We start from the raw sequence: 126399 nt of genomic DNA, 5'->3' as shown, positions 1-126399 counted from the left end.
TGGTTCCCACCTCCCCTCTGGAATCTAAGACCATATTTGCCTCCTCTTTGGCCCTGGTATATGTGAGTGTAGGCCCACATCTATCCAGCAACAAGTAACTTTTACATTTTGGACAGGGTCTCTCTATGGAGCCCAGGCTGGCCTTGAACTCACAGAGATCTGCTTGCCTCTGTCTCCCAAGTGCTGGGATTAAAGGTGTGTGCTATCAGGCCAGTTAGTTGTACAAACTGTATCTGTACTATAGGTATTTGGGGCTTATGGGTCATATCATCTCTGGCTCGTTCTCAGCTCTGCTTTATTTGCCAAAGCTCTATCGAAGCCTGTAAGTGATCCAGTAGAGCGTAGCTACAGGCGGGAGGAGAGCCAGCCCTGGTTGCAAACTATAGGAAGGCACACCTTCTCAAGTCAAGCCAGGGCAGTGACAATTCTAAAAAGTAGTAAGGCCTTTTTTTTGCATTTTACAGGGTGGCTGTTGTGCTGGTCTGACCCCCAACCCCAGCCTATGAGCAGCCATGGTCCAGTACACTGTTATTCATGAAAAAACAAGCAGCAAGGCGGGCTCACACGTGAGCTGTAGTTTGTCACTTATCTCTCTTACTTCTCAGTTCACGGGCATCCCCCAACTTCCCTGACATCCAGTGCGTGTTCTTTAGGCTGCTTCCCGGGGTTAACCTAAAGTCTCCCACAGATATTTTTCCCTTGTTTTAGAAAAACAGGAAAGAGCATTTTTCTTCTTCTTCTTTTTCTTCTTTATCAAGACAAGGTTTCTCTGTGTAGCTCTGGCTGTCTTGGAACTCACTCTGTAGACCAGGCTGGCCTCAAATTCACAGAGATCCGCCTGCCTCTGCCTCCCGAATGCTGGGATTAAAGGCGCGTGCCACCACCACCTGGCTGCATTTTTTTAAGCATCATATTTTTCATACTTCCCAATGATTTGTGGAAATACTGTAAGTCAGAGGTGGTCATTATCCTTCATTGTTAATTAAGTATTCCATAGGAAAGACATAGCTCATTCGGTCATTGCCCACTCTCTTTGGATGGGCATTCACTCTGTGCCTAGTTTTCTGACCCTGCCCACCACCAAAACCAAAACAACCACAAAAAAGGCCTCCCATAAACATCTTAAAAAAAAAAAACTTGAATATTGCTCTTTTTATTTCTTTGGGACAACTTCCCAGGAATGGGATTAGCATGTCAAAGGTGACATGTAGTTTTAATTTAATGAACATTGCCAGATAGCTTTCCCTAAAGGCCAGAGAGTGCATGAGAATGCCTTTTCCTCCACATTTCTGTAGCGATTGACACCATTTCTCTTTCCCGTCTGTCTCAGGCCAATGTATGCAGTAAGGCCTCCTTGCTTCTTTCCGTTATTTGTTTGTTAAAATTTATTTTCATCTGTGTCGGGGGTGGGGGTGCGGGCTGTCAGATTCCCTGGAGCTGGAGTTGCAGGTGATTGTGAGGTGACCCACATGGGTGCTGGCCGCCAAACTCGGGTCCTCTGCAAGAACGACTGTTCTTATCCCTGGAGCCGGTTCTCCAGCCCCTCGTTTGTATTTTTCTGGCTACCGTTGAATTTGAGTCCATTAGCCTGTGAATAGTCCATTTGTGTGTGGCTTGGCTTGCTCAGGTCAGTTTGTAAGAGTTCTTTAAATAGTGCACATTTTGGCTTTTGGCTTCCATCTGAGGGGTGACGGAGAGCGCTGCCAAGGGTCACATCTTGATTCTGCCCTGCCTGCCCCTGTGACCTCAGCAACTTATTTAACCTTGCCGTGCCTCAGTTTCTTCATCTGTGGAATAACCCTCGCCGTTGTCACCACGGCTCCTACCTCGAAGCGTTGCTGGAGGCAGATGCAGAATGCATGTGGCGTAAACAGACTGTTGCCTGGCACGTGGTAACAATCAGCCGACAGCAGGGGCTGTTATTTATATTGCAAATATTTTTCTTCAGCTCCACCATTTGAATTGGTTTTATTTATGGTGTCCTTTGTCACACAAAACAGCTGAATGTTTATGCAGTCAAATATATCCATCTTCTCCTTCGTGGCCTCCAAGTTCCCAGGCTTGAGGAGCGTCTCTCCCATGTCCTTTGTGACTCTGGAAAAATCAGTATACGATTATATCCTACGCTGGCAGGCGCCATTGTCTGGCCTTCTTGATCCGTTTCCTGTAGGTTCACAGTTTCTTGTATTTCACGGCGATTCTAACACCAACTCTGTTGGCTTTCCGTATGGGGTGAGTCTCCAGTTTCTTTGGACACTGTTGTGATTTGAATCTGAAATGTCCTCCACAGGTTCCCATTTTGAATGTTTCCTACTCAGCTGTGGAGCTGGGAAACCGAGGTGAACCCCAGCTTGCGGAAGCAGGTCTTCGACGGTTCCCCCTGGCCGCTGGCCCCTCATGCTCCTGGTGCACTGCGATGCAAGCAGCTCCTTTGCACACTCCCGCTGCTGTGAGCCGAGCTGCCCAGCAGCCAGACGGACTGAAGCCCTCTGCCACCAAAAGCACCTTAAGGAGAAGGGGTTTAGTTTGGCTCAGTTCTGGGGTGGTGGTGAGATACCCTCTTCTTTCTTTCTCCCATTTTCCCTGATGGGCTGTGAAAGACACCCACACCCCACCTACTCTCTGGGGCTTGGCTGAGACAACGGGGTCCTGCAGGTTTCCTGAGTATCCCTTCGAAATCCTTCTCTTTGACAAGAGTCTGGTTGGAACCTGTAAGGCTTTAAACAATTCGGAGCACACGTGTCCTAAACCCCCTCTTTCCTTTTCTCGAGTATTTGTTTCAATTTACTGAGACCGCGTCTTCCTGCGTAGCCCAGACAGACTGACTTAGGATGATCCTCCTTCAGTGCCCCAGGTGCTGGGATCAGAGGTACCCACACCACACCCAACCTTTGTGGGTTTCCTTTTTAGGTCCCTGGTGGCTTGATCAGTCTTTTCTCAAGTACTTTCAACAGATGATGCCACGGGGGTTACCGTCAGATTCTTGAATAGTCTTTTCTATTTTCTTCTTTCCCCTTGGTTTGGGTTTTTTGTTTTTGTTTTCTTTTGTTTTTGTTTGTTTGTTTGTTTGTGTGCTTGTTTTTCAAGACAGGGTTCTGGCTGTCCTGGAACTCACTCTGTAAAACAGACTGGCCTCAAACTCAGATATGCCCTGCCTGTGTAACCTGAGTGCTGGGATTAAAGATGTGTGTTGTCACCACCTGTCTATCTTTTTTTTTTAATTTTTAAATTTGAAAAACACTTATTTGACTAGGCAATGGTAGCCTTTAATCCTAGTATTTGGGAGTCTGAGGTAGACAGATCTCTGAGTTCGAGGCCAGCCTGGTCTACAGACTGAGTTCCAAGACAGCCAGGGGTACACAGAGAAAACCTGTCTTGAAAAACAAAAACATACAAACCAACAAAATACCCTTCGTGTGTGTGTGTGTGTGTGTGTGTGTGTGTGTGTGTGTGTGTGATTTGTGTGTGGAGCTCAGAGGACAAGTCGCCTGAGGCCCATTCTCTCCTTCCACCCTGTGAGTCTAGGGATCCAACTAAGGCATCAGGCATGGCAGCAGGTACTGCCGTTCTTGCTGGTCATCTATGTGTGTGTTTTAGAAGTTGTATTTTAATAGCTTTTTATGATTGATTTCCATCATCAAACAAGGAGACAGAGGAAACCGTTGGGGCGTGTTTGCCTATGAGAAGCCAATGTGTTCCTAATCGGATTCTGCTTTTTCTAATGTTGAATTTCTCTGTAGTGCAGGGCCGTGGTCCTTCTGTCAAATTCTACTCAGGGTTATAGCTGATAAATCGGTTCTAAGCAAACACACATGGTGCTCTGCCCTGGAACCACTGACCAATCTCAGGAGGCTGATGACCAGGTTTCCTCTCAGTCAGCCAGGGCTTCTGCGGCAGATCAATCCAACCTCAGTAGCTTCGATGACAGACATCACACCTCAGAGTGGTAGCTGGAATCTTCTCTGCATTTCACTGGCCCAAGCTTTTAGTGTCCCCAGCTGGTGGCACTCAGGGGAGGCTGTGCCACCTTCCGGAGGTAGGTTCCACTGGCAGAAGTCAGTCAGTCACTCCGGGGAATGTTATGTCTGCCCTTTTCCTGCCAGGCTCTCTGCTTCCTGACACCATGACATAAACACCCGCCACTGCCACCCCTACCACCATCTCAGTAAACGGACATGCTTGGCCATGATAGCTCAAACCTTTTCAAGTCATGAGCCAAGGCAAATTTCTCCTCTCCAGAGTGGTTTCTGTCAATATTGGTTACAGAGACATGAAAGAAAGGCAGGATCCAACATGGTGGTCCACGCTTTTTTTTTTTTGTTTCATTTTGTTCTGTTTTTATTGAGCTATACATTTTTCTCTGCTCTTCTCCCTTCCTGCCTTCTCCCCTTCTTCCCTCCCCCATGACCTCCACGTTCCCAATTTACTCAGGAGATCTCGTCTTTTTCTCCTTCCTATGTAGATCCATGTATGTCTCTCTTAGAGACCTCTTTGTTGTCTAGGTCCTCTGGGGTTGTGGACTGTAGGCTGGTTTTCTTTGCTTTATGTTTAGAGACTACTTATGAGTGAATACATATGATAATTGTCTTTCTGGGCCAACACTTACAATCCCAGAAAGCATTCTAGTTGCAGAGGCAGGAGAATGTCTGAAAGTTTGAGGCCAGTCTCCATAAGAAAACTGTTCCACATAGACAGACAGAAAGACAGACTGATGGACAGATGGACAAATGGATGGGTGGGTTGATGAATAGGTGGGTTGATGGATGGATAAGTACATAGGTAGATGAATGGATGGATAGGTGGATGGATAGGTAGGTAGGTAGATAGCTAGATACATATATACACACCTACATACAAAGAGAAACTGAATTTATGGATGGTTGTTAATCACCATGTGGGTGCCGGGTGAACCCAGGTCCTCTGCAGTGGCAACAGTGCTCCTAAGTGCTGGTTCACCTCTCCATCTCTATCTATCTACCCACCATGCAGATGCAGGATTGTGTCTTTTTTGTTTGTTTGTCTTATACTTTTTTAAAAGCAGAGTTTCACATAGCCCAGGCTATCCTCAAACTGACTATACAGCTGAGGATGGCCCTGTCCTCCTTTTTTCACTTCTGGAATTCTCAGGTTGTAAGAGTGTGTGCTGTCATCCTGTTAGATCAGGAACCAAACCCAGAGGCAAGCCCTTGGCCAGCTAAGCCACGTCCTTAGCTGTGTTTTCTGGTTTTGTAAGACCTATTTACTTTTGATTTGTTTTTGTTTTGTTTGAGACGGGGTTTCTCTATGTAGTCTTAGCTGTCCTGGAGCTTCGTGTGTCAGTCTGGCTAGCCTTAAACTCCCAGAGATCCTCTCACTGCTGTCTCTTGAGAGCTGGGATTGAAGGCATGAGACACCATCCTCAGCCCTGAGGTTTATCTTTAGCTATATTTAGATGTGTGTGTGTGTGTGTGTGTGTGTGTGTGTGTGTGTGTGTGTGTGTGAGGGCAAGTGCCTGCAGAGGTCAGAGACCTTGGATCTCCTGGACCCAGAGCTGCTGGACGAGGGTGCTGGTCCCAAACTGAGGTCCTCTGAAAGAGGAGTAAGTTAGCCAGTGAGCCATCTCTCCAGCCACTGTTTGTTTTGAGACAACTCCAGTCCTCTGCAAGGGCAGTATTCACCATAACCTCGAAGCCATCTCTCCAGCCCAGAGGAGAAACTATCTTTTTTTTTTTCGAGACAGGGTTTCTCTGTGTAACAGCCCTAGTTGTCCTGGAACTAGTTCTTGTAGGCCAGGCTGCCCTCGAACTCACAGAGATCCTCCTGCCTCTGACTCCTGAGTGCTGGGATTAAAGGTGTGAGCCACCACCACCCAGTGAAACTAACATTTTTAAATAGTTTTTCTAGACAGGGTTTCTCTGTGGAACAGTCCTGGCTGTCCTGGAACTAGTTCTGTAGACCTGGCTGGCATCAAACGCAGAGATCCACCTGCCTCTGCCTCCTGAGTGCTGGCATTAAAGGCGTGCGCCACCACTGCCAGGCGAGAAGCAGTTTAAGAAAAGAAAAAGAAATACTGCGGGGCGGTGGTGGCGCATGCCTTTAATCCCAGCACTCGGGAGGCAGAGGCAGGCGGATCTCTGTGAGTTCGATACCAGCATGGTCTACAAGAGATAGTTCCAGGACAGGCTCCAAAGCTACGAGAAACCCTGTCTCAAAAAAACAAAGAAAAAGAGAGAAGTGCACTAAGAAGGAGGAGCAAGGTCATCCAAGAGCCAGCCTTGGAGAAGGGAACCAGCTGTTCTAGAACATCCTCTGAGTTCTAGGCACTATGCCAGGCATCCTGGGAGGGGCCTGGGGCCTGAGGCCCTAATGGTTGGAGACTTGGAAATAGGATGCCCCCTGCCCTGTTGTGGGTCAAGGCTTTCAGGCTAGCTTTGCAGTTCCCCTTGTCTGTGCATCTCTCATCTCCTTTCCGCTCAGAACTTTGAAAACAAAGCCGTGGAGTAAGATGTTTGCGTTTGCTATCCTGGTTTATCATTGGCCAGATTTGGACAAATCACTCAAACTCTCCGGTCCTCAGCTGACTTCTCTGTGAAGCAGGAAATCTCACCTTTCCTATAAGTCATGATTATGGGAAATCTCCAAGCTAGGATCAAATGGAAGTGTTTTTCTGAGCTGAACACAGGCGGGGTCTACTGTTGTGCCCAAGTTTCTGGTCCCCAAATGAATTCATGGAGCCGGATTTCCGATGCAAATTACAAGAGGGTTTTTAATTCAAACTCGAGTTTGGGCCACACCTCCGCCAAGCCAACACAGCAGCGGGTGAGGGAAGTGCAGCCCCAAACCCGCGGAAGAGGAGAACTTTTAAAGGGGAAATGCGGCAATCAGGGAGTTCATGTACTGTTGTCTTAGGATTCTGTGAGGAATACATAAGATAAGGTAGTTTCTAAACCCATTGGTCAGTTTTGGGCATGAAAACCTAACAAGGGGTCATTAATGACTGACTAGCTATCTTCGAGGACAGGACGCCTCCCAGGAACATTTGGACCTTGTTAAATTGTATGGCCCTGCTCTCTATCCTTTTAATTGGCCATTTTTAGGTTATCTGATCAAATTCTGCTATGGCAGCACATTTCTGGAACTGAGACCAGCCCCCAGCTCATTATATGGCTTAAGATGAAGCCCCTTCTTTAAAATGGAGTTTGCAAAGTCAAGTCCTCACACTACCAGACCCCAGAAAGCAGATCTCTGTTGTAATGACCCAGGGTGATCAACTGACTCCTCTCCAAGGGAGCCCAGCGCATCTTTTCTGTCACTCCATCCAAACCATTTTCCCACCACCCAGGTGTCACATGTCTTGCTGATGCAGAGACGGAACCAGCTGTTTTTCAGCCTCATGACAACAGAAGAATTTGCTTTCTCTTCTTGGCCGACTTCCCTTGAGCATGCCAGGTGCAGCTTCCAGTCAAACCCACGTCTGGGTGTGGTCAGGGCTCCCGTCAATCAGTATTTGTTGAGAGCCCAGACGGACCTTCCTTGCCTCACACAGGGCCGTGGGATTGTGGACCTTAGGTCAGGCCCTGATGTTTGCAATGCCTTGCGCCAGCCCCTTTTCCCTGAAGAGACAGAGTGCGGCCAAATGTTACAGCTGGGCCCAAAGAGAGTCTCGCACTGGTTATGAAATCGTCATGTTCCTTTGGTTATCGAAGACAAGGACGGGGCAGAACTGTCTGTCTGTCTGTCTGTCTGTCTGTCTGTCTGTCCTTGTGTGTATGGCAGTGGTTGCATGCCTGGGTGCAGATGTATGTGTGTGTGTGCACATGTGGAAGCTGGAGTTGAAGCTGGGGTGTCTCTCCTCAGGAGCCATCCATCTTGTTTTGTTATTCTTATTTTTTCTCACATTTATCCAGGTATTTGTGCGTGTGTGCGCGAGTGCATGCGTGTGTGAGAGTATGTGTGTGTGTGCTGGTTCGTTCGCACACGAGTGGACATGAGCGCCCTGAGCACCTGCGCAGGTCAGAGGACAACTGGAAGCCGTTGATTCTCTCCTTCCACTATGTAGATCAAGAGGCTGAAATCAAGTCTTCCGGGATAGTGGCAAGTTACCTGCTGAGCCATCTCCCCTGCCCCCCCCCCCTTCTTTCCTGAGACAGGGCCTCTCGTTTGGCCTGGAGCTGGACAAGTAAACAAGTCTAACTGGCCAGCATCCCCACAGATCTGCCCGTCCTCACTTCCCCAGCGCTGCGGTTACACGTGGGCGCCGTGATGCCCAGCTTTTTAGGAGAACCAAACTTGGGTCCTCATGCTTGCTTGCCTGGCCAGCATTTTACCAACCATTCCTTCTTTGTCCCAAGTTCATTAAGCAATATGTAACACAACAAAGCCCTTCATTCTCGAGGAAGGTTTTCTCTGGGCTCTTGACCCCATGCCTAGACGCTCACGGGTGAATGGGTTTGGGCTGGCACTGTGTACCTTGCTCCCGGAGGTTGGGGGATATGATCGGTAGAAACAGTCTGTAGCATAGCTGACGCGGCAGGATTTTTGCAGAGGATTGTGACGGGCTTGGCTAAAAGCCCAGCCACGCGGGCGAACTGGAGCATTCCCTTTATTAACCCGAGGAACACTGGCAGAGAGCACGTTGCTGTACAAACTAGTCGTAAAATGCCATTCGTGCTGTGGCTGAAATCTAGATGGCCTGGAGACGCTTCACTCTCCCGAGAATGCTGGGCCAATGGGTCAAAGCTGATGGTGCCCTTTAGTATCTGGGGCCTCCCCGCTATTCTGAGAACACTCACCCACCAGGGATCACTCACTAGAGATCCTCAGGGGCCACCCACAGGCCCACCCACCACTGCCAGTACCCCTTCCAGATTTCAGAACCTTTTCTGGCCTGCCCAGCACCTATCGCGACCCTCAGGACCCCGACTTGGAAAAGCCAAAGCTGTGACTACCTCTGTTGGCAGGGTGGTGGTGTCTTCCCTATTGTACCCGACAAAAACGTAAAACTCAGAACTGGGAATGTAGCCCAATGGTAAAACACTTGCCTTGTACTCCTGAACCACTAGGCTGGATCCCCTGAACAACAATAAATAAACAAACATGTGTAAGCAAAAATGCACATGTGCACACCACACACCACACCTCTGCACAGGCAGCGCCGTTGTCTTTGTAAATTTTTTTTTTTTAGCTTTCAAAGTATTGTTTTGTATGCTGTGAGTGTGCATGTGGGTGTGTGATTGTGATGGAACTCTTTAGTGCACAGGAACACCTTAGGGAGACAGTTCTCTCCTTCCGCCAAGTTGATGAAGTCTCTCTCTTGTTTCTAATATGCTTCTTGCTCCAGGCTAGCTGGCCCATGAGCTCCCCTGCCTCCCATTTCTTTGCAGGAGTGTTGCTACTGCAGATGCACGCCACCATAGCCAGCTCTTTCTTGGGGTTCTGGGGGAGCTCCGGCCATCAGGCTGGCACAGCAGGTCTTTTCACGGCTGAACCATCTCTCCGGCCCCTTCACACTGTTTTCTTTTCTTTTTCTTTTTTTAAAGCCAGTAGTTGCTTTTTTATATTTATTTATTTACTATGTATACAATATTCTGTCTGTGTGTATGCTTACAGGCGAGAAGAGAGCATAAGACACCATTACAGATGGTTGTGAGCCACCATGTGGTTGCTGGGAATTGAACTCAGGACCTTTGGAAGAGCAGGCAATGCTCTTAACCTCTGAGCCATCTCTCCAGCCCCTCATACTGTTTTCTAAACAGTGATTTGGAATCAGTGGTTTTTCCTGTATGAAAATCTGATGACTGTTATGGCTAAGAGTTAGGTGATGCATCCTGTCCTGGCTCAGAGCTGCCCAAGCCTAGATCATATTTCTTTATTTTTATTTTATGGGCATCGGTGTTTTACCATGGGTGTCAGGTCCCGTGGAACTGGAACAGACAGGTGCGAGCTGCCACGTGGGTGCTGGGAATGGAACCCGAGACCTTCGGAAGAGCAGTCAGTGCTCTCAACCTCTGAGCCATCTATCTGTCCAGGCCCTAGTTTGTATTTCTTTAAACAGAGACTCGCCGTGCGGTCCAGGCAGATCTGACACTCACGACCCTCCCAAGTGCCGGGGCTGCAGACGTCTGCTCCCCAACCTGCCTGGTTTATTTCCTGTTTCCTCTCAAGTGTCCTTCCTCCCTGCTCTTAATCTCTTGGGCAACCTAATCTCAAGTTGCATTAATTTCCTGACACTGTATAAAGAAATGTCTGCTTACCTTAGATAAGACACTTCGGGCCCACGACCAAATACTTCTGATTCTGCTCAAGTCCAGCTCAGTGAGGCAGTGAGATCACTGAGATCATGAGGGTAGCTGTCTCCCTGTAAAGCCCGCCTCAGCACAGTGACAACTCACAAAATTCTTTGGAGTACCAAGCACACCTTGCAGGCAGTTCCACTGAAGAGTCTCTCCTCCCCAGCAAGTATTTACTGTTTATATACATACTCCCAGAGATGGCTGTCTGGAGCTTGTCATTTTCTTGTGAGTCCCATGAGCACCCCCATTCCCTCTCAAGGTAACGCTTCAACTGGAGGACACAGCTGCACGGCAGAAATATATCGCAGTTATTGGTAGCATATGATTAAACTATTATAACAAACACCACTTTCCTATTACTGTAAGAAGAAATAAATGTAATTTCTTCTCAGGAAGTCTAGCTGTCTAACACTAACAGCTCCAGACTCAGTCACCAAAGAATTTACAAAAAAAAAAAAAAAGGCTAAACTGGGTAGTGATGGCGCACACCTTTAATTCCAGCACTCTGGAGGCAGAAGCAGGTAAATCTCTGTGAGTGGTCTTTAGAGAGAGTTCCAGGACATCCAGGGTTACACAGAGAAACCCTGTCTCAAAAACAAAACAAACAAACAAAAAACAAAAACACCACCACCACCAACAGCAAAAGGTTTGTTCTCTGTTCCAGGGCAGCAGGGCTAGCTCAGGCAGGGGCAAGGACGCTTACTGTCCAGTCTGATGGCCTGTGTTTGCTCCCTGGGCCCCACATGGCAGAAGGAGAGAACCAACTCTTTCGAGTTGTCCTCTGACCTGTAAGTGCACATCAGGGCACACACACACACACACACACGCACACACACACACACACATACACACTAAAATATATAAGCATAAACTCGTGAACAGTTGGCTCCAATTTGTAGGGGCTTTCATGGTTGTGTGTGTGTTTGCACGTATGCGTGCACACGCCAGGGGTGGATGGAAGGTACGCTTCCTCAACAACCTTCTTATTTTTGATACAAAATCTGTCACTGAACTTGGAGCTCTCGGGTCTGCTTGGCCAGGTGGCCAGTGAGCTCCAGGGATCCATGTTTCTGCCGTCTCTGCCTGGGATTATATATGTGTTGCTGAGCCCAGCTTTAGGTTCATTTGTTTTTAGTTTTATTTGGTTTGGTTTGATTTGAGTTTTTTGTTTTGCTTTGTTTTGTTTTTTGAGGTAGGGTCTCACTGCGTGCAGTGTTGGCTGCCCTGGAACTCACCACGTAGACCAGGCTGGCCTCGGAGTCCTAGAGATTCACCTGCCTCTGCCTCTGCCTCCCGATTGCTGACAGTATAGATGTGTGCCGCCACACCTAGCTCTCAGGCATCTTACCAACTGAGCCATTTTCCCAACCACTTTGTTTGGTTTGTTTTTCTGTTTGTTTTGAGACAAAGTCTTCCTGTATTGATCAAATTGGCACCGACTCACACGCTCAAGACATCCTCCTAGCTCAGCCTCCCAAGCACACGTCAGGCCTACTTCACAAGTGCAGCCTGTTCCAATGCAAAGAGGTCACCAATTGAACCAAAAGCTGGGCCGGCCGGAGATGACCTAGATCCCTTGCTGCTGCTAAGTGGTACAATTTGAGACTTTGCCAAACCCTTTTGCTGTCTGAGGTACCTGAAAGAACTGTTTCCTTAGCTAAATCACAGACTACAGAAAGCACAGTCAAGGGCAGGGGATGAGGCCAGAGGCCTCCGGACAGGTCCTGTGTGTGGGCAGCTGAGAGGCTTGCCAACAGTGAAGCCAGCATGGCCCCAGACCACATCCTGGAAGTGTTTTGAATATTAAACTGAGCCACAGTTGAAGGGCCAGGGTGTGTTGCCTTTAGAATACTGGACATTGTCCAGAGTCCCACACACTACGTAAGGTTCCAGAGCGGGGCCGGGGATAACTCGTCTAATTAATATGGAAGGGAGGAGAGTTCCTGACATCAGAAATGGGCGTGGTCTTGAACCCCTGGTTTCTGGTTCTAGATTTAGGGGGTGATCTGTCCATGTTTGGAAAAGGTTATTGGGGACAGCTAAAGGGAAGTCCCTCTTTACAGAGTTCAGAGTATTTGGAATGTGTAGTCCCTAGAACCGCCACACCCCCAGAGTCAAGAAAGCAGCTGTAAGATAGATTTAGAGGGCATAAAGAAAATACATGCACAAGTTATTGTAACCAGGGTAACCAGGGGCCAGTGGGGTGGTTCAGAGGAACACTTGACTGCAAACTGAGCTGGGCTTGATCCCCAGAACCTGAACTAAGATGGAAAGGGAGCGCTGGCTCCGCAAAGTTGTCCTCTGACCTCTGTGTGTGAACGTTGACACAATACACACATCATATACACAACAACAGCAATAATACATAAAAACCTAACGTTTAAAGAAATTATTATAACTGCCTTTCCAGTTGGCACCTACTTGTACATACATTCATACACTAGATCCCAGGACACCCAGGGTGCCAAAATGCAAGGATTCTCAAATCCCTTGCATAAAGCAGCACAATATTTGCATCTGTGGCCTCAGTGGGTAAAGTGCTTATCTAGCATATATGAAGCCCTGGATTTGATCCCTAGCACCACACGGTAGAACATAACATGTCTGTAATCACCACAGGCAGGGATTAGAGTATTGTTTCTACAAACCAAATAGCAGAAGAATTGCTGGCAACTGCAGAGTGAGGCATGGAGCCGACTCTCCCGCAGAGCTAATGCAAGGAACCAAACCCAGCCAACACCTTGACTTTGGATTTCTGACCCCCAAAAAGAACAGAATAAATTTGTATTGTTTTAAATCACTCAGTTTGTGGTTCTAACTCACACCCATCAGATTCATGGTCACCTCAGGACCTCTGCATGCACTTACTCACCCCACTGAGCCCATATTTTTTCATAGTTTGCCCGCCTTGTTAACCTGGCTCAGCTCAATGTCACTTCCTCCAGGAGGCCTTCCCAGCCGCCCCACCCCAGTCATTTCCACCGTCCCTACTGCCGGCTTGGCTGTTAACGCCAATAGCTTTGCGGTCCGTCGGTCGTGCTTTTCCTTCCTTCCTCCCTGCCTTGACTCTGAGTCCAATGAGAGGAGGAGACCACCTATCTACCTTGCTCCTGGCTGTATTGCCACCACCTAGAGAGTGTCTGGTGCACAGTTATTGTTTCTTACAGGAAAACCTGAGAAATGAATGTCAGGTGTTGACTTCAGCCGCTGAAGGACTGGGAGGTTCACCACAGGCTTCCCTGTGAGTCACGCGTCTGAACGGGGAGGGGAATCCCTGCTCAGTTCTGAGCTTCTGTCTGCCATCTTTCCTAAGAAGGCGACCCCTGCTTTTAAATTCCTACCCAAGAGAGTTGAAGGGAATAGAGACAATAAACTTCAAGCAAGCCCGTGAACTCGAGACTGTCCCTTTTTTCTTGCTGTCCGCCCTGGGGCTGGGAAATCTGAATATTTAAATTCTTATCTGCATCCAGCTCAGGAGGAAAAGTGAAGCCTCATCTTGCCAAAGGATCAAGGAGGGACAGAAACTGGAAATGAAAGTACAGCAGAAACTTGGACCCAAGCAGGCTCAAACCAGTACATCTCCTTTCCATCTCCGAACTGGGAACCGAAACCATTCCATAGGAAGCTCTCCCTTCCTCTTCCTGGGGGTGGAAAAAAATCCCACTGTGGTCTGATTCTGTTTTTTGTTGTTGTTTTTTTTTTTTAATGTACAGCTATTAATAGCAACGCTCGCCAAACTGTAAAGGGGGAAACTCCAATGCAAACTTTACTACACAGCCTTCCCAAATGCAACAGCCTTATGTCTTTCCCACCCATCCCCTTAGCTGTCTCATGACAGAGCTCCGCGCCCTTCTGTGCTTCGCAACACGCTGGACTTTTCTGCTAGAATACAGTTCATAACCCATCCGGGTCTTAAGTAAGGAGCCCATCTCTGTGACCTCTAACCCAGACAGATGCCACAGCAGACTGTGTCTCCTGTTGAAATTTATTGAAATGGCAGATGGAAGTACAGAAACACAAGCATATGACCCAGGAGGATTCCACCCACCCCGTTTAACCATGGACACACGTAAACCCCTTAAACAAAAAAAGGTAGACGGAGAGGGAGGCAGCTGTCTTTCCTGAAGCCTTTTAACTCCTCGGTTGAATTTCTTGCTGATGGTTTAATTCCCTCCAACAGTTAGTTCAGGCTCTCCTGGAGTTAGCCCCTTCTTACCAGTATTGGAGACTCCCAGAACAATCAAAGCTTTGGAATCTCCTCCCCCTTCTCCTCAAGTTTGGCTGAAAAGCAAATTGGTTCCACAGAACCCAAGTGACCTGCTGGCGTGTTCAATGACACCTGGGCAGAGATCCTCTCCAGCTCCATGGCTCTCTTTGTCCCCCACTGTGGCCCACAGACAGGCTAGGTAGAACCCTAGGGACTGAAGGATAATCCGAGGCTTTGATGCTGAGAAAAGAAGCCAAGAAGCCATAGGTACGAATGGGTGTGTCTGGAGCTCAAACTCTGCAGGATTCTGTCCTCTCCAGCCCTGCAGGCTTGGGAGACTAAGAAGTTTCTACCTTCTGGAAACTTTACTTGCTGATCCTCTGAGACTTCTATGGCAGCCCCTTGCAACCAAGCCACTGACTCCACCATGGTGTTTCTCTAAATCAGATTCTCTGAATCTAGAAGTTCCGAGAAACTGTGAGCCAAGTCTCATGATGTTACTCTGTGCAACGGCCAGATTGTTTCTCCGGAGAGCTCAGGCCTGAGCGGCAACCTTCCTTCTTGGCATAGAGGCTTAACGAGATGTTGTGGCCAGATAAGAGGGTTTGCCTGGCTCACTGGGGTCAGCCATTAATGCCTCTGGAATACCTCTGATTGTGCTGGGGTCCCCCGTGAGCTCCACGCTTGTGCTCCGGTTGTTATCTGTTTCACTCAATGAGTTCCGCCTAAGGCAGCGGTTGATACATGTAGAGAAGAAGTTGGGGAAGGATGGGCTGGAGAAATAGTAGACCACCGGGTCCAGCATGCTGTTCATGTAGGTAAAGCTGAGGGTGGTGAAGAAGGCCAGGTCCGCAGAGGAGTAGATCTCACAGTTCCACACGTTGTTTTTGTAGAGGAGCCAGAAGATGCGGATCCGTACAGCCACGCTGGGCAGGAAGCAGATTATGAACACGATAGTCACCACCATGATGAAGTTGATGGCCCTCTTGATCTTGGCATGTCTGTCCATTTGTCTCTGCCTGAGGCTCCAGATGATCCTGGCAGAGCAGAACAGGATGATGCTCAGCGGCAAGAAGAATTCCAGGAGGAACATCGCATCATGCCACCTGAAGGTGTAGCAGATGCTGAAGCTGCTGCACAGTTTCGCGTCGCCGTTGCGGGTCATCCTATTCGTGTAGAGGAGATGGACTGTCAGACCGATGGTGACACCCCACAAGAAGCAAGAGATGATGGTGGCCGTCCGGTTGGAGATCTTGTTCAGGAAATGGTGGGGATGAACCACCCGGAAGTACCGGTCCACAGCCACCACCGTGAGGAAGATGATGCTGCCCTGCCGGTTCATGGCCAGCATGAAGAGCATCAGACGGCAGGGGATGTCTCCAAACCTCCAGTCCCACTTTTTGACATAGTTGTCCATCAGGAAGGGCAAGCAGATGATCAGGAGAAAGTCAGCCACGGCCAAGTTGAACAGGAAAATCCGGCTGGATTTCCAGGACTTGAGATGGAAACAGAAAATCCACAGGGCAAGGCCATTGCCCAGGAGCCCGAACACAAACTCCAGCCCCAACACCGGTGGCAAGACTCTGGCAATGTTTTCATCTCGGAACACACAGCAGTTCTTACCATTTATCACCAGAAAATGGTTCTGTTTGATCATGAGTAGATCTGGTCAGTCCGCCCCAGAGCGCCTCACCTAGCAAAGACTCAAGGCAAAGTGTGTGTCTGTGTGGTGAACGTGTGGTCCAACCCTCAGCTTTATGTCATGTCAGGGTGTTGAAAGAGATGACTGAATGGTTACCAGGAAACTACGAAATCGTTTAAAAAAAAAAAAAGCTAGCAAGGCTCTTACGCAACTTGCTGTTTGCATAAACAAGTAATGAAAAAAATCCCTTAGGCAGGCGGTGGGAGCCCACAACTTTTTCTAAATGTAAAGGATAAGTTTAGGCAAGCAGACTGGGAATGAGTAAAATCTGGGGGGCATTCCTTCTGAAGGCTGCATGCATGCACACTGGTACGTTAATTGGCCAGGGAGAATTCATTCACTGCCATTTGCTTGGCTCACATAATTAACAAATTAACAATGGCTTTGTGCTAAATGAACAGCAAGACTTTCAGAAACAATAAGAATTCATGTGAAGTTTTACCGTGCCTTAGTAGTGTGTGTACAGTTTCTTCTCTCTTTCTCTCTCTCTCACTCTCTCTCTCACTCTCTTTCTTCCTCTCTGTCTCTCTCCCTTTTCTTCTTTCTAGGATTGACTTTTATTTTTAATTATACATATTTATATGCGTGTGCATCTGTGTGGGTAGGCGCTCCCAGAGGCTGCTGGGCACCCTGGAGCTGGAGTTAGAGGCAGTTACAGCGCTGAACTTAGGTTCTCCGCAGGAGCAGTGTGCTGTTGACAGCTGAGTCAGCCCCTTAGCACCCCATTCTTTGCTTTCTTGCTTGCTATGTCACCCCAGGGGGCTTTAAATTCTCCATTTTCCTGCTTCTGTTCCCCAAGTTCTGGGATTGCAGGCATGCAGCGCCGTCCCTGGCTGTGTGGTATTTGTAAAATTAGATTTGAATTTCAAGTCTCAAGAGGATGTGGAGCTCTGCCTTGCAGAAAGACAGCATTTCCTTTCTTCCCACCCCCTTTTTGGAGAGCATGAGTGCCCTCCTGTAGAGTATCTCCCACTGAGTATTTTGACATATATACACATGTAAGGTTTATAAATTTTTGTTCTACTTTGAGTTAGAAATTGGAAATTTACCCCCTTAGTTGCATACCAAGACCCACTAATGGCAGTTGATAGACCTTTGTAGACTGGACTCAGGTGGCCTAACCTCGGGTTCCTATGGACCTATCGATGCTACGGAAACGGCGACAATGAAGATGGGATGGACGGTGCTCGCAGTGCGGTTTCCACCGTGCCAGACTCCATGCCTGAAAGAGCCGTTGTTTTCTAAAGTGTATGAGTGTCTGTGTCAGAATGTTATGTGCACCGCAGTCTGTGGTGTGGCCAACGAGATCTTAAAGGCATTGGATCCCCTGGAATCCCACAGAGCGTTGTGGGTCACCATGTGGGTGCTGGGAACAGAACCTGGGCCCTCTGCAAAAGCAGTCAGTGCTTTTAGCAGCTGAGCCGTTGTCTCTCCAGCCCACACTTTAAATCTGTCATCTTGTTTTATCCTCCGTAGCCCATGGACCAAAAACTTGTTGATTATGACTTCCAACTGAGGCAAGGGGAATTCAAAAAGGCAGTGTGCCCAGGATTACCCAGCAGGACTTGGATTTGAATCTGGCAGATCTCCAAACCTCTGCCCTCATCATTGTGGTTTACTACTTTTTATTTACTTATTATTTATTGCAAATTTTTAATTGCTTTCATCTATTTGGAAAGGGAGGGGATAAATGCTATGGAGCACGTGTAGAGGTCAGAGAAGAACCCAAAATGATCGGTTTCCTCCTACCTGGTGTTTAACTCGGGTATCACGCTTGGCAGCCAGCACCTTTGCTCCATAGACCAGCTTGACAAATGATAATGTATTTTTAAAAAGATTTTTTGAAACATTTACTTTAAAAAAAGATGTGTGTGTGTGTGTGTGTGTGTGTGTGTGTGTGTGTGTGTGTGTGTGTAGGTATGTATGTGTAGGTATGTACATGTGAGTGCCGGTGCCCTCAGAGACCAGAAGAAGGTGTCAGGTTCCCTGAAGCAGCAGTTACAGCTAGACACGAGTCACCTGATGTGGGTACTGAGAATTGAACTCAAATCCTCTCAAGAGCAGGTACTCTCAACTGAGTCATCTCACCAGCCCCTTAAACAGCCCCTTAGACCGCATCTCCCTGTGTAGCCCAGGCTGGTCTCAAGCACCACGCCTGACCACTGGCTCTTCTGCGATCGCCTTGAGCGGTAGCTGGCATTAACACTTACTTGCCTCACGGCCTGTGTATGTTGGTAGCGCTCCTTCCCTGGATAAATGTGGACTTATTGATGGCATGCGTTGTGGTTTGAATGTAAAGGGTCTCTCCGCAGGCTCCCAGGTTTGAACACTTGGTCCCCAGTTGCTGGTGCTGTTTCGGGAGACTGGAGATCTTTGGCAATGGTAGCTGGTAGACAGATCGCTAGGGACAGGGCCTGGAAGGTTATATTGACTTTTGGGTGAGTCCTCCTGGCCCAGCCACCGTGCGAGGATCCCCACCATGTGTTCCTGAGCTGCTGCTGACATCACACTCCTCTATGTCACAATGGGCTGTGACACTTACGCCAAAGCAGACCTCTCTGCTCTAAGTCGTTTCCGTCCGATGTTTGGTCTCAACATCGTGGAAGTTGCTCACACAATACCCATGACCTAATCCTACGGGGCTGCGGACTAAATGTCAGAGAAACTACTGGCACTAATGATTTCCGGCATCCAGAATCCGCACGGGAGTCTCCTTCTTAAGTTTTCGAGTGTTATTCATGTGTGTGCACATACATGTTCGTGCAGGGGCGCTGCCTGTATGTGTGAGTGTAGGCACTTGAATGGCTTCTTGAGCTGCCGCCAGAATCTCTCACTAACTCAGAACCCACTGTCTAGCCAACAAACCCCTCAGAGGCACATATTTTGACTGCACTGGGGTTACAGGCATGTGCCACATGTATGTGCTGTCTTCACAAGTGGGTGCTGTGGATCTGAACTCAGAGCCTTGTGTTTGCACCACAAGCTCTTTACCCAGTGAGTCATCTGGACACCGTCCTGCAATCCCAGTATTCCAAAGAAAGAGGTGGAAAGAGCAGGAATTCAAGGCCATTCTCAGCTCCGGAGGGAGTTCAAGGCCAGCCTGAGCTACAAGAGCCACAACTCTATCTCAAGACAGGAAAGGCATACAGAAGAGGAGGAGGAGGAGGAGGAGGAGGAGGAGGAGGAGGAGGAGGAGGAGAAGCAGCCAGCAGGAGGAGGAAGAGCCATTATAATGGCTGTCTTTAACTGTTAACCTAGAATCATTTGGAAGGAGCGTTTCAGTGAGGGGTTGTCTACACTGGGTTTGCCTGAGGGTCTTTCTGTGGGGACTGCTCTAATTAAGTTCACTGTTGTAGCAAGAGCCAGTCCATTGTTGGTGGCATCATTCCCTGAACTGGGGGTCCTGAACTGTATTCAGTGGAGAAGCTGAACTGAGAGTAACACAGGCTAGTGAGCCTGCAGACAATCATCTATCTGTGCTCTTGAGTGTGGACGTAGTGTAATCAGCTACCTCAACTTCCTGCCGTCACTTCCCCACAAAAGGGGACTGGAATGACAAACTGAAATAAACCCTTTTTCTTCCTTACACTGCTTTATGCCAGGGTATTTTCTCACGGCAAACAGAAATGAAACCAGACAGTCAAGAATAAATCTTTTTTTTTTTTTTTTTGCGGGGGGGGGGGGTTCTTTTTTAGAGACAGGGTTTCTCTGTATAGATCTGACTGTCCTGGAACCCACTTTGTAAACCAGGCTGGCCTTGAACTCAGAGGTCAACCTGCCTCTGCTGGGTTTAAAGGCATGTGCCACCATCTCCCAACCTATCACAGCCAAAATGAGAACAACAACAGTTAAGTTTGGAAAAGGAGAAAAGCTGATAGCTGATTCTGAGTCCTTCCTTAGTGGGCTGTGAAGCCCCTCACTTCCCCCTCAGCTTCCTCTCGGGGAAACTGAGGAACTAGGAGACACTTCCTCTCCCCCACCTCCCTACAAAGCTCACATTCAAGGCTTCTAATCAGGAAGTTGGGAGCTGCTCAGAGGGAATGTAAATTGAGGCCTCTGGGTGCCAGGGCCTGGTACTGAATTTCCAGTCTTCCCACCTCGGGAGGGCACGCCTTGTCTTGTGCTGGTCTTTCTTTTCTGTATTTTTTTTTCTTACTGAGGCATGAGCTGTACAGAAACTTGTTAGGACGAATCATTGAGAGAGGCCGGCAATGAGTCTTCTGTCTGGTGGAAAGGAAATGACCCTCACAGCGATGACTCTCAAAACCAACGTGAGCCCCTGCACTGGGTGGGACAACTGCAAGTGTGCCACGGTACACAGAGGCGTCATCATCAATTAATTAATTAATTAATTAACCCTTGGGGGAGGGTCTCAATTTGGTGCCCAGGCTGACCTTAAGCTCCTGGGTCAAGGGACTCTCCTTCCTCAGCCCTCTGGGTAATTGGGACTACAAATGTTAACCACTGCACCCAGCAAACAGTTTTTAGAAGTTTGACACAGTGTATGCCTGTGAACCCAGAATTCAGGAAGAAAGCAGAGGCAGGAGGATCACTACAAGTTCATGGTCAGCCTGGTCTACATGGTAAATTCCAGGCCAGCCAGGAGGACTACACAGACCCTGTCTCAGAAAACAACAACAAAACTTAACTAACTAAAAATAACTAAAAAAAGTTGAGGGTTGGTAGCACAGACTTTAATCCCAGCAGTGGAAAGACAGAGGCGGGCAGATCTCTTTGAGTTTGAGGCCAGCCTGGTCTACATACTGAGTTCTGGGTCAGTCATAGCTATATATGGAGACCTTGTCTCAAAACAAATGAAACAAAATAAAAGTAAATAAATATAAAAGGACCAGCTAGCTAGCTAGCATGCCTCACCCCCTGAGTTTGGTTCCCAACTCTACAAAAGCAAAATAAAAGTGCCAACTGTCCTCTGTCAACTGCTTGCTGTACATCAGTCCTTGTACTGAGAGATTTCTGAAGGAAACCTCCGAACAATGGGAGCTTTCTCCTGAACCCCAGATTAGGCACAAACCACACCCAAACACCTGTTTTCACAGAGAGATCCTTTATTAGTGGGGGAAGAAAAGCTAACGTGGCTGCTCTCTCACTCAGGCAGAAAAACAGCAGCAAGCGACCATACGGGTGTCATTTTAAGAAGAGGTCTGTGTTAGAAGGGACTAGGGTGTAGTGACTCCAAAAGCTACAAAAAAACCCTGTCTCAAATAAACAGACAGGTAAAGGGGAAACCCCATGTTATGATGAGGTATTTTTTTGTTTGTTTGTTTGTTTGGTTTGTTTTTTTTTTTTTTTTTTTTTTTTTTTTGGTTTTTCAAGACAGGGTTTCACTGTAGCTTTTGGAGCCTGTCCTGGAACTAGCTCTTTTAGCCCAGGCTGGCCTCGAACTCTGCCAAGTGTTGAGATTAAAGGCGTGCACCACCACCGCCTGGCGAGGTGTTTAATTTTAATTTTAATTAAATTTAAATTTAATGTTGAGTAGGTAAAACAAAGGGGGCTTTTGATAGCTGGGCCTTGGTAGTCAGCCTCAGGAAGAGGAAGTGGTCAAATAAGGGAACTTAGGTGGCCAGTTTCAGGATTGTAATCTAATGATTTTTAGTAAGGCAGAGGGAATGGGGAGAAGGGCAAGGCCTGCCAGAGCCACAGGCCTGAATGGGTTAGTGGCCATCAGTTTTCCATGTGTGACCTTGCTTTATCTTTACACAAGGCCAGGGAGGGAGGTGTCATTATCCCAGCCTCAAGACTGGAAAAACAGGGCTTAGAGCAGTGGTCCTCAGCTCTCAACCTTCTTGACGCTGTGACCCCTTTTTGGTTTGTTGTTTTGTTTTGCTTTTTGAGACAGGGTTTCTCTGTAGCTTCGGATCCTGTCCTGGTATTAGCTCTTGTAGACCAGGCTGGCCTCGAACTCACAGAGATCTGCCTGCCTCTGCTTCCCAAGGGCTGGAATTAAAGTGTGTGCCACCACCACTCGACTGCTGTGACCCTTTAATACAGCTCCTCATGCTGTGGTGATCCCCAACCATAAATTTATTTTCATTGCTACTTCATTACTGTAATTCTGCTACTGTTATGAATCCCAAATATCTGATAAGCAGGATATCTGGTATGTGACCCAGGTAAAAGCGTCGTTTGATGCCCATAAAGGGGCACAACCCATTCACTGGCTTAAAAACTTTAAGTAGGAAGCTGTCTCATGTCTGCTCCTAACCTGGGTTTCTGTTTTGGGTATCTGCTAACGAGTCACCACCAAACACCAAAGCTTTAAAAACTTGCCGTTCTCATTTTCCTTCCCTGGTCTTTGGGTTGACTGGACTCAGCTGGACTGGTCCCCCGGGGCTTTCAGCTAGGGCCTAGGCTAGACTTACACACAGAGGTGTGGGTTCCATTTCTTCTTCTGCGCCAAAATACATGACAAAAGCAACCTAAGGCTTCGGTTTGGTTTTGGCTCACAGAGTTGGGGCTACATGTGGTGGGAATGTGCGGCAGCTACAGGCATGGGGCAGGTGGTCACCACAGGCCTGCGGTCGGGAAGCAGAGCAAGATGAATTTGGGGCAGCTTTCTCCTTTTTATCAGTGTAACCCTTCAGCCTGTAGAGTGGAGCTGCCCACACTTAGGGTGGGTCTTCCATTGTCACTTACCCTTGGTAAGACCTTCCCCCGACACACCCAGAAGTGTGTCCCCAGTAGACACGAGGATGAATCCTGACGGATGGTCAAGGAGGAGCTGAGACACCTGGGTTCCTCGCCCTCTTCGTATGGCTGTCTGCTGCTTAGGGTGGCTTCTTCGTGTGGCCCTGCCATGTGCTTTCTGTGCATGGCATAGGCTGGGCTGCGTGTGGGCTTCCCTGGGTTTCCAGAAGTCCACAGGCTGACCTTCTTAAAGCTGAGCCTGGGAATCTCCGGATACCGCTCTTACCACATCACGGCAAGGCTTCACGGTCCACGGAGACAGCAGACACTCACAACGTCAAGCGGCCGGAAGCCCAGATTCTTGGAGGACATTTTGGAAGAACTCCCACTGCAGACAGTAAATGACTTTGAAGGCTCCTGTGGCTGGTAGGAGACACAACAGCCCTGGGGCTCTAATAAAGGAGATCTAGCAGGGGAAATAAAGAGGCAGAGAGGGCATTAGTTGCATTGACCGGTGTGTGTATATAAGCATATTTATGGCATAAATCCGTGAATAAGCATATATGTATTCGTGAATATGAATAATAAATACAGTGAGGAAGGGAAGTAAGAAAAGAGAATTGTTTCTTTCTGTCTTCATTTTCTGAGATAGGCTCTCACATCGTTCAAGGCTGACCTTGAACTTCTATATAGCTAAGAATGACTTTGAATTTCTAATCCTCCTGCCTCCACCTCCTGAGTGATGGAAATCCAATGTAAATTTCCACTCCCAGTTTATGCCAGGCTGAGGATCTAACCCAGAATTTGGTGCAGACTTCTGCTCTCCAGTCCGGGGGTTGTAAGCATGTGCCCCTATGCCTAGTACTGTTTTGAGATTCTTCAATGCTTTTTAAAAAGGGGGGACCTAAAATTTCCATTTTGCATTACATCCTGCAGACTGCAGAACCAGCTCTGCAGCCTTGGATGTGCCCATTGTGAGACTGTGGTCTTGCATCATTCCATGTGGAGCTGAAGGCACAGAGGCCAGCAAGGCCAGACCTTGCAACACAGCCCCTGCTTCCCTTACAAAAGCTTTAACAACTGCCTTAACTCCTCATGCGCCAGAGGTCTAATCCCTCCAGGCACTATGATAGCATTACTTCAAACCTCATCACAACCATTTTTCCTTTAATTAAAGGGTAACACATGGTGGTGAAGATTTTTCAAAAAAAATATTTTTTTAACTCACCTGTCTGTTGTGTATTGGTGTTTTGCTTTTATTTAAGAGTACCACGTTCATGTAGTACCTGTGGGGGCATAGGGTGAATGTTGGATCCCTCAGAACTAGAGTTATAAGTTGTTGTGAGTGGTGGGTGCTGGGAATTGAACCTAAATTGTAGACAGAAGTTTCTGTCCCGCCCAGTCCCGCAGCCATTCAGTTCCAAAGAAAAACACTGTCTTATATTAATTATAAACGGTTTGGCCTATTAACTCAGGCTTATTATTAACTAGTTCTTACAACTTAAATTAACCCACCAGTCTTGTCTATGTTTAGCCACATGGCTTGGTACCTTTTATCAGTGAGGCATTCTCATCTTGCTTCCTCTGTTCCTGATTGGTGACTGCGTCTCTCTACCTTTCCTCTTCCCAGAATTCTCTTAGTCTTTTCACCCCGCCTATATTTCCTGCCTGGCTACTGCTATCAGCATTCTATTAAATCAGTACGAGTGACAAATCTTTATAGCGTACAAGAGCGTTGTTATCCCACAGCACTAGAACCTCTAAAAGTGTAGATAGTTTTTCTTTAAGATTTATTTATTTATTATGTGTAGTGTTCTGCCTGTAGGCTGGAAAAGAGTACCAGTTCTCATTACAGATGGTTGTGAGCCACCCTGTGGTTGCTGGGAATTGAACTCAGGACCTCTGAAGAACAGCCAGTGGTCTTAACCTCTGAGCCATCTCGCCAGCCCCAAAGCCAGTGTTTTTAACCACAGAGCCCATCTCACAGCCCTAGCAAACACCTTTAATCCCAGCCTTCAAGAGGCAAAGGCAAGTGAATCTCTGAGTTCAAGGCTAGCCTGGTCAATATAAAGAGTTCTCGCCCAGTCAGGGCTACATAGTGACACCCTGTTTCAAAAATAAAATAACTTAAGAACATCTATTCTGAGGGTGTTCCAGAGCCCATATATTTTCCATTGTCAAGGTCAATTAAAGACATTTGTCATTTTCTTTTTATGTAGGTTTTTGCTTTCCCGGGGAGGGGAATTATTTCCTCTAAACCCATTGTTTTCCTGTTTCAGGCAGCACCCCCGCCCCCGCCCGCTGCCCCAGTTCTCAAGAACACTTTCTGGTAAGACAGACTTTGTGTCACACTCGCCAACTTCAAAGGGGAAGTGCATGGAGAGTCAAGGCTATCCTTGAGGTCTTGTTTCATTTCCTGGCTTCCAGTTTGCTCTGGTTGTTTTGGGGTGAGAACCTCTGTCCACAGGCCTGCCATGGGCTTCTGGGGATTGGGCCTTTAGCTCCTTCCCTTGGAAGGCCATGTCGGAGAAGTTTCTGAGCGAGAGTCACACTTAAGAGACACGCTTTCTTTCAAAATCCATTTTTATTAGGATCAAGCAACAAAGGAGTGAAACATTGCACCCAAGGGTAGAGTTAAAAGCAGGAATTTTCACAGATTTCTGGGGTTTTTTTTTGTTGTTGTTGTTGTTTTTTGCATGTAGGATAAGCGTGTACACTCTCATGCTAGTGGATGTGGAGGCCAGAGACCAACCTCTGTGGTCATTTCTCAGGAGGGACTTTAAAAAACATTGTTTGTTTAGTTGTGCGTGTATGCATATGCTCTTGTGTGCACACACATGTGTGAACACACAAGAGGAGGTCAGAGACACACTGTAAGGTCAGCTCTCTCCTTCCACTGCCCAAGTTCCTGGCTGGATCAAGCTCAGGCAGTTAGGGCCTTTACCCCCTGAGCGAGCATGTCAGCCCCTACCGTGTTTGCCTGTTTGTTTTTGCATCGTTTTGTTTTGGAGACAGTCTCTCACTGAGACCTCAGGCTTACCCATTCAGCAAGGCTGGCCAGTGAGCCTCTCCTGTCCTCTGTCTCTGCCTTCCCAGCTCTGGGATTACAAGCTTGTGCTGCCCTATGAGTTCTATGACTGAACTCAGGTCCTTGGACTGTGTGGTAGGCTTTTCACTTACTGAAGTAGCTCCCTCGCCAGTTCCCACAGATTTCTATATGTGGCAGAGGCCAGCAGATCTCAAGTTCAAGACTAACAAGTTAGCTGGGTAATTCTAGCACTCAGGAGGCCGAGGCAGGCAGATCTCTGAGTTCAAGCATAGCCTGGTTTACATAGTGAGTTCCAGGATAGCCAGGGTTACACAGAGAAACTCTGTCTCAAAAGACCAGCAAGTGCCATGCCAGGGTTATGCAGAGAACCCCTGTTTCAAAAACAAAATAATAGTAATAGTAATAGTAATAATAATAATAATAATAATAATATAAGATTGAAGAAAATAGAATAAAATAAAAAGGATATGTGGTCCTTGATTTGATGCTGGTAGGACTTCTTGGCTTGACTCCTTCCTAGGTAGCAGAAGTCAGGTAGTAACAACGGAGTAGCTGCTTAGGGACACTTGGCTCTCATGTGTCCGCTTCTTCCTATGGACTCTCTGTGTGCCGTGTGCTGATGTGTCAGGCACTGCAGGGTCACCATGAGGTTCTGAGTCCCGGCTTACACAGGCATAAAGTTCCCTTTTCCTCTTCGGTCTCTTTCGACCTGGCTGGAGCCCAAGCATCCTGTCGCTGACACTTCAGACTTTTCGTTTCTTTATCTGAAACCCTGCTCCCCACTATGGGGCCGCTCTTGCTCTCCGTGACTGCTGAGAAACGCCAAGGCTTTCTCTCTCCCCCCTCTGTCTCCCTTATCCATCTGCTGAGATTTACAGCTTGCTTGCCCTGGAGTTTTTCTTTTAAACTTGAATAAAAACTACCCTCCGAGCTTAAAAACAACCACAAACCACATGCGACGTCATTAAGTCATTTTTGAAAACTCGTAGCCAGATGTAAAGGGTCTCATACTTTACGTGCACGCAGTCATTCAACAAGTATTTGTTTGCATCTGTTATAAGCAGTTGGTCCCCTTCTAGGCACTTGGGACGAAAGAGTAAAACAAAGTCCTTATGTGTCAAGATTATATACTCATTGACTTTGCCCTAACCCTTTGGAGGCAGTATTACTTCTCTTGGACAAATGGACAAACCAAAACTGAATGTGGTTATATAAACTCTTCCCTAAGAGTGCATGTCTAGTAAGTGTTTGAGCTAGGAATCAAACTGAGACCCACTTGACTGTGCAGCCAATACAACTGTTCTTACATTAATTAAATAATTAATTAATTAATTAAAATTGTGTATGCGCACGCGTGCATGTGTGTGTGTGTGTGTGTGTGTGTGTGTGTGTGTGTGTGTGTGTGTGTGTGTGGTGTAGGCCAGAGAACAACCTTTGGGAGTCTGTTTTCTCCTTCCACCAATGGGTCCCAGGGATACTCAGGTTGGCATCTTGGCAGCAGGCTCCTTAGCCCGTTGAGCCATCTTGCCGGTCCTGCAGCCAGACCATGGTTTTGGCTACCAGGCTGTATAACGTTTCTGGCAAGGGAAACCGTGTGGACAGCCTAGAGGAGTGTCTCAGGCTAAAGACATAAACGTTGTCAAGGTCCCTGCCTGGGGAGAATGCTTTGGGAATCAGAGACAGTGAAAGCAGAAGGATGGCTGATGGCTGTCACCCCTTTGGAAGAGGAGCTGAGGTCCTTCCTCTGGGACAGGAGCAGCCTGCACTTCCCAAAATCGTCTAGAGGTGAGAATTCCGGGCAGTATCTGGAGACACGTGAGCCACAGTAGGAAGAGATCCTGATGATTGGCTAGACACTGTTCACCAAAAGGGAGCTGAGATGAAATGTCTCTGGTCGCCCCCTAGAACTTTACAGTCTCCCAAAGGTTGGCAAACAATGCTCCAGCTAAAAGGGGTACAAGGGGTTGAGAATGGAGTTCAGTGGTGAGTGCTCACCTAGGTCATGTAAGGCCCCAAGTTCAATGCCCAGCACCAAAGACAAAACAGATGAAGATATTATGCTGGGCTGCACAATACAAATTCAGCAAGGACTTGAGAATGAATGAATGAATGATTTAAACTCATACTTATACATCAAGCAGTCAAAAACAACCATACATGAACTAGCACACCCTAAATACCACTAAGGATCCCTGTCTCTCAGCTTCCCCTAGAGAAACTAGACCGGTTTGTCGAGTCCATCAGAATCTTCTTTGAAGAGCAAACAAACAAGCAAAACCAAACCACCTAAAATCAGCAGAGCCTAGCCTGGAAGGTTAGGGTAGATTCTTTTTGCTGTCCTCCTGGGCTACGGGGAAGTTCAAACACTGGAAAGGAAATGTATGGAGCGCCCCAGGGAAGATGAAACACCAGCCAAGACCAAGCATCCCGGTGTAAAGGGTCTCACTCAGCTGGGCAGAAGTGTGTCCACCCAGTTCAGGTTCAATTTTTTTTTTTCAGCCCAGGAAATACTGACAAGTTATCAAGTTCATTAACTTTCTCAGAGCAAGAACAAGACCATATTCTCAGCCATGTAAAGTGACAGAGGCTCTGAGCAGTTCCTAACCCAATACATGCTTTCCTTCACACACACATGCACCACACACACACACACACACACACACACACACGCACACACGCACACGTGCACACACACAAGCATGTGCTATCCTCTTACCATAGCAATCAGAATATTTAAACACAACCAACTCACTTCAAGCAACTGGACTCTTCTAGAAAAGGTAGAATGACGTGGATTTCATTTCCACCTGAGAGAAGGCTACAGCTGAGAGAGAAGGTGGTGTTTTTGAAGTCCGCACCCATTTAACTCACAGTTGCCCATCCCTCTGCCTTGAGGTTGGGCTGTTTGCCTTCATGCCATTCAACACACTTGGAGATCCCACTGCCCCTCTGACGGCCTTTGGGAGCTCTTTGCCCCGTCGACGGAGCTCTTACGACAGAGGGTGGAAATTGGCATCTCTTCTGACCTCTGTGTCTTCAAGCGTCCTGGGCGTTTGGGTCTCAAACTGCAGATTTTGAGACTGGTATAGAACTTGGGGAACGAGGGGCTTGAGAAATAATAGACGAGAGGATCCAGCATGCTGTTCAGGTAGGTGAAACTGAGGGTGACGTGGAGGGCTGTGTGGACAGAGGGGTCACAGGCACTGGAGGGCACTGTCCAGAGGAAATAGAGCCTGGCCAACGCACTGGGCAGGTAACACGTGATGAACACAGCAGCCACCACCATGATGAAGCGGGTGGCCCTCCTCATCCGAGTCTGTCTGGCCAGCTGCTGCCTCTGTCTGAGGCTCCAGACAACTTTGAAGGAGCAAAACAGGATGATGGCTAGAGGCAGGAAGAACTCCAACTGGAACATGATATCATGCCACCCGTTGGCTGACTCCATGATGAAGCTCTCACAAGACGACTCTGTCTCCTGCACACACAGGTGACTCTCCATGAGAAGATACATAGTCCCCAAGATGACCAAGGCCCAGAGCACACAGGCGGCGGCAGCTGCTGTCCGGTTGGATATGGCATTCACCGTGTGGTGGGGGTGGACCACTTTGAAATACCTGTCGGCAGCCACCACGGTGAGGAAGACAATGCTCCCCGCCCTATTCATGGCCAGCATAAAGAGCACCAGGCGACAGGGAATATCCCCAAAGGCCCAGTGCCTACGTCTGAGGTAGTAGTCTGTCCTCAAGGGTAGGGAGATCATGAGGAGAAAATCAGCCACGGCCAAGTTGAAAAGGTAAATAGTGCTCGGTTTCCAGGTCTTCGTGTGAAAGCAGAAGCCACACAGCGCTATCCCGTTGCCCAGGGCGCCGAGCACGAAGGCCAGGATGAGTAGCGGTGGCATCACCTTGGAGATGGGGTCTCCCTCGATGAGACAGCACGACCCGTTGTCCATGGCCGTCGGAGAGAGGATGAATGTCCTCGGCTGACAGGCACAAGGTCTATCGGAATACTACCGCTCCCACCGCCACTGAGCCCTTAACCTCATCACCCTGGGATGCAGACGCTGCACCCACAAGAGAAACTTCAGCCAGGAAACGAAAGCCTGGAGCAGGCCCTTTCTCTTCCTCAGCCTGGATCACAAGCTCCATGTTCCCAGCAGGGGTGAAGCTTGTGGCTGGGCCAGGCTCTGAAGTGCAGGCTGTTTTCCACACATGAACATTTCTGGGATACAGCTCTGGGGTCCGATGGGATGTGTGCTGCCGCGGAATTGCTGGATCCAGCCCTGGGAGGATTTTTCTTTTCTGCTTCTTCCTCACAGTCTGCGCTGCAGAGTGCTCAGCGCTGCCCAGAAGGCTTGGGGGGAAAAAAAAGTTTGTTTGCCCTCCCTCCTGGTGGAGAAATCTAAACATTTCCTGGAGTCATTCTGGGCCTCTGCCTAGCTCCTTTCCTCCCTAACCTTTGCCTGACTGCCCCTGTCCTCCCCAATCCCCTGGGACACTCCCATGCAGTGCCAGAGAGGGGAGACTGTGTTTTGTAGCCTCTCAGGGCTACTTCCTGGGCCCACACCCAGAATTACAACCTTCAACACTCGGGAGGGTCTACAGAGAAACGAGCTTCTAAAATACATCTGTCAGGTATCAGAAAAATCTGTGTGGGGTGAGGGTGTGGCTCAGATATGACATGTGCCAAACTCTGGGCTCTATTTCTATTGCCAGTTCCTCCTAAAAGGGGTATATGAAGGTCCCTCCTTCCCCTCCTGTCTCCATGAGGCAGCCTCTTCCAGAGGAGCTGAGTCGCTGAACCCTGCTCTGCTGGGAAGCAGAACCTAGTTAGTTACTTTTGCAAAAATTTGACTCTGCTCCCCAACAGTGGCTCAAAAGAAGCAAACCCCAGGGTGAAGTGTGCGAGTGAGGGAGTGTGAGGATGCAAGTGGTTCCGTAAGGAGTTAATTTCTAAAGCAATCATGGGCAGAACAAGACTGCTTACAGAACTGGAGTCTTTGCCACAATGTCCCGTCCTTTGGCTTGAGAGAGTGTTCGTCTGCCTTGGGCCTTTTCCAGTTTAGGAAGGGGGGAGGGGTGCATTGAAAGAATTGCCCAAGTTCATTCTTCTGCTCGTTGATTAAAGCTAGACTTGGGTTGGATGTGGTGGTGCAGGCCTGGAACACACACACACGCACACACACTTTTAAATAAAGATTTATTTGATTATTTTACTTATGTGTGAGTGCCCATGGAGGCAGACGAGGACGTTGGGTCCTCTGAGCTGGACTTCCGGTGGTCATGATGGGAGGCAGGAGGAGCTCTCAGCCGCTAAGCCACGTCCACGCCACTGCTCCTTCTTTCTCTTTTTAAGAACCAATCTCAAGGGGCCCAGGTTGGTTTTGAACTTTGCTCCTCAGCTGAAGATGACCTTGAATCCCTCATCCTCTACCTCCCAAGTGCTGAGATTAAAGGGTGGGGTCACTAACCTGTGGGAATTCCCTTATCTCTACCGCCTCTTTTTCTTCCCACTTCCCCCACCCTCTCCTTTCCCTGTCTTTTCTCCCCTCTCTCCCCCTTCCCTGCTCTCCCTCCAGGATCTCTCTGTACACCCCGGCTTCCCTTGAACTCTTCACCCTTGGGTGTCACCTTGCCAGGTGCTTACATTTCTCCAGCTCCAAATCAGCATCATGGATCCCCCACTGCCCCCATTACAGACACCGTGACCTTCCATGGATCCCCCACTGCCCCCATTACAGACACCGTGACCTTCCATGGATCCCCCACTGCAACCTCATCACAAGACACCATGACCTTCCACGACATCCCCCTCTGTCCCCCATCACTGTACACTGTTACCTTTCATGTGGCTGTAGAGACCATGTCTTACATGGTTTTCCTTCCTCTCTTCTGTCTTTGAAATTCAACTACCACGGAAAAATTGACATCGTTCTGCCCTGTGGGTTGGATCCAGGGCTTTGTGTAGTCTAGGCCAATGCTACAGCTGAGCTGCAGGGAAGGGGGCACCCCATGCCTTTTTCTTCCCCCCTTTTCTCTTCTCTGCCTCTTTCCCCTCTGTCTTTCTGTCTTTGACATGTAGCTCAAGCAGATCTTAAATCTGTGATCTTCCCACCTCTGCTTCCTCAATAGCTGGGACTGCAGGTTAGTCCACCACGACCAGCAAGCCTCAGCCGTTAGAATCCCTTTTATTTCTTCATCTCACTCCATCTAATCTCTGAAAGTGTCAGAGTGTGGGGCACACATGGTTCAAAAAAATTCTGTTTCGTTTGATCCACTGCCCATTATATTGTGCTGAGGACTCAAACCCAACACCTTGCTCATATTAGTAAGTAATCTACCCCAAGTGACATCCCCAGGCTAGACACCCTTTAGCCCAGACTAGCCCCAGCCTCCTGAGTACTGGCATTGCAACCCTGAGTCACCATACCTGGCTGTCCCACAGGTCTTAACAGCTTTGAATTGTTTTTAGGAACTCACGTTTCTATCTTTTTGTATTTTATCTATTTGCTTCTTTATGTGGATTGTTTTGGGTTTTGGACCATTTATCTAGTTATTCTTTATCAACAAAACTCAAGAGTCAGATATCGGGGTAAGAACCTGAATGACCAGAGAAGCAGTGGAGAAGTGACCAGTGACCACTTCTCATTTTCCGTGCTCCAAAAAGGCCAAAAATCTTTCTAAGTCCCACCCTCCTGCTTCCCGTGTCTCTCTATATGTCTTCAGTCCTCTAAAACCTCAATAGCTAATTTTGTAGGGAGCTCTGACCTCTGATTCAAAATAAACTTTATTGTCAGTCACAGGAGTGTCAGAGTGCAAACAAAATATCCCACATTTCCCCCCTTTATCTAAATAAAAAGGGAAGGTTTTAACTCTAATATAGTAAATCTATGTACAATAAGAACAATTATCAGGTAAGATTACTTTCACAATGTCCAGTCCATTTGCATTTAGCAAATTCAGAGAAAATACTCCATTTTCTATCCTATCCTGGTGAATCCAAAGATTTATATCTAATTCACTTTCCATCATGACTTGTATTACAAACCTAAAACTATCTTTTTAGACCTCAAAACATTTTCTTAGATAAACAATTTAAGCTTTGATGCCTCTCAACCTCATATACTTTACACCCTTTTGTGAGTTTTCTGAATTTGGTAACGAGGAACACTAACTCTGACTATCTGGTCTAACTATCAGAGACCTGAGAAGGATATACTATTACCTGAGTAAACAGGAAGTACAGAACAAACAAATTCTATAACTATAGAAACAGCAGAGACTTTTGACTGCTTGGGCAGTCACTTTGCTTCCTCTGCAATGTTGGAGCATCCATCTTTGACCTACAGATCTGGAATATCTGGCAGACTTTGCTGTGAAGCAGGAATTTTGAAGGACTGTCCTACATTGTCTTGGCAAAGTTCAGCAGTCATTTTATTTTGTGTCCTGATTGGCTAGTTTGGACAGCATACTGTCAGCAGTTGAGGCAGCTGCTTAGTGGCTGACTTTGCCACAATGAAAGAAAACTCCATATGGAGGTTCTTTGATGCCCATCATTCATTTTTAAAGTAAATTAGTGATGCCAGGAGCAGACGTGTCTAACTGTCATGAAAAGCATATGTTATTAAAACATCTTAAATGCATTATTCTTTAGGTCTCTGAAGTGTTTGAAGACCACCTACCTATCTAAGCTATATCTCTGTCTGACCTTGAAAATATAGCTAACATGGCCGCAAATTAATTGTTACAGATGACTAACTACTAAACTACATTTCTTAATTATCATAAACAGCTTGTAATAATAACCTTTAAGAACTAGAACTTTACATTTTAAAATTAGCTACATAAGTCCAGTACCTTAAATAAGAGTAAAAACATATACATATGTATATGTATATATATATATGTTAAAACAAAAATAACCTTAAATTTGTATCAATAAACAAAAATCTATGCCAATGTAAAATATTTAAGACTAGTAGTTGCTTTTTTAATTTAAAAGTAGATTCAGTAATATACCCTTTTATCCTATCATCCCTATATCCCCCTTTTGCTTTTCAGAATGAAATCCCTGAATCTAATCTCCTTTGCTCAGTTTCCTCCCTCACTGTGACCAATAACAACTTGCAACTAAACCCCCTGAACAATGATAAACATCCATAATCCTCTGAATGACCAAAACCACCTATCCCACATCTGGGAATGTGGGTGTCATGTTCTTAAAATTACTTCCTGTTGTCTGGGGGTAATAGTATCTTTATGGGGCCCTGAGAAAATTGAGATAATGGTCCAGTCCTAAGAGAAAAACTGATAAACTTGCTTTTGGGGAAGATTAAAATAAATTATTGAAAGGAAAAGAGGGACTTACAATGTTTTCTTTTTCTTTTTTTTTTTTTTGGTTTTTCTTTTTCTTTTTAAAGATTTATTTATTTATTATATATATAGCATTCTGCCTCCATGTATGCCTGTATTTCAGAAGAGGAAACCAGATCTCATTATAGATGGTTGTGAGCCACCATGTGGGTGCTGGGAATTGAACTTGGGACCGCTGGAAGGGCAGCCAGTGCTCTTGACCACTGAGCCATCTTTCCAGCCCCTTTTTTTGGTGTTTCAAGACTGTCCTGGAACTAGCCCTTGTAGACCAGGCTGACCTCAAACTCACAGAGATCCGCCTATCTTTGCCTCCTGAGTGATGGGACTAAAGGCATGTGTCACCACTGCCTGGATACTCACAATACTTTCTAAAAACCATCCATGGATGATCAAAGAGGCGATGCAGCAGATGGGCATTGTCTAGAATCACTCCCAACCTGCCCAGTGAAGACATAGAGAGCTATCGTCCAGTCTTGGTGTGATGGGAAAGTGCAGGGCTTATTGTAGTCCTGGCTGGAGATGTCTGTGAAGCTGGACCATCTCAACTAACCATCTTAAACTTGTCCTTAACAGTTTGTAGTCCAAAGCTGATCTTTCGGCAGTGTTTGTTAGCTTAATGGCTTTGCCACAATCCAGGCAGAATCATCATACTTTTGGAGACTTCACAGGTCATTGTTTGGAGCAGTCACAGTTCACTGCAGAAGACAAACATTTTCAATGCCATATGCTCAGATCTTGGGGAGGTTAAAGGACCACAATCTATTAAATACATCTGGGGTATACAAGTTTAGTCCCGAGTTACCTGATTCAGACTTAAGCCCAAAATCATGTACAGGAAGCTAGGTGAAACCTATTTCTAGAATTAGTAAGTACTCTATATAACCATTAATACCACAACAAAAAGTACACACACACACACACACACACACACACACATATTTATTAGTCTTATAAATTTTTGAGATAATATTTATACTTTAATAAAATTTTAAAGAATCAAAACAAAACCAAAGGATTATGAGATTAGTGGCAGTAAAACAATCCCTTAATTTGGTTTTTCTTCTGTTCCATACTAGGTGGTTCTTCTGACATGAGACAGAGATGTTGGATTTTCCTTTAATAAGCATGCCTTAGTTTAGAGAAGGAGAGAGCCATGCTTCAATTCCAAAGTCAGCTTTAATTTTTAATTGAATTGGGACCAAAAAAAGAAGGATCATTTGCCTTTTATGTCTGTAGAGAACAGTGAAAACAAACATTCTGGAAGATTTTTGCAATTATATCCTGCTGGAAATATGCTATACCATTAGACTAATTTACTCTTTTTCTTGGGACATTTTCTATGGATGATTTGTTCTGCTTCCAATGTCTCATTTGTCCAGTGGTCTTCAGATTCCTTAGTTGGATGCTTTTATTCTCCTGGAAAGACAAAAACAAATCCCTGCCCTAAACCTAACTCTGGGGAGTTTCCCTTTTTGGCAGGTTATATCTGATCAAATGAAAGGCCTTTGTTAGTCTTATAAGTTAATTTAGATGGCATGGTCACACTGTTTGATGAACTATCACTTCTCCTAATCAAGAGATCTCTCCTATTCGAATCTAATCGTTATCAATTTTGATGATATTCATAACTTTTCTTCTCCTGTGAAAATAAAAGCAAAACCTCTTACCCAATGTAGCACATATTCTGGTTTCCATTCTGCAGTCAATGCATCTTTAAAGTATACAGGCTGATTTATTTAGCAGATTTTCCTACTATCTAATGTCTCTCTACAGCTGTCATTCCTTTCTCATTAACATTTAAAAATTTAAAGTTAATAAAGCATTGTGTAATCTATCTCTGGGGGTGTTTATTACTCCTTTATGTTTATTACACATATCTTTTAAAGTGTGGTTAGATCTTTCTATAACTGCTTGTCCTGTAGGATTGTATGGTATACCTGTAATATGCTTTCTACTGTAATATGCAAAAAACTGCTCCATTTTACTAGAGATATATATTGAAGCATTGTCAGTCTTAACTTGTACAGGTATCCCCATGATGACCATAACTTCTATTAAATATGTAATTACAGAATTAGCTTTTTAGAACTCAAGCAGTTTCCCATTGAAATCCTGAATAGGTATCAATGGTATAATGCACAAACTTCAATTTTACAAACTCTGCAAAATGAAACACATCCATTTGTCAAATTTTGTTTATTTGAGTACTCTTTGGGTTACTTCCTGCACATAACGGAGTTTGTTTATACTAAGAATAAGTAGGACATTTCCTTGGTTTTTTGCCAAATGATAGAAAAATCTTCCTTCAAACCTGTAAATGGAGACTGTTCATTCATTTCCCAGCCACCCAGACTCGAACAATCACACAAAACTATATTGATTCCAACACTGTTTGGCTTATTAGCTCAGGCTTCTTACTAACTAACTCTCACATCTTAAATTAACCCATTTCTATCAATGTGTGTATTACCATAAGGTTGTGGACTAGCAGTAAGATTCCAGCATGTCCTTCTCCCTTGGCAGCTACAGGGCATCTCCTTGACTCCACCTACTCTCTATATATATCTCCTCCAGCCTGGCTATAATCTGCCCTGCCATAGGCCAAAGCAGTGTTATTCATTAACCAGTAAAAGCAACACATACACAGAAGGACATTCCACATCACAAACCTTTGCTGCTAATGTGATGTTTCTTATGAAATTATGAGAATTCTAGTGCATTTCCTACCAATAGCTGATCAATTTCATTATTGTCTTGTGCTAGAGGGCCTGGTAGGCCCATATGGGAGTGGAAATGTGTTATATATAAGAGATGATTTCTATATCTGACTATGTCTTGTAATTGAATAAGTAACAAAGTTAATTCTCAATCACCTGGAATATGTTCAATGATTTCAATATGTAAAACAATTCTTTCTGCATATTGAGAGTCAGCAACCATATTAAGTAGTCCAGGAAAATCTAATAATACAATGAGAATAGCATATAATTCTGACTTTTGACAGAATCAGAAGGGCTTTGAGTATTTTACTTAAATTTCCTGACTTTTATCCTGCCTTTCCTATCGGGGAATATTATTTCAAGGTATGTTGTAGAAGGCCACAGCCACATTCTCCATCACAAGATGGCGCTGACATCCGGCTTCACCGCCAGGTGAACGCACACGTGTTGGTAATTTTCCAATACTGTCCCCGCCTACTCCCGAGGCATCACCTGGGACTGGGAGCAGCGGACCAATCCAAGAGCGACACGTCCGAAGCAGGGTCTGTTTCATATATAAGGGATGGCTTCCTTCATATCTTGGTCTCCGCCATGTGGCTTATGCTCTAGCTCCCAAGAGACATTAAAGCTATTTCTGCAGTAGGATCCTGTGTCCCGCGTGGTTCTTGCAGGCGAGGCCGAGCGCAGGACATCTGGTGCCGAAACCCGGGAGGAAGAAGAACTTTACACCGCCGGAGACCAGGAAGGATTCAAAACTACAGGCATACATGCTCAGAGAGGTACGCTCTAAAGTCCAGAGAGCATATCAGAAACTGAGCAGCAGTGGGAGGTTGTGCGCGCGCACCCACATAAGTTAAAAAGGACCCCCCAGTGATTCTAAGAAAGTAAAAATGGGGGAGAAGGCTGATTTACAAGGTCAAAAGCTTTATGTTATGTTATATATGTTGTCTTTTGTGTACTGGACAGGAGAAAGATATTTAAATTTAGAAACTGCTAAGGATATGATGTTTTGGAAAAGAGGTTCTGTTTTCGTCTCCACAGAAAAGGAGAGCCTAAGGGTGTACTTGGGATTTATGTGGTTTGAATCACCGAGACCTCCTGAAATGTTGTAGTGTTTACCCCTAAAATGCAGCGTCCCAATACAGCAGAAAGCAGCCAGAGAGATTAACGGCGCCCAAATTCCCTAAAAGGTTAAATGAGGTCCTTTCAGTGATTGCAGAGCAGCAAGCCTGCTTCTCTGAATTCCGCTTTGCTCCGTACACTGGTTTGGGCTCGGAGTGGGTGGAGCTGAGCTTTGCTCGGTGGCTATGGTGGGGGGCACGTTGCGCCGGCTCAGTTGGTGCCTGGCCTGGAGGGTGTCACAGAAGTATCGAGAATGAGAGCGGTGCCACAAGCTGCCTTTCCAGAAGGCTTGCAATGTACCTAAAACTGTGAGGGTCTCTGAGGCTAAAATGGCTCTGATTCCACTTGGCTATGCTAAACTATGCTGACTTCAGGCAGGGCTGGTCGTAATTATCATAATAAAAGCACAATTAAGGTTTAGACGCAGTAAACAGGCAGCACCGTATTACATCTACATAGTGCGACTTAAGTTTTTAAGAACTGCTTAGCATTTTAAGAACTCAAGTCCTCCTGAAAGATTGCTGTGTATACGCTTGGCTTGTCTGGTGTTTCGGGATCCGCAGGGAGGTGGATGTGAAGGGCCCTTGGATTTTGGGGTGATTGGGTCGTTGGCTGGATCTGTGAGAGTTTACAGCCGCTTTTGCTGTGGCACAGGTGTTGAGAGTTTGCTAGTAGGGAAGCGGCCCTGTTCGCCGCCTCTCCCATCGGCCCCTTGAGCCGCAGCGGCTCTGGCGCGGACCTTGAGATGTTGCCGGCCTGTGCCACCTCGGTCTGGGTGTCGGCTCCCGCCACACTCCCCCACCAACACAGCCGTGGAGGACTGGGTTGGCCCCGCGGGGAAGGCAGGGGCGCCTGGGGGTGGAGCCGCCAATTCCTGGCCTGGGACACGCGGAGCCGCGCAGCGAGCAGGCCCAGGGCCGCGCACAGCCCTTGGATGGTGGGCAGGCTCTGGAACCTGAGGCCACCATACCCGGCAAGGAATACGGGAGCCAATAAATCTTAAACCTAATATCAACAAACAGGGCCTGGGTTTTTCCTAGGCGCCACTGGGGCAGCACGGCCTATATCATGAAAAACAAAGACCCTCAATCAGTTATCTACCACAGTGGCTACAGCCCTGGATCAGCAGGCTACCATAGATACATCTATTAGAGGTGGAATAATGGTTCTTAATTAAAGAATTAACCTAATACAAGAACAGGTGGATAGCTTATGACAGCTTGCCCAATTGGGCTGTAAATGGAAAACTCCAGCCTTATATGTGACCAATGTACCATATGAGAACTTTATAAAAGTGGCTAACTTGTCCCGAGAATTGTCTTTGTATCTTGCAGGAGAATTTTGATGATTTGCTGTCCTCCTTGAGACAGTCCATCGTGACAATCAACTCCACGCGAGTGGACATAAGCCTGGCCAAAGGATTCCAGTCCTGGGTCGTGTCCTTCATCCCCTACTTCAAAGAATGGGTGGGGGTGGAAGTGTTTTGGAACGGTCCTATGCTATGAAATAGTGTTTCTCCTCTGGATGGTCTGCTGACTCAAATCCCAAAGTCTTAGGGACAAAGTGGTTTTTGCACAGCGCTGGCTGCCCTGGAACAGGGAGCCTCTACTGATATGTGGTTATCTATGTTAAAGCAGTAAGGTTTAAGCCAACCAGCTCCTGCACCCCTAGGACTGTGGTCCATGGCACAGGGTGGAGTGCTTGGCTTAGTTAGCCCTGAAGGTTGTGGAGCTGAAGAGCATCGCACAGAGAATGGCCCTCTCTGAGAGATAAGTCGCCCTGCATAAGGGTTTCCTGCCGTATATTCCCTTTCCCAGAAAAATGGCAGAGGGCAGGCCGGATAGGTTCCAGGTGTCATGAGCCTAGGGGCAGATTCCGTGTAAGCCCATTTTAATGTTTCCATTTTGGGAAGTGCGACCTCTATCTTTACCTTCTGAGGGAGTTGCCTTTCTGCAAAGAAGTAAAATTAGGGGGAGATGTAGAAGGCCACAGCCACATTCTCCATCACAAGATGGCGCTGACATCCGGCTTCACCGCCAGGTGAACGCACACGTGTTGGTAATTTTCCAATACTGTCCCCGCCTACTCCCGAGGCATCACCTGGGACTGGGAGCAGCGGACCAATCCAAGAGCGACACGTCCGAAGCAGGGTCTGTTTCATATATAAGGGATGGCTTCCTTCATATCTTGGTCTCCGCCATGTGGCTTATGCTCTAGCTCCCAAGAGACATTAAAGCTATTTCTGCAGTAGGATCCTGTGTCCCGCGTGGTTCTTGCAGGCGAGGCCGAGCGCAGGACAGTATGTGACTTTTGTTTATGTTGCATTTGTTTAACTCTGTGAAGCTGTGTTACTGTGTTTGTCTTAAACACCTATGGTCTAATAAAGAGCTGAAAGGCCATTAGCGAGGCAGGAGCAAGGATAAGCAGGGCTGGGAGGCAGAGACTATAAACAGAAGGAGAAATGAGGAAGGGGTGAGAAACAAAAGAACAAGGAGAGGGCCAGCCACTCAGCCAGCCATGGACTAAGAGTGAAAGTAAGATACACAGAAGTGAGAAAAGGAAAAAGCCCAGAAGCGAAAGGTAGATGGGATAACTTAAGAAAAGCTGACAAGAAATAACTAATCTAAGGCCAGTGTCCTAACTAAGATTAAGCCTCCATGTGTGATTTACTCGGGAGCTGGGTAGGAGGCCCCCCAAAAAACCAAAAGATTAAAGAACAGAAACATAGTATAATACTTTCCTGACTTATTTTCAACAGTATAAAATGTAGAGGCTCCAAATTTGGTGTTTCCCCTACAATGTGAGGAATGATCCAATTAGTTCTTTTTATAAACTGAAGTCTCTTGCTTTGGGATATTTGTTGTTAATCTCTCCCAAGAAATTACTGCGAACTCTTTGCTAATCTTCATTCTGCCCATAATGAGGCAGTTTCAGCATTAGTAAAAGGTACCACAGTTCTGCTGGGTCTACTCCTGTAAGCTAGTGAAGTCTCAGTTTTCCTTTCAGAATCAGTTCGGAAACTTTTCATACATAGGCCTTTAATTTTTATTCTGTTTGCGTGTTAAAAATATTCATTCTCGTTTGGAGAGATGGCCAAGAGGTTAAGAGCACTGGCTGCTCTTACAGAGGTCCTGAATTCAATTCCCAGCAACTACATGGTGGCTCACAACCATCTATAATAGGAGCTTGTCCCCTCTTCTGGTGTGCAGGTATACATGCAGGCAGAACACTGTATACATAATAAATAAATAAATAAATAAATAAATAAATAAATCTTTAAAAACATCCACGGGCGGTGGTGGCGCACACCTTTAATCTCAGCGCTTGGAAGGGAGAGGCAAGCAGATCTCTCTGAGTTTGAGGCCAGCCTGGTCTACAAGAGCTAGTTCCAGGACAGGCTTCAAAGCTACACAGAGAAATCGTGTCTTGAAAAACCAAAAAATAAAATAAGATTAAAAAATATCCATTCTTAGATATCACATTCTCTCTGCTTAAGAGTTCCTGCAGGAGAATGCATAGAAGGAGGTACGACTAGGATACAGTCCAGCTCCGAATCCAAGAGATTCCACATGTGTATCCTGCAATTTCTTTTCTACCAAAGCCACTTCTCTTTCAGCATTGCTGATAATTTTCTTGGAGTATTTAAGACCTTATCACCTTGTAAGGTTTGAAGTAAATTACTTATTCTTGAGTTGTCAATCAAATTGTGGACTGTAGTCAGTTAATAACTCCCAGAAAATCTGAACATCATCATTAAGAGTTCATAATTGATCTCTTCTGATTTGTACTTTCTGTGTTTGAATTTTTTTACACCTATCTTATACCCTAGGTAATTAATAGACTCTCTTTGTATTTTTTTAGGCACAACACATGTAATCTCTAACAAAGTAAAGTTTTCTTTTCCTCTTCAAATATTTTTTTCTAAGGTATCTGAGTCTGAATCAGCTAGTAAGATGACATCCACAGAGTGGTAAATTATAGATTGAGGAAAATGTTTATGAATTATTTTCAATGGCTATTGTGCAAAGTATTGACACAGGCGGGTCTGTTTAACATCCCTTGTGGAAGAATTTTCCACTGATTTATTTTAAGAGGCTGAAAAGTCATATTTTTCTCTATCCTGTTCTTGTAAAGGTATAGTTAAGAAGGCAGTTTTCAAAATCAATCATTATAATAGACCATCCTTTATGTAATAAAGAAGCCAAGGAAATTACAGGCTGTAAATAGCCCATTGGCTGGATAATCTCATTAATAGCTCTTAGATCTATTACTATTTTCCCTTTTACAGATTTTTTTTAATTACAAATACAGGAGAATTCCAAGGAATGATCAGTTCTTCAATATGTTGAACATTTAGCTGCTTCTGTCTCAACTGTTTTAATGCCTATAATTTTTCTGATGTCAAAGACCATTGTTCCGCCCACACAGGTTTGTAAGTTAACCATTTTGAAGGTAGGACTGTTGGTACCTTTCAAAGATCAGCAGCTGTTGTGCTTGCTTATGTATAACCTGAACAGTCAGTGACTATTCTTGATAATACCTTTAATATTTCTCTCAGAAAGAAGCCTATGTTAGGTTATGGTTTGTTTCTGAGATTGGAGGAATGTTAATCTGGACTTTCCAATGTTGTAACAAACCACGTACCCATAAATTTATTGCTATGTTAGCCACATATGGCTTTAATTTTCCTATATGTCCTTCTGGCTTTATACACTTAACCCATCTTATACTTTGTTTTACCCAAGATTAGGTTCCAACCCCTAGAAGCTGAATATTTACCTCCTGAAGAGGCCAGTATGGATGTCAAGATTTTGGTGAAAGTGCTGTTAGATATATGCCCACGTCTAGGAAACCTTCAATCACAATGACATTTATTTGTAATTTTAGCTGTGGTCTTTGATCATTTATAGAAGTTTGCCAAAATTACTGTTTTTCGGTCTCTCATGAAAACTTTGTTTTACTACTGAAGCTGTTCTGTCATCAGACAGTATGGTTTTTCACAACAGGCATTAAGTCTTTTCTGGCTCTGTGGAGAAATTTTGTTAAGTTTTATCTATTTTATAAGTATGAGTATATACCTGAGTGTATGTACGCATACCACATTTGTGCAGGAGCCGACAGAGGTCAGAAAACAGTACTGGAGTTAGTACTTATTGCTAGCACAGAGGGTCTGGTTCAGTTCCCAGCTCGCACACTTGGGTGGCTTATAACCTCATCTAACTCCAGCTTCGGGGTTCCAACTCCTCTTACCTTCTCAGGCCTGCAGTCACACCCACACACAGACACAGACACAGACACACACAGTTGAAAATAGATTTTAAAATGAATACTTAGAACAGGGCATTGTGGCACACTCCTTTAATCTCAGTATCCAGGAGGATACTGAGACACAGACACAGACACAGACACACACAGTTGAAAATAGATTTTAAAATGAATACTTAGAACAGGGCATTGTGGCACACTCCTTTAATCTCAGTATCCAGGAGGCAGACACACGTGGATCTCCGGGAATTCCAGGTCAGCCTCGGCTACATAATAATGAGACGGTGTCAAATTTTTTCATTTTTAGTACTTTGAATTATGTGTATGTGTGTCTGTGGGTGTGTGCACACAAATGCAGGTACCTATGGAAGCCAGAAGAGGGTGTCACATCCCCTGGAGCTGGACCTCTGAATCATCTTCCAGTCTCCCAGCTTCTTTTGTTAGGAAAGAATTCCAGTGCTAATGCAGAATACAAGCTTCAAAACTGCTTCGTGCATGAGCTGGGCTCAGTCACATGCCCCTTTAAACCCAGGGTTCAGGAAGCATAGCAGGAGGATCTCTGTGAGTGCAAGGCCAGCCAGGTCTTCTTAGTGAGTTCTAGGACAGCCAGGGCTCCACAGTAAGACTCTGTTCTTCCAGAGGTCCTGAGTTCAGTTCCCAGCAACCACATGGTTCCTTTCAGCCATCTATAATGAGATCTGGTGCCCTCTTCAGGCTTACATGGAGGCAGAACATTGTATACATAATAAATTTTATATATGAGACAGGGTTTCTTTGTCTAACTTTTCAAGCCTGTCCTGGAACTTGCTCTGTAGACTGAGGCTGGCCTCAAACTCACAGAGATCCGCCTGCCTCTGCCTCCCAAGTGCTGGGGTTAAAGGCGTGAGCCAGCACTGCCCGGGAAATAAATCTTTTAAAAAAATGTTTAGTGAATGTATCCCTGAGGTATTTCTCTTGGTGCTTCAGGACATCTCCACAGTCACAAGATGACAGAATATAGCTGGGGAAATAGTACATGTGCTCACCTAAAGGTCATAAATAGTACATGTGCTTACCTAAAGGTAATAAAACGCCAATAGGCACTGTGCATGGTGGCTTGTGCCTCTAATCCCAGCACGTGGAAGTCTGAGGCGGAGGATTGCTGTAAATTACTGTAAATTCAAGTCCAACTTAGGCTTCTCAGTGGGCCGAGTAGTAAGTTGTCTTTGTTACAGTTCTATTGCTGTGAAGAGACACCATGACCAAGGCCACTTATAGAAGAAATCATTTAATTGGGGGCTTACCTACAGTTCCAAGGATGAGTCTATGATCATCATGGCAGGGAGGGTAGCAGCAGGCAGGTGAGCATGGTGAAGGAGAAGCAGCTGAGAGCTCACATCTGACCTGCAAGTGACAGGCAGAGAGAGTCCCTGGGGCTGGCATGAGCTTTTGAAACTCAAAGCCCCACCCCCAGTGGCACATCTCCAGCAAGGCCACCCTCCTAATCTTTTCCAAACAGTTTAACCAGCTAGGAACCAAGCATTTAATTTGTTAGCCCATGAAGGTTGTTCTTGTTCAAACCAGCACCACAGTAGTCTAAGACAGTATTTCCTAAATGGGGTAGCTACACCAGAGATAACAGGGAGAAAATGAGGCAAGGGCTCATAGAACAGCATACACATGTTTTCATTTTATTAGGCATGAATTTAATGGACGTTAGGAAAATGAGATTGCTACCTTGTCCTCTCGGCCCCAGGTTACATGAAGAGTTTAAGGAGATGGAGAGAACGGTTAGAATCTCCTGGGGAAGAAAAGAAGGAACTAGTTTTTGTTTGCTTTTTCTGAGACAGGGTCTCATGATGTAGCCCTAGCTAGACTTGAACTCACAGAGACTGCCCACCTCAGCCTCCCAAGTACTGGTAATAAAAGCATGTGCCACCATGTCCGGCTGAGAAAAAGCTTAAGAAACCTTCCTGGTCAGGAAGCCTAGGAGGCATCACTATCACTTCGCTCAACGCCAGAGTCTGCTGAGAATGGCCTTTAGGTTGGGCCTCTTCATGAGCCATTCTACCTCCCACACGCACAGTCGCATGTGCACACACGTGTGCACACCCGCAGGAATGTAATGATGCTTTTCTCCTGTGTCTTCCCAGAACCTTGGCGCCCAGCACGTGGGATGGAGAAACCACAGCCAGTACATCCCCCGTGGCTGAGAGAGCCACTGATTGCAGACCCAGCCGTCCACTCGTTGCCCTAGCTGAGAGGAGACCTGATGGAGCAGGAAGAAAGCACGGACAGGTCTTGAAACCTGCTGGACTGGACTGGCATCAGCTGGGGCTCTCACGCCCTTGGCGCTGCCTACTCTGGTGCTTCTATAGTTTGGCCTTCCATTTTATTCATGACAAGGGCAGGAAGTGTGATTCCCAGTGGGATTACCTGGTAACAGGTGGTGGGAGGGGATGTATGAATTCAAGGAACCTACTTCCCTAAATCTTCTTCCCCGGCTAAGGGTGGGAGTGTGTGCTGTCTGAGCTTCCCGATTCTGGTGTAACAACGTGTCACATCTTGGCGACTGAAACTAGGCTCTCATGGCGCTGGAGGCCAGAAGACTGAAATCGAGGTGTCAGCCACAGCTACAGCAGCTCAAAGACAGGTTCTGGGGTTTGCCTCTTCCAACTTCCTTGACTTGTAGCTCCATCTCTCTACCCCCTGGCTTTCTCTTCCATGTCCCTGTCTCTCTCTTTCTCTCTCTGTATGCATATGTATGTGTGTGTGTGTGTTGGAGACTGAACCTAGGGTCTCACACGAGCTAGGCAATTGTCCCGTCCCTGGGCCACAACCCAGTCTCCATGTGTCTTTTTTTGTTTGTTTGTTTGTTTGTTTTTCGATACAGGGTTTCCTCTGTAGCTTTGGAGCCTGTCCTAGAACTAGCTCTTGCAGACCAGGCTGGTCTCAAACTCACAGAGATCAGCCTGCCTCTGCCTCTTGAGTGCTGGGATTAAAGATGTGCGCCACCACCGCCCGGCATTCATGTGTCTTTTATTAGGATATTTACCATTGGATGGTAAGACCTAGTTAGCCCAAAAATATCTCATTTTAACATTTTGTTTTCATCTGTGTGTGTATCTGTGTGTGTGAGTGACAACATCCTCACCTTTTTCTGTATGTGAAACAAGAGCTTTGTACACCAAGCCAACTGACCCACGAGCTTCCTGGAATTCTGTCTCTGCGTCTCATCTCACTGGAGGAGGTTGTGCTGGGTATCCCGTGGGTGTTGGGAGTCTGACCTCAGTCCTCACGCAGGGACAGAAGAGCCCTCTCTCAGCCTTTGTTTATCATTTTTAAAGATTTCTTTTTTAATCTTGTGTATATTGTTGTTGGTGGTGGTGATGGTGGTGGTGGTGTGTGTGTGTGCATGCGCACATGAGTGCATATATTGTTGGAAACTAGAACAGGGTGTTGGATTCCCTGACATTTGTGAGCCCCCTGATCTGTATGCTGGGAAACAAATTCAGCTTGGGTTCTCAAAGAGCAGTTTATACTCTTAACCGCTGAGCCATCTCTCCAGCTGAATGGTTCTTGCATACATATACATACACATACACATACACACATACACATATACATACACACACATACATATACACATACACATATACATACACAAACACATACATATATACATACACATATACATACATATATACATATACACATACATACACATATACATATACACACTGAGTTTCTCTTTGTAGACAAGGCTGGCTCAACCTCCCATGTGCTGGGCAATCCTTAAGTACAGTTAAAGCCATATTCACCAGAAATCAGGTTTCTAGAAATCAGGATGGGGTCTGGAGAAATGGCTCAGTGGTTAAGAGCATTGACTGTTCTACTAAAGGACCCAGGTTCAATTCCCAGCATCCTCCTGGTTGTTCACCACTGTCTGTAACCCCACTTCCAGGGGACCCTATGCCTTTTTCTGGCCTCCACCCAGAACCAGGAATACACATTATATACTGACATACATTCAGGCAAAACTCCCACCAAGGTTTAAACAACAGTCAGGGCATGGACGTATATTTTAAGAGATTATTGTAGTGTCATGGCTTTGCGATGCCAGGGCTTGAGTCCTGGGGCTCCTTTATACCCAAGTATTTCAAAATGCCTCTCTGGGAGGGAAGAAGAATTACTGACCAAATTGAAGGTTTAAGCATTTCATCATATTTTTATTTGCTGGTTTCTTACACAGGTGGCTTTGGCCCCGGGAGAAAAGCTGGAGAAAGCTCTCCTAAGGTGGAAAGAAGCATTGCTTCACAGTGTGGCCATGTGTCACCCGACCTGTCACAGGTTCTGAAGGAAGTTCCCTGCCATTTCAAAATAAACTCTGAAAACTACAAAAACAAAATCAAAAAACTCCCAAACCCTACAATTGATGCATTTCTTGAATATATGAAATGTAAAAAAGTTTTACAAGAAGAGAGAAACCCTGGCTTTAAGGAGATTTAGAAAACAAATTGATTGAAATCTAATTCAAAGTACCAAGTTGCTAAAAGTCAAAGACATTGGGCTCGAGAGACGGCTCAGCGGTTAAGGTCTTCCAGAGGACCCGGATTCAATTCCCAGCACCCACATGGCAGCCACAGCTGTCTGTAACTCCAGTTCTGGGAGATCTAACACCCTCACACCAATGCACATAATATAAAATTAAATAAATTGTTCTTTAAAAAAAGGTCAAAGACTTTGAGGGAATTATGACTATTGATTGACAAATTGAGAATATCAAGAGTTATTACTAGTTTGGGTAATAATGATACTTTGATTACATTTAAAGAAAGAATCCTTATTTTTTATTTTTAATTTGTTATTTTTTTGTGGAGGAGATGTGCATCATCGCTTGACACACTGTGGAGGTCAGAGGACAACATAAGGGAGCCATTCTCTCCTTCCACCACATGGGTCCCAAAGGCGGCGCTTGGGTCATCCATGAGGTTTGGCGACATTACCCACTGAACTGTCTTGCCAGACTAATACTTTATGAGTAAATACTGGGATAGAGCATGATGTCCCGAACTTGCAATTCTAGCTCAGTGGTAGAGAACTGGCTCGGCATGTGTAAGGCCCTGTGTTCCAGTCTCAGCAGTGAAATGATAGAAGAAATGAGAGAAGCAAATGATCACCGACCGCACTGGCTCCGAGGGCAAAGCCTGGAGGCCTGGACTTCATCTTCCTGAAACCCAAATGGTAGAAAGGGAGATCTGACTCCCATGGGTGTTCTCTGTTCTCTACACCCGGCTGTTGTACTGTCTCATGGGCATGAACACAAGTGTGCACACGTGCACACACACAGAGTCATGTTCTCTCTCACACACACTAATTTCTTTTAAAAAGTCAATATTCACTTTATTCCTTGTACTAAGGGTTTTACCTAGGGCCTTGAGCCTGCCAGGCAAGTGTTCTAACTTTGAATTACATCTCTTTACTTTTTATTTTGAGATGAGGCATCTTTTGAGACGTCAGTGTTCTATTGCTGTGAAGAGACACCATGACCATGGTAACTCATAAAATAAAGCATTTTATTAAGGCTTGCTTATAGCTTCATACATTTAGTCCATTGTCATCAAGATGGGGAGCTTGGCAGCATGCAGGCAGACATGGTGCTGGAAAAGTAGCTGAGAGTTCTACATCCTGACCTGCAGGCAGCAGGAAGAGAAAGCAACACTGGGCCTGGCTTGGTTGAAACCTCAAAGCCCACTGGCAGTGACACACTTTCCCCAACAAGGTCACACCTCCTAATCCTTCTCACGTAGTGCCACTCGCTGCCATCCAAACGTTCATATATATGAGCCTATGGGGCCATTCTCATACAAACTACCACACAGGGTCTCCTTAAGTTGTCCAGACTGTTTGAACTCACTCTCTATAGCCCAAGTGGACCCCGAATTTGCAATCCTGTTACCTTGACCCCAGGCGGACACCAGGTCACCCAAATGCTTACTCTTTTTTTAAATTATTTTTTATTTATTATGTATACAATATTCTGTCTGTGTGTGTGCCTGCATGCCAGAAGAGGGCACCAGACCCCATTACAGATGGTTGTGAGCCACCATGTGGTTGCTGGGAATTGAACTCAGGACTTTTGGAAGAGCAGGCAATGCTCTTAACCTCTGAGCCATCTCTCCAGCCCCCAAATGCTTACTCTTTAAAAATTGCATGTTGAAGCTGGGTAGTGGTGGCACACGCCTTTAATCCCAGCACTCGGAAGGCAGAGGCAGGCGGATCTTTGTGATTTCGAGGCCAGCCTGGTCTACAAGAGCGAGTTCCAGGACAGGCTCCAAAGCCACAGAGAAACCACGTCTCGAAAAACAAAACAAACAAAACAAAACAAAACAAAAATTGCATGTTTGTTTCGAGACAGCGTCTCACTATGTCATCGTGGTTGGCCTGGAACTTGCTATGTAGACCAGGCTGTCCTCAAACTTGTGATGAAACTCTGCCTTTGCCTCCCAGGCATGAGCCATCATGCTTGGCTCAGTATTCACTGTAAATGAACAATTTTACATTATATAAATTTCAACTCCATGTTAAAATATGGATTTAGTGTCTAGGGCTGTATTACACTTGTCTAGCACACACAAAGCCCTGGGTTCAGTCTCTAATACTACATAAGCCACATGTGACAATGTATGTTTGTAATTCTAGCACGTGGGAGGTAGAGGCAGGATGATCAGGAGTTCAAGGTCATCCTCGCCTACATAGTGAGTTTAGGTCAGTCTCTGAAACATGAGATTTGCCTCAAAAATGATGTACATGGGACTGGAGAGATGGCCAGAGATTAAGAGCGTTTACTGCTTTTGCAGCAGACCTGGGTTCAGTTCCCAGCACCTGCATAGCTCACAACCGTCCACCATTCTAGCCCCAGAGGATCTGCTATTCTGACCTATGCACGCATAAGGTGCACAAACATACAAGACAAATAAATCTGACTTTTAAAAGTTATATATGTTTCATATACGCAACTTAAAATCTGAGGTACTAGAACATGAATCTTCGTCTGGGGTTTAGAGCTCAGTGGTAGAGGACTTGCTCATCACCAGGTAGTGGGGAGCAGGGAGCGGGAAAGACATTCTGAACTCTGACACATGGGTTTAAGGTTAATTCTCTCACAAACTGTGAGATCTTTCTGTTGTTTTGTTTTGTATTTTGAGTTCTGGTTTTTTTTTTTTTCCTTGTCTTGATGTGTAGCCCAAGCTGGCCTTGAACTTTTAAACTTGAAGCTCTGGCTCAGCCTGTTCAGGACTGAGAGTACAGGTTTGTACCAACACGTCCGGCTGTGAGTCCTAAACAAGCAAGGCCACCTCTTTCAGGTCCTCGACAAGAGGAGCCAGTGCTCTTTCCAGTCCCACTCCGTTATTTTAAAAATGGTTGGCTATGTAGCCCAGGCTGGCCTCAACTTCAAGATAACCCTCTTGCCTCAGACTCTCAAATACAGAAATTATAATAATTTAACACCTTATTATTTCGTTATTGCCGTGTTGTGGATTAAACCCAAGGCAATGACAGGTGCTCTGCCCCTCAGCTGTACCACCAGTCTTCACTTAAATCGTTTGATTATTGGTGTATGCACATGTGTGTGTGCGCGTGCGCACACCACCATATTTCTGTGGAGGTCGGAGGCCTCTTCGGTCCTTTTCTGTGGATCTGGGGATTCACCTCTGGTCATTAGACTTGTAGGTGGACTTGACCTCCTGAACCATCTCACTGACCCTTCAACCTTTTTTTTTTAAAAACAAAACAAAACAAAACAACAACAACAAAAAGCCAAGTAGCTTGTGACATTTTTATAAGATTATAATAGGAAGCTTTTATAAATTTTAGAAGGAATCGCAATAAAGACACCTGGGCTGACTAGGCAGAACTGGTTTCCTGGCCTGGCCTGCTGTCTCCCGATAACATGGCATTATCTTCCTAAATTGATCTGCATTGAATATGCATGAACCTCCCATGGCGGAACTGGTTGAGTCTCTTGTCAGTCCTGTATTACAAGAATGGCAGATGACCTTATTAGAAGTCTAATTTTGGGAGGAGCCAAACAGGTTGGTTGCCAGCAACCTCTGCGGAGCCTGCTCCTTGCTCCCAGTGTTCTAATCCTGCTCCCTTGGCGCAGGGTTCTGGGATCAGGAGCCGGGGAGATGTATATTGTGTATGTTGTGTGTGTTCTGTATGTTGTGTTTGTCAGCGTCCTGCATCCTTCTTTTGGGATTACATCCTAATATTTTTTTTTGGCGACCTGTCTCTCCTCCCTCTTTACCTGTCTAAAGTTTTCGAAGATGGATCTCCATGAGTTGAGGATAGCCTGGTCTACATATTGAATTCCAGGCCAGTCAGAGCTACAAAGTGAGACCCTGTCTCAAAACAAAAACAAGCGAACAGACAAACTGCTCAAGTTAAGGGACCTCTTGAGAGGTGGGTGGGTCAAAAGGCACCCAACCAGCAGACAGCCAGGCCCAGAAAATGGCTCCACAGGTAAAGGGAGCCCGCCACCAACCCTGCTACTCTGAGCTTGGTCCCTGGAACCCAGAAAGGAGAGAAGTTGACTTCTGCAAAGTTGACCTCTGACCTCCAGACCTGTGCCCTGACCTCTGACCTCCAGACCTGTGCCCTGACGTGTACACCCACACCCATCCCACCTAACACAAACAAAAAAGAAACGTAACAAGAACATTTTCAAATGACATTTCCACTTCAGTATAGTTGGTCAGCCTGAAAATCTTGAGAAAGACCCCGGGGAAAGGAAATGTGTGACTCAATGCTGGTAGAGCCCCAAGGGAGGAAGGGTGAAGCCTGCGATTTCTGGAGAATCTGGACCCTATGATAAGAGCATCACACGTCAGCTACAAAGCCCAGAGCAAATGCTCTGGTTCTCATCAGTGGGCCACTTCTCAGAAAGGGATGTCGACACTGCCCATTGCTGCAGGCTTCGGCTCAATGGCTGAACTTGTAGCATTGCTTCCCCTTGTTCTGTGCCGGGCCTTGATCTCCTGACTTTGGACATGCTTAGTAAGACCACAGATTCCTCCCCAACCCCATTTCTGAGACAAGGTTTCTCTGTGTAGCCCTGGCTGTCCTGGAACTCCCTCCATAGACCAGGCTGGCCTTGAACTCGGACCTGCCTGCCTCTGTCTCCTGAGTGCTAGAACTAAAGGCGTGTGCCACCACCCGGGTCAGATTCCCCTCTTGTGATAAAGGAAATGTCTGGTTTCCTGGTGGTATCGACTCAAGTATGTATTCTATAGTGTGAGAGAAAACCCCACTGTGATGGTTTGAACACATGGGGCTAGGGTTTTTCTCTGTGCCTGTGTAGAGGACAATCTTAGGGTCATCCCTCAGCTCTCAGCTGACACCACCTTTTTTCTTTTCTTTTTTTTTTCTTTTTCTTAGACAGGGTTTGCCGTTGTCCTGAAATCATCAAGTTGGCTGGGCTCCAGGACTGTGAGCCCGAGGAATCTGCCTGTTTCTACCTCCATAGCCCTGGTGTTCCCAGTGAACACGGACCCAGCTTAGTTCTGGGTAACAAACTCAGGCTTGTCCTGCAAATACTTTACTGAGATGTCTCTCCAGCCTCTGAAGGTTTGTCTGTCCAAATAAGAAGACCAGACGGAGAAAGGTGAGAGAGTCCGTAGGGCTGTCATTAGCATAATGGTCAGCATAAAATCATAATCATGAGTATAAGAACCTCTATTCTTAGACTTGATCCTTGTGGTTATAAGGCACACATGCGCGCACACGCACACACACACACACACACACACACACACACACACACACACACATATATATATATATATATATATATGATCCAGTCAAAAAGAAGGGAGCAGCAGGATGGTGGTGGCCACGCCTTTAATCCCATTTCTTGAGAGGCAGAGGCAGGTGGATCTCTGTGAGTTCAAGGCCTGCTTGGTCTCCAGAGAGTTCCAGGACAGCCAGGGCGATTACACAGAGAAAGTCTGTCTCAAAAAAGCAAAAGAAGAAGAAGGGAACATGGGGAAAGATTTCTATGTGGTCCTGTCATTAAATCTGGGAAGTGTTACATTTAAAAAAATTTGAGGGTTGGGGCTGGAGAGATGGCTTGGTGGTTAAGAGCGCTGACTACTCTTCCAGAGGACCCGGGTTCAATTCCCAGTACCCACATGGCAGCTCACAACTGTCTGTAACTCCAGTTCCAGGGGATCTGAGACCTTCACACTAATGTACATAAAATAAAGTTAAATAAATTAAAAAAAATGAGGGCTAGAGAGATGGCTTAGTGGGTAAAGGCACTTAACACTAAACCTGAGTACCTTCTTTCAATCCTCAGTACCCAGAGTAAGGGAGTCCCAACTCCTGCAAGCTAAACTCTGACCTCCACGGGTGCCCTGGGGTACGAAAGTGTGTGTGCAGGCAAACACACATACACATACATAAATTTAATTTTAACTTTTTTTTTTTGTCTTTTGTTTTTTGAGACAAGGTTTTTCTGTGTAACAGCCCTGTTTGTTCTGGAACTTGCTCTGCAGACCAGGCTGGCCTTAAATTCAGAGATCTGTCTGCCTCTGCCCCTAGAGTGCTGAGATTAAAGGCACTTTTTCAAAAAATAAAAACATGATTCATGGGGACTGGAGAGATGGTTCAGAGGTTAAGAGCACTGCCTGCTCTTCCAGAAGTCCTAAATTCAAGTCCCAGCAACCACATGGTGGCTCACAACCATCTGTAATGAGATCTGGTGCCCTTTTCTGGCCTTCAGGGATACAAACAGGCAGAATACTGTATAAATAATGAATAAATAAATCTTTAAAAAATTCACCCAAGTAAAAAATGTATATGACAAGAATTTTATTTCTCTTTTATTTTAAACAAGGGAAGGGCCAGGCGTGGTAGTGCACACCTTTAATCTCAGCACTTGGGAGGCAGAGGCAGGCGGATCTTTGTGAGTTTGAGGCCAGCCTGGTCTACAAGAGCTACTTCCAGGATAGGCTCCAAAGCTACAGAGAAACCCTGTCTTGAAAAACCAAAATGAATAAATAAATACATGAAAGTAAATAAGGGAAGATGCTAAGGAGCAGTTCACGCAGCTATGGAGCTGGGTGGAGCTCAGTAGACTAGGACCCAGTACTAGCCTGGAACTCCTAGCTTTTTAACTTCCAGAACCATAAAAACCATTAGATAGGATTAGCTAAAACCACCAGTCCCTGAGCTCAGGACTCACCTATTCCCTTTTTACCAAGACCCCTAGACAAATGTCAACCTCTACTATGATAAAACCGTGCCCTGACTGTGCTTGGTACTCTCTGCTCTCAGCCAGGGTGTCGGACAGATGAAGAGTCCAAGTTTAAGCTTGAATAAAGGCTCTTTGCTTTTACATACAGGACTCAGTCTCCTAGTTGGTTTTTTGAGGGGACTCTGTGATCTGGGTTTAACAATAGTCAATTAACATGAGCTGGACTTGTTTTGTTTTTTGGTTTTGTTTTAGAGATGAGAGCAGAATGTAAAATTTGGGAGGAGTTGGGGTAAGGTGAATTCCCAGTAAAAAAAGATCTTATTAATAAACAATGCCTGTGGTGGATCAAGCCTTTATTCCAGCATTCAGGAGGCAGAGCAGGTGGATATTTATAAATCGGAGGCCAGCCTGGTCTACAAAGTGAATTCCAGGACAGCTAGGACTGGTACACAGAGAAACTCTGCCACAGAAGACAAACAAGCAAACATCAACAAACAAATAAAAACACAAACCAATAAAAAATAAAACCAATGTGTGTGTGTGTGTGTGTGTGTGTGTATGTGTGTGTAAAACCACGTTTACACCCCATACACACAGGCTATCAAAAATCCTGAGCTGAATTTCAATATAAAGGAGAAACTACCTGATATCCACAGAGGATTAAACATAGCTCTTCCAAAGGAGCTACATCTGCATATTCTGCATATCTATGGACCAGAGCCAGTCCTGTTAGCATCGATATTGTGTGATTGTGAAACACCAATCACAGAGCAAGATGGGTTGGCATGGGAGATAATAATAGGACCAGATCAGGATCAGCCGGGATTCTTTCTTTTTTTTTCCTTTCCCTCCCTCCACCCTTCCTTCTCCCTCCCTCCCTCCTTCCCTCCCTCCCTCCCTCTCTCTTTCTCTCTCTCTCTCTGGAGACAGTGTCTCTCTATGAAGTCCCGGTTGGCCTGGAACTGTCTAGACTGGCTTGTAACTCACAGAGATTTGCCTGCCTGCGTAAACTAGGCGTGGCAGCATACACCTGTAGTTCCAGCGGTTGAGAGGTGGAGGCAAGATCAGAACTTCAAGGCTGGGCTAGAGCATTGGCTCAAGGGCATCAGAGTGCTTGCTGCTCTTCCCGGAGCCTGGACTGCCGCCAGCACCCACGATGTGTGCTTTATAAATGACCATAATCCCAGCACCCGCTTTGGAACTCAAGCATCTGCCCTCATGTGCACGAACCGCTACACAGACACATACACATCATTAAAAATAAACCTTTAGGCGGGCTGTGGTGGGGCATGCCTTTAATTCCAGCACCCAGCACTCGGGAGGCAGAGGCAGGCAAATCTCTGTTACACAGAGAAACCCTGCCTTGGAAAATAAACAGTGCTCTTAACTCTGCGGTCCCATTTTTTTTATTTATTTTTTATTTATTTATTTATTTATTTATTTATTTATTTATTTATTTATTTATTTATTTGAGACAGGGTTTCTCTGTAGCTTTGGAACCTGTCCTGGAACTAGCTCTTGTAGACCAGGCTGGTCTCGAACTCACAGAAATTTGACTGCCTCTGCCTCCCGAGTGCTGGGATTAAAAGTGTGTGCCACCGCCACCTGGTTTAATTTTATTTTTTAAGATGGTCTTACCAGGTAGCCTTGCCAGGTCTGGAACTCACAAAGATCTTTGCCTCCTTGGCGTTAGGATTAAAGATAGGCATCATGAACTTTATTTATTTATTTATTTATTTATTTTTAAAAACGTTATTGGGGAGGAATAGGCTATAACTTAGCGGCAGACCACTTGCCTAGCATTCACAAAGCCCTTGGGTTCGATTCCCAGGACCAAAAGAACGTTGTGGGAGGTCATGCTGGATTAATCGCTGTTTTGGATAGCTTAGTCCATGCAAAGTAAACTGCAAACAGAAAAGCAAAGGGATGGTGGCACTGGAGGTGATGTACAAGAGCAACTTCCTATCCAACCCTTTCTTTCTGAGCGCTGAAAGTGTCCGGTTTCACAAGTGGGACTTGGGCTGAGTATGCAGATGAAGGGGTTTCCCCAAAATAAAAACAAGGAAGCAAAAACCAAAGCAAGGCTGTGTGTGGTTAAAACCAGAAACCCTGAGATGGGATCCATAAATTCCAGCGCAGGACATGTATAAGACGAGATAGGCGCAAATCATATGGAAATAGTTGTCAGCCTGGTGAGGTAAACTAAAACAGTAATTAATATGATCTTTGCAAGAATAATTCCAATTTAGGGAAGAGTAGTGGAATGAAACCCAATGTCTCACCCAGCCGCCATCTCTCCGCAGAGAAGTGATTTATCCATCAAGATAGGGGTTAGTTGGGACGCTAGGATGCAGCCCAGACACTGGGGCTAGGCTGCCCACTTCATTCAGAGTGAGTCACCTGTGACTCAAGAGCCCCTCCTCCAGTCCAGTCCACGCCCCACTGCGCAGGAATCTCCAGGCGCTGGCCCATCCTCGCCATAGGTAGCGAGCGCCTCCTATTGGCCGTCTGCCTCCACACCACTCGATTCCCCTTCCCTTCAGTACAGCTCAGAGCGCATGTGCCTCCCTCTTCGTCCCGCCCACCCGCGGCCGTCAGGCTTCTCGCGACATCCGCCTAGCGGCTGCCGGGATCTCGCGATAAAGGCCTATTGTCTCGCGCGAGCGTGTCTCCAGACGGCTTTGGGACTGCTGTGGCCGGGCAAGAGGACTTGCATGTGTCGCTTCAGCTGGCGGGAGCGGAGGCGGCGGGGGCTGTGCGACCGGCTGGGTAACGAGCGCTCGCGTCTCTGCGGCTTCCGAGGAGCTGGTCGAGCGTGTGGGGGCAGCCGCGGCGCTGCCTGGAGGAAGGGGGCCGGGCCGAGCGTCTCCACGCCCGCCCACATGGGGGCCTCTTGTGGCGTCCCCGGGCTCTCCCCTTAGCGTCCGCCCTCCTGAGGGCTGCCTGCCCTTTTCCTGGTCTTTCTCCCCTAGTTTTGTCTCTCCAGGCCGTGGCACTCCCATCCTCGTCCCTGGCTCGGTCTCTCTCCTTTGGTATTTTACTGTCGTCGCACCTTGCATTCTGGTCACCTCGAGTGACTCGCCCTCCTCGTGCAGATATGCTCTGGAGCCTTTCCTGCAGTTTGCATCCCTCCGATTTGACCCTCAGACCTGCCCCGGCCCTGTTGAAGTCACCCACCCCATCTATTTCCCCAGCTGCTTCCTCTTTTCCTCTGGTGTCCCCTTTGCCCTCGCCCCAACCCTCAGCCTTCATGGCCCAATTATTCTTGCTTCCCTCCCTATAGATCCGTGGAGCAGGTAGATAAGCCTACAGCTGATCATACTTTGTAACTCCAATGAAACTTGTGACCTTTTTAATAGAATCGAAACAGCTTCCGTGGGCAGGGATACATAGTGAAAGCCAAGACTGCACCCAAATGCTGCTTTTCGGGGGTCCAGCTCCAAAATAGTGAAGTTGTGTTATTTTGCTTACAGGTTTGTGAGATGGCTACTGACATTTCTGAATCCAGTGGGGCTGATTGCAAAGGCGATACGAGGAACAGTGCCAAGTTAGATTCGGATTACCCTCTTCGAGTCCTTTATTGTGGAGGCAAGTGTTAGAAGGGAAGAAATGGCTCTTGCTCACCGTTTTTATGCTTAATGTTCATAGTTTCACATTTGGTCTTGTCAACTCCTGCATCTGTCTTTGTGGTCTGACGATTCTTAATTGAGGAGGGAGCCTGGGGAGGACACATAGGTTAACAGATACTCCTCCTTTTCCTGTGTCATTTGGGTCTTGCTTCCTGGCCTGGAGGAGTGACAGTCAGTTGGAATCGAGATGTGCAGTGGAGTATCCCAGCCAGATGTTGGATGTATATGCTTTATTATGGAGAGTTTTTAGGATGATATGGAGTCTTAAAGGATGGGAAGTATGGAAGAGGCGAGAAAGGGCATCCTAAAGGGATCAAACTGTCGAGAAGAAAAGGCAGGACCTGGAGATGTTGCTTAGCAGTAGAGCACTGGTCCAGAGTTCACAGCCTCTGGGTTCAGTCCCAGTACTGGGCTGAGAAGGGGCGGGGGGAAGCTTGATGGCTGACTGACTCTTGAGCTTTTTTTTTTCTTTTTTTTTAAATTTCATTTGTATGTGTGCATCTGTGTTGTGACCCATGTGTGGATGTCGAGGACCATTTGTGAACCTTCCGTCTACTTTGGATTATAATAGTCCTGGGGATTGAACTCGGGTCCGCCGGCTTGGCATCAGATGCCTTTACACGTGAACTTCTTAAGCAGCAACTTTGAATTATAATAGTACAGGGAGGGTGTTGGTTAAAGAGTAGAGGAGGTGAGGTCAGAGTGTGTGGTAGGACAGTCTTGGGAAAGTCTGGTTTGGATAATTACATTTTTGGGGGATGTAGATGTGGGTGTGTGATGTCAGAGGTCAGTGGGTGACTTCCTCAATCACAGTTCACCATGTTTCTTTGAAAAGGGTCTCGGTGAATCTGGCGCTCATGAGCTAGACTGGGTGGCAACAAGCACTTAGGGATCCTCTGCCTCCCCAGTATTGGGACTGTAGTTCTCTGCTTGTGCTGGCTTTTACATGGATGCTGGGGTTGCTGGGGATCCTGACTCGGCCTTTAGACTTATTTCGCAAGTACTTTATTGGATAAGGTTAAGGCATCTCCACAGCTTTAGACTTTGTTTAGAGACAGGGTTTTTCTGTGTGGCCCTGACTGGCCTGGAACTCACTCTGTAAACCAGACTGGCCTTAAACTCAGAGATCTGCCTGCCTCTCATTTCCTAGTGCTGGGATTAAAGGTGCGTACTATCATGCCCAGCTTTGCCTAGACTTTTTAATAAAACAAAGTTGGAGTTGAGGAAGAAACAGGTTTTGTTTTATGTTGTTTGCCCCCCTCATCACCAAGGAAAGCCTGAGCCCCGTTTTTCTCCAGTCTTCATTCACTTGTTCTTCATGTTATTTGTTTATTTCTGGGGCAGTCTCACTTGGTAGCCTTGGCTAGCCTGAAACTTAGAGGTCTTCCTGCCTCTGCTCAGAGTGCTGGGATTAAAGGTATATGCCACCATGCATAACTGCTTCTTTGTTTTAAATGGGTTTGTGTATGTGCCTGAGTGTATGTATGTGCACCACATGTATGCAGGAGCCCATGGAGGTCAGAAGAGGGCATTGGATATCTTGGAACTAGAGTTACAGGTAGTTCTGAGCAACCAAGTGGGTGCTGGGTATCAAATCTGGGTCTTCTGTAGGAGCAGTAAGCTCTCTTAACCACTGAACTATCTCTCCAACCCCCAGCCTTTCGTTCTTTTTCTCTTTATTATTATTATTTTTTAAATAGGCTTAATTGACTTTTTGTAGAGAAGCTATATGGCAGCCGTGGTTGAATCTTGGGTCATGTGCATGAAGGTTCTGGTCTGAGTTCTCACAAGATAGTCTGTAAGTTCCTGATAAGAAGATTTTAATGGACAAAGTCTCTTTCCAGAGGTCAGGTAGCTGTAGGTCTTGGAGAGGGTATCAGAGGTGGCCTTGGTGAAGTTGCCCAGGTGGCCATGCTGTCCCTGACTGAAGTGCAGTGGTCTTCATCAGTACTGGCCAGTGGTACCAGCTTCTTGGACCCAGGAGCCAACGGTGCCAATGTCTGCCAGTGGAGATATGTTAGCCAGTACAAAGCTACAGCAGCCTGTCACTTTGTGTGATGTGTGCAGTTCTTGTGCCCTCTGTAACCTCTCCCACAGGGGTCTTGGAAAGCTTGGCTCCTTGAATGGCAGTGACTACTTCCTTGGAGCACTTACCCAGATTAGTGTGACTGTTGTAGTCCCCAGTGGCAGTAAATGTCTTGAATCTGGTCTGCAAACCAGTGTGAGTTTGCTTCTACCTCAGTACACGCCTTTAATCCCAGCACTTGGGAGGCAGAGGCAGGCAAATCTCTGTGAGTTCGAGGCCAGCCTGGTCAACAAGAGCTAGTTCCAGGACAGGCTCCAAAACTACAGAGAAACCCTGTCTCGGAAAACTAAAAAAAGAAAAAAAAATTAGGGAGTTTTGTCTACATGTATGTCTATGCACTTGCGTTTCTGGTGCCCACAGAGGCCAGGAGAGGGCATTGGATCCTTTGGGGTTATGGATGGTTGTGAGCCCATCATAATCAGTTCTGGGACTAGAAACCCTGCCCTGGAAGAAGAGTCAGTTTTCTTAACCTTAACCACTGAGCCATCTCTCTAGCCTGTGGGTTTTATTTTTATTTATGTGTCTATGTTTGTGTCTGTGTGGGTGGTATCCTTAGGTTGGTGTATGTGCCTTTCACCATGATACTACCTTTCAAGCCTATTTGTATCAACTTTAAAAAAAGTGTGTTAGCCAGGCAGTGGTGGTACATGCCTTTGATCCCAGCACTGGGGAGGCAGAAACAGAAGGATTTCTGAGTTTGAGGACAGCCAGGGCTACACAGAGAAGCCCTGTCTTGAAACAACAACAAAAAATTCAAAATAAGCAAAAAAAGGTGTTCTGTTGTTTTTGTTGTTGTTTGAGACAGGATTTACTACGTAAACTCGTCTGGCCAAGAATGAACAATGTACAGTAGGCTGGCCTCTGCTTCCCAACTGCTGGGACTAAAGGTGTGAACCATTACTCCCTACTAGGTCTAAAACAAAACAAAACCGGGTTGCCTATATCCCAGGCTGTCTTTGAACTTACTATGTAGACGAAGATGATCATCCTGTTCTGCCTACGGAGTGCTAGTTTCGGCTGTGTACCGCCATGCCCGTTTTATGGGGATCTTAGGGATTGAGTTAGAGAAGCAATAAATTAATCTACAATCCTCGACCCCCATATATGTCACTTCTGAGGTGGCTTTTGAAAGGGTGACACTATTCAGTCTTTCCCATTGGTAAACAGTTACTAATCTTTTGTTTTCGTTTTTAATTTTATTATTTTGTGTATGCGTGAGAGTAGAGCTCAGATCAGAGGACAGCTTTTGAGATTCTCCCTCTATCCAGTGATGGAATCGGGCTTAGACTGAACTACGGCAAGTGTCTACCTGCCAGATCATTCTGTTCTGAGAACAGTTAACTTTCTTCAGTTCCCTCCTTGCTTTTGAACTGGGCACTGCAAATAACTAGGGAAGAGGTGCTTCTAAGCCCCAAGGAGTTTAAGATCTACATGTATCAGAATCACTTGGGAGTCGATGAACTCAGTTGTAAAGGAGCTTGCTACCAAGCCTGATGGCCTGAGTTCAATCCTTGAAATCCACATGGTAGGAGAGACTCACTTAGGGAATAGAAAATACTCAGCTTAATAATACTAAACAACTATAAATTAGGAGGTGGGGGGGTCTTTGTGAAGAGGGAAGAAAGAACGTTCACAAGGAAATGTGCCCAGTGTTAAGCCCTCGGGGATAGCTATCACGATGGTTTTCTGTGAAACAACTTTTTTGTTGGTTGCTTGTGTGAGTCAAAGATAAGTCGTGTTTTCTGTTGCCTCAGGCTTAGTAAACCAGATGTGTAAGGCAGAGGCTACCAAAAGGTGCCTTTAGAGTCCAACCCTAGCGTGTTATGATGAGGGCTTGGCAAGAAAGTGTAGCGACTGACAAAGTGCTTCTGGATAAGGTGCTGGGCAAAGCTGTGGGGGGCTGTAAGACAGCAAGGCTCTGCCTGTTCTCTATATGTAACTCAGACTGGGTAGTCATTGGTGAGTGTGGATGGGGAGGGATGTACACAGGTGTATTAGTAGCAGAGAGAAGAAGTACACTTGGGGAACAGTCACAGTGGTGTGGAAAGGGAGAAGTTCTCCCAGTTGTAGAACTGGGGGAGACCGCATAGAGGCAAGCACAGTTGGTATTTGAAAGGCAGGTAGTGTTGCAGGCAGCTATGCCAGGCCAAAGAGCAGGAAAAGAGGTAAGAAATGAGGGGAATGTAAATTTACAGGTATTGCAGTGTGCTTGTTAATGCGGATTTTGAAAGTAGAAGCAGAAAATTGAAAGACATTTGGGTCTGAACCAGATTTTGGGGCCTTGTGTTGTAACTGCTTGTAAGTCACTGAAGGTTTTGAGCAAAGAAGCTATGTGAGAATGCATGTGGCACAGGACTAAAAGTTGGAGGAAGCAAGCATAGTGACCAGCCTATGATTTAGCAAAAGTTAAAGAGGGTTTGGATCAGTGGTTTTGTTTTCCAATGGTCTTAGTTGACCCATTTAGGGTCATGACCCATAGTTGAGACCCACTGGTTTAGAATAGCATAGTGAGATACAGTGTTATATACCTATAGTCCCAACTGCTTGGGGCTTTGAGACAGGATCCTGTGAATCCAGGAGTTCCAGCCTAGCCTGGGCAGTAGTTGTGTGACCCTGTCTCTGTCTGTCTCTTTGTCTCTCTATTTTTATTTATGAACCTGTGTATGTTTATGCCACATTGTGGGTGCCCACAAATGCCAGAAGAGAGTCAAATCTGGAGCTAAAGTTACAAATGGTTGTGAACCACTGATGTAGGTGCTCAGAGCTAAATTGCCGTCTTTACAAGAGCAGCAGGTTTGCTAAACTGCTGAGCCACCTCTCTAGCCCCTGAACTTAAGAGGACTGGGCTCATCTCTCGGCCATAGACTTAGCAGGGATTCAGAGAACAGCTTGAATTTATTTAGAAAACATGTTTTAGGCTCTGTTCTATGCCACATTGTGTTTCACTCAAAGAATGATTAAGATATAATTGTCTTGAGGAATCTCAAGAAAGACACTTTACAGATGAGTTACAAAATATGAAAGTTTTGCTGTTATATCAACTGACAATTGCCTTTAGATCAAAATGTCAGAGTACTGTCATCCGAAGTAATCATGCACCTTTGACCTCAGAAATCTCTGCAAAGTAGGATTTGAAACTGAGTGCCACAGGAATGTGTGAAGGCAGACAAGCTGGGACATGACTAACCTCAGCACCCAAGAGGCTGAGGCAGCAAAACCATGAAGTTTGAAGCCAGTATGTGCTTCCCGGTGGTTACTTAGTATTCTTGGGGTGTTAAGAGAGGGAAAACTCTCAAGTAGAATATTCGATTGAAAAGTAGTAGTGATGACACGTAAGGGAAAGTATTCTGTCAGATAGAAAGTATAAGGCTACTGTGCTGTCATGGTTTTAACATTTCACATCTTTTTTTCTTTCCATTTCTCTAGTTTGTTCATTACCAACAGAGGTAAGTCTTACTTGTTAAGATTTTTTTTTGTTGTTCTTTCTGCATATGAGATCACTCTTGATTTTAGAGTTAATCTGAGAACTTCTATATTTTGTTTCCTATCAGCTGGTAGTATTTCAACCTTTTATAGAGAACTTTGGATCAGAATACTTAGTTTTTTAAATGTGTATGTGTGTGTGTGTGTGTGTGTGTGTGTGCACGCGCGTGTGCGCAGTAGTATGTTCCATGGTACACTTGTGGGGGCCAGAGGACAACTTGCAGGGGAGCAGGGGTCAGTTCTCTCCTACCGCGTGGGTTCCTAGAATCGAATTGAAGTTCAGGCTTGGTGACAGCACATGGACTCACCAAACCATCTTGTTGGCCCTGGATCAGAATATCAGAATACTTTTTTCTTTTTTATCTTAGAAATTAGACATTTGAATTGTGCATGTACTCTCTTACCTTACTGGTCTTTTTTTTTTTTTTTTAAGTAGGGTTTTAGCGAGGTGTTGCGGTGGCCCACGCCTTTAATCCCAGCATTTAGAAGGCAAATGCAGGCAGAACTGAGTTTGAGACCAGCTTGGTCTACAGCGTGATTTCCAGGACAGCCAGGGCTACACAGAGAAACCCTGTTCAAAAAACCAAAAATGAGCCAGACAATGGTTATGCACGCCTTTAGTTCCAGAAGGCAGAGACAGATGGATCTCTGAGTTCAAGGCTAGCCTGTCTACAAATCGATTTCCAGGATAACAAAGAGTACACAGAGAAACCCTGTCTGGGGAAAAAAAAAGTGAATGAATGAATGTAGGGTCTTACCACAGATTAGCCTTGAATTCAGTTGTGCTTCCTTATCCTCCTGGATAGCTGTGATTATAAATGCCTTTTTTTCTTGAAAATGTTTATTATGTGTTTTTACTTACGTGCCTACTTGAGTTGTGTGCTCCATGTACATACAGTGCCCTCCCGTCAGCAAAGGATTGGCTCCCCTGGTACTGCAGTTGCAGGTGGTTGTGAGCCAACATGTGTATGCTTGGACCTGAATCTGGGTCCTCTGCAAGAGCAATAAACACTCATAACTGATGCACATGTCTCCAGCCCCACCATCTCGCCAGCCCCACGTGTACATCTTTTTTGTGCTTGGCTGTATGTTTTAGACTTTTGTATGAAATTTATGAGTAGTCCGATGGTGGAAGCAAAAGTAACCTGAAAGCCAAGACTTACATGCCTGAGCAGAGGAAGAATGAGGAGTAGAAATTGTGTATGAGACTTTTCTTCAATCAAGCTATTAATAAAGACCCTTTGTGGCCAAAGCAAGAAATGTTTTTGACCGAGTGGGTGGTGGTGCACACCTTTAGTCCCAGCACTCTGGGAGGCAGAGGCAAGCAGATCTCTGAGTTCTAGACCAGCCTGGTCTACAAGAACTAGTTCCAAGACAGTCTTTAAAAAAAAAAAAAAGCATATTTTTGTTTGTGACTCCCTCCCTCATTTTTCTCAGACTAGGTAGTCTCTCCCTGTTTGTGACCTTGACCTCAGTCTCTGGTCTGAGTCTGCTGAGCCTCACCCAGCAGTGAGTGAGTGCTGGGATTTTTACAGCCATGTTCCTCTGTGCCTGGTTGTTACCCTCTTTATTTTTGGTTTGGTTTGGTTTTTTGAGACATTGTTTCTCTGTGTAGCTTTGGAGCCTGTCCTGGAACTCACTTTGTAGAACAGGCTGGTCTTGAACTCAGAGATCTGCCTGCCTCTGCCTCCCGAGTTCTGGGATTAAAGGTGTGTGCCACCACCGCCTGGCTGTTACACTCTTTCTAATGACCCTTTTGCTTTATGGAGAAATAAACAGCTGCACTGAGGAGGTCCTGATCTGAGTTTTCATTCCCCCTTCCCCCAGGTTTCTCTGTATAGTCCTAGCTGTCCAGGCTGGTCTCACAGAGATCCACCTGCCTCTGTTTCCCCAGTGCTGGGGTTAAAGCCATGTACCATAATGCCTGGTGAGTTTTCATTTTTTAAGGGACATTTCCTACCTTAATTACAGATTTCCTGTGGATGATCAGGCGAGACTGAGCGTGGTGACCTGTAATTCTAGTACTCTGATTTAGATTTAAGAGATTTCCCTGATTACATAGTGAGATAGAAAGTGTGTGTGAGTGTATGTGTGTGTAGTTTATCATTCTTTATCTATCAAGTATATGGGGATGTTTTAATTGTTTGAAATGCATGATTTCTCACTCAATTTGTTCTTTTCCTTCCCTTCTAGTACTGTGAATATATGCCTGATGTTGCTAAATGTAGACAATGGCTAGAGAAAAATTTTCCAAATGAATTTGCAAAACTGACTGTAGGTATGGACTTTTTCCTTTTTTGAACATAGGTTTTTATTTTATTAATATTGTATTTACGAAACAAATACACATGTGGTATTTTAAACAGGAAAGTTTAGCTGGACCTAAACTAAACGTAGTGACGAAGGCCTACTGTCCTGGTTGTGTGGCGGTCTGAGATTGGGTAGTGATGTCAAGGCCAGCCTGGGCAGCATAGGAGACTCTGTCTCTTAGAGTTGTGGGTGTAGCTCAATGGTAGGGTGCTTGCTTAGCATGTGCGGGGCCCTGGATCAATTCCTAGTCCTAATAGAACACGATAGGAAAGTCCTTTCACCCAACTTGGTTAACTTTAAAATTATTTAAGTTCAGAGGCAAGAGAGAGTTGAAGATTAGCCAGGGTAATTTAGTGAGATCTTGTCTCAAGGATAATGACAGCAACTTGGTTGAGAATGGCAACAGTGGGCGGAGGGTGGTGAGAGCTGCTTAGAGGATGAGCTGTGTAGAACAGAATGGTGGATGTGAGGTGTGAGGAAGAGGGGCATCTAGGACTCAAAGAGTGGGATTGGTGGTGCTGGGGTCTCACAGACAAGGAGTCAAGGCAGTAGCGGGAACAAGGAAAAGATGGCTTGAAACAGGCCTATTCCATCCCAGTACATCCCATGTGTCCCTCTCTTTGCTGCTCCATTTTTATATTATTTACATGAGGCAGTACTCTTGTCTTTGGAGATAGTAACTACTTAGTCACTCTTTGTTGGGAAAGAACACTTAAAGGCTGGCCTTGGAATTAGCGCCTCCATTTTGGCCCTGAGCATGACCTGCCTAGACACAATTGACTTGAGAGGGAAGCAGGAGAAGCGTGTCTCATTTCATGAAGTAAGTAGGGTTGACTGGTTCTGTGAGTGCCTTCTTGTCTGATGAGTAAAAGTAAGGACAATTGTGCAGGGCAGTTTCCTCCAAGGAGTAGGAAGATGCTGCTGGGGGAAGGGGGGCTCTCAGTAGACTGATGCAGATGCCTGAGCCTTTCCCGGCTGTCATGTTAATAAGAGGTTCTTTGTGTTTTACTTTGCTTTTTGTCCTAAAGATACAGGATCTTTTTGTTTAGTTTTTGAGACAATCACACCATTTAACTCTGGCTGACCAGAACTTGGTAAATTTCAGAAACAAACAAACAAACCAGATTTACATAAAGTTTCTTTTTTTCCTTTTATCTTTTTTTGTTTCAAATTCTATTTATTTTTACTTTATATGTATGGGTGTTTTGCCTGCATGTATGTCTGTGCACCACATGCATGTCTGGTGGAGGCAGGAAGAGAGTGTAGGATTCCCTGTAGCTGGAGTTACAGATCGTTGTGAGCTGCCACGTGGATGCTGGGAATTTGAACCCAGGTCCTCTGCAAGAGTAGCAAGTGCCCTTGCCTGCTAAACCATCTCTCCAGCCCCATAAGAAATTTTCTTGATCTGAGTGTTTTGCTTCCCTTTCACATGATAAAAAGTCACAGTTTGTGAGCTGGACATAGTGATGCTTTGCTGAGGGAGGGGCTTGTGGGGTGTGTGTTTTGGTTTTGATTTTGGTTTTTGAGACAAGGTCTCAGCATGTAGCTCTGGCTGTCCTGGAACTCAACTCAGAGATCCACCTGCCTCTGAGTGTTGGGATTAAAGGTTTGCACCGTTACACACTTCCCCTTTTGTTTTTTTTAGCTATTATTATTTTTAAATTAGGTGTATGTACACTTGTGTGCAGGTGTCTGAGGAGGCCAGAGGTGTCATATCCCCTTGGAGCTGAAATTAACAGTTAGGAGCCACCTGATGTGGGTGTTGGGAACCAAGCTTAGTTACTTTGCAAGAGCGGCAAATGCTCTTAATCTGAGCCATCTTTCTAGCCCCTGTTTTGTTATGAGATAGGGTTTCACTAGGTAGCCCAGGCTGTCCTGATCCTCTTACCAAAGTGCTGTTTTAAAAAACAAAATCCTTGCCGGGGTGGTTGCTCACACCTTTAATCCCAGCACTCCGGGAGGCAGAGGCAGATGGGTCTCTGTGAGTTCGAGGCCAGCCTGGTCTACAGAGTGAGTTCCAGTACAGCCAGAGCTATACACAGAGAAACCCTGTCTGGGGGTGAGGTGGGGATCCTCAACCAGGTGAAGTGGCCCTCACCTTTAATTCTAGCACTTGGAGGCAAATGGATCTCTGTGTTTGAAGCATTAATAAATTGGATGGATGGATGGATGGATGGATAGAAAGAAAGAAAGGAAGAATAGCAGATACCTAAAATAATAAACTTAGAAAGGTTAATTTGGCCCATAGTTCTTTTTTTAGTCCACTGAGCAGTGGTATTATATGCTTTTAATCCTGGCACTCAGAAGGCAGAGGCAGATGGATCTCTGTGAGTTCAAAGCCAGACTGGTCCAGGACAGCCAGGACTACACAGAGAAAGCCTGTCTCAAAACAAAACAGATCTTAGTCTATCACTGTGACTCTCTTGCTCTAGGCCTATACTGACTGGGAAGTGAAAAATTGTCTCCAAATTGAAACCTCTAATGACTGTCTCCTTCTAGACCATGGCACTCCTCACTTTAAACCCTCCTCCTGTGCCCTACCCCTTAAAACAGTGACACCTTCTTAGGGACTAAGTCTTTAACTCCTGAGCCTTTGGAGGATACATAGCCAGACTACAGACTTACTGTAGTACATTTAGAGTTCGATTTCATTAGAGTGCAGTATAGTTTTTGCTTTATAGATACTATATTCAGCTAATATAGGTTGCTTTATTTACCTGCGAAATTGTGTGTGTTTCAGAGAACAACTTGTGGGAGTTGTGCTCGCCACCGTTCCTCAAATTCAGGTGGTTAAGCTCTGGAGCAATGCCTTACCCATTCCATTGAGTCATCTCAGCAGCCCTGGTTGTTTTGTTTGAGACAGATCTCATGTGGCCCAGGCTGGTCTCAAACACTGTGCTGAGGATGACCTTGAACCCCCACCCTACCTCTTTGTTTTAAACAGTTGAAGAAAGGGGTTGGGGAGGCGGTGAGGAAACATACAAATGGAATAGACACACAGGGAAAGGAAAAGACCTCAGCAAAGCAGAGGGGAACTCTTCTCGGTTTTAAAGCCTTTGAAGAATTTTCTTCCCCTAATTTAGGGTTAGTCAATTTGAAGAAAGCATGGATGGTTGGTTGGCCCAGAACTGTTGTATGATTCATCTTGAGCAGTTCCATCCGCAGAGGCCTGCTGGTGGGAGACCAGGGCCTACAAAGCCTTTGTTTTAAGCTTCTGGGCTTTTGTCTCAAGTGTAGAGGGTGAGGAGGAAGCTGTCCATCTTAGGAATTAGCCACCTTTATTACCCAGCCATGGCCTCTCTTCTTTATCTGTCTGTCTACCATGAGTCTGCCTAACTCCTAATTTCCCATCCCTTCCTCTCAAAGGTCACCTAACTACTCTTAGGGGACTCAGGGAGGACGGTGTGGGCAGCAGTCAGAGTTCCTCATAGGGAAGTCTGTCTAAGGAGCCACAAAACTTAACCAGTGGCAGTGATCTAGAGCCTAAGAGCCATTTGTTGATGGTGTGTATCTTTGAAGCTTGGCATATTAATCAGGTAGCATCTGTAACAAAATGTGAGGCTGTTAGTATTATAATTCCCACTGAGAGTGTAATTGGAGAAATAGCTGGGGAAGTTTTACCCTCAATAAAGGAAGAGAACAGATAAAACCATGTAAGGAGCCCTTGAAAGGCTCTGTTATAGGTGTTGATGAGACTGCTGAGTTCTCTGCCACCATTCTCTACTGATGTAGATGTGCACTGACAAGGAGGCCTTATATCAGGGTTAAGAGTTCAAGGAGTAAAAAAGTAAGTAAATAAAAATAAAAGCTAGGTGGTGGTGATGCAGGCCTTTAATCCCATCTCTATGAGTTTCGAGGCCAGCCTGGCCTACAGAGTGAGTTCTAGGACAGCCAGGACTACACAGAGAAACCCTGCCTTGGAAAATAATAAACAAACAAATGGTTACAAAAGGAGTAAACTGAGCATGGTGGTGACACCTGTAATCCTAGCTTTCTGGAGGCAGAAGCAAGTGGATCCCGAGAAGCCCTGCCTCCAAAAGGCAAAACAAACAAAAACCAGTTTAAGCTTATAAGTCAGTCTTTGAGTTTCTTTTCTTATACTTCACAGGGAACATTAAGACACAAGGTTAATGAGTAAGAGGTTTTGGCATTGTGGTTAACTTAAGTTTGGTTTTTTGTTTTGTTTTTTGAGGCAGGGTTTCTCTGTGTAGCTGTCTTAGAATTCATTTTGTAAAAAAAGGAAAAAAAAGAATTCACTTTGTAGACTTGGCTGGTGTTGAACACACAGAGATCCTCCTGCTTCTACTTCCTGAATGCTGGGATTAAAGGTGTGCGCCACCACTGCCTGGCAACATAAGTTTTATTTAATAAGACAAGGCATAGTTTTGTAGCTGGCTGGACTGTGTACCAGAAACATTAAAATACTGTAGCAGACCTATTGGCAGTGTCTTACCAGTAAGAAGTACCACTGTCAGTGGTTCTCAAAAGAAAAATGAGACAAGCCCCCCTCCCTCAAAGGATAGTCTAGGGGTTTTGATCAGGTTTCTTTCTGTCAGTTAAATAATTAAAAGATAGGAAAAATCTGGTAACAGCAGAGAAATCTCAAGCACCTCAGACAATCAGCAGTAGAAGAACAGTGTTTATTGGGGGTGAGGAAACACATCAGTAGACACACAGAGAAAGAAACCCTCTGCAAAGTCAAAAAATCCTGACCTTCCACTTCTGATCCCCTGCCTTTACCTCAGTGCTGGAATTAAAGTGGAAACAACCCAGGGCTTTGTGCACTCAGGTAACACTCTTTAGCCTGAGCCACATCCTCAGCAGATGATTTCTCTTTACAATATTAATATAAAATGCTGTTCATGCTCTTGCATTTTATTTTTCTATTCAGAAAATTCACCCAAACAAGAAGCTGGAATTAGTGAAGGTCAAGGGACAGTAGGGGAAGAGGAGGAGAAGAAAAAACAAAAGAGAGGTAAGACCTAATCAACATTTGATTTATATAGACATACCTTCCCTCCTGTAGAGGATAACTGGAGTGATGGAGCTTAATGTAAGCTAGGTATGCTCACGCGTGTTTATAATCTTAGTATTGAGAGATTAAAGCCAGAGAACTGCTGGGAATTCAAGGCCAGTCTGGAGTACATAATGAGGATCTTGTCTCAAAAAGCCAAATCCAGCTGGTTATGGTGGTGAGCACCTTTATTCCCAGTGCTTGGGAGGCAGAGGCAGATGGATCTCTGTGAGTTCAGGATAGCCAGTGTACGTAGAGAGACCCTGTCTCAAAAGGTCTTTAAAGACTGCAAGTGTGCTTAATTGCTGAGCCATTTTTTCAGCCCCAGCTTTAAATATCTTTGCCATGATCCCGACCCCCACTACCGTTTTCCCCCAGTGCTGGGCATTGAACCCAAGGCCTTACACATGCTACTTAAGAGAGGTCTCTGCTAAGAGTCTGTTGCTATCTTTTCCTTACTTTTCTCACCAGTTTTTATCCAGATGCCTTTACTAAAGTGGACTCACCTCCCACCCTCACATCTGTTACTCACTGCTCACTCCAGCCTGTCTTAACCTGACTTTAACTTTACTGAAACTGTTCTAATAAAAGTCACCAGTTTTGGTTATCTACTAAGTAGAAAGAACATGTGAAAGTTGGGCGGTGGTGACACTCAGGAGGCAGAGGCAGGCCTGAGTTTGAGGCCAGAGGTCTACAGAGTCAGTTCCAGGATAGCCAGGGCTACAAAGAATAAACCCTGTCTTGAAAAACCAAAAGAAAAAAAGAACACCTGAACCTTTCCGAAGTGTGAATTTCCTTGATTTTCCTGATTGTATAGACCCTTCTTTCTGGTGTCCCTTCGAAGTAACTTCCCAGGCTCTGTCCCAGGTCTTCCTACTTTCTGTTCATTCTCCCAGGATGTTTCTATTGTATCTCTGCTACACACTATTATATATCTGTAATTCCTAAATCTGTTCATCTATGCCTGGCCCATGGCAGGCTGAAAATGTGCATGGTCCCCACAGATACCACAAATGAAGCACTTCCAAAGTTAAATTGACTGTGTCCTGAATCTTATCTTTCATTTCCTGCATTTTGGCAGAGGTTGCACCTATGCACCCATCAACCTCAGCTGGGAAGCTGAGAACTGTGTCGGGCTCTGCTCCCTTTAATAGTCCTAAAATCTGTCCTTTCTCTTCCTCCTGCACTTTACTCTTCAACTGGTGGCTGTTAGCGATGCTACATTTTGGGTTATATTTTGACTAGTTTTTGTTGGAGTGAATACAGGAACTTCATTTGCCTCTCTTTCCATCTTACTCTTCATAAATCCACCCTTAACTCTAGCTGACCTGATCTTCGTAACCATGAATCTGTTCTTTCATTCTTTCTGTCTTCAGTGACTTCTCTTTGTCCAGTGTAGTCACATATGAGCTTGGATCCAGTTTACTGACTTCTGACTTCTTGTACTGCATATCCATAAGTATTCTTCAATAAGATAAGTGTGCTTCCCAAATTCGGTGTATTTTCTCTTGAACTGAAGCCATTTGTCTTCCTCTGAACACTCTTCTGTTCTTTAAACTCGCCCTAGAGGTCACTTCCTTTAGGAAACATTTTCTGTCACTCACTCATTCATTCATTGTGCTAGGCAGTGGTGGCACTCAGAACGCAGAAGCAGGTAGATCTTTGAGTTCCAGGTCAGCTGGTTTACACAGAGAAACCCTGTCTTGAAAAAAACAAAAAATTTTTGTTGCTTGTGGAAAGTAGTATACACGTGTGTGGAGGTCAGAGGACAATTTGCAGGCGCCAGTTCTTTCCTTGCATTGTGTGGGTTCTGGGGATTGAATTCAGGTCGTCAGGCTTGGCAGCGGCGCCTGTCAATGATGACATTTCAGGCCCTTCAGACTTAGTCTTACTAAGTAGGCCAGGATGGACCTGAACTCAAGATCTCTCATTGTAGGCCTGTACCACCATGTCTGCTTCAACACCCCACCACCACTCATCTTAGTAGATTGTGAGTTCCTGGAGGGCAGAAATGTGTCCTGCTTATCTTTGCACTAAGTACTAATTGGTAAATGTTACTGAGTAAGTAGCCTGCGTGATTTTGTATTTAGAAAAGGAACTTGAACACAAAGTGAAAGACTCAGTATTGTATGTTTTACAATTGTGGAAAAGGAAGCAATTGATGTGAGCTCTTTCTTAATGAAGGGGGAAGAGGTCAAATAAAACAGAAGAAGAAGACAGTACCACAGAAGGTCACGATAGCCAAAATTCCCAGAGCGAAGAAGAAATACGTGACGAGAGTGTGTGGCCTTGCAACATTTGGTAAGTTGAGGTTTTAGTTTGTTTCTTTGTTTACAAAGAAAATGTATAAACCAAAGTCTATTTATTTGTATCATGAAGTTCTGTTTGGGTGTTTTTATAAGGTGTTGGGGAAGTTGCATCCCTGCTTCCATATATTTGTTTATGCCTAGAATATACTAAAAGAGGTTTTTGCCTTTCTTTTTTTATTTATTTAATTTATTTTTTTAAGGATTTATTTATTTATTATGTATACAGCATTCTGCCTGCATGTATGCATGCAGGCCAGAAGAGGGAGCCAGATCCCATTACAGGTGTCTGTGAACCACCATGTGGTTGCTGGAAATTGAACTCAGGACCTCTGGAAGAGCAGCCAGTACTTTTTATTTTATTTTACTTTATTTTATTTTATGTGTATTGGGTGTTTTGCCTGCTTGTATGTCTGTGTACCATGTGTCTTCCTGGTTCCCACAGAAGACATTTCCTGGGGCTAGAGTTGTGAGCCATCATATGTGAGTGCTGGGAATTGGACCCAAAGCTTCTGCAAGAGCAGCCAGTACTCTTAATCACTGAGCCATCTGTCTTTCTGATCCCTGTTCTGAATTTTTTGGGGGGAGGGGGAGGCACACTACAAGGTAATACTATCTAGACTACGCTAGGCTGGAACTTACTTTGTAGTTCACCCACCTTATTTTCTAGATGTTGAGGTTAGAGACACGTGCCATGTTCAATACACAATTCTTTCTTCCTTTTCTTTTCTTTTCTTCGCCTTTTTTTTTTTTTTTTTAAGGCATATGCCAGTCTGGTTTACATAGGTAGTTCTAGGTCAGCCAGGGGTACATAGTGAACCTTTGCTTCAAGAAAAGGAAAAAACTGGGTAGGGCTTCTTCATCTTAAGCTGGCTCAGCTAGTAATGAAAGGTAAGAGTGGCCTTGAGCTTCTGATCTTCCATCTTCTACCTCCCAAGTGCTGGTTTATGGGAGTGTACCGCCTGCCTATCTGTTGTGATCCATGGCTGGAGATTGAAGTGAGGGCATCCCAGATGCTAGACAACGCCTCTTCCTACTGAGCTGATCCTCAGCCCTACGTTTTGAATTTCTAGCTATAGCTTCAGAATTACCTTCTAAAAGTCTTCTATAGGATACACTAGCACACTTTTTTTTCTATCTGGTAATTTTGCTTGGTTTTGTTTGCTTGCTTTTTGTTTTTGAGAATGCTATCTTGCTGTGTAACCTTGGCTCTTCTCAAACTACTGCTTTGCCTCCTAAGTATCTGGGGTTGCAGGTATGTACCACTGCCAGCTCTTGAGGAATTGCCGTTGAATATATTTATATAGAATGAAGAGGACTAGGTAGGACTTAAAAGTGGCTAAGGCTGCTCCTGTGTCCCCAGAATTCTTTGAGAGAGGTTTGAAAAATACCCCATCTCTGGGAATGACAGTGGAGGCGAGGGAAGGTGGGTGGTAGCACAGAGTTCTGTTTAAAGCCCTTCAGGTGCTGGAGGATGACTGAATAGTAGACACTGTGGTAAAAATGTACAGATTGAAATATACATTACTAAACTGCATTTTAAATATTAAGATTTAACCTGTTAAGGTGGCACATACCTATAATCCTGCCACTTTGTGAAATGTCTTAGGGTTTCTATTATTATGAAGAGACACCATGACCACAGCAGCTCTTATAAAAGGAAACCTTTAATTGGGGCTGGCTTACTTTTTTAGAGGTTTAGTTCATCGTCATGATGAGGAGCATGGCAGTGTGCAGGCAGACATGGTGCTAGAGAGGTAGCTGAGAGTTCTACATCTTGATCCACAGGCAGCCAGAGACACTGTGTATCATACAGGGTATAGCCTGAGCCTATAAGACCTCCAGGCCAGCCTCCGCAGTGACACATTTCCTCCAACAAGGTCATACCTACTAATAGCACAACTCCCTGTGGGCCAAGCATTCAAACACATGAGTCTTTGGGGGCCATTCCTACTCAAACCACCACAAAAACTAAGACTAGAGGAACGCAAGTTCAAGGCCAGTGGGGCTCCTTAGCAACTCCCTTCTCAATAAGCAAAAAACAAAACAAAAAGGACTTAGGTATAGAGGCTTGATTCTCTTATCTTCATTTCTATTATATAGAACTTAAGCATGAATAACTGTGATTCTTGGAAGTAATATGTTCCTGGATTCATTTTGGACTTTTTATTTTGTTCTGTTTTGTTAGACAGGGTCTCTCTGTTTGCCTTGCTGTCCTGGAACTCATTTTGTGGACTAGGCTGGCCTTGAACTAACAGATCCACCTGCCTCTGCCTTCTGAGTGCTGGGATTAAAACTGTGTTATCGCTCCAACCATTTTAGTCTTACTGTGTGATGGAGTAGTGTGGAGGATGCTGTTTTCTATATTGAGACTATATGACTTTGAAAAATGTATGTTAAGAGCTCTGCCTATAATAGTTTTAGTCATTGTTCTGGAAAAAAATAATACCACTTGTTAAATGATTTTAAAATGCAGATGAAATTTCAAAATGAAGAAGTATCTTTGTTATATAATTCTAATTATGGTCTTGCCCTTTCTTTTTCTAAAAAACAAACCAAAACAGAAATTGATCTCAAAGAAGCACAAAGATTTTTTGCTCAAAAATTCTCCTGCGGTGCCTCAGTAACAGGGGAGGATGAGATCATCATTCAGGGAGACTTCACAGATGACATAATTGATGTCATTCAGGAAAAGTGGCCAGAGGTTAGTGCACAGGATGCATACACCTGTAGAAACAAGTTTTTAAAGCAAATCACTTTATTTCTTTCTTAATTTTTGCCACAATTCATAAACTTTTTTCTGTGGCTTACAGGTGGATGACGACAGCATCGAAGACCTTGGAGAAGTGAAGAAGTGATTCTGGAGTCATGTGTTTCTGAGCTGACCTGACAGTTGACACGGCCAACAGAGGAGAGGCCTTTCAGAAATATATACATATGTATATATGTGTATATATGTATCCTACAGTAAAACTGTAGACTCCTCATCTTTGGCGTTCTCATTGTTCTGTACAAGGCTGCTTGGTTTATGTTTTTTTGTTTGTTTTTTTTTAATTGCCAAAGTCTGATAGAGAGAGAGAGACTGTCATGCTTATGCATGAATCTGAATTTAGTCAAATAAAACATTTTGGTTATTTGGTACTGATTTTTCTTTTTTTTTAAACTTTTTATTTTGGAAAAATACTGTAGCCTCTTTCCTTCCTCTTGGTGCTGTCAATGGGACCCAGGGCCTTGTGCATGCTGGGAAAGCATTGCCACTGAACTAGACTCTTGGCACCAAAACCTTTTTTCAGGAAGTGTTTCTGATGGTTATCTTACTGGGAGAAAGCTGAGTGACTTTTCAAAAGAATCTGTTTTTCACTTACTTACTAGAAGTGTGTCCTTGGTTGGTGATAATCCAATGAGTCTTTGGTTGGCTTAGTTCCTTCATTAACGACAAAGTCCACTGTGTTGATAAAATGAGCAACACAGAGTGGGTAGGTTTGCTCAAGTCATTCAGGAGATTACTTGCTAAAGTACATTAAAAGCCTTAAAACCATGTGCACTGTGACCCAGTAAGCCCCTTCAACACTGTCTTAAGGGACAAGTCTTGTATACAACTCATGGATGAGGGTGCGATTCATAATGTTACTGGTGATGTTAGAGCTCATGAATACAGAACTGTTAAAGAAATGCTGGTCTATCTGTGGTAGGATACTGTATATTTGAAAAAACTGTTCCCAAGAATATAAGAAGTCTGCTTGGTACTGTTGAGTAGGGTCAGACCATTCTTACTGTTACAAGTGGAAAGATGCTCAGAGAGGCTGGGAATTCTTGTTCTAGCTATATACCACATGAGTAAAATTCTAACCAATTAAAAACGACATGTATCTGTTCTCAGTCTACAGTTTTAGAAGTAGCAATTAAACTAACTTATGGAGTAAAACTGATCATTTTAATGAATGCCCTGGGTGAAATTAAACTTTGGAAATCAGGTGTTACATGTGAAAAGGCTATAGGTATGAGACTATATATGGCTGGGCAGTACAAGTGCTTGCCTAGCATGCACAAGGCCCTTACATTCAACCCATAGTGTCACAAAGAAAAATTGTATAGATACTTTAAGAATTTAGAATCCATGAAAATGTCAATTATACAAATATATTCTTGAATGAAAGGGTGTTTTTTATTTTTCTTTATTTATGTGCATTGGTGTTTTACCTGCATGTTTATCTGTAAAAGGTGTTGAGTACCCCAGAACTGGAGTTACAGACAGTTGTTAGTTGCCATGCGGTTGCTGGAATTGAACCCAGATCCTTTGGAAAAACAGCCAGTGCTTTTAACTGCTGAGCCATCTCTTCAGTTCTGAAATGGTGTTTAGAAAAAAAGCCTTAGAAACAAATGCATAATTAAGATGTTAGGTTAAAAGTGAAATTCTTTACTAACTGAATTTTGCCAAGTATTTTTACATGGCAAAGCAAATGTACTGGTCATGGCTGTTTGGTGAATGTTCTGTTGTTTTTCTTGGTGCTCTAATATCTACCATGTATGTACACATAATGTTTATGGGAAAAGCACTTTAATGTCCACAATTCTAATTTTAAAAGGAGTGCCCAAGATGCCAGAAGAACCTGTAGGGACCCCTGGAACTAGAGTTATAGATGGCTGTGAGCAACTCATTTACATGCTTGGAATGGAACTTGGGACCTCTGCTAGAGGAGCGAGCACTCTTAACCACTTGGGCCATCTTTCCAGCTCCCAAACGGTTTTTGAAAAATGCATTTTCGGTCCTTATATAGCTATCAGCAGATGTTACTGCCAGAAAATGAAGAATTAAAATGCCCTTACTGATAAAATAAATGTTTTCCTTTGACTTGAAATTCAATGTACCTTAACAGTTCAAAGATTGACTTTAATTGTCACGTTTTTTTTTAATGTTACATTTTTATTTGGTGTGTATGTATGTAATAAAGCGTTTGCTTCACAATGATGAGAACAGGAATTTGATCCCCAGCACGCAGGTAATTTTTAACCTATTATTATTTTGGATGTGTAGTGTTCCAGTGTGCCAGTGAGAACAACTATGGCTGGGCGGTGGTGGCACACGCCTTTAATCCCAGCACTCGGGAGGCAGAGGCAGGCGGATCTCCGTGAGTTCATGGCCAGCCTACGAGAGCTAGTTCCAGGACCGGCTCCAAAGCTACAGAGAGCCCCTGTCTCAAAAAAACAACACAAAAACAATAAGTAAATAAATAGAACAGCTATGAATTCTCTCCTTTCTCTGTGAGCTCCTAAGATCACACTCAGGTGGTTAGGCCTGAGTGGAAATCGCTTTTAGGGTCCAGGGCCATTCTGTTTTTCTTCCCCTCCCCCGACCCGCAACACTCTTAAAAATTAAAACAGGGGCTATCCGTTACTTCCATTTCTAATGGCTGGCCACCCTGTCTGTTGAAATTGGTGGACCTGCCTCAAAGGTTTGTTGAAGGCCTTCTGGAGGAGTCTGACTGGAACTCTCCTCACCTCCGCACAGGTGCAGGATGCACACACGTAAAATCCCAGGGTCTTCCTAGGTCTCTGATCTTTTTGCCTCAGACTCAAGACCCAGCAGTAATGTGGGAAATGTTGATATAAAATGTCACGGTTCTCATCACTATTAAGAGCAGATGATTGACAGATGCTTCTGTCATGAGTGATCTTTTGTCCTGTGTGCCGGACCGATTATTCCTAGTCTAGGGAATAATCTAGGGAAGCCAGAAAGCGAGGGAACTGGGGCCTAGAAAAGACCTATTCCGCGGTCTTTAGCGCCGGAACGCTTCTCTGGGGCGCTTCGTGTGGTGCCGGAGCCTTCCAGAGTGGGTAAACAGGTCTGCGTTCTCGCGAGAATTGGAGCGTCCACCTGCGCGACGCCTCAGCGCGGGCAGGCGGTTTGTGTGCGCATGCGTGGTCGTGAGGGCGCGGCGTCCGGGGTTGCGGGCTTCCCCGCGCCGGTGCGACCAGGCGCCTATGGCGTTTCCGAGGTGACGCGCTGCTGGCACCGACTCTCTCTGGGGGTGGGGGCATCGCCCATGAACCCTTCGGCGACCTTCTTCGTCCGGCGCCAGGTGAGCGCCGCTGCCCCTGGAGACGGTGCAAAGAGGGAACGGAACGACAGTTTCCTCGGCTCGACAAAACCTAGAACCGAGCGACGAAGCGGGTTCACCAGGCATTGAACGTTGACAGGGACGTTGCCCTCCCTCGTTTATTTAACAGTATCCTCCACTGAGCTACATGCCCTTGGCCTGCCATTCTTACAGACTGGAATTCAAGTATTGTGACCTGGAATTCCAAGTTCTTTTTTGTGTGTGTGTTTTGTCAGGAACTGTCAATGATTATTATTTATAAGCCTTTTAAAATGCTGTAATCGTACACGTGAGTCTCCGATGAACTTGTACTGCTCTTCACACCCGGTGTAGGCCACGCTGGCATCACTCTTACCGACTCTGCCCCCTGAGTCCCGAGAATGTAGCTATGAGCCACCGTATCCCAGCTTTAGCTCTTAGAACTCTTGGGGCGAGGCTTAGCTTTAGTAGTAGAACTCTGTTTCCACTTTTCATACACAAAACCAGAACATAATTCAGCACCATATGGTTTACAGAACAACTTAGTGGGTCAATAAACCAAGCCTGATGATTTGTGTTTGATCCCTAGAACTCATATGGTAGAAGGAGAGAACCAACTTCTGAAAGTTATCCTCTGACCTACACACACACACATGAATTAACGCAGGTGTGGTGGTGCACAACTTTTATCCCAGAAAGTACTTGAGAAGTAAAGGCGTACTGATTCCTGTGAGTTCAGTGTCAGCCAGGGCTGCATAACAAGGCCCTGTCTAATGGTAATAGTAATAACAATGTTGAAGGATTACTATATTCGAGGCATTTATAAAGCCACAGGCCTATAATCCCCGCTAATTTGGAAGCTGGAAAGTTCAAAGCCACGGAGTGGGCCTAAAAGGAGGGCAGCTTAGTGAGACTATATCTCAAAAACTAATAATAATAATAATAATAAAAGCTGTGGGAGCTGGAGAGATGGTTCAGCAGTTGGTTAAGAGCACTGACTACTCTTCCAAAAGACATAGGTTTGATTCCCAGCACCTAAGTGGTGGCTCACAAATGTCTGTCATTTCATTTCATACAGATATGATATACACTTCTAACCTTCACAGGCACCAAGCATGGAAGTGGTACATAGATATACATACAGCAAAAACACTCATACACAAAATGAATAATAAAAAATACTGTGACTATTGCTCAGTGATAGAACACTTGCATGTGCAAGTCCCTTAGAAAGTACGGTTGTTACCATTTTACAGGTGAAGAGGCTAAGGCTGAGAGATGCTAAGTAACTTGATTAAGATTATATAACCACTAAGTGCCCAACTATGGATTCAGGTTGATAGGATCTGCCATGTACTGGACTTTAAAACTGGACTGGAGAGATGGTGCCACAGTTAAGAGCACTGATTGCTTTTCCAGAGGTCCTGAGTTCAATTCCCAGCACCCACATGGTGGTTCACAACCATCTCTAGTGGGATCTGATGTCCTCTTCTGGCATAAAGTCGTATATGCAGACAGAGCACTCATATACATAAAATAAATAATAAATCTTAAAAAAAAAAAACAGCTATAGCCTGGTGGTGATGGCCCACACTTTAATCCCGGCACTCAGGAGGCAGAGGCAGGGGATCTCTGAGTTCGAAGTCAGCCTGGTTGGCCCTGAATCAAGGCCATCAGTTTGCTGAAGCTGTTGGTTTCAAGCAGGTGCCTAAAAAATGTCTTTCTCTGGTCTGTTGGCCTTTCCAGAAATTTTTAAATGTTATGGTTAGTTCATTAGAAAGAAACATCTGTCTGGATATGATACCCAGCTCTATAATTGTAGCTCTTGGCTAGCTACAGAGGCCAGCTAGGCCAGAGGATTTGGAATTTGCAGCCACCCTGGGCCACAGCAAAATTCTGACTGGGGTGGGTGAAGTGGGGAGAGGGAAGCTGAAGAAAGGACTGAGTCCTTGGTGACAGATGTGGGTAGCTGCTAGTGTTAATGACATCTAAGATTTTTCTATACTCCTACATTATTGATTTAGCTTTTATTCTTTTAAGATATATATATATGTATATATATATATATTAAATCTATTACCAAGAAAAAAGATTGCTATGGGTTTTCTTCGCAGAACATTCCCAGAACTGTGAACTTCTGTGCAATAATGTCCATTTGTGTAGTTAGTGCCCGAATGTATGTTTTTAAAGATTGTATTTATTTACTTATTTTATTTATTTATTATGTATACAATATTCTGTCTGCATGTATGTCTGCAGGCCAGAAGAGGGCACCAGACCTCATTACACATGGTTGTGAGCCACCATGTGGTTGCTGGGAATTGAACTCCAGACTTTTGAAAGAGCAGCCAGTGCTCTTAACCTCGGACTATCTCTCCAACTCCACTTCTGTGTTTTTAACTTACTCAAATTAGAAACTTTTTAAAAAATTGATTATTTCCCTTTTCTTTCTAATTTGTAAATATAAACTGTTATACAATGTGGAAAAAAAAAAGTCAACCTGGACTATTGAGTGAATTCCAAGATAGCTAAGGCTATACAAAGAAACCCTGTCTTGAAAAACAAAAAAAGCATTAAAAAAGGGTAGTTATACATTTTTTTAAAATACTACTGTATAAAAGGAGTTACTGGAGATAATATTGTTAGGAATGGGAATGGCATATGGTGGACAAGTGGACAATGTAGCTCAGTATTTTTTAAAATCAGTGCTATAAAAAGGAAAATTGAAGCAGCTGTAGCAAGATCTTGATAACAGGAACCTCAGTTCTAGAAACATGAGACATCATTGTACTTTTGTCTTTGGCATACATATGCAAATTTTCTCTTCAAAACTTTGTTTTTAAGATTTTTTTTTCCAGAATGAGATCTAGCTCTGTAGAGACTGGCCTCAAACTCAGAGATCTACTTGCCTCTGCTGAGATTAAAGGAGTGTACCACCACAACTTAACTAGCCTCCTTTTTTTTTTTTTTTTTTTTTTTTTTGGTTTTTTGAGACAGGGTTTCTCTGTAGCTTTGGAGCCTGTCCTGAAACTCACTCTATAGACCAGCTTGGCCTCAAACTCACAGCAATCTGCCTGCTTCTGCTTCCGAATGCTGGGATTAAAGGTGTGCACCACCACTGCCAGCCTGATTTCTCCAAAATTTCTAGGCCAAGGATTGGGACTGTAACTCAGTTAGATCATATGCTCATTAATACTCTGGGTTTGAGCTCCAGCACCACGCATACAGAAAGAAAGCGGCAGGTGTATGCACACACACACACACACACACACACACACACACACATACGCGCTGGAGAACACAGAAGGGCCGGGTAAGGAATAGCATTGGTGGCTATAACAGGAAGATTGACAGCAAAGCGGGGGAAAAGCAGAAGCTGAGTGTATTGTGGCTAGCCAGAGGTTTTAGAAGTGGGCCTACCCTCTAAGAACTGTGTGGTCTGATGGAAGATGATAGAGGCAGACTTGCTGTATTGCCCTTGAAAGAGGATAAAACTCAATTTCACAATTTTAGTTGGCAGCAAAAGAGTATAATTATTTGGAAGATATATGTTGTGGCTGATGTGTGGTTTGGGTTTATCTTGATTCAAAACCACCCTCCATGTTTAGAACATCGGGTCAGAAGTTGAGAATTCCACCATTGAGAAACAGCGGAAGGAGCTGCAGTTGCTCATTGGAGAACTGAAAGATCGAGATAAAGAGCTCAATGACATGGTTGCAGTGCACCAGAGACAACTTCTTTCATGGGAGGAAGATCGGCAGAAAGTGTTGACTTTGGAGGAACGTTGCAGCAAATTAGAAGGTCAGAAACACATGCAGCTCCATCTGCTGTGTACATCTGTATGCTGACACACCGAAAGAATTCAGTCCTGTTGAAGATGGGCGGATTTTAAAAACAGCCTCGTAGGAAAAGTGCTGGCCAGAGCTAGAGTTAACATGGCGTGAAGGCTGTGGGTGTAGCTCAGTGGTAGGGAATGCTCAAAGCCCTGGGTCACTACAGTCATCTTTTTTAAAACATAGAGAAATGGGTGACAAGATGGCTCAGCAGGTAAGGTACTTGCTGCTAAACCTAAAGACCCTGAGTTCAGTCCCTAGAACCTAGACAGTGGGAAGAGTTGACTCCCTCAAGTTCTCCTTTGATTTTTACAACACATAAGCCTTGGCTCTTGTGTGTTCTTGTAAATATAAATGACTATTTTTTTAAAAAAATATGGATATGAGTGTATGTATGCCTTCACTACATGCATGCAATACCAGAGGAAGTCAGAAAAGGGTGATGAATCCCCTGGGATTGGAGTTATAAGTGCTTATAAACCGTTATGTGGGTGCTAGGAATCAAACCTGGGTCCTCTAGAACAGCAAGTACTCCTAACTGCTGAACCATTTCTCCATCCCCTAAATACAATTTCAAAAAACTCAAAATCGTTCTGGTTAATTCCACCAGATGAGAATAAAGACCATTACTCAAATTCTTTGGTCAAGTATGCAAGCTTTCTTTTCTGTCGGACACGGTTGTCTTCCTAAAGTGAGGTTTGAATAAATAGTATCAAACATAGGAGACAGTGGGGTAATGTAGCCCCCAAAACGGCAAGACAGGAGTTTTTCAAGGGCTTGGGGATTTCCAGAGGGTTTTGGTTTGCATAGGAGCTTGGCTTGGCAGAACATCTTATCAGAGTAGAGGTTAGGTGTAGGGTATAAAACAGGTAAAATTGTGAAAAATGGGTCAAGACTTGGTCATATCTGCGTTTTACAGAAAATAGGAATGAACTTATTTTGACCTTGTAACAAGATGACTTTTAATTTTAAGATAGAGTCAGGCAGGTCCATCAATAGCTCAGTTGGTAGAGTGTTTGCTTAGCATGCATGAACGAAGCATTGTGCTCTCTCCCTAACATCATGTAAAACCAGAAGTTCAACATAATCTTTGGCTACAGATTCGAAGCCAGCCTGGAATTCATAAGACCTTGTCTCAAAAATTCCAAAAAGAAAAAGAAAAGAGGAAGAAAATATAAATATAAAAGATTGCTAATTGAAAGTAAAGTAAATAGGGCCTGAAAGATGGCTTAGTGGATAAAGGCACTTGCTGCCAGACCTGAGGACCTTAGTTCAGTCCCCAAGAGCCCTTGTGGGAGAAGAGAACCAACTCTCACAAGTTGATCTCTGATCTCTACACCCATTGTGGCATACATGCATAAGCTTATGCACACACAATAAATGTCAATTTAAAAAGAATTTAGATAGTATAAACAGCCAGGTGTGGTGGTATACACCTTTAATCCTAGCACTAGAGAGGCAGAGGCAAGCAGATAGATATGTGTGAGTTCAAGGCCAGCCTGGTCTACATAGTTCTAGGACAGCCAGTGCTACAAAGAGACCCAGTCTCAAAAAAAAAATGGTGTAAAAATATTTAAGACTGGTTTATTTATTATGTCTATAGTGTTCTGCCTGCATGTATGCCTGCTTGCCAGAAGAGGGCACCATATCTCATTACAGATGATTGTGAACCACCATGTGGTTGCTGGGACTTGAACTCAGGACTTCTGGAAGAGCAGCCATTGCTGTGCTCTTTACCTCTGAACCATTTCTCCAGCCTGTAAAAATATTTCTTAATAACACAGTTTGTATATAGTCATCAGCACCTAGATTTTGAAGTAATCAAGATTTGGGCTTGGATTTGCAGGTTAATGGAGGTGCTTGCCTAGCATCCAAAGGACTCTGTTAATCTTCAGTACCACATACAAGAGCAAGATTTAATAAGTTCTTCACAGAAAGAGGAAAATTTATTGACCAGTAAACATATTAGTATGTTCTCATTCTCATTAGTAATTAGGGAAATACAAACCATAATGATAGACCATTTTATGTTTGCTAGACTGGCAAAAGCTATCAGGGCTTGTTAGCCCATATTATAGGAAGATAGCCACAGGAAGGTTATGCACTGCTGATGGGTGTAAGTTGGCACAATTACTTTGGGAAATCATTTCACAGTGCCCGGTAAAGTTGAAGATGTATGAATCCTTTACATAAGGAAGGGTCTAAAGGCTGGAAGATGTTCTAGCTGTGGTCCAGCCATTCCACCTCCAGGAAGTTTCACTTTAGTTGCCTAGCGAACTTACTAAATGCAGACTGTGGGCTGAGGAATATATCTCACTGGGAAAGTACTTGAAGCCCTGGGTTCCAAGCCTAGCAACCTCCAGCCTCATCCCCCAAAATAGTAGATTCTGATATAATAGGCTTGGGATTAAGAGTCTGCATTCTTTGTTTTTGTTTTTGTTTTTTTTTGATTAAAAAAACTTTTAAAAATTTTAATGTATATGGGGGTTTTTGCTTCCATGTTTGCCTGTGTACCACATGCACGCAGTGTGTTCAGAGGTCAAAAGAGGATGTCGGATCCTCTGGGAGTGAAGTTAAAGTTGTAAACTACCATGTAGGTAATGGGAATTGAACCTGGGTCCTCTGAAGAACAGCCAGTATTGTTAACCACTGAGCCATCTTCTCTCTAACCTCTTCTTTTTTGATTTGTTTTGGGGGGCGGGGTTCGAGACAGGATTTCTCTGTGTAACAGTCCTAGCTGTCCTGGAACTCACTCTGTAGACCAGGCTGGCCTCAAACTCACAGAGATCCTCCTGCCTCTGCCTCCCAAGTGCTTGGATTAAAGATATGCACCCACCACCACCTAACAATCCTTTATTTATTAATAGATTCATTTATTATTTTTATTTCTTAAAGATTTATTTATTATATATACAGTGTTCTGACTGCATGTGTGCCTGCATGCTAGAAGAGGCCACCAGATCTCATTATAGGTGGTTGTGAGCTGCCATGTTGTTGCTGGGAATTGAATTCAAGGTCTCTGGAAGATCAGCGAGTGCTCTTAACCTCTGAGCCATCTCTCTAGCCCCTCATTTATTATTTTTATTTTATATGTTTGGGTGCTTTGCCTGGATGTATGTACGTGCATCATATATGTGCCTGGTGCCCTCCAAGGCCAGGAGAGGGTGTTGGATCACCTGGAACTGGAAATACAGGTAGTTGTAAGCTGCCGTGGGTAATGGGAACCAAATCCAGGTCTTCAAGAGCAACACCGAACCATCTTTCCAGCCTTTATTTATTCTTTACTATGTGGGATATGTGTGTGGATATGTACACACGGGTAAGTGCTTTTGGCTGAGAGGCGCCGGTGAGAGTCTTATCCTTTAGAGCTGGCGTTACAGGCAGTAGTGAGCCACTCAGTATGGGGGCCAGGAGCCAAAATTGAGTCCTCAACAAGAGCAGTTTTAGTACTTAAACTTACACTCTGAGTCAGTCATCTCTTCAGCACATTGTTTTCCTTCCTTCCTTCTTCTTTCCTTCTTTCGTTCTTCCTTTCTTTTTCTTTTTCTTTTTTTTAATTTTGGAAAGGGTGTTCTGTAGTTCAGGCTGGTTTTGAACTTGCTTTGTAGCAAAGGATGATCTTGAGCTCCTAATCTTACTGTCTTCACTTGCCTGGTGCTCGGCTGCTGGGATTACAGATGCTGTGCCTGGTTTAGTGGTCCTCATTTCTAGCCATTTCCCCAGTGATGCTGGTGCTCCACGGTCAAGGACCACATTTTGAGTAGCAAAGCAAATATGCCCCAAGACACATGTAAATGGACATTCAGAGCAACACTACTTGACAGCTGCAGAGTAGACACAACCTAGATAATCACCAGTAGTAGAGTAGGTAAATACATGTTGGCGTTATAATTTAATAGACTTTCATGTTGCCGTGTTAGCGATAAACACAAGTTACAGCATGGGTGGCTCTCAGGATCTTAATCTTAGGCAAACCACGTGAAGAGACAAACTCCTGAGTATAATTCTATCTGTGTGTGGTTCACACTGTGCTCTGGGGTGGATGCAGAGAGAGATAGCAGCGTAGCAACAGTAGAAGGCAAGGTGCTGGGCTCCATGGTGGGCAGACAGATGCTTGACATACTGTCCTCAGCATGAGGAGTGGGTGATCTCAGCACTTCTGAGATCAGGGTCTCGGAAAGTGGGAACTAACAGCGATTGTGTGTATAGGAAGTGACTTCTTGGTCGATGCCAATGTTTATTTCTGAGATACAAGTTAGGTCTTGTGCATTTCAGAATAAAATGTCTTTAAAACGCATAACACACCTTTACTCTGTGATCTGATTTTGAAAATACTGCCTGTTACATCTCGGCACAGACACAGTGACTGAAATTTCCCTCAGGTGAGCTGCATAAAAGAACTGACATAATCAAGTCTCTCATGAAGAAGGTCAAAGTCCTTGAATCCAATCAAGTGGAGTGTCAGACAGCTCTTCAGAAGACTCAGCAACAGCTCCAGGAAATGGCTCAAAAGGCTACACATTCTGCCCTCCTCTCGGAAGACCTTGAGGTTGGTTTTAATTTTAACAACTTCATTAGTCCAAATTCTGGGTTTTAGTTACAGAAAAATTAACCTTAAATGTCACCATAAATGGATATGCGCAGCTGGGCAGTTCCAGCACTTGGGAGGCAGAGGCAGGCAGATCTCTGTGAGTTTCAGACCAGCCTGGTCTACAAGAGCTAGTTCCAGAACAGGCTCCAAAGCCACAGAGAAAACAAACAAACAAGGATATGTGTGTGTGTGGAAGTGTGTGTTCTATCCATCTTAGCTTTGTGTTCTCCATGCTTTCTGGCTAGCTGTACGGCAGTGCTCTGTCCTGTAGGTGAAGTTTCATTACAGCCCATAAAGGGTTTTGCTGTTTGGTTTAGAAGCATTGTCCATTTTACCAACAACGGGTTATTTCAGAAAGCCTTTCTCGAAGTCTGAAATAAGTACCTTCAAGTTTTGATAGCTTTGAGTTTGGCTTTCTAAATTCTGAATCCCTTCCCTTCCCTCCCCTCCCCCCTTCCCTTTTCCCCTCTCTCTTCCTTTCTCCTCTTCTTTTCCTGTAGTGAAGATTAAACCCAGGGCCTTTAAGTATTCCAGTCCTTTTTTCATGTCTCCTTTAGTCTCTTCTAGTTAGTGTTGAACTGAAGTTCTCCAGTCTCAGCCTCTCAAGTATTGAAGTTAACCTAAGGTCTCTCTGCTATGATAAATGCACACAAAACAAAAGTAGTTACATATTTGCTATAAAATTGGAAAGATTAAGTCCTCAGTCTTCCTTCCTTCTTTCCTTCTTTCCTTCCTTCCTTCTTTCCTTCCTTTCTTTCTTTCTTTCTTCATCTATTGTTATTAATTTTAATTTTTTATTTTTATAAAACTTTATTTTATATTATTATTTTTGAGACAGGGTTTCTCTGTGTAGCTTTGGAACCTGTCCTGGCATTTGATCTGTACACTAGGCTAGCCTCGAACTCACATAGATCTGTCTGCCTATGCCTCCCAAGTGCTTGGATAAAGGCATGCGCCAGCCCCATCCAACTTTGTTTTTTTAAGTTAGCCACACTATGAAGCCCAGCCTGATCTCAAACTTGCAGTCCTCTGCCTCAGCCTCTTGAATGCTGTAATTACAGTTTGTGCCACTATGCTCAGCTAAGTTGTATATTTTAGAACAGTTTGAGGGGCACAGCTAAATCGTATGGCAAGTACAGAGTTCCCATGTCTGCTGTATCCACACACACAGCTTCCCCCACTTCTAAGGCCCTGCATCACAGTGGTCTTTTTGATGTAACTGATGAATGTGAGTGGATACATCATTATCACCTCAAATTCAGTTTAGGTAACAGCTTACATTTTGTGTTTTGCTTTTTATGAATTTTTGAAAATGTATATTGGCATATTGAACCAAACCCAGTGTAAAGTTCTTTTAGCCTGGATATAAAAAAGATGTACAGAATTCACAAAGGCTACTTCTTTTATGGAAATCCAGTTCTCATTCGTTTATTTTCTTCTTTTCTCACAACCTAAAATTATAAAAAAAAAATAGGTATGAAAATTTAAGCCGGGCGGTGGTGGCGCACGCCTTTAATCCCAGCACTCGGGAGGCAGAGGCAGGCGGATCTCTGTGAGTTCGAGGCCAGCCTGGTCTACAAGAGTTAGTTCCAGGACAGGCACCAAAAACTACAGAGAAACCCTGTCTCAAAAAATCAAAAAAAAAAAAAAGGAAAAGGACATGACTCACGAAAGAAGATACAGTTTATATTTTTTGTAGTTTCAACTATCATAGATTTTTTGTTGCTGTTCTGGATGGTGAATAGAAACTGTAGTTGTGAAAGTGTGAGCTCAGAAGCAAAGATCCATGACTTCAGGACAGTCACCTTGTGTTCCTGGAAAGGCACTGAATTTGGGACTGGGCAAGGTTTTGAGTGGCTTCCTTAAACCAGTTGTGTGGTATTTCATTTGTGAGTTAATTAAAATGATTTTACTTAAAAATAAAAATAAATGTTTATAAACTTAATCTATATAAATCAATACAAGTTAGAACAATTGTTAAATATTGGTAAAAAGCTAGAATTAATAGAAGAATAGGTATTTGCATTTTTTGATAATTGCTTACTTAGCCCACTTTGTTCCTTAAAAATGTTAAATTTGAAAAACAGAAAAATGAGTGTTGATTGTGGTTGGTAACATAATGAAAGCATTTGCAGACTCAGTATTTTCTGTGTTGTTCCCTTGTAGGCTAGAAATGAAAATCTCAGCAGCACGTTAGTGGAACTTTCTGCTCAGGTAGGACAATTGCAAGCTAGAGAGCAGGCTCTCACTACCATGATAAAGCTAAAGGTAATTGAAATACCACACCTCCACTCCAGAGCACTCTGTAGCCTGCAGAGCTCACCCACACACTCCACTCTCCCCAAGTCCTTAGCAGCCCAGAAACAGAGCCTCTAACATTGCTAATTTCATCTTCTCCTTTCAAAAATGAAAGAAAGGTTTACACGGTGCTCCCAGAGCTTCTGCCCTTCATCTCAGTGAATCTGTTCCCTTCCCGGGTACCTGCTGTAGGTCTCCTGAAGATATTGACCATTAGAGCTTGTTAGTCTTTTATAAGACAGAGGAAAACTGGCAGCCGCCAAACACTGGTGTTATGTGAAACCATGTGAGTCTGTTAAAGGGTCTCAAGTACTTATTAAGTATAGGGTAGGGACAGACACTCACTGATACAGAATCCTCTAAGCGCCGTGGCTGATCCAGCTGCCTCTGTCCAGTCATTTTGCCCCGGTGAAGAGTACCAACCACACAAGCGTCTCTTGGTTACTTGCTGTGCTCTGACTACCCAAGAGAGTGTGAGAGCAAGAGGGAAGCAACCCTCTCCCTCAGCCTTTAACTGTGCAGTAGGCAGATAAGACCACATCCTAGGGCTTGCTTCCCCAAAAGTCATTCGCTAAACAGATCAAAATCCCAGCCCACACTGGTAGAGTGTGACACACAAGCTCCTCAGAAAGAGTGGGCACCCCTCTGCCTCATGCGTCTTTGGCGGTTACTAAGCAAAAGGAGATGTTGGTGTAGTGGGACATTTGTATGAATTCACCTGTAATTTCCCCCAACATTAATGCTGGAATGTGATCATGAGCAAACTTTCTGAAAATTAAAGAGAAAAATATTAAAATGTGTAGAATTAGCTTTAGTTATAATAATGACCAGCATCGTGTCCATCACAGCACTGGCAGAGGTTATGAGATAATGAAGATGTCTCCAAGTGTTTCCCATGGTAGGACAGTGTGTTCATAATGAAGCAGCACACCCACGAACAAAGTCCTAATGAGGAAAACAGTCTTTAGTAGAAGCACAGACTTGTTGGGACATACTTAGAAAGACTGAAGCAGGAGCTCCAAGCTCCTTGTTTAAGGCTGACAAGGACTGAAGGAATTCTCTCTCTTGTCATTGGCTCAACTGCTTATATTACTTTAAAACTGGTCTCAACATAAAGTTGTTTTGTTTGTTTGTTTGTTTGAGACAGACTTTCTAACTGTGTAGCCCTGGTTGTCCTGGAGCTTGCGCCACTACCATCCAACTTGTGTTATTTTTTTAATAATTTTTTTAATTTATGGTGGTGGGGACTGAACCCAGGTCTTTTTACATGCTAGGTAAGCACTCTACCACTGAGCTACATCATTAGCCCTTCCACTGTTTCTGATTTTGTTTTGTTTTTTCTACTGGCATGAAACTTGTAATATAGCCCAGGCTGGCCTAGGACTCATTGATCCTCCTCCCTTAGCCTCCATAATGCTGAGATTCCACCATACCCAGTCTTCTACTAGCTATTGAGTGGTTCACTCCAATCCTTTATCTCTCCATAAAGTCCTACAAGCTTGTGAGTTTGGTTTTTTAATCAGAATGCCAGAGCTGTGGGTGTGCTCAGGAAGTTATACCTGTTAATCATGTGTTTCAGCAAGTGTCCCTGAGTCTGAGGATTGAATCTGGGACCTCACACACGGTAGGCATGCTCTACCAGTAAGTTACTTCAACCATTTACTGTTGTACATTAGTTATAGTTAGAATTGCTTTTTAACTATAAAAGCTTCTAATGCAGCATGTTGGCTGGATGAGGTCGTAAGAGTTTGTTCTTCTAACAAACTAAATGTAGGTCGGAAATCTTGGCCCCACAGGACTTAACTGTCATCCAGAGAATAACAACCCCGTTGAAGAACAGCCAACATACCACTTGCTGAACAGCCTGGCCATCAAATTGTTTAATTCTTGCTGTATGTGGTGGCACACGCCTTTAATCCCAGCACTTGGAGGCAGAGGCAGGCAGATCTCTGTGAATTTGAAGCCAGCCTGGTCTACAGAACAAGTTACAGGACAGCCAAGCCTATGTAAAGAGACTCTACCTAAAAAAAAAAAAGAAAAAGTCTGGCTTTCAACTGGACAGTGGTGACACACGCCTTTAATCCCAGCACTTGGGAAGCAGAGGCAGGTGGATCTCTGTGAGTTCTAGGCCAGTCTAGTCTACAGAGCGAGTTCCAGGACAGGCTCTAAAAAGCTACAGCAAAACCCTGTATCAAAAAATCAAAAAAATGTCTGACTTTCAACTTTTCAAGAGAAAGTAAGGTGTCGTGACAGCACACGGTTTCCCAAGCCAGTCAACTACACTGAAATGGCTGCTTCAGCGCCATGGTCAGATAAGAATTTTTTTGTGTCTGCTGATTGATTCCTTTGCCACTTGGTGCTAGCATAGAGTTACAGCAACTGAGTAAACCTGCAAGGCGTGTAGACAGGAACTCACTGCACAGTCCAGTCTAAGTAAGAACAACCTTACTGATTATTTAGAATCTAAAAATCTAGACTAACAGTTTTCTTCTTGGTTTTTTTTTTTTTTAAGGACAAAGATATTATTGAGGCAGTCAATCACATTTCAGACTGTTCTGGTAAATTTAAATTGTTAGAGCATGCTTTACGTGATGCAAAGATGGCAGAGACTTGTATTGTGAAAGAAAAGCAAGATTACAAGCAGAAATTGAAGGCACTTAAGATTGAAGTCAATAAACTGAAAGGTAAGAAAATAAGTTAAGATAGTATTGTCGGGAATTATTTCTTTATCTGAGTTTCCTTAACTGTATACTTGAGAGTGGGTTTATTCTGGCTGTGAATCCTAACATGCAATGTCTGTCTCATTTATATAGAATTATGCTACAAGTTTTGTGATACAAGATAATGAAATTGTGGTTAAACTTCATCCTTTTTTTTTTTAGAGCAGAGAACTGAACCCAGGACCTTGTACTTGCTAAGTCCCCAAACCTGAATCATATTTTTAAAAAATTTTTTTTTAAAAAATCTTATTTTACATACCAATCCCAGTTCTTTCTCTCTCTCCTGTTCACCCTCTCCCCCAACCTTTTCCCCATCCCACCCCCCTTCCATTGCTCAGGATCAGGCAGGACCAGGGCCTCCCCCCTGTATAAAGAGCCAGTTCACACAGTAGGGATAAATACTGCTCCCCCTGCTAGTAGTCCCACAAACTGCCCAAGCCACACAACTGTCACCCACATTCAGAGGCTTAGTCTTGTACAGGTTCCCCAGCTGTCCGTCCAGAGTCAGTGAGCTCAGGTCAGCTGATTCTGTGGGTTGTCCCATCATATTCCTCCTCCCTCTCTGTGACAGACACCAAGAGTTCGGCCCAGTGCTTAGCTGTGAATTTCTGCATCTGCTTCCATCAGTTACTGATTGAAGGTTCTATGATGACAATTAAGGTAGTCATCAATCTGATTACAGGGGACCTGAATCTTATTTTTAGGAATTCTGCTTCAGTTCGCTTGGCTGTATCAGTTAGCTGTTGCTGACACATCCTGTAACAAATAGTGCAGCGCAATGCAGCAGCTGTGAGTTGGTCCAAATGAGTGGACCCAGCCAGGCTTCTCATTGACCAGTTCTGCTTCAGCTGTCGTTCTCCTCACCCACGAGCTAGCCAGAGTATCTCTTCCCACAGTGAGGGCAGAAACTTAAAAAACAACAACCCAGAATCAATTGGAGATTTTTAAGGTTTAGGCCTGAATCTGCCACAGTGTCATTCTGCCTCATAAGCAAGTCATGTGGCCAAACCCAAAGTCAGTCAGTGGGGAACTGCTCAGCTCTTTGGGGAGAAATAGTAAAATCCTATTGGGAATTGAGGGGTCAGCACCAGTGTAGTCTCACTGTGGCTTTGGGTGGTTTTCTAGTTTTGTTCTAGGTACTTCTGTAATTCATTTCTTTTTGATTTTTGGTGTTTTCTAGTGAAAGGTAGACCAAATGTTGTGGCAGTGGTGTGTGTGTGTGAATAAGAATACCTGTGATAGTGTCAATGTATATTGATCTGGGAAGGCCTAGAAGTAGGTCCACTCCTTTCTGGTCTTCCCCCAGGGTTCGGTTGACCAGTGCGTAGGTGCTGAGTTGACTGTGGACCTGAGGAGCTGTTGTTTCAGCCTCACATCTGCCACTGTTTTATAAATGGTGACTGTGGGGACCAGCCACGATACACTAAGTATGAAAGTTCTTTACTTCCAACCATTATCACCTGCCAGAGTAGAACTCGGCCATCGATAAATTTAATAAGAGGCCTGGTTGCAGAAAGAACCACAAACTGAGATTACCTAACACCACCCCAGAACAGACCCATTCAAAGGAAATGCCTAGCATTCTAACTGCCGTAGATATGACCTCCTACCAGTACACACTCACCAAGACACCCCTAGACAAATGTCAGCCAATCAAGGATCCTAAATCTCAGAAACCCCTCACCCCAACCTTTACTACTATAAAAACCCAATTCTAATTGAGCTCGGGGCTCTCCAGTTGTTCCAATACATTGGACATGCAGAGAGACCGAGTTTGCAAACTTGATTAAAATAAAGGCTCTTTGTTTTCACATATAGGACTCGGTTTCCTTGTTGGCTTTTGCAGGGACTTTGTGGATTTGGGCATAACAGCGACAGGGTCAGGTTAGAGGATTGACTGCTCAGTCAGCCTCTGAGGAGCTGCTGCAGAGCCACAGCTTGAGGAAGTTATTCTCATCCCTGCCCAGGATAAAATGTTTCATAAGACAGTGCCAGGGCTGGAGAGATGGCTCAGTGGTTAAGAGCACTGGCTGCTCTTCCAGAGGACCTGGGTTCAATTCCCGGCCCCTACATGACAGCTGTCTGTAACTTCAATTCCAGGAGATCCCCATACAGATATACAGGTCATATATGCAGTCAAAATACTAAAGTACATAAAATAAAAAATAAATAAATCATTAGAGACAATAGCTTAGTCTTGCTGGACATAGTCAAGCATAAGCATTATGTGAAGAGGATTGCTGTGTATTCTCAAACTAAATTGTTAACTAAGAGATTCTGAAATTTGAGCCAGGCATAGTAGTACAGGTACCAGCTCTTAAGAGGCAGAAGCAGGGAAATCATTAATTCTAGGTTATTCTTCACTACATAGGGATTTCAAAGGTCAGCCTAGACTTAACCCTGCCTCCTAAATCTGAAACTTTTTTCTTGACCAATTTAATGTAATAGTCTTGGCCTTACCATGTTTTCACCAATGATTATAAGTCCTGTCTCCGTTATAACATCAGCTAAATCCCCATGCCAGTAGTGGGGGCAGGCTGTATCTCTTTGTCTTTGGGTCAGCACAACACCAAGGATATACACTGTGGGTCACCAGTGTTTACTGAGAATGTGTGTGTGCCAAGTAGGATATTCAAGAAGTCTGCTGTGCCAGTATTTATGTTTTATGAATATTTAATTGACCCAATATTTATTTAAAACATTTTAAAAAGTAGGGTAATGGGAAGTAGAACAGAGAGCAAGGGAGAGAAACTCATTTAGTCTAGGTTGACTGAGAAAGTAAATTTGAAGAGTTAGCATTTGAACTATAACTGGACTGTAGACAGAACTGTAGCCAGACCCCACCGGGAACCTTCTTGGCAGAAAACAAGAAGGCCTAGAGTAGATCTTAAGAGGGGGTCATTCCTGATTTGTTTATTTCCTTGTTGGAAAAAGAAACCCTGTGTTTCTCCTTTACCAGTTTTGCACAGACATTCAATTCAGTTTGATGCTTATGATGCTACGTGCCTGGTGTTAGTGACCATCCCTCAGGTTCATGTCCACAAGACTGTTCCCACTTAAGACACCAGTCCCAAATCCCAGGGGAGCCTCACACCAACTCACCAACCACCTGGCAGTAAAGCAAGAGCTCCTACAATGACCTGAGCAGCCTCCATCACTGACAACGGCTCAGGGAAGCACTTTGCCCCCTTGCTAGCGGAAACTCTGGGCGTGGCTTTATGTGCAGAGCTCCAAGGTCCTCTCCGAAAGCAAACCTGATACCCCCCCACACACGTGTATATATCTGGGACTCTCCATCTCAAGTCCTCTGAAGCCTTAATAGAGCTCTGTCTTCAGCCCTCCCTTGGTTTGGAGGCTGCTGAGTAGGGCTGAAAGTTCTAACCCTTGATGGCCTAGGACTGGCTGGTGAACAGTGGGTTCCAGACACTAACTAGGGTGGGATCTGGAACAGTACCTTTTTTGTTTCATTTGGCTTTGTTTTGTCTTTTGAGACAAGGTCTTGTCATATAGCATAACCTAGGGTACCCACAAATTTATGATCCTCCTGCTTCAGCTTCCTGAGCGTTATTATAATCAATATTCAGGAAATTCCAAGAGATCCAGAAGCTGTTCACCAAGACTGAAGAACAAAACCCAAATTATTTCTTTTTTTATCCCATAGGCAGTCAGAGAACTGAGAGAAAGAAAGGGAGAGGGGTTGGGAACAAGGAAGGCCATGTCACTGTCGGCTTTGCCGTTTACAGTAATGGATTTAGGTTTTATCTGAGTGCAAGGGAGGGCTTCTTACCAAAAATGACACAAGAAGTTTTTTTTTTTAAATATTTATTATGTATACAATATTCTGTCTGCATGTATGCTTGCAAGCCAGAAGAGGGGATCAGACTTCATTACAGATGGTTGTGAGCCACCATGTGGTTGCTGGGAATTGAACTCGAGACCTTTGGAAGAGCAGGCAATGCTCTTAACCACTTAGCCATCTCTCCAACCCCCACAAGAAGTTTTTCTTTTTAAAGATTGTTCTGTATCCCCTGGGTGTAGCAAGAGAAACCAGGCCAGAGATAGTGAATGGCCCAACTGTAGACCCAGCACGGTCCTCAGAGGCTTCTGAACACGTGGAGGTTTTGTGTAGTGTCTGTGTTTCCCAGAGGTTGGCATTTACCTGAGGATTTCTCTCCCTTCTGTTTATGAAGAGGATCTAAATGAGAAGACAACGGAAAACAATGAACAACGAGAAGAGATCATTCGCCTCAAGCAAGAGAAAAGTTGCCTGCATGACGAATTAACATTTACTGGTAAAGAACTGGATGAAGTATTTGAATAGTTGCATGTTTGTAACCGCAGCTTTTTGTCACAGGCTAAAGGATGTACACTTCCCTAAAAAATAAGCTTTTGTGTGTTTCCCAGACTTCTAAGAGATTGATAAGGGGCTGTGCTTGAGTTTTAACAGTTTTTTATATCTATTTATCTGTTTATTTATGGTTTTTGAGACAGAGTTTAACTCTGTAGCCCTGAGTTTTAACATGTTTATTTATTTTTGTTTTTTTTTCCGAGATGAAGTTTAACTGGGTAGCCCTGACTGTCTTAGAACTCACTCTGTAGACCAGGCTGGCCTTGAACTCACAGAGATCCACCTGCCTCTGCCTCTTGAGTGCCGAGATCAAAGGGGTGTGCCATCACCTTTGGGCAAAGTTTAAACATTTTTATTCCCCTCCAAGTAGTTGTTTTTCTCCCCGTAAAGTGGAGCTACAGCTTGTCCAACTTGAATGGGTCTTTATGCTCCTCAAGAAAAAGAAGATACTCCTGCTGGAAAGTTCGTTTTAGGGTAGGAGTGTGGCTCAGTTGGTGGAGTGTCCACCCAGCACACAGTAGCTGGGCCTGATAGCACATAACTTGTAATAACAGAACTTGGAAGGTGGAGGCAGAAGGATCAGAAGTAACATCATCTAAAAAGAATCATATGGATTGTTGAGGGGAAGGTTTGTATAATTTCACAAATGCTAATAAACTATCAGGAGTCCAAAGGGCTGGGGAGTAACCTACCACTAGACTTGGCCTCCAGCACTGAAAAATTCTTTGGGAATTCAGCATTGAGTTTTTTTGTTTGGAGTTTTTTTTTCCCCTGGTTTTTTGAGACAGGGTTTCTCTGTAGCTTTGGGATCTGTCCTGGAACTAGCTCTAGTAGACCAGGCTGGCCTTGAACTCACTGACATCCGCTTGCCTCTGTCTCCCAAGTGCTGAGATTAAAGGCGTGTGCCACCATTGCCTGGCTCAGCATTGAGTTTTGCAAATTAATTACCTTCAGTTGGTAAACTGGGGAAAAGCTCATGTGTATTGTTGCACTGGTGCAACGATTCAAATCTTCATTAGTTGGTGTCATGTGTAATTGTCCCAGGCCTTCCCACCACACACCACCTTCCCCATCATGGCTCCTGCCCATCCCACCTGAAACATCCAGCATTGAAGTTCTCTCCCTCCTCACTGTGGAGCTTATTGATACCCCTGCCCACCAAGGTTTCCCTAGGCTCTCATTTTGCAGGAGTATTAAGACAATCATAGTTTGGAAGGGAAATTTTCAAAGAGAAAATTAGATGAACATTTTGGTCTAGCCCATTTTTTTTAAAAGATTATTTATTTATTACATATACAGTATTCTGCCTGCATGTGTACCTGCACCCTAGAAGAGGGTTCCAGATTTCATTTTAGATGGTTGTGAGCTGTCCTGTGGTTGCTGGGAATTGAACTCAGGACCTCTGGAAGAAGAGTCAGAGTGCTCTTAACCTCTGAGCCATCTCTCCAGCCCCCATGGTCTAGCCATTCTTTTCCTCAATCTCCCTCCTTTTAAGAGGAGAATAAATTCTTAACAGTTTAAAGAGAAACACCTTTAGAATTTTCAAGTACAATGGAATCCTTCATTCATTTCAATCCTCCTCTTAAGGATTAGGGTAAGGCAGTGCCAGTTTCACCACTAGAGGTCACTGTGTTGATTATTTCTAGGATTTCTGTCTTAGTTATGCCTTGTATGTAGCTAAAGATATACCCCATGGTTGAAATCAGACAATCTGAGTCAGCCTGTATGTGATTCCACTAAAGCCAAGACACTCACAGGCCACAGAGAATTAGAACTAAGCAAATACTGCGGAGACACTGCTTGACTTCCTCTAGTGCACTCTGAGGTGTGTTGCCAAAGGCAAGTGTCATACAAGTCTTCAGTTGTGTTAAGATACACACAGACGTGTATATATGACACTGCCTGGGAAGGTCTGAAGATGAAGTCTAGATTACAGCCCATTTTGCACCATCAGCCCCCAATATGGTCTTGAACTGAGACTTTTAGGTGTGTGCTATCACACCCAGCCCACCCCTAATTCATAAATATAAAAGTCTTCTTGATTTGTAAAATGTATGAGACTTGTTAAATACAACTATAATACATTTGGGGGAATAACTTTTAAAAAACATTTCTTCAACTGATTGCCTTTCTACAGAAGACAATTATACATCATTGTTTCAAAAACAGTTTTTGTATGTTTTAATTATAAAAGTAAATTGAGGGAGCTAGGGATGTAGTTCACTTGGTAGAGTGCTTGCTTGTTATACTTTGAGTTTATTCCCCAGTAATATAAAAACCAAAGTATAGCACGTTGTAGTGGTGCATGCCTTTAATCCCAGTAGACAAAGGCAAGTGGATCTCTGTGCCATTGCGGGTGGGCTTTGATGTTTCAAAAGCTCTCTCTGCCTCTTATTTTTTTTTAAGACTTTATTTTTTTTATTTTAAATTGTGAGGTGTATGTGTGTGTGTGCACATGTGATTTCAGTGCTCTGAAGACCAGAAGAGGGCATCCCTGGGGTTGGTGTTACAAGCAGGTGTGAGCTGCCTGAGATGGGTTCTGGGAACTGAACTCTGGTTCTCTGGAAGAGCAGTAAGCACCCCTAACCACTGAATCATCTCTCCAGCCCTTTCTCTCCTCTTATTTGTGGATGGAGATCTAAGTTCTCAGCTGCTGCTTCCCGACATGATAGTCATGGATTCTAACCCTCTGGAATTGTAAGCCCCCAATAAATTCTTCTATAAGTTGTTCTGGTCATGGTGTCTCTTCACAGCAATAGAAAGTAACTCAGTAACTAACTAAAGTACTAAGTATAAAATAAAGTAACTAAGACAATACCAAATAAGAATAATTTAATTTCTATCTCTTGGATTTTTTATGTGAAGCATTTATTGCTTATGTGACTATGTGAATCAAATCCGTTCTTCTTCCTGCCATGAGATAGGGTTTCTCTTTATAGCTCTGACTGTCTTGGAACTTGCTCTGTAGACCAGGTTGGTCCCGAACTCACAGAGATCCACCTGCCTCTGTCTCCCGAGTGCTAGGATTAAAGGCATACACCACCACCATTTGGCTCAAATCAATTCTTTTTTTTTCCTCATTCTGGGCCTTCCTCGTCTTCCTTTCTTTTCTTTTTCTTTTTTTCTTTTTTTATTGATATTTATTGAGCTCTACATTTTTCTCTGCTCCCTTCCTTGCCTCTCTTCTCCGCACTTCAGTCTTCCCCCAAGATACCCATGCTCCCAATTTACTCAGGAGATCTTGTCTTTTTCTACTTTCTACTTCCCATGTAGATTAGATCTATGTAAATCTCTCTTAGTGTCCACATTGGTTGCCCAAGTTCTCTGGAATTGTGGTTTGTAGGCTGGCTTTCTTTGCCTTATGTTTAAAAACCACCTATGAGTGAGTACATGTGATAATTGTCTTTCTGTGTCTGGGTTACCTCACTCAAAATAATGTTTTCTAGTTCCATCCATTTTTCTGCAAAATTCAAGCCATTGTTATTTTTTTCTGCTGTATAGTACTCCATTGTGTAAATGTACCACATTTTTTTCTTATCCATTCTTAGATCCAGGGGCATTTAGGTTGTTTTCAGGATCTGGCTATGACAAACAAAGCTGCTATGAACATAGTTGAGCACATGTTCTTGTGGCACAATTGAGCATCCTTTGGATATATACCCAAAAGTGGTATTACTGGGTCTTGAGGAAGGTTGTTTTCTAATTTTCTGAGAAATCACCACACTGACATCCAAAGAGGTTGTACCAGCTTGCATTCCCACCAGCAATGCAGAAGTGTTCCCTTTTCTCCACAACCTCTCCAGCATAAGTTGTCATCAGTGTTTTTGATCTTGGCCATTCTTACAGGTGTAAGATGGAATCTCAGAGTTGTTTTGATTTGCATTTCTCTGATGACTAAGGATGTTGAACATTTTCTTAAGTGTCTTTCAGCTATTTTAGATTCCTCTGTTGAGAGTTCTCTGTTTAGGCCTGTACTTCATTTTTTTTATTGGATTATGTGATATTTTGGTGTCCAATTTCTTGAGCTCTTTGTATATATATTTTTTAATTTATTTATTATGTATACAGTGTTCTGCCTGCATGTATCCCTGCAGGCCAGAAGAGGGACCAAATCTCATTACAGATGGTTGTGAGCTACCATGTGGTTGCTGGGAATTGAACTCAGGACCTTTGGAAGAGCAGTCAGTGCTCTTAATCTCTGGGCCATCTCTCCAGCCCCTCTTTGTATATTTTGGAGATCAGACCTCTGTTTGATGTGGGGTTAGTGAAGATCTTTTTCCATTCTGTAGACTGTCGTTTTGTCTTGTTGACCATGTCCTTTGCTTTACAGAAGCTTCTCAGTTTCAGGAGGTCCCATTTATTAATTGTTTCTCTCAGTGTCTGTGCTGCTGGGGTTATATTTAGGAAGTGGTTCCCTGTGCCAGTGTGTTCAAGTATACTTCCCACTTTCTCTTCTGTAAGGTTCAATGTGACTGGCTTTATGTTGAGGTCGTTGATCCATTTGGACTTGAGCTTTGTGCATGGTGATAGATATGGGTCTATTTTCATTCTTCTACATGTTGATATCCAGTTATGGCAGCACCACTTGTTAAATATGCTTTCTTTTTTCCATTTGATATTTTTTGCTTCTTTATCAAAGATCAGGTGTTCGAAGATGTGCAGATTGATATCCGGGTCTTCTATTTGGTTCCATTGGTCCTTCTGTCTGTTCTTATGCCAATACCAGGCTGTTTTCAGTACTGTAGCTCTGTAGTAGAGTTTGAAGTCAGGGATTGTGATGCCTCCAGAAGTTCTTTTATTGCACAAGATTGTTTTGGCTATCCTGGGTTTTTTGCTTTTCCTCATGAAGTTGAGCACTATTCTTTCGAGGTCTTTGAAGAATTTTGCTGCGATTTTGATGGGCATTGCGAGATTGCTTTTGGTAAGGTTGCCATTTTTACTATGTTAATTCTGCCTACTCAAGAGCATGGGAGATCTTTCCACTTTCTGGTGTCTTCTTCAATTTTCTTCTTCAAAGATTTAAAGTTCTTGTCATACAAGTCTTCCACTTGTTTGGTTAGAGTTACTCCGAGATATTTTATGCTATTTGTGGCTATTGTGAAAGGTGTTGATTCTCTGATTTCTTCCCCAGCCCTTTTATCATCTGTGTACAGGAGGGCTACTGATTTTTTTTTGAGTTAATCTTGTATCCTGCTACATTGCTGAAAGTGTTTATGAGTTGTAAAAGTTCCTTGGTAGAATTTTTGGGATCACTTATGTAAACTATGATATCATCAGCGAACGGTGACAGTTTGACTTCTTCTTTTTCAATTTTTATCCCCTTGATCTCCCTTTGGTGTCTTATTGCTCTATCTAGGGACCTCAAGAACTATATTGAATAGATATGGAGAGAGTGGACAACCTTGTCTTGTTCCTGATTTCAGTGGAATCGCTGGGAGTTTCTCTCCATTTAGTTTAATGTTGGCTATTGGCTTGCTGTATATTGCCTTAATTATGTTTAGATATGTTCCTTATATCCCTGCTCTCTCCAAGACCTTCATCATGAAGGGATGCTGTATTTTGTCAAAAGCTTTATCGGCATCTAATGAGATGATCATGTGATTTTTATTTTTCAGCTTGTTTATATGGTGGATTACGTTGACAGATTTTCATATGTTGAACCATCCCTGCATCTCTGGGATGAAGCCAACTTGGTCATGGTGGATGATGGTTCTGATGTGTTCTTGGATTCGATTTGCTAGTATTTTATTTAGTATTATTGCATCAATGTTCATGAGTGAAATTGGTCTGTAATTCTCTTTCTTAGTAATGTATTTCTGTGGTTTGGGTATCAGGGTAATTGTAGTCTCATAAAAAGAGTTTGGCAATGTTCCTTCTGTTTCTATTGTGTGGAATAATTTGAGGAGTATTGGTATTAGTTCTTCTCTGAAAGTCATGTAGAATTCTGAGCTGAAGCCATCTGGTCCTGGACTTTTTTTGATTGGGAGATTTTTGACGACTGTTTCTATTTCTTCAGCAGTTATAGGCCTGTTTAATTTGCTTATCTGGTCTTGTTTTAATTTTGGTAAGTAATATTTATCCAGAAAGTTGTTCATTTCCTTTAAGTTTTGCAATTTTGTGGAGTACAGGTTTTTAAAATATGACCTGATGATCCTCTGTATTTCCTCTGTATCTATTGTTATGTCCCCCTTTTCATTTTTGATTTTGTTAATTTGGATATTCTCTCTTTGCCTTTTGGTTAGTTTGGATAAAGGTTTGTCTATTTTGTTGATTTTCTCAAAGAACCAACTTTTTGTCTCATTGATTCTTTGTATTGTTTTCTTTGTTTCTATTTTGTTAATTTCAGCTCTCAATTTGATTATTTCCTGCCGTTTAGTTCTCTTAGATGAGTTTTCTTCTTTTTGTTCAAAAATTTTCAAATGTTCTATTAATTCACCAGTGTGGGATTTTTCCAGCTTCTTTATGTAGGCATTTAGTGCTATGAACTTGCCTCTTAACACTGCTTTCATTGTGTCCCATAAATTTGGTTACGCTCTGCGGTCATTTTCATTGAATTTTAGAAAATCTTTAATTTTCCCCTTTATTTCTTCCTTGACCCATTGATGATTCATGTGAGCAATGTTTAATTTCCATGTGTTTGTGGGCTTTCTGGAATTAGTATTGCTGTTGGCTTCTAGTTTAAAATCATGGTGTGCTGATAACATACATTGGGTTATTCCATTTTTTTTTGTATTTGTTGAGGTTTGTTTTGTTACCGAGTATGTGGTCAGTTTTTGAGAAGGTTCCATGAGGTGCTGAAGAAGGTATATTCTTTTCTGTTTGGATGGAATATTCTATAGATGTCTGTTAAGTCCATTTGAGTCATAACATCTGTTAGTTCTCTTATTTCTCTGTTCATTTTTTGTGTGATTAATCTGTCCAGTGGTGAGAGGGGAGTGTTGACGTCTCCCACTATTAGTGTGTGGGGTTTAATGTATTATTTAAGCTTTAGAAGTGTTTCTTTCACATATGAGGGTGCCTTTGTATTTGGGGCATAGATGTTCAGTAATGAAATTTCTTCTTGATGGATTTTTCCTGTGACTAATATGAAATGACCTTCTTTGTCTCTTTTGACTGATTTTAGCTTGAAGTCTATTTTGTTAGATATCAGGATATCTACACCTGCTTGTTTCTTAGGTCCGTTTGATTGGTATATTTTTTTCCCAACCCTTTACTCTGAGACGGTGTCTGTCTTATAGGTTGAGATGCGTTTCTTGTATTCAGAAGGATGGATAGATTCTGTTTCGTATCCAATCTGTTAACCTGTGCCTTTTTATAGGTGAGTTGAGTCCATTTATATTATGGGATATTAATGACCAGTGATTGCTATCTCCTGTTAATTTAGTTTTCATCGTTAGTGATGTTAATTTGTGCATTTTTTTTCTTCTTTGGGATTTGCTATAATGAGATCATCAATTGTCTGTGGTTTTTTTTTTTTTTTTGGTGTAGCCATCTTCCTTGGGTTGGAGTTTTCCGTCTAGTATTTTGTGTATGGCTGGGTTTGTGGCTAGGTATTGGTGAAATTTAGATTTGTCATGGAATATCTTGTTTTGTCCTTCTATGGTGATCGACAGTTTTGCTGGGTGTAGTAGTCTGGGCTGGCATCCATGGTCTCTTAATGCCTGTATAATGCTTGACCTTGATCTTCTGTCTTTCATTTTCTCCAATGAGAAGTCAGGCGTAATTCTGATAGGTCTACCTTTATATGTTACTTGGCCTTTTTCCTTTGAAGCTCTTAATATTCTTTCTTTACTCTGTATGTTTAGTGTTTTGATTATTATGTGGCAAGTGGACCTTTTTTTTTGGATCCAGTCTATTTGGTGTTCTGTAAGCTTCTTGTATCTTCACAGGCATATCTTTCTTTAGGTAGGGAAAGTTTTCTTCTATGATTTTGTTAAATAAATTTTCTGTGCCTTTGAACTGAACTTCTCCTTCTTCTGTTCCTATTATTCTAAGATTTGGCCTTTTTATGGTATCCCATATTTCATGGATATTTTGGGTTAAGCTTTTGTTAGATTTTAAAAATATTTTCTTTAACTGATGAGTCTATTTCCTCTCAAATTGTTCTTATGTACACTGTTAATGTATGTTCGGGAATAGTACCTGGTTTCTATACCTTTATAGTACCTTGTTCGTATAATACTCTTTTTTGTAATGCTGGTGGTAGGAATCAAACCTAAATAAGCACTCTACCTCTAAGCCATATCCTCATCTCCTAAAAATAACTTTTTCATATGTTTTCGCTTCTATGTTGCCAAGACTGTTCTCTAGCTTTAGGCCTCAAGTGATTTTCATGTGTCGAATCTGGAGTATCTGGGAACATAGGTGCACATCACCAAGCCCTACTTGTTAAAAATAAATTTCTAGGACTGGAGAGATGGCTCAGCATCTGTTCTTCCAGAGGACCCAGATTAAATTACCAGCACTTGCATTGACAGCTAACAGCTCACAATTTTCTGTAGCTGTGATTCCAAGGGATTTGGTACCCTCTTCTGCTCTGAAGGCATGCATGTGGTGTACATACATACAATTAAAAAGTTAAATTTTTAAAAATAAAAATGAGTGCTTAGCCGGAGGTGGTAGTGTAGAGAGGTTCCAAGAGGAGCCCGAATTTAAGTCCAGCCTGGATTCATAGAGTGAATAAAGTGTCTCAGTGAATAAAGATAGCAGCCACTTCTCAATATCTGCTTTTAATCTTTGGTGTTCATTATTTGGTTTTTTGTTTTGAGTCAGGGTCTCAATGTAACCCAGGCTAGCCTTGAATTCCTGAGTTTCTCACTTCCAACTCCCAAGTGATAGAATTACAGGTGTGTACTCCTGGGCCTCACTTACTTTCAGGCTTTTTTTCATATTTTCCTTTATTTTTGCTTATACTTTAAATCCTTTTTTGACTTAACATCAGTTATGTTGTGCACATTCCTATTTCATGGTGGATTCAGTCAGAATCACACATGAAAGCTCTTCTCAGTCAGTCATTCTGCGGTTTTTAAATTTAAGAACCACAACAGAAGTGTTAGTTGTTAAATCTTTAGAACCTGAGTGATGTGTATTGATATTGCTGATGAAAAATATCCAATTATTTTTGTCCTTATACAGTCGAGAGAGAAAAGAGGAAAGATGAGTTACTTGATATTGCAAAGTCAAAGCAAGATCGTACAAATTCAGAGCTACACAACCTGAGACAGGTATGTCCCGGCTGTCTCCTATGACCATAGGTAAGAAATGCTGGGGAATTAGGAAACTGTCTGCCTGTTGATTTTTGTGGGGGGAGTTTCTGTGTGTGTGTGTGTGTGTGTGTGTGTGTGTGTGTGTGTGTGTGTGTGTGTTTTGTTTTATTGGGGGGGCTTTTTTTGAGACAGGGCCATCCTGAAACTTGTTTTGTAGACCAGGCTGGCCTTAAACTCAGAGATTCACCTGTCTCTGCCTCCTGAATGCTAGGATTAAAGGTGTGAACCTGCTGATTTTGTTAATGGTGCCTCCTGGATCTCCACTACATCAGACATACATCATCTTTAGCGTAGCAGTCTTAGCTGTGGGACTTAGAGGTTAGGAGATGAGAAGTATGGAAATATCCTGTTGCAACCATTGGAAACAGCAAAGCAAACCATCTGGTCTGTTTTAGGATTTCAAAGTGCCAACCTGTTGATTCAGTTTGGATTTGTTTTTATTGTATTGATTTGTTGACATCTCTGGCAGATTTACGTAAAACAACAGAGTGACCTGCAGTTTCTTAATTTCAATGTAGAAAATTCTCAGGAATTAATACAGATGTATGACTCAAAGATGGAGGAATCAAAGGCCCTGGAATGCAGGTAACCTTAGCCGATGGTATTGATGTTGACTTCTAACTTCCTCATTAGGTCAGCTTTATTCTGGCTTGCTGTGAGCCAGTACTTGCTGCTGCTTCTGGTGTGGTAGGAAATAAATCTGTGTACAATAATAATTACAATAATCCTAGTGCTATGGGGGTCCTGGTGTAAGATATTTAGGTGTAATCTGTAGGTGTCAACTAGTCATCTAACAAAAATAAATCATAGACTAGGTTTGTGTGTCTGTGAGTAAAAGGCTCTGAGCTGGAGTAGACACTACAGAGCTAGCCAGGCCTTCATTAATGCATTGTATAGGCAGTGGGCTTACCATTGGGAATAAGATCCATGGGACTTGGTACCAACCTCAAAGAATAATGCAAAGAATAACATCGTTAGCTGCAACAGAAGCTCAGATCTTCCTGTCTGTTTGCCAGTTGGTATGTGGCATCCTTCCCTCGATTGTGACAAGAATTGTGGGGATGATTGTAAATCTGAAACAGTTGAATAATGGCTTGATAATGCAGATAAACTACCAAAGTGAAGTTCATTTTCTTTTTTCTTTTTTTAAATATTTATTTATTTATTTATTTATTTATTTATTTATTTATTATGTATACAATATTCTGTCTGTGTGTATGTCTGCAGGCCAGAAGAGGACACCAAACCTCATTACAGATGGTTGTGAGCCACCATGTGGTTGCTGGGAATTGAACTCAGGATTTTTGGAGGAGCAGGTAATGCTCTTAACCACTGAGCCATCTCTCCAGCCCTTTTTTCTTTTTTATGTTTTTGAGATACATTCTCACTGAGTCGTCCTGTTTGGTCTTAAACTGATGGCAGTCTTCCTCTTTACTGGAATTACAGACCTGTGCTGGCATGCCCAACTAAAGCCTTTGTGCTTGTCAAGAAGAGGAATTGGGGCATCCCAGTCTGCAGGGAACTACAAAGTCTGGACTAGATTGTCAGTGACTGGTGACTCCAGCTCCTCTCCCTGGGAGACCTGCAGCTGGCAGCAGGATTCACTGTGCTGGGCTACATTTCTGTCCTCACACCTTCTCCAGGTTGCTACTCTGTGCTCTATGTTCCATCTACTGCTGCCACCTGCAGACCCCAGGCCCACGCAGTGTTCTTTTCCAAGCAGAAGCCTTTGGCATGTCTTTTTCCTCTTTGAAATTCATTGCCACTGTGAGGCACTGAATGAGTTGAGGTTGCTTCTTAGAAGTGGTTCACGGGGGCTGGAGAGATGGCTCAGCAGTTAAGAGCACTCACTGCTATTCTGGAGGACCCAGGTTCATTTCCCAGCACCCACGTGGCAACTCACAACTGTCTGTAACTCCAGTTCCAGGGACCCTAACACCCTCACACAGACATACACTCAGGCAAAACATATAAAGTAAAAAAATAAACAAATTATTGGAAAAAAAAGAAGTGGCTGGTAATAGCACTTACCACCAAGCCCCATATGGTAGAAGGAGAGAAGCAACTGCCATTGTCCTCTGACCTCCATATTCTCTCTCTCTCTCTCTCTCTCTCTCTCTCTCTCTCTCTCTCTCTCACACACACACACACACACACACACACACACAACCAATCAAAGGAAGTGGTTCATACCTTCATACCATTATGGAAAGAAAGAATACAAACCCGGCATGGTATGCACACCTGTATTCCTAGTAATAATACACAATTTCTAGGCCAGCCTGGGCTACGATGTGAGAACCTGACTTAAGTCAAACAGATGGAATCCCTGATAGGAAAAAGCCTTAGAGGAAGGCTGGTAAAGGTCCTGTTACATTTCTGTAGTAGTTTTGATTTTGTTGCTGTTGTTTTGATGGTAAACACAATGAGTGAGGGATAGAAAGGGGAGGGAATGTAGGCTTGGCGGTCAGAAAGGCTTCCTGTCGGAGGTGGGGCTGGACTTGGGCTCTGAAAGTCAGACTAATGGTTTTATTGGGATCTAGGTCTACTAATGAGGGTTGGGGGAGGTAATACTAGTATCAAGTCAATCTTATAATTCCTTCTTTTTGTAATGCCACTGTAGCAGAGACATGTGTTTATCAGATCTTGACAATAACTACCCAAAAATCGATTTTAAGAGAGAGAGAAATCAGAAGTCATTGGTTAAGGATCAAAAGTTTGAGATCACGTTGGCTCAGCGCAATAGGTCAGACAAGAGCTTTTGTGATGCATGCAGAGAGAAGAAGCTTCAGGTTAATACTGCGTTTGGGGAAAAAAGTGTAATTGCTCTCTCATCTCCATTTACCAAAGACTTACTGGAGAAACAAAAATCTTGGTCTCTGGGTGGAAAACTCCAGACTGAACCTGAAAACAAAGTTACATTATGCAAGATTCATGCAAACTCACCAAAAAGCAGTGGAATGGAGCTTCAGGTCGAAGAGAAGCAGCTCTTAGAAACATCCGTCTCGCTGCCTGATGAGAAGCAGTGGCATGACATCAGTGTTTACCTGGGCCTTTCTAACTGCTCTGCCTCACAGCATCTGGAAAAGCCTGACGGGGACAGCTGTAACCTCGCAGACACAGCTGCAATCTCATGCTGCGTCCAAAATGAAGTCTGTGTGGGGGACAAGGACCTGGGGGAGTCCCAGTGCTGCCACCCGAGTAACATCATTGTCGAGGCCCCAGGACACATGACTGATGTAGAGTGGATGAACATTTTCAAGCCTTCCAAAATGCAAAGAATTGTTCGCCATAAAACTGTGTGCACTTGTTCAAAAGGTGTCAGTGGCATGAGATCTTCAGCAAGGTTAGTGATGTTCATATCTGTAACACAGTGTTAGGCGACAGCAGACACAGAAAGGGCTGCAGTAGACACTTATGCCCATGGCTAGTGGGAAAGCACTGTTTGCAAACTGCGGTCGTATCTAACACAAACTTAAAACAAGATTTGGCTCTTTTCCTCATGGCATAGACACTGGAGTCTTTGTGCAAGGGGACTTAGAGACTCCAATGGAGAATCTGCACTGAGGGCTACTTCTGAGGCAGAGGTTTTACTTAAAAATAAAACCAATTATGAGCTGGGCAAAGATGTTTTATTAGAAAACAAACAAGTAGGTCACTGTGCAGAGTGGAATGCTGTCCTGGAGCATTCTTCACCCCAGGGTCCTTTCCAGTTGACATGCTGGCCCTTTGAGGCCCAGACTGCAGGACAGACCCTGCATCACAGTTTCTGTCTGACCTTATCTAGAATCACACCACATGTTACATACCCACTATGCCTCACTGCTGTGTCCAGCTCAACTTTTCATTTCAACTTTTCATTTCTCAGCCTTTCTTATTTTCTAAATAAGTGAAAGACAGAACATTGGTGTTTAACAAGCTGATAAAAGTAACTGGCTTTCTTTTTCATAAGACAATTAGTATATGCTAAATTATTCAAGCTTGTTTTATTGTTAGAGTTGCTGAATCTTGTGGCTGAGTGGCACTGTAATAAAGCCTGCTATTTTTAAGTAAAGCATAGCTCTTCAGAGCACAGAAAGGATGAAGTTTCTATCTTGAGAGCCTTATTTTAGTCATTGCCTTGACTTTCACAGGATTTTATGATTAAAATTTATAGTACTTACATTATGTAGAGCATTCTTTGGGCCTTTTAAAGAAGCTTGAATCATTAAAAAAACATACAGATATTCTGCCAAGTGCAAAATTAAAAATCATTTGCTATACTAAATGCCATTAAGTCATTTAGTTTTTAAAGATCTTTGGAAAACTGAAAGTATCAGAAAGGCATAGGTGTCTGTTTCTCCCTACTAAGCAAGACCTTGTGTGTGTGTGGTACTAGAAATTCAAATGGGGGCTTTGATTATGTTGTGATGTTGCTCTACCACTAAGCTACAGTCACACCACGCCCTAAAAAACTCTTATTTCTTCTCTTTCTTTCTTTCTTTCTTTCTTTCTTTCTTTCTTTCTTTCTTTCTCTTTGTTTTTTTTGTTTGTTTGTTTGTTTGTTTTTCGAGACAGGGTTTCTCTGTGTAACAGTCCCAGCTATCCTGGAACTAGCTCTTATCGACCAGGCTGCCCTCAATTCACAGAGATCTGCTGTCTCTGCCTCACTACTGTCTGGCTAACATTCTTTATTTATAAAAGTGAAGCCTGCATTGGGTAGTTTTGAGAGCACTGTGTGTGTGTGTGTGTATGTGTATTAAATTTAATGTATGAATAAATTCAAATTTACATTCAGGGTTTTCTTTCAATTCCCCTTTGACCTCAGTAATTTAAATGCCAACTTGTTCTGCCAGCTGAGCCACAGGCACGGGACAAGTATGTAATTAAGTAGAAAAGATAGTGGTGTTTTCCTGTTTCCTCAGGTTACAAGAACCTGTGTATCCACTTTATTATCTAGATAAATATGCACATTTGTGCCTCTTTCCAGTTAACAAGTAAGGTCTCTTTTTGAGGGGAGCCACAGGCACCTGCTCTTCTGTGTGTTTCCTGGGCTCTAGTACCTGGAGGCAGTGGTCACCTGCCCAGTGCCTCTCCACTTCCACCAAGTCACGGGCACATGTCAGGTTCACAAGCCAAAGCCCACCTTTTTGCACTTTAACCTTACACTGTTAGTAATGCTTACCTCTGCCTTCTGTAGGATCTTGTCCCTAGCACCTTTTTTATTTTTTTTTTTTAACTAAAATTGTGTTTCTGTTGTTTCAGGGTTTGAACCCAGGACTGAGAATATTAAGCTAGTGAGCTTGTACCCCAGCCTCCATACTTAAAAAAAAGTTAACTACATCTATGTATTAGTGTGTGTATACTACAACACTAGTATGGAGTTGAGAAGACAACTTGTGGGAATTGGTTCTCTTCTACAATATGGATTCTAGAGATCAAATTCAGGTCCCCATACTTGGTGGCAAGCAACTTTATCCACTAAGCAATCCTAGTGGCCCTTCTGTACTTCTAAAACGTCATTTATTGGTTTTTTTTTTTTTTTTGGAAACAGGGTTTCACTGAATTGATCTGATTGGCATTGAACTCACAATGATCCATTTGTCTCTGCCTCCTGAGTTCTAGGATCAATGGTATGCTCTACCAAGCTGAACCTTTGGGTTTTTTTTTTTTAAAGACTTTTTGAGGCAGGGTTTCTCTGTGTACCCCTGACTGTCTTGGAACTCACTCTGCAGACCAGGCTGGCCTCGAACCCAGAGATCTATATGCCTCTGCCTCCCAAGTGCTGGGATAGAAAGCGTGTACCATCACCACTGGGCTAGAAGTTTAAAAATATATTTTTAATAATTTTAATTTATGTATATGGGTGTTGTCCAGAAGAGGACACTGGATTCTTTGATAACAGAATTATAGCTAATTGTAAACTTCTATGTAGGTGCTGGAATTGAACCGAGGTACTCTTCAGAAGCAGTGTACAGTCGTGTGTCTGTGTGTGTGTGTCTGTGTGTACGCGCGCATACACATACATACATGCACATGCATGCAGTTGTCTGTGGAGGCGAGAAGAAGGTGTCAGATCTCTGGGAACTGGAGTTGCAGGCAGTTGTAAGCTACCATGTGGGTGCTAGAAATGAACTTGGATCCTCTGTAAGAACAGCAGGTCCATCCGGCAGTGGTGGCGCATGTCTTTAATCCCAGCACTCGGGAGGCAGAAACAGGCGGATCTCTGTGAGTTCAAGGCAAGCCTGGTCTACAAGAGCTAGTTCCAGGACAGGCTCCAAAGTCACATAGAAACAATGTCTCAGAAAGCAAACAAACACAAAAAAAATTAAAAAAAAAAAAAGAACAGCAGATACTCTTAATTAGTGAACCATTTCTCTAGCCCTATTTCTGTACTTTTTGAAGGAGGGAAATTCCTTGTTCTTGTATTACCCTGAACTACAGATTTTAATTTTTACTTGCAAAAGCATGTGTTAATGTATAATACTCTGATCGGATCACCTTGACTTCCTTTCAGACAACATGTTTAAACTAGAGGTGCTAATGTGCTTGTTAGCCCAGCACTCCAGAGGCTGTGGTGGAGGAGTGTGAGCTCCAGGCCAGCATGGACTTCTTTGTTTGAGGCCATCCTGGGTTGCATAGCAAGACCCGGTCACATTCTTCTTTTTTTCCCCCACCTCTCTCTTTACTTTTTCTTCAGACAGCATTTCACTCTGTCCCCTAGCCTAGCATGGAACTTATTGTGTAGCTCAGACTGGCCTAAACTGGGGTCATCTTCCTGCTTTAGCTTCCTTACCAAGTGCTGAGATCATAAATATGGGCAACATGCCTGGCACTTTTTGTCCTCGTACCATACTTTAAATGTATGAGTGACATACGTGTGATATTATTTCTCTTTGGTCTTATTGTTTGCAGTGAGCTCATTGCCATCCAGCCTCCCCAGTGTTTGGGTTCCTCAAAGTCTGCAGAGAGAGAAGATGAACCAGAGCCCCCTCCAGACAAAAGAACCTCATCCAAGAGTGTGTTCATCAGCAAAGATGCAGATTCGCCCCATGAAAAGGTTTCTGTTTTACATGAGAGTTCCCAATGCAGTCAAGCAGAGTTTCTCCCCAGCATGCTTTTATTCTCCTTATTGCTTAATTTTGACCATTTGTAGGTTTTTACAACCACAGGTTTGTGTGACTGAAGCATCTCACACTGGACAGATGGTTCAGCAGTTAGTAGTGCTTGCTGCTGTTGACTGAGACCCAGGTTTGATGACTCACAGCCATCTATAAATCCATTTTCAGGAATCCTCTTTTGAACTTCATGGATACGAGACACACATGTGCACATACATACAGACAAAACACTCATACACACAAAATAAAATGCATGTAAATAGTCTCAAGAAACCAAAAAAGAACTGCTGAGATGGCCACCCTCTTTTACATTTATGTATTTGATTGCAGGGTAGCTTTGGTTTGGGATAAAGACAATCACAGCCAAGCCTGATGAATTGAATCAAACACTGAATCCACTGGGTAGAAGCAGAAAACTGACTGTGCAAAGTTTTCCTCCAACTTCATGTCATGGAACATATCATCTACACACAAAATAAATAAATGTTTTGTTTTTAAATTGAAGGCCATCTAGATGACTCAGAGAGAGGGTAAAGGTGCTTACCATCAAGTCTGACAATCTGAGTTTGGTTCCTAGAACTTACATGTTGAAAAGAGAACTGATTTTTTTGAATTGTCCTCTGATTTTCTCCCTGAAAAAAAAAAACCAATAAAAATAAAATAGCAAGATTAAACTAAAGCACATCTCAACATACCTTTCGTCTAAGGTTCTATTTTGCAGTTGCTTTGACCTGCTAATTATGACGAGTTTTAAAAAGATTTAATCATTTTATGTATATGAGTACTCTATCTGCATGTATACCTTTGTGCCAGAAGAGGGCATCAGGTCCCACTATAGATGGTTGTGAGCCACCATGTGGGTGCTGGGAATTGAACTCAGGATCTTTGAAGAACAGCCAGTGCTTTTAATCACTGAGCCATCTCTCCAACCCTCCCCATTTTTTTTGTTTGTTTTTGTTTTTTGTGTTTTTGTTGTTGTTGTTTTTTAAAGACAAGGTCTCACTCTGTAGCCCTGGCTGGCCTGGAACTCATTATGTAGATAAGGCTGGCCTTGAACTCACAGAAATCCACTTGCCTCTGCCTCCTGAGTGCTGCAATTAAAGGTATGCACCACCACACCCATCCTGGCCTGAAGTTTTTATTTAAGAAATGTTTAGGAACCTTTTCTTATAATTAACTCTTTGTCTTTCTTCATTTCATTGAGTAGGTTATAAGAAATAAAAGGAACTGGTTATTTTTGTAATACTGATATCTACCGTTGACAGTTAGCATTTGTGTCTGTAAGCTGTGATTGTGCAAAAATACTTAGAAGTGCACCCCAGCTCACAGTGCTGAACTGTGTTGTTGTTTCAGGATGACTTTTCTCCTACTAGTAAGCTCCAACGCTTGCTGGCCGAGTCTCGACAGATGGTCACGGATCTGGAACTGAGCACACTGCTGCCCATCAGCTGTGAGAATCTCAACAGAAGTGTGCGTTCCCCTTTCTTTGTCTTAAAAAAAATGTGTGTAGGTGTATGTGCAGGGAGGAGCGTGCATCTCTCTCTCTCTCTCTCTCTCTCTCTCTCTCTCTCTCTGTGTGTGTGTGTGTGTGTGTGTGTGTGGCATATGTAGGCCAGAAGACAGCCTCAGTGCTCAGTGATGCTGCTCAGGAGCTGTCCGCCCGGTTGTTTGAGACAAGGTCTCTCAAGGACCTCGAGTTTAATGACTAGGCTAGACCTGGCTGGCCACAGGTTCCAGAGACCCACCTTCTCCACCAGCACTGGGGTTACAAGAGCATGTGCCACATCTGCCTTTTTATGCAGGTGTTGGGGATCAAACTCAGATCCTCATGCTTACATGGCTAACACTTACTGACTGTTCTATGTCCCCAGCCCAGATTTCCTTCTCTTAAGATGTACATCGATAGGGTCTCAATATACTAAGCGGTGAGGCTCAGGGAATACTGGGAGGTGGCTATTCTATAGTAGGAAGGTTTGAAGAAGAAAGGCACCATGCTGAGGAGGAAAAGCCATACTGTGGAACTAGAGGGTAAGACAGAACCAAAAACTGTCAGTGTCAAAACTGCCCCCGTTTCTTTCTGATTTGTGGGACATCTGAATGTCTGCATTTAGTGTTTGCTGTTTTTGTGCTGCTGTGATGGAGCCTAGGGTCTTATGTAGCAAGTACCTTACCCTGCACCTAGTTTCAAACTTCTTCCTTTCTTTCTTCCTTTCCTTCTTTCTTCTCTTTTCTTTTTTTGTTTTTTTTTATTTGTTTGTTTGTTTGTTTTTTCCCAGACAGGGTTTCTCTGTAGCTTTGGAGCCTGTCCTGGAACTTGCTCTTGTAGACCAGGCTGGCCTCGAACTCACAAAGATCCGCCTGCCTCTGCCTCCCGAGTGCTGGGATTAAAGGCGTGCGCCACTACTGCCCAGCCTGTTTATTTTTTTAAAGACAGGGTCTTCCTATGTAGCAATGACTGTCCTGGAACTACATAGACCAGATTAGCTTCAAATTCACAAAGCTATTTCTTTCTGCTTCTGCCTCCTTAGTGTTGGGATTAAAACTGTACGTGTCCATGTTCGGCTCCAAAATTTCAAATTTAAAATACACACAGGATTTTAAGAACACACAGAGGTAGAAAAAAATAGGGCTGCAGAGATGGCTCAGCAGTTAAGAGCAGCACATGGTGACTCACAGCCATCTGTAGTTGAGTCTAATGCCCTCTTCTGGCATGCAGGTGTACATGCAGATAGAGTACTCATACATAAAATAAATAAATAAATTTTTTTTAAAAAAGTAGGAAAAATAATATAATTGTACATCTGCCATTTTAAATTTTATCTTCCTCTTCTGTATACTTTAAAACTTACATTTGTTTATTTTTAATGTTTATTTATTTATTGTATGTACAGTATTCTGCTTGCATGTCTGCCTTCATGCCAGAAGAGGGCACCAGATCTCATTATGGATGTTTGTGAGCCACCATATGGTTGCTGGTAATTGAACTCAGGACCTCTGGAAGAATAATTAGAGCTCTTAACCTCTGAGCCATCTCTCCAGTCACCACATTTGTTTATTTTTGTCTGTGTGTTTTAGGGTCTTATCCTCAGTCCTCGCTAGCCTGGAATTAATACTGTTAGATCAGACTGGCCTCTCACCTCACTCATGGAGCCCTGCCTGCCTCTGCTTCCTTAGTGGCTGGGATTAAATGAATATGCCAATATATCTGGCATTTCTGTGTGTTTTCCTGGGTGGGGGAAGGCATGGATAATAAAAATCCAGATACAGATATTGGCGTTTAACCTGAAGATCAGAAAAGCAAAGCAGCCAAGCCACTAGAGCGCTCTTCCCTCTAAGAAATCCTCAGACTGAAAGAGAGTAAGCTTCTGTCTCATCCGGTCTATTATTCCTCTCTAGTGCTTGGATTAAAGGTGTGTCACTCCCTAGGACTGGGATTAAAAGTGTGAGCCACCACCACCTGGATCTGTTTCTGCATTGGTCTTGTGTAGCCCAGGGTGGCCATGAACTCACAAGAGATCCCTCTGCTTCTGTCTCCCAAATCCTGGGATTAAAGGTGTGTGACACCACTGCTGGGCCTCTAGTGACTTAGTTTTACCTTCTGGTTTTCAGAAAAGCTTTATTTATAAAACATAAATAAAACATCACTGTGTGTGTGCGTACACACACAAGCATATGTGAGAGAAGGAGAAAATGTGCTTAGGTATATGTGGGGGTAGTCAGGACAGCCTGGGAGGGTTATTTCCTTCCTTCCACCATTATGAGGATGAAACTCAGGGCATCAGGCATAGCAGCAAGTGCCTTTGCCTGCTGAGTCATCTCAGTGGCTTTCATGCTTTCCAGAAGCATTTTAGAGCAAATTTAAGACGTAGTCTTTCACTTAGAGATACTTCAAGATGCATGTCTTTCAGGTGTGTTTTTTCTTTGGAGGGACGAGGCAGGTCTTACTATGTAACTAGTCTAGAACTCACCATCTTCCTGCCTCTACCTCCTAAAGTACAAAGGTTATGTACATGTGGCACTGGGTATACCCAGCAGATGAGAAGGTTTAAAAAGACAACTGTAATAACATTACCAGGCTCAGGACAACCAGCTGTAAACCCCGAGTGTCTCTTAATGACTGCCTGCGCTAGCTCTCGCCCACTTACTTGACACAGCTGCTTTCTCTCTGTCAGGTCAATACCCAGCAAGGTCTGTCCTTTGCATTTCCTCCCCTAAAGTCTCTCTAATCATCGTTCATCGATTCTTTTCTCCTTCTCCCCTTTCCTCCTGGCTTTGAACGCACAGATCCACCTGCCTGTGCCTCCCCAGTGCTGGTACTACAGTCTTGTTTGTGGTTTGTTTGGAGGCTGGGCTAGAACTGCGCTCTCACAGCCCATCCCTCGCTGTGCTGGGGCGCAGGTGGGGCTTCCCTCTCCCTTAAGGTCCTTAACTGGTGTTTGGATCTGGAGACTGACTTCACTCAGCTACTGAGCTTCTCCCTAGTTGGAAGCTGTCACTTTTCTCAGGGTTTTACACATTGAGATCAGCTGTTTCTTCTGAGCATAATAAGATTTCAGCGGCAGTTGTGTAAGCCACCTTGTAGATTTTATTGCATCTATGTAAACAGTATACAGATCAATAGACTTGAAGTCTATTCCCTAATTGTGAAGTCAGAACTCGAAACTTAAATTTCCCATTTCAGATTCAAGGTACATTCCTTGGGCATGCTGTCTTTGTACTTAAAGATACTTGAAAGCCGTTTAAGTTAAGCTGTTTTTGTGTCTCTGATCAAAACCCCAAATAATAATAATTTTTATTATTATTAAAGGTCTATAAGAATACTGTACAGGGATGGAGAGATGGCTCAGTGGCTCTTCCAGAGATTCTGAGTTCAATTCCCAGCAACCTCATGGTGGCTCACAACTATCTATAGTGGAATCTGATACCCTCTCCTGGCATAAAGGCGTACATGCAGATAGAGTACTCATGTATTTAATAAATCTAAAAAAATTTACAATACAAAATACTATAAAATATAATTTTTCCCTTTCAAATTTGACATTTAAATATTGACCAATTGATTGTGTGTGTATATGAGTGTGCACATGTATAGAAGCCAGAGGACAGTTGCAGGAGGTAGTTCCGTCCTTCTACCATGTGGGTTCTGGTAATTGAACTCGGGTTCTTTACTCCCTGATCCATCTCACTGACCCCTGAATTGCTTTTCTGTTAAAATTACCATTGCTGGGGTGTAGCTCAGTTGTATGGTGTGTTGGGCATATGCGAGGCTCTGGATTTCATTTCCATGGCTAAGAAACCCACCCCCAAACCCAAACAAGCAAACAAAAAATACCAAATCTTAATGAAGTATAATTTACATACAACAAAATGAAGACATCTCATTAAAAACAACTTTAATGTGGAGCTAGGAATGTGGCCGAGTGATAAGAGCCTTGTTGCATAAGCGTGAGGACCTGCGTTCACACACGGCACCCACTTAAAGCCACATGTGGACGTGTGCTCTACACTCCAGTACTGTGGGAGTCAGGGACAGGATGGTCCTGAGGCTGTCGGCTGCCAGTCTAGCTCTAGATCCAGAGACTCAATCTCAAAGGAATACTGGCGTAGTGAGAGCAGGACACCCATGTCCTCCTCTGACCTTTGCTCATATGCGTTGGCACATACCTGCACACATAAGCACACAACACGAGATGCCGTCAATGTCTATTCTCCTACTTTAATGACAATCCTGCTGATTCAGTAGCCTTGGTCGTGCATGTGTACCCATTGTAGTAGCCAGTGAGAAGAGAGAATTTCTATAGCAGGAAGTTCCCTGAGAGCCCTTTGAAGTGAGGCCTCTGTCCTCACCCCACAGGCAGTGACTGCTCTGATTTTATCTCTGCAGACTAGTTATGCCTGATGCAGAGCATTGTAGAAATGCAGCCACACAGCAAATACTTTTGTCCACTCGGTGCTGGGAACCAACATGAGGCCTCCCCTCCAGCCTGTGTTTATTCTTCACCTTTTTCTTGGTGTTTTAAGATTCATCCATGTTATTGGTGCATTGGTACTGTGTCCTTCATTGGCAATTGATAGCCTATTGTATGACTGTGTGTGCATGTGGGGTGCACTTGTATGTGCAGGTACACATACATATGTGTGCAAATGCTGACGGAGGTCAGAGGGCAATGGTGGGTAGTGTTTCTCGGGTGCCTCTCACCAAGTAAGCTAGTCTGGCTGGTCACCTCTCTGAGATTCCAGCATATTCTAACACACTTGCAGTCTTTACCAGATTATTTTTACGTGTGTGAATGTTTTGACTGCATTGTGTTGTGCACCATGTCTGTTCATTGCTGCATGTTTGTGAATTATCTCCATCACAGTTCCTGTCGTGGCACCTGATGGTTGAGAGGAAAGTGCAGGGAAAGGAGCAAAGCTATGACCTCAGGTCTAGATTGAAAAGATACGGAAGCCGTGCAAGGCTGGTGAAAACTTGATTTGAGAGAATTTTGAGTTGAGAAGACCCAGAAAAAATATCTAATCCTAACACTTCACTTTTTTTCTTTTTTTTTAAAAAAAGAAAACAAACTCTTTTTTTCATTTTACATACCAATCCAAGTCCCCACTCCCTCCCCCCAACCCTTCACTTTACAGATGAGGGAAGGTGATTAAATCCTTTACTCAGCATTCCACAGCCATGATCAGAAAATCAGTTAACTGAAGAAAACAAAAAACACAAACACTGGCTCCAAACAGAATATTTTTGGATGGATTAACTGGTTCTGGAGATGTCAGGAAACAGAACTTAAACAGCAGAAATGTACTTGGTAAAAGTTTCACACACTCTTTCCCCCATTCCTTTGAACTTGCTAACGCTAGAAATAGGAAAAGCAAACAGTTATATATATATATATATATATATATATATATATATATATATATTTATAAATGCTCGTTTTTGCAACAAGGAAGCAGGGCAATGTTCTGAGCAGCCGCTCCCCCTCTCTGAGGCATCGCCATCTGCAGCTAAAGACAAGGGGAGCAACTCTGTGGACAGGGCGCTCTCCTGCCACACTGGGGGCTCTGACTGCAAGCAGTGTCACTTTGTGACTCTCCCAGGGACTTCTGCATGGCTACAAATGGACAACTCTAGGTTTTCCTTTCAACTTTGCGTAATAGCAGAGAGCCTGTTTACACGGTACAGGGACTGTTCCCAGCAGGATGCAAAGGTACAGACCACAGTCATTCATGTGTGCTATTTAGTGCACAGTTGATATGTGCGACAGCTCTCCTTCCACCAGGGGATCCTTGGGGTCCAACTCAGGCTGTCAGGCTTGCTGGTGGGAACCTTTAGTTGCTAAAGACACCTCCCTGACTCCATTTTTAGATATTATTTGGTTTTTCAACCAGTGTGAATGTATGAACTATTCAATAACAACAATAATAGCAGAACCCCAGTAAGTAGACAGAAAAAAAAGGAAAGAGTAAATTGTAGTACTGCTGGCCACATCCAGGGCAACTCAACCCTACACCAAACGTGGCTTTGTGATTAATACACGGGACTGGACATTCTATTTATAAGCTTAAGATTTATGCCTGTAATTCCAAAATTTGAGAGGCCGAGGTTAGAGGATCATGAGTTCAAGGCCAGCCTGGGCTACATAGTGAGACCCTGTCTCAAAAAACCAAAAAAGTGGTCAAGCATGGTGACATATACCTTATCCCAGAGCTCACCAAGTAGGCTGGTCTGCCTGGTCAATGATCAGCCTCTCCGTCCTCCAGCTCTGGGATTACCTGCCCATGCTAACAGGTTTTGTTTTGAGAAAGGGTTTCTATGTGTAGCCCTGGCTGTCCAGGAACTCGCTCTCTAGACCAGTCTGTCCTTGAACCCATAGAGATCCACCTGCCTCTGCCTCCCAAGTGCTGGAATTACACCACCACTGCCCAGCCACATTTGTATTTTTTTAAAGATATACTTATTGTTATTTTATGTGAATGAATGTTTTGTTTGTATGTATTCTATACCATATCTGTACAACCTGGTCTACATAGCAAGTTCCAGGATAGCAGGACTGCAAGACATTGTTCCAAAACAAACATGCAAGCAAGCAATAAAATAAAGAAAATTAAGCCAGAAATATGGTGCACACCTTGAATCCTAGCACTCTGGAGGCTGAAGCAGGAGGATCTTTGTCTCTATCCAAATAAAAAAAAGCACCTTTGAGAAGGCTCTGTGGGTCTGTGGGGAAACTGACATTCTAGATCCAATCCCTGGAACGCATATGACAGAAGCTGAGAACTGACTCTGGCAAGTTCTTTATTCCCCCACCCCCACCCCATGCCACATGCCATGTCATAGACACACACAAATAGAGAATCTTTAAAAATGGCAACAACATCTTGGAAGTGGTTTCGAATGCCTTTAATCCCAGCACTCAGGAGGCAGAGGCAGGTGGATCTTTGAGTTTATGGCCAAACAGCCAGGGCTACACAAAGAAACCCTGTCTCGAAAAACAAAAACAACAACAAAAACGAGCTGGTGAGATGGCTCACTAGTAAAGGCTCTTGCCAGCAGGGGTGACGACCTAAGTTCTATCCCTATCCCTAGATCCTACCAGGCAGAGGAGAACCAACTCTCAAGAGTTACTCTTTGACCACCATACACATACCAAGCCGTGTGCTTACACACATGAACACACAGATACACATTACCATACAAATAGGTAGAGAAAGAAAAACAACGAAAAGACTTTGTAAGCCAAGTACAGTGACAAGTCCTATAGTCCCAGACATGGAGACAAAGATGGGAGAATCTGAATTTAGGCTAGCCCCTCTGAAAACTGACAGTGAAATTGTTCCCAAGACAAGAACATATTGTCTGTCAGCGTTCTTAGTGGTGTGTGTGTGTGTGAGAGAGAGAGAGACCCAGACAGAGTGAGCGCGAGCGCTGTGGCATCCGTGTGTAGCGGTCAAGGGGTTGGTTCTCTCCTTCCACTGTAAGTTTCAGGTATCCTATTCTGTCATCAGCCTTGCTCACCAAGTGCTTCCTCTCACCAGTCCCTCTTAGGTCTTTGAAAGGCATTCCTGCTATATGTGTGTCTGATTGTCTAAAGTATTTTTTATTTTCTGTAACCTGGATACTAATTCTGGAGTTGTTTTCTAGAAATTAGAAGTCTCAGAAGAGCCAGATGACAAAAACACCCTTGTCAGTCATTGAAGGAAACAAAGTCAACTTGGACATTCACTGTGGCTATGTGTAGGTCACCTTTCCTTGTCTCGCCTCATATCAAAATTGATATTAATAAGTAACTGGAAACGTTGATAATGTAGAGTCAAGGCTACACATTCATCTGACCAGTATTTCTTCCTCTTTTGCCTGATCTGCTTTTACTACAATTAACTTGAGTAGAATGCCAATTACTTGTAAGAGAAACACAAGTACCAAAAGAAATACCAAAATTTTTTTGTTCTCAATACTGATAATTTTATATATAAGGAAGTTGGCGTATAAATCCAACTTTAAAAATTGGAATCTTAGCAGTAATAGTGGCACATTCAGTAGGCAGAGGCAGATGGATCTCTGTGAGTTCAAGGCTAGCCTGGTCTACAAAGCAAGGTCCGAGACAGCCAGGACTACACAAAAAACAAACAACAACAACAACAACAACAAAAACCCTGTCTTGAAAAACAACTAAAAGCTGGTTAGTTGGGCTTCAGTCACAGTCTGCAATCCCTATGGGGAACTGATGCAGGCAGGACTACATGTTTAAGGCATTGGATAAACCTAGTGAGACCCTGCCTCAAAAGGAAAAGAAATGGGTGGGGAGAGCTTGAGGCCAAGCATGGTAGAATACGCTGTGGTGATTCTAGCGCTCTGGCAGTTGGGAAGACTGAAGCAGAAAGATAAGGCACTGGAGGTCAACCTGGGCTACACTTGGTGAGACCCTGACCCAGAAAATACAAATTTCAAAAGGCATCTAAGTTTACATTTGAGGATTGCTTCTATATGTCTGTCTAGAAAGAATCCTGTGACTTCGACTTTTGTGAGCCCAGGAGGCACTTTCTTGGGTTCCGTTCGCTTCTGTCAGACCTTCATTCCAAGTGCGGTTCCTGTGGCCAGTGGCATAGGTGCCACAGATGTCTCCTGTTAAGCTTAGGAGTCTTTCCAGTAGGAAGGCAAGACATCTGAGCAGCTCTGCCTGCCTCCCCGTCGCCCTTCTGTCCCCCACATCCCACCCCAGTCTCATTGCTGGGAAGTTTTCACATATGTAGTACAGCGAGAGACCTTACTGAGGAGAGCCAGGATGTGTAGTCAGGGTCTCAGATGCCAGGAACTCCCAGGCGCTGCGCGGTGCTATTTCCTTTTCATTTTGTTGACTGCTTTTGTTTTCTCCCAGAAGCAGGATTCTCACTGAAAGGCAGAAAGCGGATACCGTACTTCACCTGAAGACGAAGAGGATTGTGATTCCCACAGAAGCCTTTAATACAAAGGCAGCAGAATCTCAAAGTTTACTTCTTAAAGCGACTTTATTTTGTTTTTGATGAACCATTTTTGTGTAAAAAAATTTTTTTTCATGCCAAAGAAATGAGGTCTTACTCTACACACGTGTTTGGAACTATGCTGAAAGAAAAAATGAAAAAACTCTGTCAAGATGCAGACGTGGTTTAATACCAGAGAAGCTCTTTAAACCTGGTATGAGAACCCCTGCATGTCAAGTGCTGCTTGAGCTGTCTGCCTCCTTAAAACCTGGTAATATTCACATTATAGCTGAACTTCTCAGAGCCCGCTCCCAATGTGTGACGTAGTCTTTTCTTCTCTTATGGTTCTAGCACTGGACTTTGTTGTTTGATGGGCGTGAGATAAGAGGGTATAAAATGTTTGTAATGGGACACTATCACCTTGCTGGCAGTTAAGGCCAGTCTGTCCTCAGGCGACAGCTGCATCTTGTCTGGCTCTGTAGTAGGCAGTTCACTTACACAAGACAGCATTTGCTGGAAGATCAAGTTTTATATAGATTTTTAAAAATATATTGAAGACTAAAAATTCCATTTTAACTTAAAAAATATTTTTTTAAAAAATTACACTATTGGCCTTTCTCCTTTCTACCAGAACTGATCTGTTTCACTCAATAAAAGTATTTTTAATAATAAAAATAAGTTTTTGGTTTCCTTTTACTATACAGGACTAAAACAAGAAACTTTATTATGTATTTTTGGTTTTTTGAAACAAGGTTTCTTTGTATAGCCTTGGCTATCCTGGAACTAGCTCTGTAGACCAGGCTGGCCTTGAATTCACAGAGATCTGACCACTTTTGCCTCCCAAGTGCTGGGATCAAAGGTGTGCACCACCACTGCCCAGCTAACAAGGAACTTTAAATGCATCTTGGCGAGTTAATTTCTCAGAAAAGTATTCTTTTCAGGTTGTATTGTGCTGGGTCGGTGTCCCTCTGTTAGAGACTTCAGGGTTCCTCGAGAGATGATTTTCATGAGAGGAAAGCTGCTCAGCTCACCTCTGTGATGAGGGTGCTGGCAGGAAACGGAGTGCAGAGCTGATTCCGAACCAGCACTTGCCAACGGGAAACCCACAGAGCCTTTGGGGAGGCCCCAGGTTCCAATCTGAGAACTCAGATGCTAGTTTTCTTCCTGTTCTGTGTGATAGGCTCATGGCTGCTTCTCCACTTGCCTACTGACAGAGAACATCAATGCTCCGTTGGAAAACTTAGGGTGGAACAGGATTTGAAATACTACATTATTTTATAGCTAAATGTATTTTTAGTTTATAGGCTTGAAATATCCATGATACCTATGTACTCAAACTTGTGATCTTCCTGCCTCAGTTTCTCAAGTGCTAGGATGATGAATATACCACCATGCCAAGCTTTACAACACCTGTTCTTACCCAACAAAAGTATTATGAATTAATTAGCAAAATTCAGAATGGCAGGTTTTGATATGATCAACTCCTCTGTCTTGACATGTTATATTTATATTAGGAGCAATTTCTCATGTATGTAGGAAAGAGTTGCAAGATGAACTAGCCTTTAGGATTTACATTTTGTCATTATCATTCTAAGACCAGCATATCAAGAGGCAACTGAATCACACTATAATGTCTACCAGAAATGATCTCAGCATTGGAAAAGACTGATACAGGGTATTTTTAGAACTTCTGATTAGGCCTTTTAAACAGAAATAGAAACACCCCCTCCAAAAGAAATTCTGAATCAAGATTATATGTAAATACTTAAAGCAGTTTTACCCAAAAGGTGCCAAGAGAATGCTTAGAACTGAGACTATGTAGTTTGAGGCCAAGGAGTGACCCGTAGTTTCTTCTGTGTCCCTGGTTTGTGAGCCTCTGCTAGGTCATGCCTCTAGCTTTCTTTTCTTGAAGACAGTGGATGTGATTTTGGTAGTGCACATTGCAGGAAGGTTCATCACTTAAGCCTCCAGAAGGATGATACTAGCTAGTAACTCTGATGTTCTGAAGAACAGTGAACTAAGTCAACTAAGATGCCAGGGTTAAATGCATCTTAACCTGCATCAGGGTTAAATGGGTGGTCTTCCAGAAGAGTCTATTGGATGCACAGTAAGACCTCTGGGTTCTCAGCCAAGTGCTGCTTAAAACAAACAGGGTTAAAATGGGTGGTCTTCCAGAAGAGTCTATTGGATGCACAGTAAGACCTCTGGGTTCTCAGCCAAGTGCTGCTTAAAACAAACAAGGATCTGTAACCCCATCCGCTGGGGAGGTTGGCAGGAGGATGGCAAGC

At 43.9% G+C, this 126399-nt stretch overlaps 4 protein-coding genes, 1 long non-coding RNA gene and 1 other non-coding gene across 9 annotated transcripts; 4 read left to right on the top strand and 2 right to left on the bottom strand.

Moving 5' to 3' along the window:
* Nucleotides 1–14242: 14242 nt before the first annotated feature.
* Nucleotides 14243–16243, bottom strand: LOC125408752 (hydroxycarboxylic acid receptor 2). The gene has a single exon (XM_048447267.3). The coding sequence runs from the start codon at nt 16133–16135 to the stop codon at nt 15053–15055; it is 1083 nt and encodes a 360-aa protein (XP_048303224.2). The 5' UTR covers nt 16136–16243; the 3' UTR covers nt 14243–15052.
* Nucleotides 16244–25390: 9147 nt separating this feature from the next.
* Nucleotides 25391–30293, bottom strand: Hcar1 (hydroxycarboxylic acid receptor 1). The gene has a single exon (XM_048447159.3). It carries the CDS (start codon nt 29824–29826, stop codon nt 28795–28797), a length of 1032 nt encoding a protein of 343 aa, XP_048303116.3. The 5' UTR covers nt 29827–30293; the 3' UTR covers nt 25391–28794.
* A 15233-nt stretch (nt 30294–45526) lies between these two features.
* LOC146895394 (uncharacterized) lies at nt 45527–48073 on the top strand. The gene is made up of 2 exons (XR_014997269.2): nt 45527–45985; nt 47585–48073. It is a non-coding gene; the product is annotated as an uncharacterized LOC146895394 (long non-coding RNA).
* A 9133-nt stretch (nt 48074–57206) lies between these two features.
* Nucleotides 57207–76561, top strand: Denr (density regulated re-initiation and release factor). Of its 3 annotated transcripts, XM_048447265.3 has the most exons (8): nt 57207–57361; nt 58066–58180; nt 63734–63753; nt 65984–66068; nt 70992–71075; nt 73299–73415; nt 75985–76124; nt 76234–76561. In XM_048447265.3, exons 2-8 carry the CDS (start codon nt 58075–58077, stop codon nt 76276–76278), a joined length of 597 nt encoding a protein of 198 aa, XP_048303222.1. In that variant the 5' UTR covers nt 57207–57361; nt 58066–58074; the 3' UTR covers nt 76279–76561. The 3 variants fall into 3 exon arrangements, with proteins under 3 accessions (XP_048303222.1, XP_048303223.1, XP_085535341.1); XM_048447266.3 differs by lacking the exon at nt 70992–71075; XM_085679215.2 differs by lacking the exons at nt 63734–63753; nt 65984–66068.
* Nucleotides 76562–79348: 2787 nt separating this feature from the next.
* Nucleotides 79349–124777, top strand: Ccdc62 (coiled-coil domain containing 62). Of its 2 annotated transcripts, none has more exons than XM_085679193.2 (13): nt 79349–79500; nt 83106–83298; nt 87713–87879; nt 90088–90189; nt 92732–92903; nt 97130–97231; nt 106423–106511; nt 107023–107138; nt 109177–109899; nt 113448–113592; nt 115007–115123; nt 122803–122888; nt 124030–124777. In XM_085679193.2, the coding sequence occupies exons 1-13, from the start codon at nt 79465–79467 to the stop codon at nt 124172–124174; spliced, it is 2193 nt and encodes a 730-aa protein (XP_085535319.2). In that variant the 5' UTR covers nt 79349–79464; the 3' UTR covers nt 124175–124777. The 2 variants fall into 2 exon arrangements, with proteins under 2 accessions (XP_085535319.2, XP_048303220.3); XM_048447263.3 differs by having other exon boundaries at nt 122796–122888; nt 124030–124168.
* Nucleotides 81151–81286, top strand: LOC125408839 (small nucleolar RNA SNORA2/SNORA34 family). Its single transcript, XR_007234598.3, has one exon. It is a non-coding gene; the product is annotated as a small nucleolar RNA SNORA2/SNORA34 family (small nucleolar RNA).
* Nucleotides 124778–126399: the final 1622 nt, after the last annotated feature.

Source organism: Myodes glareolus, chromosome 2 (genome assembly GCF_982192425.1).
Source record: "Myodes glareolus chromosome 2, mMyoGla1.1, whole genome shotgun sequence".
NCBI classification, from domain to species: Eukaryota; Metazoa; Chordata; class Mammalia; order Rodentia; family Cricetidae; genus Myodes; species Myodes glareolus.
The sequence above is the reverse complement of the archived record's forward strand: the minus strand, read 5'-3'. Positions and strand labels throughout refer to the sequence as shown.

Excerpts from the sequence above, each read along its gene's own strand:
- Hcar1 (XM_048447159.3), bottom strand. The coding sequence starts at position 29,826 with ATGGACAACGGGTCGTGCTGTCTCATCGAGGGAGACCCCATCTCCAAG.
- Denr (XM_048447265.3), top strand. The coding sequence starts at position 58,075 with ATGGCTACTGACATTTCTGAATCCAGTGGGGCTGATTGCAAAGGCGAT. Across the intron at positions 58,181-63,733 it reads TCGAGTCCTTTATTGTGGAG|TTTGTTCATTACCAACAGAG; the intron begins GCAAGTGTTAGA and ends CCATTTCTCTAG. Across the intron at positions 76,125-76,233 it reads TTCAGGAAAAGTGGCCAGAG|GTGGATGACGACAGCATCGA; the intron begins GTTAGTGCACAG and ends TGTGGCTTACAG.
- LOC125408752 (XM_048447267.3), bottom strand. The coding sequence starts at position 16,135 with ATGATCAAACAGAACCATTTTCTGGTGATAAATGGTAAGAACTGCTGT.
- Ccdc62 (XM_085679193.2), top strand. The coding sequence starts at position 79,465 with ATGAACCCTTCGGCGACCTTCTTCGTCCGGCGCCAG. Across the intron at positions 92,904-97,129 it reads TGAAGTCAATAAACTGAAAG|AGGATCTAAATGAGAAGACA; the intron begins GTAAGAAAATAA and ends CTGTTTATGAAG. Across the intron at positions 107,139-109,176 it reads TCAAAGGCCCTGGAATGCAG|CAGAGACATGTGTTTATCAG; the intron begins GTAACCTTAGCC and ends ATGCCACTGTAG.